Source organism: Chiloscyllium punctatum, chromosome 45 (assembly GCF_047496795.1).
Source record: "Chiloscyllium punctatum isolate Juve2018m chromosome 45, sChiPun1.3, whole genome shotgun sequence".
NCBI lineage: Eukaryota > Metazoa > Chordata > Chondrichthyes > Orectolobiformes > Hemiscylliidae > Chiloscyllium > Chiloscyllium punctatum.
Genome location: NC_092783.1, coordinates 25,632,519 through 25,757,253, shown reverse-complemented (window position 1 = coordinate 25,757,253; position 124,735 = coordinate 25,632,519). Strand labels below are relative to the sequence as shown.

At 41.0% G+C, this 124,735-nt stretch overlaps 1 protein-coding gene across 2 annotated transcripts; it reads right to left on the bottom strand.

The window, feature by feature from the left end:
* Window positions 1-30,133: 30,133 nt before the first annotated feature.
* LOC140467240 (cryptochrome-1-like) lies at window positions 30,134-120,499 on the bottom strand. Of its 2 annotated transcripts, XM_072563473.1 has the most exons (13): window positions 120,235-120,304; window positions 105,648-105,837; window positions 105,400-105,508; window positions 103,949-104,091; window positions 99,201-99,385; window positions 92,384-92,472; window positions 92,008-92,148; window positions 82,548-82,859; window positions 68,703-68,854; window positions 51,136-51,338; window positions 49,459-49,542; window positions 46,335-46,453; window positions 30,134-35,090 (listed from the first exon to the last, which is right to left on the bottom strand). In XM_072563473.1, the coding sequence occupies exons 2-13, from the start codon at window positions 105,656-105,658 to the stop codon at window positions 35,049-35,051; spliced, it is 1,590 nt and encodes a 529-aa protein (XP_072419574.1). In that variant the 5' UTR covers window positions 105,659-105,837; window positions 120,235-120,304; the 3' UTR covers window positions 30,134-35,048. The 2 variants fall into 2 exon arrangements, with proteins under 2 accessions (XP_072419574.1, XP_072419573.1); XM_072563472.1 differs by lacking the exon at window positions 105,648-105,837 and having other exon boundaries at window positions 120,235-120,499.
* Between the last annotated feature and the right edge of the window lie 4,236 nt (window positions 120,500-124,735).

The window sequence follows — 124,735 nt, the reverse complement described above, 5'->3', positions numbered from 1 at the left end:
AGCTTCCAAAAAGATTGAGGACAGCAGCAGATGTTGCCTACTTGTAATTTAGTGGGGCCTTTGACAAGGTTCTGATTTGTAACACTAGGTCACGTGGGATTCAGGGTGAGGTTGCCAATTGGATACATAATTGGCTTAATGGAGGGAGACAGACTGGTCATGGAGGGTTGCTTTTCAGACTGGAGGCCTGTGACCAGCAGTGTTCCAAAAGGATCGGTTCTGTGTTCTCTGATATCCTTCATGTGCTGGGGCTTCAGTTGGAGTTAATTCCTTACCATGAGGTGAAACAGTGGGTTTTATGAGGGATAGCCACTTTGACCTCTTAGAACTCGACAGCAGCTATGTCCCAGCTCTTGGTCTGTCGACACCCCCAACCCCCACCCGCACCACCTCAAGACATTTGGGATATGTGGAAAGCAGTAGCTGAGGATAGAGCCTGCGTGGTGACTACTATCAAACATCTTGTGTACTCACTTGAGAGAAAAACCTGTCCCAATGTCTCACTGACTGTCATCCACAGCCAGATGGCAGACAAGGTGATGATATTCAGTGGCCTACCTGTATCTCTCACCAATGGGGTGAGTTTCTTTCTGCCCCGTGATTTGCATATTGAATCACAGTGGAGAGGTTTCACTGCTGGGTTTGATGTTCATGCAAGTCAGTCACTGAATGACAGGTGTGTGAGGTCACTTGGCCATGTTTGATTGGTCGAAGTGACATTAGTGAGAAGATGGTGATAGTCGGAACCTGGCAACAGCTCGTCAGGGTTGAATTTGATCAGGGGGTTGTTCTGCAGGCCAGAGCAATGACTGCATTTGCCAACACCCAAATCTTTTGGTTCTGCGACTCTGACAGTTCCTGTGATTGTCGTCTTCAGGGAACTCAAAGCTCTGTGTTTCTGAGCTGGGTCTCAGACGTTGTTATTAACAGCTTGATCCGATATCTGTCCTGGTACTACAACTCGCCTGTTATCTAGTTTTCCATGTCAGAGCTTTAGAAAACATTGATTTTGGAGGGAGGTGACACTGTTGGATTGTGACAGGTGAGCCTGTTGGGGGACAAAGAGAACACGTCTTCACGCTTGCAGTGTTGTCTTGCCTGTGAAGAAATATTCTTCGGGCATCAGCAGAAACATCCTTACCAGCATCCAGCCACTGTTTGGGTAAGTCTCAGTGGGAGCTTTCCAAACATTGGGAAAATTGGCCAAGTTTGGGGAGTCTGGTACTTCCAGCAATAGATTCACACCAACATTGTGTGCTTTCTGTTGCACTTGGGGTGTGAGAATCAGAAAACCATCCATGTTGTGGGACAACACTGCAGATGATCGTCTCATCCACTGGATTGACAAAGGCTTGCTCTTCAATTGAAAGGTAGCTAGAGGCACCAAGTTGGAGTTACCTGGACTTTCTCAGATGCATTTCGCATCAACCTTTTGACAATGACCCCAACCTGAAAAATTGATACATCTTTATCTGTGTGTCCTTCAGGTCCAATCAGGACCATCTCCACGACCATGCATTGGCCTTGGTGACATTCCTCATGAAGCACACACATTGCTCTTACTCACCCAATGGATCTTCCGCCACAAAATATTAATTAACAATTGCTGCTGTGCAGCACCTAAATGAGGCTTTAGTACATCAGCCTCTGAATATGGCCTAGACCCTTGTTTTCCTAACACCTACTGATCTGCTCCAGTACCTTCAAAATACCTTCAAAATACCTTCAAAGCACCTTCAAAATACAGACGGATCTTCTGAATATCAACGCTTGTGTAATACCAACACATCATCTCAGCTTCATCACAACATAGAGTCATAGAGATGTCACAGAAACAGACCCTTCGATCCAACCCATCCATGCCGACCAGATATCCCAACCCAATCTAGTCCCATCTGCCAGCACCCGGCCCATATCGCTCCAAACCCTTCCTATTCATATACTCACCCAGATGCCTGTTAAATGGTGTAATTGTATCAGCCTCCACCACTGCCTCTGGCAGCTCATTCCATGCACGTACCACCCTCTGTGTGAAAAAGTTGCCCCTTGGGTTTCGTTTATATCTTACCCCTTTCATCCTAAACTATGCCCTCTAGTTCTGGACTTGTCCCACCCCAGGGGGAAAAGACTGTCTTTTTTTTCCTGTCCATGCCCCTCATGATTTTGTAAACCTCGATAAGGTTGCCCCACAGCCTCCAACGCTCCAGGGAAAACAGCCACAGCCTGTTCCTATTGGTCAAACCCTCCAACCCTGGCAAAATCCTTGTAAATCTTTTCTGAACCCTTATATTCCAACAGTGGCCTAACCCATGTCCTGTACAGCCGCAACATGACCTCCCAACTCCTGTACTCAATGCTCTAACCAATAAAGGAAAGCATACTAAATGCTTTCTTCACTATCCTAAGTGCCTCGATTATCCGAATGAGATGAGTGGGCACTATTTCGTTCGGAAGTTGATTATTTGGTTAATCGATTCAATGCCTTTCCTCTGGGGATCTGAGTTTTCGGTTAAGTCTGGTCCCTGTTCAGACTAGGCAGCAGCACACAGCGCGTGAGGCCCTGCTCACCTCCTCCCCCCACCTCAACCACCCCGCCCAACACTGCCCGTCCTCAGTCTGCCCCCGCCCTTCTCTGGGGCAGCCAGACTGGACACCAACAAGACTGCTGCTGCTGCTGCCTTTTGGGGGGTGAGTCTCCAAATAGCGCGCGCACACACACAACTTTTTGACAGGTTCCACCTCTGCCCCGTACAGGGCAATGTTGGAGAGATTGTCGGGAGAAGGAGGGTTTTGGTACGTACCAATGTAGAACTCCAGGGAAAGTGTGGGGATAGAGAGAGGAGGTGGGAGGTGAGTCATTTAGAGACGGTGCCTGCACTCCCATCAGTCCAGGACTGTTTTCGGCAGCACTTTTATTCACTGTAAAAAAAAAAAGACACTATCGGTGTTGGACACACATTTTTGTTGTAATGTTTCTGTCAGGACCTCAAGATCTCCTTCGGATAATTGGTATTTGGATAATCGAGGTTCCCCATACCTGTGAATCTACTTTCAAGGAGCTATGAACCTGCACTCCAAAGTCTCTTTATTCAGCAACGCTCCCTAGGACCTTACCATTAAGTGTATAAGTCTGCTAAGATTTGCTTTCCCAAAATGCATCGGATGTCCTTCAGATCCTTAACTTTGTAATGGCATCTCTGTCAGATCCACGTGTTTCCAACAGCAAGTGATCTCACTTTTTTTCTCTCCTGCAGATCATGGACACTGTAACAAGAATTGATCTCCTCCAGAGCCTCTCTTTTGTAACAGAAACTGATCCAAAAACATATACCTTTTCATCATACTGGTTGACTTCATCAAGAGTCTCCAGTTCATAAAAGCAATGGACCCTTCTCCCAGTTACATTTGCACATATTGTAAAGAATTAATTTTATTGGAAATAAATATTCTGTTTCATTAAAATAAAGCATGGCAATATTGTTGGACCTACACATGTCCTATAAATGTACCCACTTGGGATTGGAGACTGCTGGGCCATCAGGGGTCATCTCTTCCAGGCAGTGGATGAAAAGAGAGCAAGACTCAGGGTCTTCAGTCACTTTCACTGACCACATCTGCAGGAAGTAGTACTGAGTTGATCAGCTTGAGAATGGGGTTTCACAGCTTGGACATGGTCACCTGGCAGCTTAAGGAGGTGCCTCTGACTGACTCCCTCAGTGATTCAGGAAAGCCCCAGAACGCATCTTTCTCAAGAAGAGATTTTCTGTGTTGGAAAACAGTGAGAATGATGATTCCATTGGGGAGTGCAGCCAGAGCTCAGCTGCACAAAGTGGGGAGCAGAAAGAGAGGGAGAAGAATAGTGGTAGGAAAATCAATCATGAGGGGGACTCAGGTATTTCTGCAGTCACAGACATCACTGCAGGATGGTGACTTGCCTTACTGGGGATGTCACTGAACTGCTACAGAGCATTCTGATGGGGGAGCAGGTGAACAGTCAGAGGTGGTTCACACTTATACCAATAACAGGTAGTAGGGGGAAGCGGTCCTGCAACAAGAATTTAGGGTGCTATATAGCAGATTAAAAAAGCAGAACCTCAAAGACTGTAATTCTGAATTACTCTCAATATCATGTGCTGGTGAATGTAGGAATAGGTGGATAGAACAGATGAATGTGCTGGAGTAGAAGGGGGCTTTAGATTTTTGGATCACTGGGTTCGTTTCTTGGGAAAGTAGGGCATTTACAAGTCTGATGGTTTGCACCTGAACCACAAAGGGATCATCATCCTTCTGGGGGTGTTTTGCTAGTGCAGTTTTGGTGGGGATTTAAACTAATCTGGCAGCAGGATGGGAGGCACCGCTAGGTGTGATGCACAGACAAGTTTAGATGACCAAGCAAGTTAGTGTAGAAAAAATGAGCAACTACGGGAAGGTTGGGGTAATGCTTGTGTTCCAACACGGCAGTGAACCCTTCTGTTAATTAACCCAAACAACCAGAAAAGCTCACCTTACCTCACAATCTGTTATAATACGAGTGACAGAGAACTCCCAAATTCTACTATTTAAAGAAAAAAATGTCAAATTTATTCTTTAATTCTAAAAGTGACCATTAAACATAAACTATTTACAACTCTAAGCCTCCTTTTTCTTAAACATTTGTTATCTGCCTCCAACTCTATAATAATATAGTGTTCCAATAAAAACCTGTATTAAAATTGTATCAACTTACTTTCAAAATGACACAGTGGCTGTTGTCTCTGGTATCTATCTTCTTTTGGCTAAAGATCTCCTCGGGTCATTGCCTTTTCTTTTACTGTGAAGATATTCCATATTAAAAAGGTACCTTTGATAGAGAGTGTTTTGCTGGCAGTTATTCTGTCGATGGCAGTTATCCTCTGTCTAACTTTCAAAATGCCTGCTTCTTTATGCCCCTAACATCAGATCATCTCATTGGTTCGAGGCTGGCAAAAACAATAAATTAAAACTCAATTAGGTTTTAGTATCCTGAAGCATGATTTAAACTGATTGGTAAATTGTGGCAACCAACTCAGGTATTTATTTCACAGCCAATTGTTACATACTTTCAATTTTCCAGGACACATTGAGACTGTTAGTTAGGCTTATGACTGGTGCCTGCAAACTTTCAGTTCAAAACAGCATTCACTCTCCCTTAAAAGTACACTACACGCCTTCAACTTCATAACATTTCGCTGCTTAAGAAATAATGACCCATCATAATGAAAAGATGGCTTCATTTTTTTTTCTATTGCTTAACACCATTACAATGAAATACATAGGGCATTGACCTAAGTGCATATTAATTTCTGCACACGCATATATATAAAACATTGATATCGGTTCAATCTTACCCATATTTTATCCTTTAAATTGCGATAACGCATCTGCTATCACATTTTTGCGACCTGCATCATGTACAATCTGTAAATTAAAAGTTTGTAACATTAGACTCCAATGAAATAGTCTCATTCTTGTCTTTAAATTGTTCCAAGAATGTAAGAGGATTGTGATCATGTACTCAACTGTCTCCGACATATTGCTTGTCACATAAACATTAAAATGTTGTAAAGCCAGTACCAAACTCAATAATTCCTTTTCGATGGTAGAGTATTTTCTCTGGTAGATGTTGAGTTTCTTTGCAAAGTTGTCCATGAGCTAGTCAATTCCACCATCATCTTCCTGTAGCAGTACAAGTTCCAACTCCTATATCGCTAGCACTGATTGCAACTTTGAAGGGTTTCAAAAAATTTGGTATAGCTACAACTGGAGCGATGATTAATATGGCTTTTAAATTGTTAAATGCCTCTGACATTGTTCTGTCTGCCAAACTTTTGTGTTCTTCTTCAGTAAATCTGCTAGCGGTGCCACTACACTATTGTAGTTTGGAACAAACTTTCAGTAGAATCTGCTTAGTGCCAAAAATTGAAGCACCTCTTTCTTCGAGGTTAGTGATGGAAATTCCTCAATGGCCTTTGTCTTTGCGTTCCTTGGGGTCAACCTTCTATGACTGATGTTCTGTAACATGAATGTCACCTCTGCCTTCACGATTTATGTTTTCTTTAAGTTTATTACTAGTTTTGCTTCTCTTAATCGTTCAAAGAGCTCTGCCAACTGTACCATGTAATCTTTCCAGGACTCACTAAAAATCAGTACATCATCCAGATAAACTGCTCAGTTTGTTAACCCAGCCACAGCTCTGTTGATGAGTCTGTGGAATGTGGCTGGTGCTTTCTTCATGCCAAAGGGCATCCCTTTGAATCGATATAGCCCATTTGGGGTTACAAACGGAGAAATTTCTTTCACTTTCTCTGATAAAGGTACCTGCCAATAACCACACAGTAAGTCTAACTTTGTGGTGTAACTGGTTTATCCAATTTTCTCTATACTGTCCTCCAATCTCGGTATTGGGTATGAGTCCGATTTTGTTATGGTGTTGACTTCATAGTAGCCCACACAAAATCATTGAGTCTCATAAGGTTTGGGAACTAGCACAATCCACTTGCTCTGAGTTGGTTCAATGATATGTTTGTTCAGCATCACATCTACTTACTTCTGCACCTCTGTGGCTTTGAAAGGATTAAGCCTATAGGGGTGTTGTTTTATCGGAACAGCAATTCCTACTTCAACCTCATGCACAATAGCATTAGTCCTCCCCATCTTATTCCTGCATATGTCCTCATACTGCTGCAATGAACCTTTCAACTGGGTTCTTTCCTCCTGAGCCAGATAGTTCACTAACCAATTCCACTCCTCAAGGACTTCCTCATTGTTTAACATATTATGAGGCACACCAAACCCCACAACATCAGGATTTTATTCCTCACTCCTCAGAACAGTAACTAACACTAACTAATTGGGGTGGCACAGTGGCTCAGTGGTTACCACTGCTGACTCACAGCACCAGGGACCCAGATTCGATTCTAGCCTCAGGTGACTCTCTGTGTGGAGTTTGCACATTCTCCCCGTGTCTGTGTGGGTTTCCTCCGGGTGCTCCAGTTTCCTCCCACAGTCCAAGATGTGCAGGTCAGGTGAATTGGCCATGCCAAATTGCCCGTAATCTTAGGTGCATTAGTCAGAGGGAAATTAGTCTGGGGACCTACACAAGTATGAAAGATTTTTTGCATGTGTAAATTGGCAGCAAAACTACTGTTCATATTACTGCTGGTGGCTTACCTACCATTTGGCATGTATGACCTGTATGGCAAAAGTTAACCACATCCTTGTGAATTCCAGGCCAACAGAAATGTATTTGTACCTTAGCCTTTTTTTTCCCATACACCTAGGTGACCTCCTACAGCTAATCCATGCGCTACTCTTAACATTTCCTGTCTGGTGTTCCTGGCAACACAATCAGGCACACTTCTGCCCATTTCTCCTTTGTACTAACCTGCCATGGTCTCTATTTTCATCTTATCATTCTACCTTTAAGATAATAATCCTCAGGAATATATTCTGACTTCTTTTCTGAGTATGCATCAATATGGATCTTTTATTGCCTCGTCTTTCTGTTGTAGCTTCCTGTAGCTTTTCAGGACAAAGCACTTCTGCCTGACCCTCTATCTGTTCAGGATTTTCCTGCACCATTATGCCAAACAAGGTGTCTGCCATCTGAATCTCAACGCCTTCGTATTTCTCTTTAGTTTTTGCTTCGTGCTGTGACTTATGATAGTAGGATCTTGTTATTACCCAGTCTGGAAAAATTCCAGGGTATTTTTCTTTTAACTCCGCAGTTTCCTGGTCTTCCTTTGGCTTCTCCACAAGGAGTGACACTCCCACCTTGGACCCTGCTCAATCATTCCCAAGAACAAATTGTATTCCTGTAACTGACACTCTGTCAATCACTTCTAATGTTAATTCCCCAGTCTTGAGTTGGCACTCCAACCTGATCTTACATAGAGGTATGCTAAATTACTGTCCATCTAGCCCACAAATTACCACTCTCTCAGGTAACAGGTCAGAACGAGTACAAATACATTCATCTCTTACTATTAGAGGTTGATTAGATCCTGTATCTCTCAAAATTATAACTTCTTTCCTTTATCCTCCGGTTCTTTCTGAGTAAACTTTACCCACAGAGGTGAATTCCTTATAGGGATCAGGCACTATCTCCATATCCAGTCCCTGCCTAGGCTGTGCACTGTTCTGCAGCTCCTCGGTTTTTCTTGGGGTTTCCTTTACTACTCTCACTAATGCCATTGGCTTAGCCTCTTTTATCACATATTTTCCCATAGTGCCTTTCTTTGATGACCAGCACTGTGATTTTATGTGTCCCACTTTCTGTCAGTGAAAGCACCTTTCCCCAGTGCCCTTCTGAAACCACCGGCACTGTAATTTTCTGTGTCCCACTCCATTACAGTGAAAACACCTGAGGCCTTTCACCTCCTGTCCACCCTCTTGGGCTTCTTTTTTAATCTGTGGTAAACTATTATCAGTGTGCTCTAATCTTTGTTTTGTCGTGTAGGATTTCCCCTTCTCCCAACTTCTATCCCTCACAGGATGAAATTCTTGCCGGAAGCTAAACTTTGCAACAATGCATATTCATCTCCATCTCTGCTGCTCTTCTCACTTCTTGAACTTTCTGACCCTCCACATGAATTCTGATCATCTTGGGAAGTGAGTTTTTAAACTCCTCCAGCAGAATAATCTCTCTTAGAGCCTCATAGGTCTTATCTATTTGAAAGGCCTGCACCCTTTTATCAAAATTACTATGTTTAATTCTTTTGAACTCAGCATAAATCTGACCCAGTTCCTTCTTTATGTTTCTGAACTGTTGTCTATCTGCTTCTGGTCCCAATTCATAAGCTCTCAAAATAGCCTGTATAGCAGCTTCATAATCTCTTGATCCCTCATCAGACAGCGCTGCAAATACCTCACTAACTCTGCTGACCAGCTTAGTCTGAACTAGCATTAACCACAAAGTTCTCTGACCAGTCCATCTGCCTAGCCAGTTTTTCAAAGGAAATAAAGAAGGCTTCGACATCTTTCTCATCACAATGTGGGAAAGTTTTAACATATTTGTATACAACACAACCTTCTCTCTTCATTTCCATTCTGTTAACTTGACTTTCCTGACTAATCAGCTAGGAGAAAGTGAGGACTGCAGATGCTGGAGATCAGAGCTGAAAAATGTGTTGCTGGAAAAGCGCAGCAGGTCAGACAGCATCCAAGGAGCAGGAGAATCGACGTTTCGGGCATGAGCCCTTCTTCCTGAAAAAGGGCTCATGCCCGAAACGTCGATTCTCCTGCTCCTTGGATGCTGCCTGATCTGCTGCGCTTTTCCAGCAACACATTTTTGTTTTCTGACTAATCACAATTTCTGAAGTTTAAATTCTCTCTCCCTTTCTCTTTCTTCTCTCTCTCTCTTTCTTTTTATTCAGCTAAGAACCTTCTCTCCCTTTCTTTACCTTCTAACTCAATTTGCCTCATTTGTAATTTAAGTTTTTCTAACTCTACTGCACTTGTCTGTTTCTCTGATACACCTAAGTGCTTGACAAACTCCCTTACAATTTCAGCTTTAGTTTTGTCCCTGGTTAGACCCAATTCTAACCTCTTTGCTAATTCTAAAAGTATGGCCTTCTTTTGTCTTTCTAAACTTTCTTGGCGAATTTGGGAATCATCTTCAGAAACTCTTCAGCAATTTTAAGAGTCAGTTCTCTCACTTTTAATTTAACCAACTACAAGTAACTTAAAGTAAACAAATTGTCTCATCTACATCTTATTTAAAGATCTAGGACACTAATTGGCAAGTGTTTAAATCTGCTGGGATCTTTCATACCCCAAATCTGTTCAAAATCTGTCCAAACCTCAGACTGGATTTATCTAAACCTTTCCAAATCACGGGCCCGAGCTTCCAAACTGTTATGACACAACGGTGAACCCTTCTGTTGATTAACCCAAACACACAGAAAAGCTCATCTCACCTTGTAATCGGTTAAAGTATGAGGGACAGAGAACTCGCAAATTCCACTATTTAAAGGAAAAATATAAACTTTTTTCTTTAACTTTAAAAGTGAAAACTACAACAATGACTATTTACAACTCTCAGCCTCCTTTCTCTTAACTGCTTGTTATCTATCTCCACTTCTATAACAATATACTGATCTAATAACTACCCATGTTAAAATTACAGCAACTTAATTTCGAAACCCCACAGCGGCTGACAGCTCTGGTTTCTGTCTTGCTCTGGTTGAAGATTTCCCTGGGTTGTCTTCAGTCTTTTGCTGCAAAGATGTTTCACCTGAAAAGATACCTTTGATAGAGAGTGTTTTGAATGGTAATCTCTCTCTAGATGGCAATTAACTGTCTGTCTAACTTTCAAAATGTTTGCGTCTTTATACCTCTCACATTGGATCGTCTCATTGCTTGAAGTTGGCAAAAACAATAAATTCAAATTCGATTGGGTTTTAGTACCCTGGGGCATAATTTAAACTGATTGGTTAAATTTGAACTGTTGTGAAAACAGCAACCAAAACTCAGGTCTTTGTTTCATAGCCAAATGTTGTGTATTTTCAAGTTTCCAGTACACTCTGAGACTGCTAGTCAGTCACATGACAGGTGCCTGGAAGTTCTCAGTGCAAAACAGCTTTTACTCTCTCTTAAAGGTACAGTACATGCCATCAAGTTCATAACAAGGCCCTTGGATGGTGAACAGGGAAGAGGTGAAGGGGCAGGTTTTGTGGTGACATGGGAAGGTGCCATAGGAAGGCAGAGTGGTGTTGGAGGTCATTGAAGAATGGACTAGGATGTTCTGAGGGAATGGTCCCTTAAAATGCAGGCAGGGTGAGTGAGGAGAAGATGTGGTTGGTGGTGGCATCTGCTGCAGTTGTCTGAAATGGCGGAGAATGATCTTTTGAATGTGGAGGTTGGTGGGATGAAAACTGGGGACAAGGGTGACCCAATCACGTGTTGTGAGTAATGGAAAAGGCTAGGGAAAGAGGTATGGGTGATATTTCGGTTGCAGTTGAGGGCCTGGTCAATCACAGTGGGAAGGAAACTATGGTTATTGAAAAAGCAAACCATGCCAGTAATGCCGTTTTGGAAGGGAGTACCATCTGAACAGATATAACATGGATGAAAAAACTGGGAGAATGGAATGGAATCCTGCCAGGATGTGGGGTGGGAAGAGTTGTAGGGAAGTTAGCTATGGACGTCAGTGGCATTGTAGTGGATGGCAATGGACTGTTTGCTCCCCAAAATGGAAACAGAAAGGTTGGGAAAGGAAGGGAAGTGTGAGGGATGGACCATGTGTAATTCAGACAGTGAAATTGGAGACAAAATGAACAGATTTTTCAAGATCCAGGTGGGAGCATGAAATGGAACAAAAACAGTCATAATCTACCAACAAAGGAATTGTGGAAAGGTGCCAGTGATGTCATGCTGCAAGCGTACAAAATGCTAATGTGGTCTCACTTGCAGTATTGTGTGCAGTTCTGGTCGCCCCATTACAGGAAGGATGTGGAAGCATTGGAGAAGGTGCAGAGGAGATTTACCAAGATCTTGCCTGGTCTGAAGCAAAGGTCTTATGAGGAAAGGCTGAGGGACTTGGGTTAGTTCTCATTGGAGAGAAGAAGGCTAAGAGGCGATTTGATAGAGACATTCAAGATGATCAGGGGATTAGATAGGGTGGACAATGAGAGTCTTTTTCCTAGGATGATGACATTGTACGAGGGGGCACAGCTGCAAATTGAAGGGTGATAGTTTTAAGACAGATGTTAATGGCAGGTTCTTTATTCAGAGAGTGGTAAGGGCATGGAATGCCTTGCCTGCCAATATAGTTAAATCAGCCACATTACAGGCATTTAGACAGTCCTTGGATAAGCACATGGTGATGATGGGATAGTGTAGGGTGATGAGCTTGGATTAGTTCACCGGTCAGCACAACATCGAGAGCCAAAGGGCCTGATCTGCACTATATTGTTCTATGTTCTAAATCTCAGTGAGCTCACCCACCAGATAAGGCAGCAGGAACTATACTGATATGAATTTTCTAAAAATAGATACTCTAGTGCCCAGCTTACATCTTGAGGAATTTTGAGAATGACCACTCACAAAAGTCTGATGCCCAGCAAAACCATAGGAACCTGGCCAGACCTCTCACCATTTTTTGTGGACACTGATGCAGTTTGCTTGCAGTAGTCAATCGGAACAAAGATTTTAAGTTGTTTTTGCAGACCTGACAAGATAATCCATTCCTCTAAGTGTGAACAGAGTTAACGTTTTGAGTCTGGTATGACTCTAATTTGGATTATATTATAAGAATATAAGTTAGAGAAGGAGGAGGCCTTTTGGCACCTCAAGCCATGCTTTGATATTTGATAAGATAATGGCTGATCTTGTGCCTCAGCTATACCTTCCTGGGCTGCCCACAAGTATCCAAGAATCTAACAGTCTACTGATCTCTGACTTGAATAGACCCAATGTCTGAGCATCAACAACTCACTGTGATAGAGAATTCCAAAGATACATCATTCTTTGAGTTACATAATTTCTCTTTATAACAGCCCTACATGGCTTAATGCCTAGTCTAAGACTCTTACCATTATTATTTATTTATTATTTATTAACCACTCTTATTTATCGATCCACCAGCCAGGGGAAGCATTCTCACAGGACCTACCCATCAAGGTCCTTAAAAATTTGATATATTTCAGTGAGATCATCTCTCTTTTTTCTAAACTGTGGGGAATATGAGTCTTGTCCATTCAGTCTCTCCTTGTAGGACAATCCCACCATTTGAGGAAATCCTTCGCTGCACTCTCTGTAGAGTAGAGACTAGGTCTGTATGCTGTACTGCTGTATAAAGGATTCTCACCTGAGTCACCTTGGTCAAAGATAACTCAGGTAGACTTGCTGTCACCATTCTACTTTTAGTGGAGATCTAAAGGCCTGACTGGTCCAGTATTAGAGGTAAACCACTAGGTAGTTTCAATCAGTGGACCTTGTCTTATACGAGACATAATTTATTGCATGATAACAATCTGATATGAGTTGCATTATTAAGGTAGACATAGTTACTAAGATTAAGACTAACGTATAAGGCTGTATAACATCATCATTCTGGACAATGGTTGATGTACTTTGCCCCATTAGCCCTTTCAGAGGGTAACATCTTATGCAGTAAGTATTCCAAGCTCCCATACAATTGTAGCAAGACTTGCACACAAATCACTTTTTAATAAAAATAGGAATTTGGTGCAGGCCATTCAGCCCTTCAACCTGCCATGCATTCTATGTCATCAGGCTGATCTGTCCCTGGCCTCAACTTATTTTTCATGTTAGCTCCTCGGATCCACTAACTCTTCAATGCTTCAATAAGCCATGTAACTCTTCCTAAGATCCTCTCAATGATCTGGACTTGACAACTGTCTGGATAGAGAATTTGTCTGGGAAAAGAAATCTCTTGCTGAAAAATGTGTTGCTGGAAAAGCACAGTAGGTCAGGCAGCATCCAAGGAGCAGGAGAATCGACGTTTCGGGCATAAGCCCTTCTTTAGGAATGAGGAAGGTGTGCCAAGCAGGCTAAGATAAAAGGCAGGGAGGAGGGACTTGGGGGAGGGACATTGGGAATGTGATAGGTGGAAAGAGGTTAAGGTGAGGTTGATAGGCGGGAGTGGGGGTGAGGGCGGAGAGGTTGGGAAGAAGATTGCAGGTCAAGAAGGCAGTGCTGAGTCTGAGGGTTGAGACTGAGATAAAGTGGGGGGAGGGGAAATGAGGAAACTGGAGAAATCTGCATTCATCCCTTGTGGTTGGAGGGTTTCTAGGCAGAAGATGAGGCGCTCTTCCGCCAGACGTCGTGTTGCCATGGTCTTGCGATGGAGGAGGCCAAGGACCTGCATGTCCTTGATGGAGTGGGAGGGGGAGTTAAAGTGTTCTGCCACAGGGTGGTTGGGTTGGTTGGTGTGGGTGTCCCAGAGGTGTTCTCTGAAACATTCCGCAAGTAGGTGGCCTGTCTCCCCACTGTAAAGAACACCTCTGGGATGAATGCAGATTTCTCCAGTTTCCTCATTTCCCCTCCCCCCCACCTTATCTCAGTCCCGACCCTCAGACTCAGCACCACCTTCTTGACCTGCAATCTTCTTCCTGACCTCTCTGCCCCCACCCCCTCTCCAGCCTATCACCCTCACCTTAACCTCCTTCCACCTATCGCATTCCCAATGCCCCTCCCCCAAGTCTCTCCTCCCTACCTTTTATCTTAGCCTGCTTGGTACACCTTCCTCATTCCTGAAGAAGGGCTCATGCCCGAAACGTCGATTCCCCTGCTCCTTGGATGCTGCCAGACCTGCTGTGCTTTTCCAGCAACACATTTTTCAGCTCTGATCTCCAGCATCTGCAGTCCTCACTTTCTCCTAAAAGAAATCTCTTTTCAGTTTTAAATGAGTATTCCCTTATTCAGTTATCATGTGCCCTAGTTTTAGACTCTCCCACTAACAGAAACATCTTCTCAACACTGACCCAGTCCAGCTCCCTCAGAATCATAAATCGTTCAATAAGATCACCCTTTTTCTTCTAAATTCTAATGAATAAATCTCCAACCTGTTTAGCTATTCTAGATAAGTCAAACTTTTAGCCCAGGAATTGTCATCGTGAAATTTTTTTGAACAGCCTCCAGTGCTGTTCTTTCTTAAATACCAAAGACAGTACACTGTACTCCAGGTGTGGCCTCACCAACAACGTGTACAGTTGTAACAAGATTTCCCTATTTTTAAGCTCTAACCTTATGGCAATGAAGGCCAAAACTCCATTAACATTTCAATGATTTGCTGCAGCTGCATGTTAATTTTTTGTATTTCATTCGCAAGGACACGCAGATCCTCTGCTCTCTGTTTAGGTTATAGTCTGTCTTTGGATTCTTCCTGCCAAAGTGCATGACCTCATATTTGACCACATTAAACTTCATCTCCCAAGTTTTTTGCCTACTCACTCAGCCCTTCTATATCCCCTTAGCAATTCCTTAAGTCCTCTAACCTATTTTTGCTTCATCAGCAAATTTGGATACATTACACTCTGCCCGCTCCTCCAAGTCATTAATGTAGATAATAAAGAATTACAGTCATAAGATGATCCTTGTGGCAATCCAATGGTTCATCTTTCCAACATGAAAATGACCCATTAATCCCATCTCTGACTTCTGCATGTTGACCAATCGTCAATACATGGTAATACATTATCCCCAGTGCTGTGAATTCCTATCTTCTGCAATAACCTTTCATGTTAGCGTGGCTTCATGAAGGGGAAATTATACTTGACACATTCACTTTGAGGAGGTACAATAACCAGGATAGATAAGGGGAGGCAGTGGATGCAATATTGCTGGATTTTCAGAACGTGTTTGTTAAGGTTCCAACGTTGGGTTACTGAATATGAACTTGTGATATTGGAGATAGTACATTGAATAAAGAATTGATTAACTATCAGGAGGCAGAACTGATATAATGGAATTATTTTTCAGGATGGCAACCTGTAGCTACTGGAATTCCATAGGGATCTGTGCTGGGGCCACAATTATTTACAACACATCTTGTCTTGGATGAGGAAAGTAAGTGTACTATTGCCAAGTTTGTGGATGCAACAAAAATAGGTAGAAAGGCAAGTGGTGAGGATAACACAAAGAGTCTGCAGAGGAATATAGATAGGTTAAGTGAGTGGGCAAAAACTTGGCAGATGGAATATAATGTGAGAAATTCTGAGATTTTACATTTTGTCAGGAGGAATTGAGGAGCTGAACATAATTTAAATGGACAAAGGCTGCAGAAAGCTACAGAACAAGGATTTGGGAGTCCTGACCAGGAATTTCAAAGCAAGTATCCAAGTTCAGCAGGTAACAGGGAAGGCAATGGAATATTGGCCTTTATTTCAAAGGGAATGGTGTATAAAAATAGGGAGAGTTCGCTAAAACTAACAAGGCACAAGTCAGCTGGAATACCTTAAACAGTTTTGCTCTCTTTGTTGAAGGAATGATATACTGGCACTGGAGGTTCACCAGGCTGATAGCAAATATGGAAGGACTGTCTTATGAGGAGAGGTTATATAAGTTGGGCCTGTACCCATTGAAGAACAGAAGAACAAAAGATGATCAGCAGGGCTGAAAGGATAAATTGTATCCAGAAGACAGCCTGTAATTCCAGAAAGGTTCAAGGATGGGTAAGGGTATGTACAGCTTGGCATTTGTTAAACTGATGCAGGAATACATAATGAAACTGCAAAGTATCCAAGGTTGGCGATCTGATGGCTGCAGAGAGGCTGGAGTTCATGCTGAGGGGTTAACAGTCTGTTTGACCATGCTGCAGCAATGTTTATTAAGGTTTTTTTTATTCACTCATGGGATGTGGGTATCGCTGGCTGGCCAGCGTTTTTATTGCTCGCCCCCAGATAACCCTTGAGAAGGTGGTGGTGAACTGCTTTCTTGAACTACCATAGTCCACCTGCTGTAGGTTGACTCACAATGTCTTTAGGGAGGAAATTCTAGGATTTTGACCCAGTGACAATGAAGGAACAGTGATATATTTCCAAGTCAGGATGGTGAGTGACTTGGAGGGGAACTTGCAGGTGGTGGTGTTCCCATGTACTTGCTGCCCTTGTCCTTCTAGAGACAAGTGGCAGTGATTTGATAGGTGCTGTCAGAGGATCTTTGGTGAATTTCTGCATGCTTTTTGCAGATAGTACACACTTCTATCACTGAGTGTTGGTGATGGAGGGAGTGGATGTTTGTGGATGTGACACCAATCAAGTGGGTTGCTCTGTCCTGGATGGTGTCATGTTTCTTGAGTGCAGTTGGCATACACTCATTGAGGCAAGTGGGGAGTATTCCATCACACTCTTTAGTGGGGCCTTGTAGACAGTGGACAGGCTTTTAAGAGTTAGGAGACATGTTATACACTGCAGAATTCTCAGCCTCTGACCTGCTCTTGTCACAAGTTTATGCAAGTACGGTTGAGTTTCTGGTCAATGGTAACCTCTAAGATGTTGATAGTGAGGAAGTCAGTGATGGTAACACTATTGGATGTCAAGGACAGTGGTTAGATTCTCTCTTATTGGAGGTGGTCATTGCCTAGCATTTGTGCATCGCAAAAGTAACTTGCCACTTGTTAGCCCAAGCCTGGATATTGTCCAGATCTTGTTGTATTTGAGCATGGATGGTCTCAGTATCTGTAGAGTCGAAAATGGTGCTGAATATTGTACAATCATCAGCAAATGTCCCCATTTCTGTCCTGATGATGGAGAGAAGGTCATTGATGAAACAAATGGTTGGGCCTAGGACACTACCCTGAGGAACTCCTGCAGAGATGTCCTGGAATTGAGATGACTGACCTCCAGCAAGCATAACCATCTTTCTATGTGCCAGGTATGACTCCAACCAGCAGACAGCTGGCCCCCTGATATCCATTAGTGTCAAACTGACCCAACAGGTCAGTCATTGAGTCAGGCTGTGATTGACCTGGACTATGGCAGTCAAAGGATTAGCTAACTATTGGTTGATGATGAGTCCCAGAGAAATTTGAAGATCTGGATGTTTGTAAAGTGGCAGACACTGCATAACAGTGAAGACTGAGTGAAGGCTTGGCAGAAATACCAGAGGGAATGGGTGCTCCTGCAAGGACAGTGTAGGGGTCCATCCCAGACCATGAGCAATGCTTGCCAATACTTCTCCAGATCCTAACTGCTCACTGCATAAAAAATACTTCTCATGTTCTAACCCTTTAACTGATGGGAACAATTTCTCTTTACTTACTAGACCCTTCAATTTGTTTCAATGTCCCTAAATACAATTATAATTTCACCTATAATTAGTGAAGCCATGGGGTCACTGCAGCACAGTGAGATCGCTTGGGTTCAAACACGCGCTCTGCAGAACAATTCAGTCAGTCCCATTGTCCCGCTCTATCCACACATTGCTGCAAGTTTATTTCCCTCCAGTGTCAATCCAATTTCCTTTTGAGATCATTCAGCATCTCCATTTCCACCACCCTCAATGACAGCAGGTTCTGGAGCATTGCCACTTGCTGTGCAAAAAAAATTCCTCACAACAACCCCCTGGATTTCTTGTACTGAATCTTAAAACCGGGCCTCTGGTCCTCATGCCATCAAATAATAGGAACAGCTGTTCTTTGTCTACTGTCTCCATGCCTGACACAATCTTGTGCACTTCTTCAGAGGAGGGTCTATGTTTTCCTGGTTAATCCCTCTTCAAAATACTTATAGTTGTTTCTTGCTACTTACTTTTCTTTTATTATCATAGTAATCCTTTACCGTATTTTTAAATCCTCCCAAACTTTGGGTTTTTGACTATTTTCTGACAATTCTATTATCCTCTTCCATTAATCTACTGTTATACCTAACTTTTCTTGTTATCAAGCTGGATCACTTTTCCCTGGTGTTTTTTTTCCATAAGGAAATGTATAATAGTTGCAAACTATGAATGACTATTTTATATGCTTATTATTGCCTATCTGCTGTCATATCTTTTAATTAGTTTTAAAATCTACCTTAGCCAAAGTGCCCCTTAAACCTGCACAGTTTTCCATATTCAGATATAAAACCCATTAATTAACCCAATCTCAAACTCAATATAACAGCCTATCATAATCAATCCCAAATGTTTCAGTTACAAGGTTATTAATTAACCTTCTTTCATTGGACAGTCACAGGTCCAAAATAGTCTGTACTCTAGCTGATTCCTTAATTTCCCGTTCTTGAAAACTAGCTGTAGACATTGTATGCACTCACCCTTCTTACTATTACTAGAAATTTGGTTTGCTAGTCTATATAAAGATGAATGTTTCCTAAAATCACTGTTTTATTCACGATACACTTACCTCAGGTTTGCTGATTTATACTCTGCCTACACTACAATTACTGCTAATGGACCAACTAACAATTCACACTGGTGTTTCCTGCTCCTTGCAGTTTCCTAGCTCTATTCAATTGTCTACACATCTTGACTTTCTCTACACTACAATACGTTCTCTGTATCATAATCTAATCATTTATTTTCCTCCATTGTACCTATCTTTTCTAAGAGTCAATCAAATATGCTGAAATATTCAAATGCAAACCTTAGACACTGCAATTATATTTCTGTAATTGCTATTAGATCAAGCTTGCTTACTTCTCTCTAGCTACTAATTCCTCTATTTATTTGTGACTAATTTGTGCATTCAGATATAGTACCTTTGGCTTTAATTACTTTTGCCACTGAATGTGGTAGAGATAACGTTTTAGCCTCTTTCATTTGTTTGTGTACAAACATGGTATCTCAAAAACTAATGAATGGATTTCAATGGAATACAATCCACAGATAGGGTATGTCCCAAGAAAGAACTGATCAGTTTTTAGTAAAGTTGCAGAACCAGATCCAGATCCTTTGAGATATTAGGTGAATTGACTTTCCTTTTCGAATATTGTGGATTGTTTTATTGAGATTGTTGTTGATTATTTTAATGTTGTGGATTTCCTTAGGTGTGGTGATGGAATTTGTCACAATTATTAAAATGTAAGCAGAATTTTCAGAGCAGGTTAGTGGGTATGCAGTTCTGAAGAAGAGTCATCTAACTTGAAACATTAACTTGGATTTCTCCCGACTGATGCTGCCAGAACTGTTCGGTTTCACAAGCAATTTCCATCACCTCACCTAAGAAAATCCACAACATTAAAATAATCAAACAACAATCTCAATAAAATAATCCACAATATTCAAAAAGGAAAGTTAATTCACCTAATATCTCAAAGGATCTGGATCTGGATTTGCAACTTCACCAAAAACTGATCAGTTCTTTCTTGGGACATACCCTATCTGTGGATTGTATTCCATTGAAATCCATTCATTAGTTTTTGAGATACCATGTTTGCACACAAACAAATGAAAGAGGCTAAAATGTTATCTCTACCACATTCAGTGGCAGAAGTAACTAAAGCAATTTCTGTTGTTGGTGGATGTACAGACTGGCCTCAAGCATCTTCAGTGGAGCTCTTACAAAATGATTACTTTTTCTTTTGTTTGTGTGATTGTTTTGTCTCATTTGTAGTTGCAGAACATTGACTAAGCTAGGAAAAGCATCAGGGAAGAGCTGCACATTACAATAATGTTGAGCTAGCAAAGCATAGCGGAGCATTCACTCTTCACTTTGTCCTCTTCACCTTTTCTTTGTCTCCCTCTGATGTCACCTTAGTTACCAACACTGTAAAACTCTCTCCATCCTGACCCATGCTGCATATTTTTATGTAGGATGACTACTCTGTTTTACAGCCACACAATTTTTATAGAGTATTTCTTGACAATCACTTGTCATGAATCCTCCTACAGCTTCCAATCAGATTTAAATCCTTTTCTACAGCACTTATTATATGTTATGGCTGGGTACTATTTCAACCTGATTTGAATAGATTCAGTGTAGTTTTCTTTTCACCAGTATGGGTACCAGTGACTCATAACTCAAAACCCTTGCCTCCTGTCAATACATTCTAACAGGCTGGTCAAACAGAAACTAAGACTTGACTTTCTTTGCACTGTATCTGTCCCACAGTTCTTTCTCCTGGTGCCCACTATTCACCTTGTAGATATTGACAATCATCACCTACTTCTCTTCTAACATTAATTATTTGTTAAATTAACAGATTTCCTGCTTCTTTCCAAATAATATGTTTTCAATTTGCAACAATTCTTCTAAAAACTAATGAAAAAGGAAAGAAATAAAAGATTTTTGTGATGTTCTATACCTTGCATTATAACACATCTTCACCTTTCTTTAAAGAGTAAAATACAACAAATTAAATTACAAAAAAATCCAAACAAACAATTAATTTTCTATATTTGGTTAAGACAAGATGCCTCTCATCAATGACATCAAACAGGTTCTCAGGGCAAGTATTTTTCTTTCTAAAAAGTCTTAATAACTCATTTTGTTTTAGAAATCTCTTTTATTTCCAACATTTCTCTCACATCATCCCAAAAAAACCCACATATTTTTATTTATTCATTGGGTAGGGGTGTTGCTGATGAAGCCAGTGTTTATTTTCCAACCCCAATTGTTCTTGAGAGGATTGTGGTGAGCTGCCTTCTTAAACTGCTGCAGACAGCGAAAAAGATTACCTCAGATTACAATGGGATCTTGATCTTGATCAGATGGGCCAATTTCGCTGAGAAATGAGTTTGATTTAGACAAATGTGAGGTGTTACATTTTGGGAAAACAAATCTTAGCAGGACTTATACACTTAATGGTAAGGTCCTAGGGAGTGGTGTTGAACAAAGAGACCTTTGTGTGCAGGTTCATAGCTCCTTGAAAGTGAAGTCACAGGTAGATAGGATAGTGAAGAAGGCATTTGATATGCTTTCCTTTATTCGTCAGATTACTGAGTATAGGAGTTGGGAAGTCATGTTGTGGCTATACAGGACATGGGTTAGGCCACTGTTGGAATATTGCGTGCAATTCTGGTCTCCTTCCTATCGGAAGGATGTTGTGAAACTTGAAAGGGTTCAGAAAAGATTTACAAGAATGTTGCCAGGGTTGGAGGATTTGAGCTATAGGGAGAGGCTAAAAAGGCTGGGGCTGTTTTCCCTGGAGTGTTGAAGGCTGAGGGGTGACCTTATAGAGGTTTATAAAATCATGAGTGGCATGGATAGGATAAATAGACAAAGTATTTTCCCTGGGGTGGGCGAGTCCAGAACTAGAGGGCATAGGTTTAGGGTGAGAGGGGAAAGATATAAAAGAGACCTAAGGGGCAACTTTTTTATGCAGAGGGTGGTATGTGTATGGAATGAGCTGCCAGAGGAAGTGGTGGAGTCTGGTACAATTGCAACATTTAAAAGGCATCTGCTTGGGTATATGAATAGGAAGGATTTGGAGGGATACGGACCAGGTGCTGGCAGGTGGGAATGGATTGGATTGGGATATCTGGTCAGCATGGACGAGTTGGACCGAAGGGTCTGTTTTCGTGCTGTACATCTCTATGATTCTATGCTGCAGTCTTTGGGCTTTATCATTCCCACAGTGCTGTCAGAGAGGGAATTCTAAGATTTTGACCCAGTGACAGTGAATAAACAGCAACATATTTCCAGGTCAGAATGGTGGGCGGTTTGGAGTGGAACTTGCAGGTGGTAGTTTCCAATGCATTGACTGTCCTTCTTGACCGGTAGTGGCTGTAGATTTGGAAGGTGCCGTCTAAGGAGTCTTGATGACTTAATGCAGTGCATCTTGTAAACAATACATTGTGCTGCTAATTTGCATCATTGGTGAAGGGAGTGAATGGTTAAAATGTGGATGAGGTGCCAATGAATGGAACACACATCTTGTTGTGATTCATGAGGTAGAAAACTGTGTTGGTGATTAAGAGCTCATGCTCATCATACATTTTCAACATAAGAAGGCCATTAATGTTATAACTAGGAGAAACTGAGGTCTACAGATGTTGGAGATCAGAATCGAGAGTGTGTTGCTATAGAAGCACAGCAGGTCAGGCAGCATTCGAGGAGCCGGAGACTCGACGTTTGGCTGGAGCCCTTCATCAGGATGTTGCCAGGGTTGGAGGATTTGAGCTATAGTGAGAGGTTGAATAGGCTGGGGCCGTTTTCCCTGGAGTGTCAGAGGCTGAGGGGTGACCTTATAAAATCATGAGGGGCATGGATTGGATAAATAGACAAAGTCTTTTCCTTGTGGTGGGGGAGTCCAGAACTAGAGGGCATAGGTTTAGGGTGAGAGGGGAAAGATATAAAAGAGACCTGAGGGGCAATGTTTTCACTCCGAGGGTGGTACTTGTATGGAATGAACTGCCAGAGGAAGTGGTGGATGCTGTGATGCTGCCTGACCTGCTGTGCTCTTCCAGCAACACACTCTCAACATTATTGTTATAATTGTCAAACCTGTGTTTTTTTTTGGCTCACCCCTTCCCTACATGTGGATCTGCTCCAACTCTTGTGGTGAAGTTACCAAGAATGATTAGGCTGAGTTTAGAACAGTAACAATCATTGAGTGGGAGTCAACATAGATATTATCCTTGATTTCATCAGCATTGACCATGGCAGGGGAATACATACTAGTGAGAGTTGATTACCACTCCCTGCATAGCACCAGGCAAAGTGCCAGCTGACGGTCATTAACAGACTTAGGAGTGCAATTCAACTTAACTGACAAGACCACTGCAGCAGCAAAGCCTACCCCAGGTTTACAATATTCTTCTTTTCCAAATTGACTCCAAATAAATGTGCAACCTGTGACAATTTTGTTGAGCTGATACTGTTCAATAGACCAGTCCCACTGAGAATAGTGATCTGGATACTGTACTGAGACAGCTCTCTACTGACAAGAGAAGTTCTTTTGCTTGTGACCATAAGACTGTAAGATATAGGAGTAGAAGTAGGTCGCTCAGCCCATTGAATCTGCTCTGCCATTCAATGAGATCATGGCTACTGAGATAATCCTCAACTCCACTTTCCTGCCTGTTCTCCATAAACCTCGATTCTTGTATTGATTTATGAATACAATTCATAACCCAACTTCGACAACTCTCTGTGATAAAGAATTCTACAGATATACTCTCCTTGGAGACAAAATTCCCTCTTGTCTCTGTCTTAAATGTTTGACACCCCTTATGCTGAGATTACACCCTTTGATCCAGGACTCTTTCTCATGGGGGAAACAACCTTTTTGCATCTATCCTGTCATGAGGCCTAAGAATCTTTATGTTTCAATAAGTTCACCTCTCATTCCTCTATATTCCAATGAGCAAAAGTGCAAACTACTCAACTTCTCATTATAAGACAGTCCCTCCACACTTTCCAATGCCAGTATATCTTTCCTTGGATAAGGGTCCAAAACTGTTTACAGTGTTCCAGGTGTGGTCTGACTAGTGCCTTGTATGGTTTTAGCAAAACCTCCCTACTTTTATGAAACAAGAACAAAATGTGCTTAACAGGGTTGGCTGCATTCATAGAGAGAAAAACAAAGCTAATGTTGAGTCCAGTGACCAACAGAACTGAAAACAGATAGAAAATGGTCATCTTTATGCTGATGATTGGGGTGGGAGGGCAGGAGGAAGATTGAGTAGAATAGATGGAAACAGTGCTGAGAGAGAAAGAAAGGGAAGACAAACATAAAGATTACTGATGATAAGCTGGAGGGGAGGTTGTGGTGAAGATAAATGCTGAACATGTGCTAATGAGAAGTGTGAATAATTAAAAGTGGGCTAGCTGCGTTCTGATCAACTCATAATGACCAGGATCTTGGGGTGTGGGGCGGGCAATGAATGTGGAGGAAGGTGTTCAGGTTCTGAAATTGTTAAACTCAATGTTGAGTCCCGAAGGCCAAAGTATTTGAGCAGAAGAACTTTACTGCAACACTGCAGCAGGCCTATGATAGAAATATTGCCATGTGTTGAAATGGTTGGCAACTGGAAGCTTGGAGTCATTTTTACAGAGTATAGAATCCTGCAAAGTGGTCACTCATTCTGCACTTTTCTCCCCAGTGTAAAGGAGCCTTGTGAGCAGTGAATACTGTAGAGATGCAGTGACTGGTGACATGTAAAGTGAGGATAAGGGGAACCCTATTATTATTGTGGGAAGGGAAGAGTTGAGAACAGAAGTGTAGGAAATCAGTTGGACATGGCTTTGCGCCCTGTCAACCATGATGGTACAAAATCCTTGGTTGAGGTAAAAGATAAACATGTCTGAGGCTCCCTTGTGGAAGGTAGCATCAGAACCCAAGTCCCTTCTATTTTTATACATTCCATTTGTTTTCCTTATTAGCTGCTGAACTTGAATGCTAGCTTTTAATGATTCATGGACAAAGATTCACAATTCTCTCAGTTCTGTAGGTTTATTCAATCTTTCGTCATTTAAATAATATTCAGCTCCTCTATACTTCCTGTCAAAATGCATAAACTCATATTTCCCCACATTATATTCCATCTGCCATATTTTTGCCCACTCACTTAACCTATCTATATCCTTCCACAGACTCTATAACTCCTTTCAATATGTTTTCCCATCTATTTTTGTGTCATCCACAAACTGTGCTGTTTCTCCTTTAGTTCTATTGGTATCACAGAGTCACATATATATTCTGTCAACTTTAAAAATTATGAATGTGGCTTACAATGTGATAATGATCAGATATGAGCTTTGGGAAATTTTATTGAGGGGTATTGACCAGGAACCACAGGAATAAATATGTTTTCTTTATCATGGCTTGTACACATTCACACCAATATCATCTTTCTTTTTTTGACTTGCAACCACATTGATTGGAATCCCTACCAGTTGTGGCTTTCCAGGAAAGTGAAGCTAACAATATTTAGAGCATCTTTTCTAGCCCCTTCCTCTATCAATGGAGATGAACACCATGGTCTGTGGCTCAATCACTCACAACTCCTGAGTTCCAATTTTTTCTTTGCATCGAAAAGTGGTCCTTCAAAGCTGTGTGAATTTACACCTATTGCTATGTGTCAAACTCATCGCCTCAGGACTTGTGACAAATGGATAACAGGTGATGGAAAGATGATGGGCATAAATTCGAAGATAGTGAGAGAGAGTTGTGCTTTGTCAGCCTCACTCTTGGCCTCACTTGTCCTTGTCTAGAGACAAGATGATTTCATAAATCTTAAATATAGATTTGGGTGTAGTGAGGGACCAGGGTATCTTCTGTAACTTGTTAGGCTCTCCGTATTTCATAAGCAGCACTGACTCATTTTCAAAGCCATTGGATCTAAAAGGTGCCACACATTCCTTACAACTCATCTAGCACTGCCATTGTGCTAAATAGGATAGTTCCAAATCAGAGTATCTATGAAATACTGTGGGCCCTCAGTAACAGGAAAAGAGCTGTATTTCACCACAGGAAGTAACCTCAATCCCTCATAACAAACTACAGGACCGACCCTGATTCAGTGACAAATTCAGAAGAACACAGCAGGAGCAGGACACAGGATACACAAAAGTAAGATGTCAATCTTGTGAAGCAACAACACTAGACCACTTGTATACAAAACGGCAGAGGAAGCATGTGATAGATCTGCCTAATTGATCCTAAGTTCCTCCATCCCACTATGTCCAGTTGTGAATTGTGCTAGACAGTTAAACAATTAACAGAGAAGGAGGCTGAATGAACATGCCCCCCCCAGTAGGGCCAGTACATTGGCATAAAACAATAACTTGTGTTTAAAAAGGACTTTTATCAATAAATTAACAATAGAACATTGTATAGCTCTTCAGAATTGTTATGAAGCAAATTCTGACATGAGACATAGGCCAAAGAAACAGTTTTTAAGAAGAGTCTTAAAGTGGGTAAATGGGATAGCATGCCTAGGGAAGGAATTCCAGACCTTGGAGCCTTGGCAACTAAAAGCATGAGTGCCAACATTGCAGTAACAAAACTGGAGACGTTCAAAAGGCCAGGATTGGAGAAATGCAGTTCCCAGTGGGTTGTGGGAGCTGGAGGAGATTACAGAGAAAGGAAAGTGAGGGGCCCAAAATGCAACTAAAAAATAAAAGCTGAGACCTAGAGAAACTCCAACTGGTCTCAGTAGTTCTGAGGATCAAAGTGATGTCACTTTTGCTCCTGAAAACTAACCAGTGACTTGATGGAAAGTCTACATTCCTCTGTGGGTTAGATAGCTATGAAAACCTCAATTCCTGGATTCAACCTTTGGAGTTGTATACTTGGACAGGTATTGTCACCTTCATGGCAGAACTGCCTTCTAAGGTTCCAATACTGAACTGTTAATAACCATTCAAAAATTGGGCCTACCTTCACCTTCTTAGGGTAATCATTGGGATGGACAGTAAATGCTACTCCTTCCGCAGAGAATAAGAATACATTTATTTGAGTTGTGAACATACCCTAAAGGGCTTTTCTAGGGTCACAAGGGCTTCAGCAGTGAAACGGAGAAAATAATGTAGTAGAATAGAAGACAAAGAAGCTGCTCTCTTGCAATTAGCATGCTTTGTAAACAAAGATATTGAAGGGAGCTCATAACACCTGAGTCCTCTAGGCGATTGGTAAGGAAAGGGTGAGATAAGTGTTTGTGCATCAAAAATTACTCTTTCTTAAAGTAAATACTTGGAAATCTTCCTTTTTGTATCTTACCTCATGCAAGTTATATGAATATTGAATTGAGAAGTTCCACCAATAGCTAGTCTTAAAATCTTTAAGTAGATGAATTATTAAAAAATAGGTCAATCATCTGAACATGTTTGAACAGTCAATTTTTAATAGACAGGCATTTGAAGACTGAGTATCAGCTCCTTGATTTGATTTTACTATTTGTACCACTTGCTATGCATTAGAGACTGCACCAAAGTCTTAGGAAAATCATTTAGTAATTTACTTTTGATATTTTTATTGTATAAACAGCACCTCAGTCGTGTCTCATATTACAGTTAGTGGTGCAGAAAGATCAGAGAGCCATTTGTATTCAAATAGCATTTATATATTTCTAATCCTCTGTTCTTTCTTTAATTTGCGAGTTAGTATTTTTCCCACTATGAAACAGAAAATCAAAATATTTAACAATGGACTATTGATGCTTTGACATTAAACTAAGATAAATGTAGTCAAATGTAGCAATAGGGGATAATGTCCAGTGACTGACTAAATGTCATGCAATGATTTCAAATCCTTGATTTTAATCATTCTCTAATGAGCAACCATGTTTTCTTGGCAGCCCCAGAATATCCCCCGTAAGCCTTTTTGCCTGATTATTTTGCTCTCCTCCAAGATGATCAGTAAAACCTACATCTTTAACCAAGCAATTGTTCACCTGTCCAAATCGGCAACAGTGAGGACTGCAGATGCTGGAAACCAGAGTTTAGATCAGAGTGGTGCTGGAAAAGCACAGCAGGTCAGGCAGCATCCGAGGAGCAGGAAAATCAATGTTTCGGGCAAAGGCCTTTCATCAAGAATACAGGCAGGAAGCCTCCACGGTGGAGAGATAAATTGGGGGGTGGGGGGGGGGGGGGTGTTAGTGGGGCGTGGGAGCTGGGGAGAAGGTAGCAAAGAGTATAATAGGTGAATGGGGAAGGGGATGGAGGTGATAGGTCAGAGAGAAGGGTGGGGAAAGGTAGCAAAGAGTACAATGGGGGTGGAGATGGAGGTGATAGATCAGAGGGGCGGGTGGATAGGTGGGAAGGGAGATTGGCAGGTAGGACAGATCATGAGGACACTGCTGAGCTGGAAGGTTGAAACTGAGGTAAGGTGGGGGGAGGGAAAATGAGGAAACTGGTGATGATTGATGCCCTGGGGTTGAAGTGTTCCGAGGTGGAAGATGAGGCCTTCTTCCTCTAGGCGTTGGGTGGTGAGGGAGCGGCGGTGGAGGAAGTAGTAGCAATTATAGAAGCCAACTAGATATAGCCTTTAAAGTTGACCATGAACCCAATATTCCTAGCTACCTTTCTCAGTCAGATGCAGAATCATTTTGGTCCAGATTCAAGAAATAAGGTGGCTGCTACTTCTCTATCATTATAAAAAAACTTGTTGCTACAGGACATATTTCAGAGACAGGCAGACAGATGGTATTGGAGCAGGTGTGGAGTCAACAGGGCATATATGTAAACTGACATCATGCTTTTGGGTAATAAACAGATCCCACCTTTAATCCATTGTGCTTCTCTATTCAAATGAGTTTGATACACTAATTCATTTCATGATAATCCAGAAATTAATAATATTTATAAATAAAGAACACATTTCTGAAGATTTATCAGCAACTATTTTCATTAAAAGTCTAGTTTTGATTTCTCTCATGTTTTATAATTGAACAAAGGAGTATAATAAATTACACAAAAGGGGACGTAAATCTTTAAAAGATGGTTGAGTCATCTGCTGGATTGAATTAATCACTTTTAAAGGCTAAAGGTCAGAGTGCTACAATTATCAGATGGAGGGAAAGGTTGACAATGGTTTTTAGTTTCTACTGGGATCTTTAAGCATTTTTGATGCAGAATAGCACAAACAGTACAAGTCTTAAAAACAAACTCGATATTGAACTTGTCAGATGAGGACTGAAATGTACACATATTTTCCTTTTGGGAACATAAAAAGTAACAGACTAACCAGGCCTGTTTTACCAAAGAAATGAAACCACTATTTGCTCAATTACAATTGGAGCAGCATGGTGGCTCAGTGGTCAGCACTATTGTCTCACAGTGCCAGGGACCTGGGTTCAATTCTACCCGCAGCAATGTCTATGTGGAGATTACACACTCTCCCAGTGTCTGTCTGGGTTTTCTCTGGGTGCTCTGGTTTCCTCCCAGAGTCCAAAGATGTGCAGGTTAGGTGGATTGGCCATACTAAATTTTCCATAGCATTCAGGGATGTGTTGGCCATGGGAGTTGCAGGGATAGGATGGGATGCTCTTTGGAGGGTTGATGTGGACTTGTTGGCCGAATGGTCTGTTTCCACACTGTAGGAATTCTACAAATCACCCTAGTTTGAATCAGTATCGCCAATACAACCTAACATACCTGCTAAACATTTAGTAGGTTCAGGCTGGTCACCTGATTAATATCTCAAACAATTTGATACTCCATTGACTTCAGAGATAAAAGCCTTTACAAAAAAAGCATGCACAATCTTTTGATAAAGGTGTGCAGAAAATAGCACATATTTGTGTATCAAGATAATAGCATTTTAAAAAAAAATTGATTCAAGCTGAAGTCAATAGTCCTATTTAACACACAGCTGAGCTTCAAAGTAGTAACAACATCCCTGTGTAAGTATTCATCTCAAATATGATCCATGGAATCTATGCTTGCATACTCATTAATTTAACTTGGGTTGAGTGCCCACATATCCCATTGGCCATACTGTGAGGTGAAGAGTCATAAATAGGGTCCTGTTGAGTGTGTGGATATCTGGCAGAGATCAATTTGGAGAAGCACTAGTTTTCAGCTTTTTACACTTCTTATCCTCAGCTTAAATTCTGGTCATTATTCAAAACTGTATAATTCCAGCAACTTTGCTCTATACTTCAAAAAGAAAAATTATTTTCAGCATCATCCATGAGAATTATACACAAATATACCTTCAATTATTCAAAAGGTTTTCAGCTTGAAACATCAACAAATACCATCTAACTTGCTGAACATTTGTGAACTAAAAATATATTTTGAAATAATGAATAATTCATTTGAGACTCCATTGATCCAATTGTTTTTAATAACCTCAGTAAAAAGACAATTGATATCCATTTCATTACATCCTTTTGCTTGATTCAAGCCTTGAAAGATTTGTCCAGCTTACTAACAAGATACAAAAACACATTTGATCAGCAGGGCAAGAGGTCTGTGTTGGCAGATGTTTATGTTAAAACAGAGATGTCAAAACACACCAAGAAATACAAAGAAATATTATTTAGCTTATTATATATGCCATTTAGTTTGTTTATGTATGGTTCTTTTAGTTTCATCTATCACAGACACGGGTTGCAAAGGGATCATTTATGCTTACCTTGAGCATGTGACAGGGAACCTATCCAGTAATTAGCAGATGTCAAAGATCTTAGAACATAGAACAGTACAGCATAGTACAGGCCCTTCGGCCCTAGATATTGTGTTGACATTTTATCCTACTCTAAGATCAAACCTAACCAATATACTCTACATTTTACTATCACCTGTGTGCCTAGCCAAGAGTTACTTAAATGTCCTTAATATATCTGACTCGACTACCACTGGTGGCAGTGCATTCCACGTACTTACCACTCTCTGTGTAAAGAAGCAACCTCTGACATCTGCCCTAAACCTTTCTTCAATACCTTAAAATTATGTCCCCTCATTATAGACATTTCTGCCCTGGGAGAAGGTCTCTGCCTATCCACCCTATCTATGCCTCTCATCATCTTATACACCTCTATCAATACACTTCTCATCATTCTTTGCTCCAATGAGAAAAGCCCTAGCTTCCTCAGCCTTTCTTCATAAGACATGCCCTGCAGTCCATACAGCATCCTGGGAAATCTCCTCTGCACCCTCTCTAAAGCTTCCACGTCCTTCCTAGGAAGACGTGACCAGAACTGAACGCAATATTTCAAGGTGTGGTCTAACCAGGGCTTTATAGAGCTGCAGCATAACCTCACAGCTTTTAAACTCAATCCTCTGCTTATGAAAGCCAACACCCCATATGCCTTCTTAACAACCATATTAACTTGGGTGGCAACTTTGAGGGATCTATGGTTGTGGGCCCTAAGATCCCTCTGTTCCTCCACACTGCCAAGAATCTTACCTTTAATCCTGTAATCTGCATTCAAATTCAACCTTTCAAAATGAATCACTTCACACTTTTCCAAGTTGAACTCCATCTGCCACTTCTCAGCCCAATTCTGCATCCTGTCAATGTCCCGTTGCAACCTATAACAGTCCTCCACACTATCCACAACTCCATCAACCTTCGTGTCATCAACAAACTTACTAACCCACCCTTCCACATCCTCATCCAAGTCATTTATAAAAATCACAAACAACAGAGGTCCCAGAACAGATCCCTGTGGAACACCACTGATCACCAAGCTCCAGGCTGACTACTTTCCATCTACGACCACCCTCTGTCTTCTATGGGCCAGCCAATTCTATATCCAGACAGACAAATTTCACTGTATCCCATGCCTCCTTTCTCTCTGAATGAGCCTACCATGGAGAACCTTATCAAAGGCCTTGCTAAAATCCACGTACACCACATCCACTGCTATACCTTCATCAATATGTTTAGTCACATCCTCAAAGAACTCAATAAGGCTTGTGAGGCATGACCTGCCCTTCACAAAGCCATGTTGACTATCTCATAGAATCATAAAATCCCTATATAGTGGAAACAGGCCATTTGGTCCAACAGATCCACACTGACCCTCCAAAGAGTATTCCACTCAGAGACCCATTCCCTGACCCTATTACTCACATTTCCCCTGTCTAATGCACCTAACCTACACATCCTGGAACACTATGGGCAATTTAGCTTGGCCAATTCACCTAACCTTAGATTAGATAAGATTAGATTACTTACAGTGTGGAAACAGGACCTTCGGCCCAACAAGTCCACACCGACCTGCCGAAGTGCAACCCACCCAGACCCATTCCCCTACATTTACCCCTTCACCTAACACTACGGGCAATTTAGCATGGCTAATTCACCTAACTTGCACATTTTTGGACTGTGGGAGGAAACCCATGCAGACATGGGGAGAATGTGCAAACTCCTCACAGACAGTCGCCTGAGGTGGGAAATGAACCCGGGTCTCTGGCGCTGTGAGGCAGCAGTGCTAACCACTGTGCCACCGTGCTGCCCACTACAACCTGTACATCTTTGGACTGTGGGGGGGAAACTGGAGCGCCTGGAGAAAACCCGCACAGACATGCAGAGAAAGTGCAAACTCCACACGGATAGTCGCCCAAGGCTGCAATCAAACCTGGTGCTGTGAGGCAGCAGTGTTAACCACTGAGCCACTGTGCTCTCATCAAGCTATGCTTTTCCAAATAATCATAAATCTCAGAATCCCCTCCAATAATTTACCCACCATCGACATAAGACTGACTGGTCTGTAATGCCCAGAATTATCCCTATTCCTTTTCTTGAACAAGGGAATAACATTTGCCACCCTCCAATCATCTGGTACTACTCCAGTGGACAGTGAAGACACATACTTTTGAAATTCCATTAGGTGCTAGTGATAACTTGCTGCAAGTTCCACAGCATTACAGTGTATTTTAACCAGTGTTACAATTTATAAAATGGGCACATAACATCACAACAATAAAAAAAAATGCAGCTTTATGGTGCTTTACATCTGGGCTGGGTCTTGCCTCTATTTTTTATAACTGGAATGTTTCTAAACCACTTATTTTCCAATATCGGTGACAGCATACCTGCTGCAAACTTTCAATTCAAAGAAAAACCTAGAGGAGTAAATATTCCTCAGGGCTGTTTGGTAAAGACATGATCAAGTATTGCGTTATTATGTTGTTAATCTGCCTGACTTCGTGCCCTGCTGAAATGGGAAGAATCACTCACATGTTCATTTTTACAAAGGAACATGCAAAATACTGATAGGGTAATTCACAGAAGAACTACATAGTTCATTACAGGTGAAGCTAAAAAATATTCATTTTGTGTTCAAATCCCCCTTCACCATAATTTCTGCAACCTTATCAGAACTACAACCTCAATACTCTGCATTCATTTAATTTTGTCCTTGAGTGCACCTCCAATTTTCATCTCACCACTACTAGCAGCTGTGCCTTAAGCATTCATAAGGGTATTTGGAATTCCCTCCATAAATGTAATCTTTTTAGCTTGTCCTTCCTTAACACTATCCTCCAAATTTACATTGTTCACAATATTTTGTACCTGTCCATTTAGTTCCTAATGAAGCTACATGTCAGATTTTGACAATAATCAAATTTCAGTGCAGCAACTTGAGATATCTAAGGACTACCTAAATACATGTTGTTTTCATTGTAAACTAGGTCCAAAAGTACCAACAGAGTCTGTATCACATTTTATAAGTTCTCCATCAGCCAAGGAAAGAGTTACAATGTCAAAGTGGCTTCAATCCGAAAGGGTCATATTCCTAGTCCTGCTTTGCTACAGAATGATGAATGTAGACAAGTTCTGAACAGTGCTTTTTTTGTGATGTACCCCATTATAGAGCAATGCTGCCATTTGCTACCTTGAAAAACTAAAGGTGTGTTTTCACACCCTTCCTTCTCTAAGGAATTGAAGTCCAATCCCTCCATAATGCCATGTTCTCTCTGGCACCTATAGCACATGCTCTCCTTGTGATCTCTGTAGCAAATCAAGACACAGATGGAGCCCACAGGTTCTCACCAGAACAGCTGGTGGAATTTAAATTCAATAAATAAATTTGGGCCTGAAATCTAGTCTCAGTAATGGTGACGACAAAACATCAATTTTTTTTCAGGGCAGGAAATTTATTTTCCTCACCCAGTCTTGCTTACACAAGACTCCTGATCTACAACAATGCAGGTCATTCTTAAATGGCCTCTGAATTTGCCCAATCAACCCCTCTGTTCAAGGGCAATTTGGAATGGACAACAAATGCTACTGATGCACACAATGCATAAAAGAATACATTAAAAACTATATAATTTAAAAGATCAGGCACAGGAGACTTGGATTTTGATAACTCCATGCTGAATCAAAGAATGTAAACCTCAATAGGATAAAAACAAAGCACTGCAGATGCTGGACCCTCGGAAAACTTTATCATCTCTTCCAATTACTCTTCCTTTTTTCTGCTGGATAAGACCCATCACTTTTCTAGCCCCCTTCAATTCCAAAGAGGAGTCATATTAGAAGTGAAACATTAACTGCTTCTCTCTTCACAGATGCTACCAAACCTATTGAGTTTCTCCAATACTTTCTGTTTATGCCCATAAATCACAATGCGACCTGGCAGCCACAATATGAGGTTCCTGGTAGTTGCAAGCATTTTTCTGTGTTTAATCTCAGGGCAGCAATGTGACAGTTCACTCAGTTATATTACAAATATCTCTTCACATCACTTCTTTTATGAACCGAGAATAGCAGTTCCCTTAATGTTTACTTTCACCTGAATACAGACTACCTTTGAAATGGTAAAGTAACTGCAAAGTAGTAAACCCTTATTTCATCAACCAAATGGAAGCATCTTCAGACTTACACCAGTTACTGTATTCGGAAGTTAGTCCGCAAGTACGGCACTGTTATATTTCGTGAGCAACTTCTCCATTGCTAACAGTTGTGCAAGACTACTCAAGATTTATGCAAAAAGTAAGATATATTAATTTAAATGGTGTTGATGTGGGTCTGAAAAACTACTAGGAGACCTCAGAAGCAGAAATAGGACATAATTCAACATGAGAGATACTGTGAGAGTTACAAAAATTCTTAAAAAGGTACCTTAAAAGATTCAGTTCTTGAGTTATATGTTGATTTTTTACATTATTGCAAATTACAATAACAGCAGATATTTAAAAATCAGTACAAATAATTGGATTATTTGAAAACTCCCACTTGGTCCTTTTTGGGGACAGATCGATAATTAATAGTCAAATTGTTTCAGTAAGACACAAGGTTCAGGTTCTGTTCATCTTCATTGTTCTGCAAGAGATACAAGAGTATTATGTATACATTATGTGGTGCCATATTGAATTATTAACTGGAAGTGAATGCAAAGAAAAATCAATCTTAAGTGAATGTCAATATCTACTGAGTCACAACAGATCATAACCCCAAATTATTTATCAGTCTATGAAACTTTCAAATTATATATTTTTGTAAAATGATGGACATACAAACCAAAAGTTGACTGAGAATGTAAATTCAGCAGCCACATGGAACATTTGTGTGGATTACACCAAGTCCTGATAGGAATCATTGAATATCTAATCTGAAGCATATCAAAAGTACATCAGACAGCAACACTTGAAGGGGAGGATGCCATTTAAAAAAGACTGAACTGTAATCGCCCATAGCTACTGAGATAATGAGGGTCTCATCTGTCCCTAAACAAAACACCAAATAACTGTGGATGCTGGAAATCAGAAACAAGTAAGAAATTGCTGGAAAAACTCAGCATGTCAGGCAGCATCTGTGGAAAGAAAGCAGAGTTAACATTTCAGGGTCCAGTGACCCTTCTTTAGATCTATTTCAAAGATATTTTGAGTTTTGTGAGATACAGTGACACAATTTGCTATTCAGGCCTCAGTGACAAGTCCTTCACAAAACTCAACACAACTCAGGCTTAGCCAAAAAATGATGCAGGATTCAGTCCAAGTCTCCCTCAGATTGTAGCAAAGCCACTGTTGAATGAAACTGAACAAACTCCTTTAAGCTAACTGCAGAATCAAGAACCTCCAAATAACATCTTAAACTGCCAAATTCAGTGCAATCAAATGGGACTAGATTAATTTAGGATATCTGGTCAGCATGGATGAGTTGGACCAAAGGGTCTGTTTCTGTGCTGTACATCTCTATAACTCTATGATGCACGTTAATGACCTCAAGAATTCATGAGCTATTTGTTATGGACAAGTTGAAGACAGATACTTTTGTTCTGCTTTGTGGACTTGCCTCTCATTTCTACTCTGATGTGTATGCGTGAATGGAGATTTTGCTAGGTAATAGTCAGAGTGCAGCAGGAATACCGTTGAACAGTTTTGGGCCAATATACACTGACTAAGGGCAGTCTATGAAAGGATTACTAGCCTCATCCCAAGGATGGAGAGACTGCCTTATGATGACAGTTTGAGTAAGTTGAGCCTAAATTCGTTGGAATTTAAAAGAATGAGAGGTGACCTTATTGAGGCAAGACTCTTCGAGTACTTTTGCCGAGAGGTGCGAGGGAGGAGCGAAGGACTTCTGGGAAGTCATATATTTGTGTGGTTGCGTTATCCAAAACACTACTCGGGTAATGTCTCCCACCCATCCTTCTCCTCTAACCAAAAAAAAGGTTCTGTGAGCCAGATTGGTAAGGTAACGAGTTTATTTTTTATTCCTTATTTTTTAACAGTCTCTTTGGGAATTTAGAATAGTGGGAATGGAGATTAGGGCAGTTGAATGTTGCTCCTGCAGAATGTGGGAGGTAAAGGTCACCACTAGTGTCCCTGCTGACTACATCTGCAGGAAGTGCACCCAACTCCAGTTCCTCGAAAACCGCGTTAGAGAACTGGAGCTAGAGCATGAATGAACTTCGGATCATTCGGGAAGCAGAGGGGGTTATTGAGAGGAGTTACAAGGAGGTAATCACTCCTCAGGTACAAGAAAAAGGCAGATGGGTTACAGTCAGGGGACTGAAAGGAAACCGGCAGGCAGTGTGTCCTAGATAAGTATGTACTTGTCAGGCAGGGAGGAAGCTGTGGAGTGTGGGAGCTGTGGGAAGTGGAATTTCTGGTCAAGAGGAAGAAGGAGGCTTATGTTAGGATGAGATGTGAAGGCTCAGTCAGGGTGCTTGAGGGTTACAAGGTAGCCAGGAAAGACCGAAAGAGAGAGTTCAGAAGAGCCAGGAGGAGACATGAGAAATTGTTGGCGGACAGGATCAGAGTAAACCTTAAGGCTTTCTATAGGTATTTAAGGAATAAAAGAATGACGAGAGTAAGATTAGGGCCAATCAAGGATAGTAGTGGGAAGTTGTGTTTGGAGTCAGAGGAGATAGGGGAAGCACTAAATGAATATTTTTCGACAGTATTCACTCTAGAAAATGACAATGTTGTCGAGGAGAATACTGAGATACACGCTACTAGACTAGGTGGGATTGAGGTTCACAAGGAAGAGGTATTAGAAATCATGCAGAGTGTGAAAATAGATAAGTCCCCTGGGCCGGATGGGATTTATCCTAGGATGCTCTGGGAAGCCAGGGAGGAGATTGCCGAGCCTTTGGCATTATCTACAGGAATAGTGCCAGAAGAATGGAGAATAGCAAATGTGGTTCTCCTGTTCAAGAAGTGGAGTAGAGACAACCCTGGTAATTATAGACCAGTGAGCCTTACTTCAGTTGTTGGTAAAGTATTGGAAAAAGTTATGAGATAGGATTTATAATCATCTAGAAAAAAATAATTTGATTAGGGATAGTCAGCACGGTTTTGTGAAGGGTAGGTCGTGCCTCACAAAACTTATTGAGTTCTTTGAGAAGGTGACCAAACAGGTAGATGAGAGTAAACCGGTTGATGTGGTGTATATGGATTTCAGCAAGGCGTTCGATAAGGTTCCCCACAGTAGGCTATTGTACAAAATGCGGAGGAATGGGATTGTGGGAGATATAACAGTTTGGATCAGTAATTGGCTTGCTGAAAGAAGACAGAGGGTGGTGGTTGATGGGAAATGTTCATCCTGGAGTCCAATTACTAGTGGTGTACCACAAGGGTCGGTGTTGGGTCCACTGCTGTTCGTCATTCTTATAAATGACCTGGATGAGGGCGTAGAAGGGTGAGTTAGTAAATTTGCAGATGACACTAAGGTCGGTGGAGTTGTGGATAGTGACGAAGGATGTTGTAGGTTACAGAGAGACATATTTAAGTTGCAGAGCTGGGCTGAGAGGTGGCAAATGGAGTTTAATGCTGACAAGTGTGAGGTGATTCCCTTTGGTCGGAGTAACCGGAATGCAAAGTACTGGGCTAATGGTAAGATTCTTGGTAATGTAGATGTGCAGTGAGATCTCGGTGTCGATGTACACAGATCCTTGAAAGTTGCCACCCAGGCTGACAGGGTTGTTAAGAAGGCATACAGTGTTTTAGCTTTTATTAATAGAGGGATCGAGTTCCGAAACCATGAGGTTATGCTGCAGCTGTACAAAACACTAGTGCCGCCGCACTTGGAGTATTGTGTACAGTTCTGGTCACCGCATTATAAGAAGGATGTGGAAGCTTTGGAAAGGGTGCAGAGGAGATTTACTAGGATGTTGTCTGGTATGGAGGGAAGGTCTTACGAGGAAAGGCTGCAGGACTTGAGGCTGTTTTCGTTAGAGAGAAGAAGGTTGAGAGGTGACTTAATAGAGACATAATCAGAGGGTTAGATAGGGTCGACAGTGAGAGCCTTTTTCCAAGTATGGTGACAGGGAGCACAAGAGGGCATAGCTTTAAATTGAGGGGTTATAGATATAGGACAGATGTCAGAGATAGTTTCTTTACTCAGAGAGTAGGAAGGGTATGGAATGCTTTGCCTGCAATGGTATTAGATTCACCAACTTTAAGTACATTTAAGTCGTCTTTGGACAAGCATATGGACGTACATGGAATAGTGTAGGTTAGATGGGCTTCAGATTGGTACGACAGGTCGGTGCAACATTAAGGGCCGAAGGGCCTGTACTGTGCTGTAATGTTCCATGTTCTATGTACTTGCTAGGATAGACAGAGAGAGGTGGTTTCTTCTTGTGGGAAAATCTCAGAATAAGAGGTCTCAGAATAAGGGATCACACATTTAATACAGAATTTCTTCTCTCGGAGGGTAGTGAATCTGAGGAATTCTTTTCTGTAGGAGGCTGCTGAAGCTGAGTCATTATGTATATTCAAGCTTGAGATACACATTCTTAATCGATAAAGGAATTAAGGATTATGGTGACAATGGAGTTGACGATTATCAGATTAACCATTATCTCTTGAATGGCGAAAGAGACCTGATGGGTTGAATGATCTACGTCTGCAAACTATGTCTTACGTATGTCATAGTTATTGTATTTTCGCTCATTTCAGTAGCTAATAAACTCACTCCGTCTTTAATTCAATAAGCATGGTTAAATTAATTGCTTTTAAAACAATACATCTGGGCTGGAAATGGGATATGGGATACTTTTAAAATTAACCTTGCTGTGCCCAGTGAGGGAGGGGTTGAGTAAAAAAGATGAGCCACTCATACTTCCTCACCCAAGAGCATTACCATTTGGGGCATCCCATATGGAAACATAACAAATTGGAGACCCTCACTTAGAACTGGTCATAATCTTGCCTCTGAGTTATTAGGTTGCACGTTCAAGTTCTACTCAGGTCTTGAGTAAAACAATCCAATTTGACATTCCAGTGCAGTATTAAGGGAGTGCTGCAGTGTCCAGAGGTGCCAATGTTCATGTGAAATGTTAAACTGAGACCACATGTTTCCTCTCAAGTTGAGATAAATTAAAATATCCCATACTTCGAGGGATGAATATTTGTCAGAAGCAGAGAATAACTTTTTTTTTCCTTCAATTAGCATTACAACAGAGTGGCAAATTGGCTGTTGCATTTCTTATATCATAATGATTCAAACGATACTCAGATGGCTTTAAAGAGATTTGGAATGTCCTATGATTATGAAAAGTGCAAGAGTCATAGTCATAAGGTTTTCCAACATGGAAAGAGGTTCTTGGCCCATTGTGTCTGCACTGGTCCTCAAACAATTATAAACCCTCATCCCATTTTCCAGAATTTAGCCCATAGCTGAAAATATGTTGCTGGAAAAGCGCAGCAGGTCAGGCAGCAACCAAGGAACAGGATGCTTCCTGACCTGCTGCGCTTTTCCAGCAACACATTTTCAGCTCTGATCTCCAGCATCTGCAGTCCTCACTTCTTCCTCGAAGAATTTAACCCATAGTCCTGTTTGCTTTGGCGTTTCAAGTGTTCACAAAAATAATATTGTGATTGTTACTACCTCTACCACTCTTTCAGGCAGTGTGTTCCAGATACTACTCGCTGGGTGAAAAAAGTTGTTTTTTAAGTCCCCTCTTAACCTTATGGCCCTCACCTTAACCCCTGGTTATTCACTGCTCGACTAAGTGGAGAAGTTTCTTCCTATCTATGCCCCTCATGATTTGTATTCTGCCATCAGGTTCACCTTCAGCCTTCTCTGCTCTAAGAAAAACAATCCCAACTTATATAGTCTTCCTTCTTCGCTGAAACACCCCAACCCAGAAAACATCCTGGTGAATCTCTCTGCATCTTCCTTAGACCAATCACATCCTTCTTATAGTGTGCACACTTCTTGTTCATAATTCACAGAATCCCTACAGTGTGGAAACAGGCCCTTCGGCCCAACAAATCCACACTGACCCTCCAAAGAGTAAGCCACTCAGACGTATTCCCCTGCCCTATTACTATACATTTACCCTTGACTAATGTACCTAGCCTAAACGTCCCTGAATACTATGGGCAATTTAGCATGGCTAATCTACCTAATCTGCACATTTTTGGACTGTGGTAGGAAACCAAAGCACCTGGAGGAAACCCATGCAGACGAGGGGAGAATGTGCAAACTCCACACAGCAGTTGCCTGAGGCTGGAATCAAACCCGGGTCCCTGGCACTGTGAGGCAGCAGTGTTAACCACTGAGCCACTGTACCACCCCATAATAATTCTTAGCTCCAATAATGATTTTGAGTCTCATTTATATACATACTTATGATAAATATTCACATATAGATTTACAGTGGACTTCAATCTGAATGGGTAAACTTCCTCCAAAGAACCTATTAAACTACACAAAATACTTGAAAGAAAATGCCCAATTCACTGTAACCGAGATTTCTAATGATTGAAGTAAGGATGAGGAATGATCAATTTCAAAATTTGATTGCTTTTATGGATCAACTAATTCAGTACCATCATTAAAAACTTACATTTGTAGACATTGGCCTCTCCCAAAAACGTGATGGGTCTAATCTTCCTACTACCTGCCTCACATAAAGCACGCTCACAAGTGTCCATCTCCAAAAAGTGATAATGAACCATAACCCTTGACATTTACTGGCATCAGCATTACTGAATAACTGACTAACATTCTAGGGTTACCACTGACCAAGAACTAGCTATACTAACATATACAGTATATATTCAAGTAGTAGTCAAATTTTTTTACTGCTTTTTAAGGTTAAACTTATGGGGTTGCTATTAAATGGATACTACTTTTGAGGGGCTGAAATTCATGCCCATCAAAATTCATACCATATCATTAGAAGTTCACTGATCTCTGAACAAATAAAGAAAACTAAACAATGAATTATGGTAATTCTGAAAGCCCAGAATGGTGCACAACAGCCAGTGGACTGGAAGATCAGGAGCGGAGAGGAACAAACTACAGACTGGAAAGCTGGAGCGGAATGTGACGGCCGGGATACTGACTCATAAATGTTGATCTGTTATCTGTGAAGAATTAGGCTTGGCTTTTACAATAGATGTGTGGAAAATTTCAGGTTATTTGACCAAAAATAGGGGATCAACTTTTACATGAGATCAACTATTACTCGAGTATATATGGTACATGCTATAGTACAACACAGGTTTGAGGCTACAAAGATTTGAGGTAACTCACCTCCTGTCTCCTGAATACCTGTCCACTAATAACATGGCACAAACAGGAACGTAATGGAACATTCTCCACTTGCCTGGATGAGAGCATGTCAGCAACACAAGAAAGTTGACATCACCCAGCCCAAAACAACCAGCTTGTTTAGCACCCCACTCAACACCTTCATTGTTTACTCCCCTCATCAACCCTCAGTCTCAAACACCTAGAAGGCTAAGGACAACAGATTCATGGGAATACCACTACTGCAACTGTGATTCATGGGAATACCACTACATAAAATACTAGCGAGTTTTGAGAAGATTTGTAGCTCAGGTTGAGGTTCTGGATGTGGGTTTGCTCAATGAGCTGGAAGGTTCGTTTTCAGACATTTCATCACCATACTAGGTAACATCTTCAGTGAGCCTCCAAATGAAGCACTGGTGGTGTAGCCTGCTTTCTATTTATATGTTTGGGTTTCCTTGGGTTTGTGTTATCATCTCCTGTGGTGACATCATTTCCTATGGTGATGTCATTTCCTGTTCTTTTTCTCTGGGACTGGTAAATGGGATCCAACTCTATTAGTTGATAGTTTTCGTTGGAATTCTCACATATGTCTCTGTTTGGCTTGTCCTAGGTTGGATGTGTTGTCCCAGTTGAAGTGGTGTCCTTCCTTATCTGTATGTAAGGATACTAGTGAGAGTGGGTCATGTCTTTTTGTGGCTAGTTGATGTTCATGTATCCTGGTGGCTAGTTTTCTGCCTGTTTGTCAAATGTAGTGTTTGTTATAGTTCTGCAAGGTATTTTGTAAATGACATTAGATTTGCTTGTTGTCTGTATAGGGTCTTTTAAGTTCAGTAGCTGTTGTTTTAGTGCGTTGGTGGGTTTGTGGGCTACCATGATGCCAAGGGGTCTGAGTAGTCTGGCAGTCATTTCCAAGATGTCTTTGATGTAGGGGAGAGTGGCTAGGGTTTCTGGATGTGTTTTGTCTACTTATTTGGGTTTGTTGCTCAGAAATCAGCAGACTGTTCACTGGGTACTCATTCTTTTTGAATACACTGCACAGGTGATTTTCCTCTGCTCTGCATAGTTCCTCTGTGCTGCAGTGTGTGTTGGCTTGTTGAAATAATGTTCTAATGCAGCTTCATTGGTGGATGTTGGGATGATTGCTTCTGTCATTCAATATTTGGTCCATATGTGTTGTTTTCCTGTAGACACTGGTTTGAAGTTCCCCATTAATTGTTCATTCTCCTGCGGCATCTAGGAATGGCAGTTTATTGTTGTTTTCCTCCTCTTTAATGAACTTTATGCATGTAAGGGTATTATTGATGGTCCTGAATGTTTCCTTAATTTGTTTTGTTTAGTGATGATAAAGGTGTCATCCATGTAGCAGACCCAAAGTTTGGGTTGGATGGTTGGCAGAGCTGTTTGTTCAAGTCTCTGCATTACTACCTCTGCTAAGAATCCTGGTATCAGAGATCCTATGGGTGCTCCGTTGGCTTGTCTGTAGGTTTTGTTGTTGAAGGTGAAGTGGGTGGTAAGGCATAGGTCCATTAGCTTAATGATACCGTCCTGCTGATGAATTTGGTGGTGTTTGGTGTATGTGCCTTTGGTTCTTCTAATAATGTAGTCAGTGTTTTCTTGCCCAGGTTGAGTTGATGGATGTTAACAGGGCTGTTACGTCAAAGGAGACCATTATTTCATCCTCTTCTATCTTGGTGTTTTTGATGGTCTTCAGGAATTTGTGGGTGGTGTGGATAGAGTAGCGTGGGTTTTCTACTAAGTCTTTTAGTCTTTGATGTAGCTCCTTGGCCAATCTGTACGTTGGTGTTCCAGGTAGCGAGACAAACAGGCAGAAAACTAGCCATCAGCTAGCCCCAAAAAGACATGACTCACTCTCACTAGTATCCTTACATACAGATGAGGAAGGACACCACTTCAACTGGGACAACACATCAACCTAGGACAAGCCAAACAGAGACATATGTGAGAATTCCTAGAGGCATGGCATTCCAACCAAAACTCTATCAACAAATAGAGTTGGATCCCATTTACCACTCCCAGAGAAAAAGAACAGGAAATGACATCACTATTGGAAATGATGTCACCACAGGAGATGACATCACCAACCCAAGGAAACCCAAACACATAAATAGAAAGCGGGCTACACCACAAGTGCCTCATTCGGAGGCTCACTGATGTTACCTAGTATGATGCTGAAATGTCTGAAAACGAACCCTCCAGCTCAGCGAGCAAACCTACATCCACAACATAAAATGCTGCAGATGCTGGAAATCTGAAATAAAAACAAAGTGAAGGAGAAACTCAGCAGGTCTGACAGCATCTATGAACAGCAACAGCTAACATTTCAAACCTCATGACTTCTTCAGAACTGAACAGAACTAGAAAATAATGGAAACAAAATCATAAAGTGCTGGAAAAATTCAGCAGGTCTGGCAGCATCTGTGGAGAGAGAGCGGGCTTAATGCTTCAGACACAATGTCCCTTCTTCAGAACTAGAAAATAATGGTTTTAGTGTTATTAGAAAGGGAGCAGAAAGAGAGAGTGAAACAGATGGTGAGGGTGCTAGAGCACAAAGGGAGTGATGATGAATTCTGTACAACATAGGTGCTTCTGATAGATGTGGATATTGAAAATAGGTTGGCTGTCAGAGAGGAAACACACGCAAACAATACACCTGGGTAGGGGGAAGAAGGTGGTGAGGAAGTGTGTAATTAAAATGAAGGACAGTGTTGGAGAACAGAGTTAGAATGCTCTAGGCATTTAAAAAAAAATTATGAATTGCTCTTCATGCTTGTAGTCCCTATTCAACCTGCCTGCCACCCTAATCTAAAGGTGTAATGCCTAATGCCAAATTTTGCAGGAGCCCCTTAAAACAGACCCCAACTTATGAAAAAGAAGTCTAAGGTGGGAAAAAAATGGAAATGCCCTTCCCTGGTTAATATGTAGACAGTGATGCAAACCATAAGACATACGAGCAGGAGCAGGCCATTTGGACTCTCAAATCTGTTTTGCGATTTATTAAGGTTCTGGCTATCAGATTGTGGCCTTCACCCCACTTTTCTGACTGTCGCATCACCCTGGAAACGTGTTACTCAAAAATACAAATTAGCTTTTAATATATTCAGTGACCCAGCCCCCATTGCTCTCTGGAGATGAAAATTCTAATAACCCTCCACAAGAAGAAATTCCTGTTAATCTCTCATACATGGGAGACATCTTAATTTAAAAAATGACTGTTTATTTCTAAGTTCCGTCACAAGGGGAAACACCTTTTCACCAACATCATTATGCATTCTTTGTCTGTTGAAAAACCTAATCCTAATGGACAACACTTGGTTGACAGCTCTGACTGTCTGGTCTCTGCTGTCAATTGTACATTATATTTGCACACAAGGTTAAGAAGTTTTGAGAGCTTGTAGTTTCTGATATTGATACTTCAAAGAGTTTGGATGATAGACATTGTTATTCTGCTGTAGTTCTTTTTGTTTTATAAAACAAAAATAGTTATAGATGAACTATTGACTTTTAGAAGAAACATGTACCATTGTTACTACATGGTTCATTCGTTCTGTACAACATTTAATGAGTCAATGGACATAATGTGCCATAATTTGGCTTGGGACTTTTGAACTTATTTTTCAAATTGTTCCATCATGCAGAACATGACTCAAGGCACCTCTGAGATGCGTGAACCATGACTGGCCTGACTCCATGAAAATGAGCAAGGAATTGGACATGCTTGTTTCTAAAATGCAGAAGGCCAGATCAAGAATGGTGGTACTTGTTTGTGATTCAAAGCAGCCCACACACTTACAAGGCACAACTGAAAACTGAAGAACTCATGATGGGGTCTGGTATTCTGAAATTGGAGCCTCCCTGTCACATTTTAAAGGAATTGAGTATCACAATTCAGCAAAGATCCAGACTACTATCTCAGTATAAGGCTATTAAATTTATTAATGTAGTACAGTGGCATTCACATGTGATATTATTCAGACTTAATTCATTTTAAAAGGGGACAGATGCCAGAGGCTCAAAAACTAGGGAGGGTGTAGCAATCTGATTTATATTGAGCTGCAAACGGGAACCCGAATTGAGAGGCTTGCTGAAACAGCAGAAGTTTGATGTTAAAAACAGAAAGACTCCCATTCTAACACGAGAATCAACTACATTTTACTAGCCTGCGTAATGAATTTAGCCTGCTAACAAGGCTAAAGTAACATGATATACGCTTTGTTACCAGGACTACTGTGAAATAGCTTAAATTTCACTGAAAACTACCAGATTTATTTTACATGAATTTGCAGGTTTATTTGTTTATAATTGTCCCTGTCTCAGTAGGGTGATCATCTGTCCACAGTCTGGAAAGGATCTCTGCATTCAATACACACTCAGGTCAAACTGTGATATGACAAACCATGGGCAAGTAGGAAGAGGTAGAAATCACTCGCAGTAAAAGAAATCACTCAGTGCAATTTTGAAATTTACAGGAGTTACATTATTAAGCTTTTTTAACAAAATGAAAACAAATCTAAGATTGCAAACTGAAGGTGTTTTGCTAAATATAATACTTGCATCATCACACTGTCGCCGGACTTTTTGCGCTAAAGATTCCATGTCATCACTGACAGCTGTATCACGTTCCAATTCGCGTTTACCAACCATTCCTCCACTGGTGTGGGCTTGAACAATGCCTGATTAAAATAAATGCAAGAAAAAATAGAACTACATTAATGATAAAAATGTGACCCTGAAATTTTAGTTGGAGGAAAGAAGTTAATGAGTGGTCCACCTCACAGACACAAGACAATTCCCAAGTAGTTGTAACTGTCAGGCAATATTTAAACATAGCAATCCCCATTCTCTCTCACTTTCAACCCATTGCAATCATCTGTTTCTGTGCTGTATAACTTTACGACTGATGTTCAGGAATTCTTGGGGGGATTCTTTAAACAGCAAACCCAAACAAGAAGATAGAACATGCCCAGAGACTCTAGCCACAGTACCATACATCAAAGACATCTCTGAGATGATGATCAGGCTACTCTGACCCCTTGGCATCATGGTAGCCCACAAATCTACCAACATACTGAAACAGCTACTGAAGAACCTAAAGGACCCTGTATCAACAGCCAGCAAAACGAATGACATATACAAAATACCCTGGAAGGACTACAACAAACACTATATCGGACAGACAAGCAGGAAACTAGCTGCCAGGATACATGAGCATCAACTAGCCACCAAAAGACATGACCAACTATCACTAGTATCCTTACACACAGACAAAGAAGGACACCACTTCGATTGGGATAATGCATCCACCCTAGGACAGACTAAACAGAGAGATGCATGGGAATTCCTAGAGGCCTGGCATTCAAACCGAAACTCCATCAATAAATACATTGATTTGGACCCTATTTACCAACCTCTGAGAAAAAGAACTGGAAATAATATCATCCACCTTAACAGATCAAGACACATAAATAGAAAGTGGGAGAGAACACCAGCGCTTCAATGGAGGCTCACTGATGATATTACCCAGCATGGTGATGAAACGTCTGAGAACAAATCTACCAGCGCAGCGAGCAAAGTTACAACCTTTCTGTTTATAGCCTGATGATGTCGATGCAAACAGTGAATATCATTGTTTGCATCGACATCATCAGGCTACACTAGGCTGCAATAATATTAGGTGGTACGGTCAGCTTCTGGAGGCAAAAGTACTTCTGTCTGGTGAGGTTGGTTTTATGCGTAGCAATGGTCTAGGCTGGTTTCAGTGAGGGAAGGGTAGCAGACAGGAAACGTAATGACTTTAATTTACTAACTAAAGTATATTACACTCAACCAAGTGTAGTCACAGAATCCTTACAGTGGAGATAATGGCCGTTCAATCCATCAAATCTGCACCGATTCTCTAAACAGCATCCCACCCAGACCTCACATTTACCCTGGACTGTGGGAGGAAACTGGAGAAGCCAGAAGATTTAAACACAGACAAAGGGGAAAATGTGCAAACTCTACACAGATAATTGCCCAAGGGTGGAATCAAACCCAGAAACTGAGCACTGTGAGACTGCAATACTAACCACTGTGCCATCATGCTGTCAAATAATACAGCAGACAATCTGCACACAGCAAAACCAGGGATGTTGACAATAACTTGATACTTTCTGCCTTGATGATTTTAAAGGAGAGATAAATATTGGCCATAACACTATAGATAACTCTGCATTTCTCCAAAATAGTGCCAATATTCTTTTAGTACTGAAGTGTCAGCCTACCATTTTAAACATCCATTTTGTTCGTAAAAGGTGCAGAGCAATTTGATCTCTAGGCTTCCAGAAAAAAAACCCCTCCATTAAATCAACTATTAATTTTCTGTAAGAAAGTGATATACTCAATTTACTTGTCTGGTGATCTGGAGAGTCAAACCCCAAACCTGAACTGAATATGATGGGTAAGTCTCTGATTAATATACTTTATATTACATCTGATTTATATTTCAGTTTGAGATTAAAGCTAACATTCTTCATTTTTTTTGCTCCTGTATGCTAACTTCTAATGATTTGTGTACTGGGATATGAAATAATCTTACTCCTTTACAGTTCCAGGTCTCACCCTTCAGAAAATAATCCAATTTGCTTTTCCTAGATCCAAAGTGATTGATTTAATATTTCCCCAAATTGAACTCCATCTGTCACAGTTTATCCACACAGTGTCTGTTCTTGTTTGTGGATTTAACACATGTCAAACTGTCCTTGTAAAGCACAATATATAACGTTTCTGTTTGCCATGTCAAACACACCACTATTGGACAGCCTGTACCATATCCACTGGTTAGAGGCAACATTTATTCCATAATTCTACTCAGTCTCATGGCAGACTAATTACCTTTCTCCATGTCTATTCAGAGAATCCAATCTCTCCAAGATTTTCACCCTCTGATTCATTTCACGTGTACACGAGCAGTTTGGGGTTGGTTTAGCTCAAGTGGCTGTCTCATTGGTGTGTAAAGTAGTAAGATTCCAATAATGTGGGTTCAATCCTTGCACCTGCAGAGGTAACCACAAATGGCTCTCCTTCTCAACCTCTTCTGAGTTATGGTGGCTTTCAGGCTAAATCACTATCAGTCATTTCTCTCTAATGAGAGAGTAAGACTATGATGACTTGACAATAGGATGTGTTGTGCTGACATCTACTGGCCACAAGACAGAAATAAACACTGCTCACTATTCAACTGCACAACTAATGAGAGAATAAAAAAGTTATCATACAGGAGCAAAAGCATAAGTTAAATCCACTTGTTACTTTCACAAGTTTGTTCTGGAACGTTATGATACAATATAATTACTTATCCAGTTGGTTGTTTTGCATTTGCAGTATTTTGCTTTAATTGGATTATTTATCTTTGAATCCATACCATTCTTCTTCTGGATCGACATCTGGTCAGATTAAAATTAAAATCAACAGCTCATGAAGGATGGCATTGTATATTAAAGTCATGTTACAAGAAGACAGTTTGAAGGAGTAGCAATTGGTTCTTGTTTTATACCCAAGGAAAACAAATGACTCTGTATGTATTACTAATCGTCCCATGAACTTGCAAAAAAGGCACTACTGTTTTGATTATCATGACAGAAGTATGCTTTATAATATTGCTTGATGAGTGGTTTGACATAAAAAACTCCAGACTCACCATTATTCTCAGTTATTTGATCTCCCAGACAGTACACAGTTCCTCCGCTTCCATTTTGGTTTGAAGGCACTGAGGCGAGAAGACCTAATACAATAACAAAAACTTATATATTATAGTACCTTTGATGTAGAAAAATAATTCCATAGGAAAAGACAGAACAAAATCACTACTACTTCAATATTTTATGCTATTTATTTCAAAAGTATCTATGAATGTGTAACCACTTTCAACAGTAAAAAGTAAACTTTTTAAAATGTTTTCTTTTCATAAGATATGAACAACACTGGTAATTTATTATCCATCTCTAACTGCCCTTGAACTAAGTGGCTTCGAGGGATTTAAGAGTCAACCACATTGCTTTGGGTTTGAACTCTCATATAAGCCAGACTGCAATAGGAATGCAGATTTCCCTCCCTAAAATGAAAGGACATTCGTCAACCATATGGCCTTTTCCAACAATTAACAATGGTTTTGAAGTTGCTATTACTTTAGCTTCTTAAAACAAAAAAAATCCATATTATATGCTAATTGAATTTAATTTCCACTAGCCTGGGCATCTGAATTATGAGTCCAGTAACAACACTACCACTATCTTTCCACACAAAAAAAACTGTTCCCATCTACAACAGGAGGAAGGATTATACATAGCAGAACATCTGTAATTACACACATCTCCTTAAAGGTCCTTAGGATTAGTACTATTATTCAGTGGTTTGAGAGATAAACCAGCATTTTTTGAGCAACAATGCTCTAAAATGAGTGAGCTATCCCTGGGTATTAGAATTGAATGCTGTACCAGTGGTTTTGTGGAAGGTTACACTTTCTTGAAGATAGGCTATCTAAACACAGTGCATGATTTGGAAGACCTGCTTTGCCATTTGCTCAGGAAGCTGATACACCTCAGGGTACATCTACTAAAATTTGCTTGTCAAAGTAAAGGTATATGATCATATGTCCATCAGACTAATGCAGCTGAACCTCAAAGTAAGTATTTTGTATAGAAAAGAATGCTATACTGTTTATTGTTGCCTTCCGTTGGAAATAAAATGCCTGAGACAGGGTACTTTGAATACAGTAATAGGGGATTTATCCATGTTTTCTTTATGCCTGACATGAAAATTGAAGTTCACAATATATCAAAAGACCAGCTTACTAAACAAAAACAAAACTGCAGATGCTGAAAATGTGAAACAAAAACCACAAGTCTCAGTTCTGAAGAACAGTTACTCTTTTTCTCCACAAATGCTGCCAGACCTGCTGAGTTTCTCCAGCAATCTCTATTTTTGAATCATAGGGCTACTCTCTCATTACAGAGAGACAACTGGTGGTAAGTTTAGTGTGAGAGTCACCATGCCTCAGGTCAGCGGTATTGTTGAGGAGGCAGTACTTTCATAATAACCTCAGCTGGTGCAGGAATTGAATCCTCAGTTGGTGTCTCTCTGCATTGCAAACTGGCAGATCAGCCAACTGACTTAACAATCCCCAGTATGCCTGACACACTGTGTTTGCTACACTCTGACATCGAATTTGATTTCAAGGTGGAGGGTCTTTGATGTGAAAGAAATTCATGAATGGGGTTAATAACAGATTTCCAAAATGGGACAGATGTGCAACCATTTAAATTGGACAAACGTTTGATTTAGGTTTCCCTAAGAAACAAGATAGTAGGCTTCTCACCAAGTCCCCTGTAGCGTGATAGTTGCTGATAGATCTGCTTCATTCTCTCGATGTTAAGGCGACTGGCCTCTGCATGTATCACCATGGGCTTTGGATAGTGGATGCCAATGATGCATTTTGCTGCAACTTGAACCGAGTTAGGAGCATTCCATGGATCATAGATATACTTTGCAGGAAATCCTTTAAGAATTGGCAAGTAACGTCTGCAAACAGAGTATTATTGTAAATACTAAGGCTGAGTGAAGGTATTCATCAAAGTAATTCCAGTAACAACTAATCTGTCCTCATTTATGCTATCGCTTTAACCAGGTCTCTCATATTCTTTCTTCCCCACCCTCAATCTATATATCAAACAACACATTTTACCAATAATACCAATACTTTCAGCCCCAGGGTCCCCTTCGAGATCTGAAAGCTTAAAGATGTGATATAATACAGATCCAGAGTGTCAGAATGCAGCAATTTACAGCCATAGCTTCCCCACACGGTAAACTTTGAATATTCATCACAGTATTGGGTAGAATCAGGACAAAATAAATTCTGGTCCTTCAATAGGAAGAAACATATACCTTGAGTATATATACGGTAACATCTTTCATGATGTCTGGATGTTCCAAAGTGCATTGTAATAAGTACAGCTTTTCTGACATGCAATAATGTGTGTGTGATGATTGTAATGAGGTCAGCCAGGTGGACCTCATTGAACAGGAGTTCCCTGATTAGACCAGATTAGCAGTCCCAATCAGGAAGCTCTAGCTGACAGACAAACCAGGAGTGTCAGAGGTTCTGTTCAATTTGACAGCTGGCTCTGAGGGAGCTGGATCACTTTCAAGGACTCTTCACGTGTAAATAAAGGGTAACTTGGTGACAGGATACTGGCCTCTGTGGAGTCATTTCAGTGGGAAATGTGGCAACCAAGTTCTCCACAGCAAAATTTCAAACAACCATTTGTTTGCAATGTTGGTTTAAAGAAAGGTTTTGGCCAGCACTGTGTAGGTGAAGACTCTATTTCAAAGAGTGCCAGAGGATCTTTCATGTCAAATTGAAGGACAGGCAGTGTGTCAATTTAATATTTCATTTAAAAGACAGCATGCTTCAGAAGTGCAGTGCTACCTCAGTAGTGCACAAATATGTCAGCCTGGATTGTGTGCTGTAGTCTCCAGCGTGAGACTTGATTTCACAATGCTCTGACTCAGATGAGAGCATCAATAACTGAGCTACACTTTTTTTTTGAGTCCTAAAAAACATTTCTTTTGCATCATTTTAAACCAGTGCATAGAGTTGACAGCATAGATGCTCCAAAATGCAATGAGAAAAGGGGCAAGTCTCAAGCTTCTCCAATGATTAAAAAAAAACTTCTGATGTTAGACTACTCCATATTGTCCAAATGGATCTCCAGTACAATTGCTAGTCTGTCCTAAGTTAATGGATTTCAGCCAGTGCAATAGTTGGGTACAGTATGACCATTGATATTAATATTCTAGAACTTGGTGAGGATTTCTTCTCCTAATGGCTACTTAGTTACCTGATTAAGGTTGGTTAGCTCACTGGGCTAGACAGCTGGATTGCAATGTAGAATAACGCCAACAGCTGGGTTCAATTCCCACACTTGCTGAAGTTACTATGAAGAACCTTCCTTCTTGACTGCGCCTCTCATCTGAGGCATGGTGACTTTCAGGTAAAATCACAAACACAACTGATGAGAGAGCAGCATTGTGGTCCTCTGGGACTATAGTGCCTAAACAGATTTTAAAATATTATGAAAAATGGGACTGAGACAGGGATCAGCATTTTGATGCCTTGCGTCTGTTTCCTGAATTGGTTTTAGGAACCTGGGAAGTTTCTATGACCTGATCCCACACTACACCTCTATCATGCATGGGATGTTCAAATGTAAGTGACCCTATTCCACTGGAAGCAAGCTAAGTAATCAACTTAATGGTACCAGGCATTACTAGCGGCAGAAGATGACTGTCAAAGGCAGATGGCAGCTATCTTAGGGTCTATCAACGTCCTACAGAACATAGAAAGCAGAACATCTGAAGGATAGCAGCTCACTGCATGGAGAACTGACTAAATAGCTAAGAAACCCTCCACATCTGGGAGAAAAAAAAATCTATTTAAGAATACCTCCATGTTTCCTGCATTGAACCAGACAGTTGTGCACTCATACGTTCCAGGCTGGTCAGAGTTACCAATAGATAATTTGAAATTTGTCTTCTGGCCCTTTCTGGACAGGTGAGCCAGCTCCTCAGGGAGGTTCACAGGCAGAAGTGTTCACTCCTGTACTTATGCCCAGCTGATTTTCCCGCCCAAATGTTCTTAATTCATTCTAAACAGATTTGTCTTTGGAAGCTTCAATTTGCCTATGGATCAGGACCTACCAATTTTTGCCCACTTATATAACTATCCATAACACTTATTCTAAACACATGACTGTCCTGATGCTAACATATAGAACCATGAAATGTCATAACCGAAGTTACACTCTTCCACTTGTGTAGGTGTTTTGAAATAAAGATTATACAAAAATCAGCTTGAAGAGAGCTAAATACTGGGAGAGGGTTCTTTTTTCCTAATTTTTGTTGCTGAGAAGGTGCTGATCATAGCCTTAGCAGGTTCTTTAAGATTGCAGAAACTTTTTTACAGTACATAAAATAACACCTTCAAAAAGCGATAAGTTGATGTCAGTCTTTAATGTTTCCATAGTTTCTAGGTTTTGGTGTATTTGGAATTGAAAATTCTGATGCATTTATTCAGTACATGTTTCTAATTGGCTTAAATGCACTTCAGCATTTTAAAAGGGTGGATTTAGCACAAAAGTGAAATGTGCCTCCCTAGTGGTTGATGAAAAAATGTACTTTTAAAAAAAAATATAGGAGTTGCAAGTCTTATTTAGATTAAAATGTTAGAAAGTTGAGGTTCATGGACTTAAAGACACATTTCTTTTAAAATAAAAATGAAGTACGAATGCAATTTGAGTTAGTAAGGCCCAGATCACCTAAATCTGTCAGATTCTTCCAAACCAAGGGAATAAAATAAATGTAGTCACAAACTTACTATATTGGATAATGAAGAAAAAAATGGTAATATTGTTCTGAAGCATGAAGACACAGATACCAGAGAGCAGTAGACTAGTTAGCTTACATGGTAATAGAAATATAAAGAATTTTTACTCAAAGAAGTTATAGAACAACATACAGTACTGAAAATATAATGAAGAGCAGCCAGGTTATCAGAGAATTCAACAAATTTGGGCAAACATGACCTTCCCCTCTGAAAAGGTGCCACACAGTAGATGCATATCAAGCTCAGAGCATGTGGAGTCAGGGTTATGGTAAAAGAAAACATAGTAAGCTAGTTACAAAGCAGAAGAGAAGGATTAGGTGTTATGGATAGCTATATAAATGGGCAAAAAATGGTTGGTCCTGCTGCATAGAGATCAGTGCAGGCACCACTGTCATTTTGAATTCATGTAAATAATTTGGGCCTGGATTTTTACCAAGTTTGGATGAATTGGAAACCTTTTAAAGTGGCAGTTGGTACCTGATTCTGAAATTCCTGCCCAATTTCCTGCAATTATCATCTACATGGGAATAAAGGTGCAGTCACAGGTCTCCCATTCCTTTAAATTCTATTGCAGGTGTGGGCTGTTAGAGTGGGCAGATTAAGTCCCTCTGAAATATTGGGGTAGAATCAAAACCCTTCAGTTTGCAGACACAATTCACCGCCTCTCAGAGGAGAAGTGAATGATAGAGCAAACTCATCTCAAGTGGGAAACCAAAAACAAAAAAGCCACCTTCTCCTGGAATTCTTTCACTGACATTTTGAAATACAATCAAAACAATTTCTTCTTTCAGTTTCAATAGATGCTATATTGTAAATTAAATGTGTTTAAAACACATTAAAAACCAAAAAAAAAACTAAGTCTAATTAAAACAGAAGAACACACAACTTCGGACCTCTAGTATAAAAAAAATTCTTGCAGTTGGATAATCTGCTCCTGGACTGTTTAGATGGGCAGAACATTTGTTGTAGCTTAGAAAAATATTTCTGGTTTTTCAAAGCTCTGGTGTTTATATTTTCTAGAGTTTCTTATTTAAACAAGCATTCATAATCATACAACCAAATTTCAAAAAATCTAGAATGTAGTTGAATGTATAGATATTAAAGACATTTTGACTTAGTCAATTTTAAGAGATTAATTGCATATGTTTGATGTGATTAATGGAATAAATGACTTATAACAGACTATCCACTTGCAGGGATTTTTGAATGAATTACTGTATTTTTTCAGTAGGATGTGTGTGTTTGAGTGAAAACTCAAATAGATTATTTTTCTTCTTGTCTATTTCAAAGACATGGCTCCTGAAATCTATCCTTATTGACAGCGAATGCTGTACAGGAAATAATGGAAGGCTTTTGGTCATGTGGTGGAGTGGGGGTGGGGGTGGGGGGGGGGGGGGAGTGGAATAGTATGAGAAACATGAAAAGGAGCTTGGGAGAGATGGTAAAGGCATTGGGAATAGGAGAAGGCTCAACAGTCATTTTTAAAAGTGTGGTGATATGCCTCACCATCTGCCCATCTCTTCTACTACCTTGAGCCTAGGGCAGACTCTATCCCATCCACTTACTCAACATGGAATTACAACACCAGTGACCTTCCAACAAGGTACATAATAAACTTGCAGAATGGGAAGATAATTGAAAGATAAATTACTATCTAGATAGAGGAAACTGCATTTTAGGAAGAATAAAGAGAACACAAACAATTTGGAGAATAACATTTCTAAATGGGTAATAGGAGCAAATAGATCTAGAGATACAAATTCAAAGCAAAAAAAAAGATAGTGACTCAGATTAATAAGGCTACACAAAATGTAAACAAAACACCAAGATTCACTGCTAAAGTAATGCAGCGCATTATATTCTCTGGGGCAAATAGGAGTTGGGAATAAATGCATGTGTATGCTGTGATATCCATATCCAATGAACAAATAATAAACAAAGACTGAAAAGCAGAGAAAATATGTTGAACTAGCATCGAAGCTGGTTAGGCAACATGGAGCAACATCTGGCCTCCATATCAGATAAGGATATAGAACACTGGCAAAGTGACGAAACAGCCCCAATACATTTCTTGTAATGTCTGACAATTTTATATATAGATAAAATATTAGACATCTATCAGGAAAGAGTTCTTTCTGTTGAAAAGATAAATTGTGGTGCTGTAGAGGTTAAGATAAAAGATTTATGTACGACTGTCAAAGCAAAATTTCTGTGATTGCATCAGTATGTATTGTGGTGGGGTGGCAGGCGTGTGGGAATGCAATGTTAGCATTCATTTTGAGAGGGCTAGAATACAAGAGCAACAATGTACTCCTGAGACTGTGTAAGGCAATTGTCAGACTGCATCTGGAACATTGTGACCAATTTTGGGCCTTCTATCAAAGGAAGGATTTGCTGGTCTTGGACAGGGTCAAGAAGAAGTTCCCAGGGATGAAGGACTTGTCACATGAGGAGTGGTTGAGAAGTCTGGGTCTGCACTTGATAGAGTTTAGAAGGATAGGGTGATATAATTGAAATTTATGAAATACTGAGATGCCTAGATAGGGTGGACATGGAGAGACTAGGACCCGACAGCACAGCATCAAAGGAACTATCCTTTAGAACTGAGCTGAGGAGGAACTTCTTCAGTCAGAGGGTGGTGAATCTGTGAAATTCATTGCTGTAGAAGGCTGTGCAGGTCAACTCATTGAGTGTTTTTAAGACAGAGATAGATAGGTTCTCGATTAGTAAGGGGTTCAAGGGTGATGGGGAGAAGGTAGGAGAATGTGGTCGAGAAACACAGGCGACTCTCTGTATGGAGTTTGCACATTTGCCCCGTGTCTGCGTGAGTTTCCTCCGGGTGCTCCGGTTTCCTCCCACGATCCAAAAATGTGCAGATTAGGTGAATTGGCCATGCCAAAATTGCCCGTAGTGTTAAGTGAAGGGGTAAATGTAGGGGAATGGGTTTGGGTGGGTTGCGCTTCGGCGGGTCGGTGTTGGGCCGAAGGGCCTGTTTCCACACTGTAAGTAATCTAAGTAATCTAAATCTAAAAAAAAAATCAGCTATGATCGAATGGCGGAGCAGACTCAATGTGCTAAATGGTCTAATTCTGCTCCTAAAATTCAGGGTCATACGGGTGCAGAAATAGTAGTCCAAAAATTGATGTTTCGCATTAAAGTCATATGCACTTAGGAATGAATGAACTTTTGTATCCAGAGAATGATAGGAGTGCGAAATTGTAACTACAAGGTGTAGTTGAGGCAAATAACATTGATGCATTTAAGAGGAACCTGCACAGGCACAATAGAGTGTAAGGAATAGCAGGCGATTTTGATTAAATTAGGTTGACGATTGGGATGATGCTCTCGTGTAGTATAAACATCGGCATAAATCATTAGGGCTGAATGATCTGTTCCTGTACTGTACACTTGAAGTATATATTATTATGGATTGGATATGCGAACAGAGACATAATAGGTTGTATTTCCAAAATACAGACATTGATTTACTTTCTAGAAAACACAGATTTGATATTCTGGCACAGTCAAATGTATTGTGGGAGAAAACATTAATAGCATTATTTATTGTCTTCTTTTAATAATCTCTAAGAATTTTTAGGACAAGCTCTGAAAAGACATGACATACTGTACATAATGATTTCTCAGCAAAATAAAAGTGATATTTTGGGGCATAGGTAATCAAGAATTGATACTGGACTATTTTCACATGACATCTACAATGGATATTTTTGGAACTTGCATGGCATCAGTTGACCTTCCACCACTGCAAGTGATTTAAATTACAGGGCTAGTTTAACTGATGACGTAGAAGCACTAAAAAACAGTAGACATGGTGACGTGATAATGAATTTCTTCGCTCTCTGAAGTACGCCCTATCTTCATGCTGAAATAAAAATTATAACATAAATAATTAGAGAGCAATTTAGAAATCAGAAAACAAAGAGTGTGGTTTAAAAAAAAGACACGGTCTTAGGGGCATGGCTACTTTGTTATTTCACTGTTAAGCTCATCCACATTGCTACCATGTAGTTTTGGGATTATTTCAGCAGTGAAATAAAATCAGCAAATATAACTCCATCCATAACCACATCTTCTCCATGTTTTTTGGACAACCATTCTGTTTGTTTAATGAATTCAGACATTGCAGAGGATTAAATCTAGAATAGAAAGAGAGTAACAATAGGAACTGGATGGTTACCAATAATGAGACTGAAATTTACAGTAGATTCAAATGTGGTCAAATCATACAAATAAAAGATCAGTGGTTATGGCATGAAACTCACTGGATTCCACAAATTTAACATGTTGTACAATTGCTTTCCACCTTCCATTTTACAAATGCTTTGTGAAGTGAAAGCTAAAGATTAAATTGGAACTGATATTATTCACATTAAAACCAAAGCAAAGCTTCTAGGTTAAGAATGACCGCAGATTGTTTGACTTATAGGAGCAGACGTGAAGTTTTAATAAACATTTGGACTATCATATATAGTTTTAAATTTGCAGTGAATACTGTTTAGGGGAAGTTGCAAGCCAAGAAGTGAAATATTAATAAGATAATGTGATTCCTTCAGTAGAACTTTTGAAAATAAGTTTAAAATATTTACACACAATTGCCATGATCTTTTGGTTGGAAGGTCAGCTATGTGTAGCTATGCAGCACAAGATGAGACACATTAGTATATGGAGGATTAAGGTCATTAGGAACAATTTTCTCTCTTCAAGATGGTAACTCTGACATTGGTTAGTGTCCTGAAAATCACCTTTACCTTTTCATTCACAGGATATAGACTTCACTAATTAGGCCAGCACTTATTACCCACCCCTAATTTCCCAAAGAGCAGTTATGTGCCAACCACATTGCTGAGAGTCTGGAATTATGAGTAGGCCAGACTAGGTAAGGATGGCAGTTTCCTTTCCTTAAGTACATTAGTGAACTAGATGGGTTTTTCCTGGCAATCAACAATGGTTTCGTGATCATCATTAGACTCCTAATCCCAGACTTTTATTGAATTCATATTCCATCAGCTGCCACGACAGGATTTGAAACTGGGTCCCCAAAATGCTACCAGATTTTCGGGATCTGGGTAAGTATCAAGCAATAATTCCACTAGGCTATCACCTCCCTGAACACTTTGCTTAGTTGCCTGGTGGTATTGAACTTAAGTATTGCTGAAAAAAGGAGATTTACCAATCAAACAGCACTCTCTGCTCATATGGTATAAATGTTGTTTTTCCCCTTACATTGGTAATTTATGAACTGTCATAATAAGTGGAAGTCAAAAAGCTTCTATAAAATCTTTTTGCAATCAATGCTCACATTCTTAATTTATAATTCTGAATAATGTTGAAAAACTAATGAGTTTAGAGAAGATTTGTAGTTCAGGTTGAGGTTCTGGATGTAGGTTTGCTCGCTGAACTGGAAGGTTCATTTTCAGACGTTTCGTTACCATCCTAGGTTACATCTTCAGTGAGCCTTTGGATGAAGCACGGCTGGTGTTTCCTGCTTTCTATTTAAATGTTTGAGTTTCCTTGGGTTGGTGATGTCATTTCCTGTGGTGACATCATTTGCTATGTGGAAAGCAGGAAACACCAGCCGTGCTTCATCAAAAGGCTCACTGAAGATGTTATCTAGGATGGTGATGAAACGTCTGAAAATGAACCTTCTAGCTCAGCGAGCAAACCTACATCCACAATGTTGAAAAATGATTAAGACCATCAGTTCAAGAATCAGCCTGTTTCTCTCTGATGGCCACATAATTTAATTGGAGAGCAATTAAGAGCAAATATCTTTGTCACTTCTTCCCCCACCCTACCCGAAGGTTGCTCTAAATCATCCTCTTCCTACAGAAAAGAGAGCATTGATCATGGATAGCTAGCCCCAATGTATATAATCTGCATTACATGGTCATTACTGTTTATTTACTCACCAAGCCATCAGGGGAACTTTCAAATAAATTAACTTTAATGTAGGGTGGGAACATTGGATCAGGATCAGGACATCCCATGCTTCAAATCTGTTTCACCATTCAGTGAGATCATACTGAACTGCAGACAAAATCTATCCACCTGCCATAGTGCCATATTTGCCAAAATGCTTGGCTAGTTTAGATCTAAAGCCATCTGAGCATCTGTGTGATTATATGGAAATATGTTCTGTCACTTGGTGATCACCCTTTGCAGGATGTATCATTAATTAGCTTTTCTGAATGTAGGAGCAAATTACTGCAGATGGTGGAATCTATACTGAAAACAATAAATGCTGGAGATCACAGCAGGTCAGACAGCATTCATGGAGAGACAGCAAGCAAATGTTAAGTCTTAAATGACTCTTCTGTGACCATTCTCACATTCCAATCACTTGGTCTGAACTATCAACATCTTTTCTCCATCAGCACCCTACACCCACCATCTCCACTCCACTCCCTCAACTACAGCATAAATGCTGTCCCCTCCACACTTCCCTTCAGCTCTGATGGAGTCACCTAGACTCAAAATGTTAGCTTGCTCTTTCTCCATGGATGCTGTCTGACCTACTGTGATCTCCAGTATTTTTTGATTTCAGTTATTTTCTGAATGGCTTAGCTTGGTTTTAAATTTATATTTCTTTGACCAGTCACAGCCACCAGTAGAGAAAAAAAATCATTATTTCTCCTATCATTTTTTTCAAAATCCAAAAAATCTCAGTCAAATTCCCATTTAATTGACTATATTATAGCTACAAGCTTAGGAAGAACTGGAAAAACTAAGTGAAACCTTTTAATGCCAGTAACATTCTGGTGATTTTTGGGATAGACTGGCCACTGATAACAATACAACTGCACAAACTCCCATGGTTACCTCAACTATAATCCTAAATGAATTCTCACACCTTGCCTCCTGTTAGGACTCCATGCAATTCTCCCAGTTTTTCATTTCTATTGCATCTTTTTCCTTAAACGAGGATTCCTCACTACCAGGGTTGACAGCACCCTTAGCCATGTCCAGCCCATATCCCACACTTCTACCCTCACCCTTTCTATTCCCTCCCACAACAGTGATAGTGTCCCTTGGACTTCATTTACTACCCCACCAGCCTCCGCAACCAAAGAATTGTAAGCCACTATTTCCGTCACGGCATACCACGACCAGACAAATTTCCCTTCCCCTTGTCAACATTCCTCAGGGATCATTCTCTCTGGGGTACTCCTCCTCTATTCCCAACATCTCCTCATACCTCCATGGCACCCTTCCAAGTAATCACATAATGTGTAATGCCTCCCCATTTACTTCCTATCTCCTCACCATCCAAAACCCCAAACATACCTTCTGGGTGAAATAGTGATTTAACTGTACTTCAGCAAATGCAGTAGACCATACTGAATATTCACAGTGTGATCGCCTCTAACTTGGGAGTTGAAATGCAGACTGGGCGACTGCTTTGCAGAGCACATATGTTCTGTCCATAAAAAAATATCCAGAGCATTCAAACACTTGCCACTTCAACACACCATCATGTTCCCCTCCAATATTTCTATCACAGGCCTGCTGCAGTTTTCCAGTGAGCCTCAGTACAAGCTTGAAAAATAACATCTCATTTTCCATCTGAACATCTTGGAGTAGTTGGGATTCAATATCAAATTCAGTAACTTTAGAGCTGGATTCCATCCTTCCAAGATTTTTACCCTCCCTCACACTGTGTAATGATATGGGATATTTTTAGCACAGCCCACCCATTTTAACCCAACATCAAGCCTATTATCACAGAACAAAGGTTGTTTTCAGCGTATTCTCTGCTCCCCTCAGGTCTCATTTTTTTACTTGTTTAGCTTCTCTTCTGACCTGACCTGGGTAGGATTGTCTTCGGAGGGTCAGTACAGGCTTGATGGGATGAATGGCCACTTTCTGCACAGTAGGCATTCTTTTATTCTATGGGAGCAATGTTTGCAGATGACACGAAGATTGACCAGGTAATACTGAGGAAGAAGACTTGAGTTACAGGAAGATAAGGATGGGATGGGCAGATGAATGCTAGATAGCATTTAACCCTGATCAGTGTGAGGTGATACATTTTGTAAGAAATAACAGGACAAGGAGTACTCAATGAATGGCACTGGACTAGGAAACTCTGAGGAACTGACAGACCTTAGGGTGCTTGTCCACATAATACCACCTAAAGGACAGGTTAATAAGGTCGTTAAAAAGGCATATGGGACACTTGCCTATATCAGTTGAGGCATCATTTCTCAGAACAAGAAGGTTATTGTAGAAATGTACAAAACCTTGGTTCTCCACAGCTGGCATAGTGCGCGTAGTTCTGGTCACTATAGGAAGGATGTGATAACACTGGAGTGGGTGCAGAGGGGATTCACCAGGATGTTGCCTGGGATGGAGAATTTCAGCTATGAAGAAAGGCTGGATAGACTTATGTTGTTTTCTTTGGAGCAGAGAAGGCTGAGGGGTCATCTGACTGAGTTGTAAAAGAGTTTGAGCAAAATGTACAGGGTGGATATGAAGCAGCTTTCCTTCTTAGTTGAAGGGCCAATAATAAGAACAAAGATCAAAGAACAAAGACCAAAGAAAATGTACAGCCCAGGAACAGACCCTTCAGCCCTCCAAGCCTGAACTGATCCAAATATACTGTCTAAACCTGTCGGTCAATTCCTAAGCATCTGTATCCTTCTACTCCCCACCTAATCATTCATTTATCCAGACGGATCTTAAATGAATCTACCGTGCCTGCCTCTACCACCTCTGCTGGCAACGCATTCCAAATGTCCACCACCCTCTGTCTGAAGTCCTTGCCGCATGTATCCCCCTTAAACTCACCTTGAAAGCGTGCCCTCTCATTATTGAATCCTTTACACTGGGAAAAAGTTTGTCTATCCACCCTGTCTATACCCTTCATGATTTTATAAACCTCAATCAGGTCCCCCCTCAATCTCCTTTTTTCTAACCTACTCAACCTTTCTTCATAGCTAGCATCTTCCATACCAGGCAACATCCTCGTAAACCTTCTCTGCACCCTCTCCAAAGCGTCCACATCCTTTTGGTAATGTGGCGACCAGAACTGTACACAGTATTCTAAATGCGGCTGAACCAATGTCTTGTACAATGTTAACATGATTTGCTAGCTTTTATACTCGATACCCCATCCAATGAAGGCAAGCATACTGTATGCCTTCTTGACCACTCTATCCATCCGTGCAGCAACCTTCAGGGTACAATGGACCTGCACTCCCAGATCTCTCTGCCCATCAACTTTTCCCAAGGCTCTTCCCTTCATTGTATAATTCACTCTAGAATTAGTCTTGCCGAAATGCACCACCTCACATTTGTCCTGACTGAAATCCATCTGCTACTGTTCCGCCCAACTCTCCAGTCTATCAATATCCTCCTGTATTCTCTGACAGTCCCTTATGCTTTCTGCCACTCCACCAATCTGCGTGTCATCTGAGAAACTTGCTGATCATACCAACGGTGCCCTCTTCCAAATCATTTATGTATATTACAAACAACAGTGGCCCCAGCACTGATCCCTGTGGAACATCACTGGTCACCTTTCTCCATTTCGAGAAACGCCCTTCAACTACCACTACTGTCTCCTGCTGCTCAACCAGTTCTTTATCTACCTCGCTAGAACACCCTGCACCCCAAGTGACTTCACTTTCTCCATTAGTCTACCATGGGAAACCTTATCAAATGCTTTACTAAATTCCATGTATATGACATCAACAGCCCTTCCTTCATCTATCAACTTGGTCACTTCCTTGAAGAACTCTATTAAGTTGGTAAGGCACGATCTCCCCTGCACAAAACCATGTTGCTTTTTTTATCACTGATAAGCCCATTCTTTTCTAAATATAAATAGATCCTATCGCTCAGTACCTTCTCCAGCAACTTGCCAACCACCAACAACAGGTTCACTGGTCTGTAGTTACCTGGAACATCTCTATTACCCTTCTTCTACAGGGGGACAACATGAACCACCCTCCAGTCCTACGGCATAAGGAGGCATAATTTTAAGGTAAAGGACAGGAAGCTTTGCTTGGACTTGTGGAAAAATGTAATAATAATAACAAAAATTGAAATAAGGCAGGGCAAGTGACTGAAATGAAAGTGGGGAATACTTTGGGTCTAACAATCATAATTCTATTAGTTTTAAAACGTTTATGGAAAAACATATGCCTTCTGTAAATTTTTTAAAAAATGAATTTGAGTAAGGCAAATTTTAATTGTATGAGACAAGAATGGGACGGCACAGTGGCTCAGTGGTTAGCTCTGTTCTCTCACAGTGCCAGACCTGGGTTTAATTCTGGCCTCAGACGACTGTCTATGTGGAGCTCACACATTCTCCCCATGTCTGTATAGGTTTCCTCTGGGTGCTCTGATTTCCTCACACAATCCAAAGATATGCAGGTTAGGTGAATTGGCCATGCTAAATTATCCATAGTGTTTAGGGATGCATAGGTTAGGTGCATTAGCCTGTGGTAAATTTAGAGTAGTAGGGAATAGGTCTGGGTGGATTACTCCTCAGAGGGTCGGTGTGGACTTGGGCTGAAGGGCCTGTTTCCACACTGTAGGGATTCTATGATTCTATAGTTCTACTCAAAAGTTGACTGGAGTAGACTATTCACCGGTAAAAAGACACCTGATAAGTGGGCAGTATTCAAAAATGTGATGCCAAGAGTTCAGAGGCATTATGTTTCTGTTAGAGTGAAGGGCAAGGTTGGTAAGACTAAGGAACAATGCATGAATAAAGATACTGCGGTTCTAGTCAAGAAGGAAAGAGAACTTTATATTATATATCAACAACTGAATTTCATAATCAATAAGAAGGGTACTGGAGCATTCTTAAGAAAGAAACAGGACAGCAAAGAGGAGACATGAGATAGGAGAAAGTGAGGACTGCATATGCTGGAGATCAGAGTCGAGAGTGTGGTGCTGGAAAAGCACAGCAGGTCAGGCAACATCTGAAGAGCAGGAGAATCAACGTTTCGGGCATAAACCCTTCATCAGGACTCCAGACTACATTCAGACTTGCTTTCTCCTCAGCGATATGAGATCGGATTGGCAGATAAGGTTAAGGATACCCCAAAAAGATTGAGAGAGGGTAGGGCTGCTTGGAGTACAACAATGTTGACTTTGTGTTGAATCCCCGGAGATGGGAGAGATAGTAAATGAATATTTCACATCAGCTGTTACAGTGGAAGAAGAAATGGAGGCTACAGAATTCAGGGAAGTAAATATTGATGTTTTAAAAACAGTTCACATTACAGAAGATGAAGTACTGGAGATCTTAGAGAATATAAAGGTGGATAAATCTCCTGGACCTGATCTAGTGTATCCCAGAATGCTGTGGGAAGTAAGGCAGGAAATTGTGAGACCCCTTGCAGAAATATTTGAATCAGCTACAACTATGGGGGAGAGGCCTGATAACTGGAGAGTGGCTAATGTTGTCCCTTTGTTTAACAAAGGTTGTAAGAAGAAACTGGGGAACTATAGACCTATGAGTCTGACTTCGGTTGCAGGTAAGATGTTGGAGGCGTTTCTGAAAGACAGGATTTATAAACATTTCGAGGCAAAAATTGACTAGGAATAATCAATATGGCTTTCTGTAAGGAAACTCGTGTTTCACAAACTTGTTTGTGAGATTACTGTTCATAGACTTCAGTTCTGCATTCAACACTATCATTCCTCAGCACCTGATTAGAAAGCTGAGTCTGCTGGGCCTAAATACCTCCCTCTGTAACTGGATCCTGGACTTCTTGATTGGGAGACCTCAGTCAGCCTGGATTGGGAACAGCATCTTCAACACCATCACACTGAGCACGGGGGTCCCCCCATGGTTGTGTGCTCAATCCACTGCTGTTAACTCAGCTGACACACGACTGTGCAGCAATGCACAGCTCGAATCATATCATTAAGTTTGTTGATGACACGACTGTAGTAGGTTTCATTAGCAGGAATGATGAGTCACCATACAGAGAGGAGGTGCAGCGGCTAATGCACAGAGGCAGAGCCAACAACCTGTCTCTGAAAAGCAGACAAAATGAAAGAGATGGTTGTTGACTTCATAACGGAACGAATCAACCACTCTCCACTGGACATCGATGGCTCCCCCATGGAGATCACAAAGAGCACCAAATTTCTTGGCATCCTCCTGGCACAGAATCTCACCTGGTCCCCCAACACCAGCTTCACAGCCAAGAAAGCCCAGCAGCGTCTCTACTTTCCGCGTAGGTTGAGGAAAGCCCACCTCTCAAACCCCAACCTCACCACATTCTACAGAGGATTCATTGAGAGTCCCCTGAGCTGCTGCATCACTGCATGGTTTGGGAACTGCACCGTCTCGGATTGTAAGACCATACAACAAATAGTGAGCACAGCTGAGAAGATCATTGGGGTCTCTCTTCCTTCCATTACAGACATTTACTCCACACACTGCATTCAAAAGGTTAAGAGCATTGTGGATGATCCCGCATATCCATCACTCAAACTCTTTTCCCTCCTGCCATCTGGCAGAAGATACCGGAGCATTCGTTCTCTCACGGCCAAACTGTGCAACAGTTCCTTCCCTGAGCCACTAGGCTCCTTAACATTGTACGATCAGACTCTATTCCATCTGAAACTCTTTGCATGACTTTGAATTGTTGCTAGAGACATGTTTTATTAATTATCAGTCTTTTATTACACTGTAAGTTGTACACCACACTCTGTCTATTGTCCTGATGTGTCAGGAATTACTGTGCACTTCCTATGCACTTCATGCTGCCCTGTGAACGATCATGCAGTTTGTGTTATCCATGTAGCATGCTTGCATGGTGGCTCAGTGGTTAGTGCCGCTGCCTTACAGTACCAGGGACCTGGGCTCAATCCCAGCCTTGGGTAACTGTCTGTGTGGAGTTTGCACATTCCCCCCGTGTCTGCATGGGTTTCCTCCGGGTTCTCTGGTTTCCTCCCACAATCCAAAAGATTTGCAGGTCAGGTGTATTGGCCATGCTAAATTGCCCATAGTGTTAGGTGCATTAGTCAGAAGGAAATGGGTCTGGGTGCATTACTCTTCGGAGGGTCAATGTGGACTTGTGGGGCCGAAGGGCCTGTTCCCACACTGTAGGGAATCTAATCATGTTGGTCCTGGAGGCACGCTGTCTTACTCTTACTGAATCATTTGTAAATGGTAGAAATGACAAATAAAGCTACTCCTGACTCTTTTCGAGTTTTTTGAAGAGGTATCTAAAAGATTGATGAGAGCAAAGCAGTAGATGTTATTTACTTGGACTTTAGTAAAGCCTTTGACAAGGTTCTGCATGGTAGATTGTTTAGGAAAGTTAGGTTAAATGGGATTCAGGGTGAGCTTGTTAACTGGATACATAATTTGCTTAACGGCAGGAAACAAATGTGGTGCTAGAAGATTGCTTTTCGGACTGGAGCCTGTCATCAGTGGTGTTCCACAGGGATCGGTTCTGGGTCCTCCTTCATTGTCATTTATATAAATTATCTGAATGCAATTATAGAAGTATGAGGTTGAGCACTTGAAACGTCATAACATTCAAGGCTATGTGCCAAGTGCTGGACAGTGAAATATAGGGTAGATATTTCAGCATAGACCTGATGGGCCAAAGGGCCTCTTCTACACTCCATTACTATAATTACAGAACTCTCCCAAGTCTACATGGGTAGACATTGTATGAGACTATGTGAAGAGATATACAAAAGAGATCAAAACTAAATAAGTTGTGCATCTATTTGCCACTGCTCCCTTGTAAACACCCACCATGCACTCAGTAATGGTATCTTAGTCCTATCAACATTCCAAGGATCATGAGAGAAGGCATGAAGTACACTTCCATTGCCCTAATCAGCACTGGCATTCAAAACCTCAACATGAGCAGTTCAGTTAAGTTAAAGATGTTTCTTAACCAGTCTCACCACTCAGAGTTACTCTGCACTCTTCAACTAATAAAGGATGTAACTCAGCGCAGCATCACCCCACTACACAGTTTTGTGGGAGTGGTGAGAAGGAAATAGGTTTGAAATGAGTAGTTGTACAACTGTAGTTGTATAACAGATGAGTGAATTATTTCAGAATCATTTTATTTACTCTTCACAGAGAATTTTGACATCCGTGAATTGTGCCCACTTTCTGAAACTGTTCCTTCTAAACCATTTATGATCAGCGATTTCATTAACGATTTCAAATGTCTCTGGTGCCTTGGAATTGATAGATGTAATGAACTTTCAAACTGAATAGCAAGAACTTAAAGATAACTTGCAGTTTGTTATCTCACCTGTCCAACATCTAACACTGAACGGTTAAAAAATCTTTCAAAACATGGATAAAATGCATGTTTCCAAGAAAAGTCTACAACCATAAATTTTTAAATATCTTTAGCATTACTCACTCATCTCAAGTAGTTCAATAAAATGTAAATACAAGCCCTAAAATGCTTTACTTATGTTAGTGTACTTAATTAAAAGTATCAAGCAAAGCAAAAATAAGTCGGATAGGCATTTACCTGACATAGTCACCATTGAGATCTGTTCTGCGACCAAAGCCGACAGGACAATAACAGTGAAAGAACTGCTGAAAGAAGGAGCTGCATGATAGCCACATCCAACTGCCAGCATTTACACTCCAGTCAGCATCTAAAAGCAGCTCTTCAAACACCTGCAATGACAAAAATAATGTCAAGATAAACAATAGGTTGGGATGTAGTTTTTTTTATTCAAAATCCATCTTTTTTAATGTTAAATAAACCTGAAGATAAAAAGGATAATACATGTAGCTAAGGTTCTTTGATAATATATAACCTGAGCACCAACAGCCTCAACTTTGGCTCAACAGTAGCACTCTGACCAGTGTGTTATGACTGGGAAAAACAGATCCCGGAATAAAGAACTGGCTTGATAGATCATGAAAAACACATGCACACAATTCACTGAAACAGAGGCATACCATGATGCAGATTTCCTTTTACAATAAAAATGTAAGATTATTACACAAAAGAAAAATAAAATATAGATTTATGATATAGATATATAATTTACCTGGATTCAAATAGCTGTAAACTGATGGGATGAGGGAATAGATGAGACTTTGCTGTGTGTAAGACTACTCTCCAGATTTAAATTGTTCTTCTATATCAAATCTCTAATTTGACTCAACCAATTCATCCTAGTTCTATTCTGAGAACAGTGAAATCTTCTCATATGCATACGCACAAAATTGAAAGCTTAGAGACTTTCTCAAGTCTTTTACTAATTTTAAGACTTCTAATTCAAACACTCTTGGTTGTGGAAGTGTCACAACCTAAACCTTTAAATCAAGATAACAGAGCTTCCCCAAATTGTCATATACATTTTAGGGGATAAACTATATTTGCTTCTGACTTCTAAGGAGACCTCCTCCAAATACTAGCCTAAAAACTTTCAATCTCTGGGTTTTTTTCTTAAGTTAAAAATCAATCTGAGGTTATTCTAAACTAAAAGCAAATCAATGCCTTTAAATATTTACACCCTTGTCATAAACCCCACAGTACCTACAATCTTCCAGGTACACTCCAGGGAGCTTGCCTTGGTATTTGACACATTCAGAAGATTCTCACCTTATGTTACAGCCTTCATTAAAGGAATCATCATCCATGTGCCATTAGTTTGAATCCAAAAGCTAAAACTGATATAAATCACACATTGTTCATCATAAGAATCAAAAGGCTGTTAGTTCAAGTCCAACTCCAGACTTTTAAATAATCAAGACATACTTCAGTGTAGTAGTGAGTAAATGCTATCAAATGGTGCCATCCTTTGGGCAGAATATTAAATAAGGGCTCTGTACATGAAAGATACATACTATGTGAAAAATAAGTATCTTGGCTAAGTCTACAGGCACCTTGGCTAATACTTAGGTCTCAGCCAACACTAAAATAGCAATATAATTTGCAATTGTAAAATAAAATAATCCTAACCGTGCAATTTTTAACCTTTGTCATAACATTTCTGCAGCTACCAACTTGCAGCTTTGATGTCCTTGCTCCTATTAAAACCATTTCTGTCTTCATCGTGACCACCTTCCAGGTCATGCTCTCATTACTAAAGCTTTAAGTCTGAGGACTGCAGACAAATCTCATGCGTTCTAAGCAACATGGGCTATGGTGAGATTTATGGTAGAATCAGACAAGAATTCCAGCAAGACTTAAGTCGAAAGTATCACATGCCAACATTTATGCTTTTGCTAAGTTGCATGGAGAGCTGCCAATTAAGGGGAATTATAGCTTATTAAAAACCCTGCCAATGACCTAAACTACCTCATTAATATTTAGCTTCCTATTTTATCAAAAACACCAAAAATGTCAGTATAGAAATCAGAGCAGGGACCTGGTGACTTCAGATTGCCATTTGCTCAGAAAGATCTCCATGTTGCTTAGGGCCAAACAGCAGGTGAGGGCATGATCTACTGACACTAGTTACATGTATCCCTCGTTCATGGACTTCGGATTTGCCATTCTCTCACGAACATCATGGCACCCTTCCGACAGACACGGAGGCTGATCAGGAGCAAAACACTTGTAGTGCAGGACACACTGGCAATTAGCATTGAAATGCTGCAGTTAGGGAGGTGTGGTGTTAATGCAGTTGGGAAAATGTAGAGCCAATTTTCAAGGACTGGGCATTTCATATTCACATTGTCTGATTAGGGGGTGAATTTGAAAGGTACATCCACGAGACTACAGGGAAACTGAGAGGGATGGAGTGGCTGAGGAGCAAGGGAGGGATGAGAGAGACAAGGGGACTGCCACCATGGGAAGGAGATTTTACTAGCTATTCTTCAAGATTGGAGCTGTAGGTTGGGGGTGTATAACAATTGTAAAGACAGCATACTAAAAGCATGGATGGGATGGGTCAAGTGGTGGGGAGTGGGGAGAATGAAACAATCTGTCCATGATCAGGAGCACCCTGACTCATCAGGAATGGGGGTGTGGTTGGGTGGGGAAAGGTGGTAAAATGGGCAGTTGCATGATCATGTAAAAATGGTTTGACTGGGACATGGAAGTTTCAAAACCTGTGAAGTTTACTGCAAGGGCTACCAGGAAGGGATTTGAGGACTCATTGACATGTACAGGTGGAGGTTGGAAACCACTGACCAAGGAGCACTCACTGTCACCTTCCATCATTCTAGAAATTAAAAGTGAGCAATGGGGTAGAAAATGGCTGCAACCACACTTGGAGAGGGTAGGGTAAGTGTTTTGACATCAGAGGTGGGAGGGTTGTACAGTCATAGAGTCATCGAGTCATACAGCACAGAAACAGACCCTTTAGTCCAACCAGTCCATGCCGAATATAATCCCAAACTAAACTAATCCCACCTACCTAGTCCCGGACCATATTCCTCCAAATCTTTCCTATCCATGAACTTATCTAAATGTCTTTTATATGTTGTAATTGTAACCACAACCACCATTTCCACAGGAAGGTCATTTCACATGTGAACCACCCTCTGTAAAAAAATTGCTCCTTGTGATTTCTCTCTCTAGCCTCGGTGCACTCTGCCAACTATTCAATTTATCAGATTCACCAACACATTTAGTCTTGTCTTGACAGCATACAGATTTTGGAGGCAAGCTCACAGCACTTATATCAATGGGGGATACTATGGTGGTCATCACTGGAGTGGCCATGAGTGGCCAACAATAAAGCTGAGCTATGGAAAACGATGGTATCCTCACACCTAATCCTTCTTCTTATACATTGTTTCCTTCTAATTCACAAGGGTAGCACTAATGTGTAGGGAGGCTACAAAACCCACTGATACAAGGATATGTTTAAAAGGGAAACAGCACTATGTTCAGTCCTATGCATTGCACAGGGCACAGTACTGTGAGGTCTCCAATCCCCGAACATCTGTAGCGATTGTAACAAGGTCAACCAGGTGGATTTCATAGAATAAGATTTCTCTGATTGGACCAGAATAACAGCTCCATTTAGGGAGCCCTGGCTGATAGATATAAACAGTGTCAGAGGTTCTGTTCACTCTGAGGGAGCTGGATCAGTGTCAAGGATTTACCACATGTAAATAAAGGGTGAGTTGGTGGTGTGAAACCAGGCTCTGTGGAGTTATTTTAGTTTGGATAAGCATTTCTGGAATCATGCCGTCATTTGGGAAGCTTGACTTGTTCGATCCTGCCAAGGACTGGGCCCAGTATGTGAAACGAATCCAAGCAAATGACATTGGGGGATGAAAAAGCAACAAGTAACTTTCCTGACAGCTTGCGGACTTGCAGCTTTTTTGGTTATTAGGAGCCTAACTTTCCCTGGGGCACCATATACTAAAATCTTTCAAGAATTGATTGATTTAGTTCAGTAATATTACGACTCCAAGCCTCCCCTAACTCTGAGATACTACTGGCTTTACTCAGCAATTCGAGAACTAGGAGAATACATATTGGGATTTTTGACTAGGTTAAGACAACTGGCAGAGGCGTGTCACTTTGGTTTAATCCTTAATGAGATGCTGAGAAACTGTCTGGTATATGGGATCAATGACGTAACCACGCGAAAGTGCCTACTAGCTGAAGTCCAACCAAATTTCAAACAGGCACCACGACTAGCTTTATCATTGGAAAATGCGGCATGTGGAGTACATGAGTTGCATGGTATTCCAATGGAAGTGGACAATCCTCACAAGTCTAATTGAGCTTGGGGAAGACCACTTGAGTGAAAGTAATTGCATAGCCTCACTCATGACATATCCTGAACTGAGGGACTCTAGGTCAGCAAAACCCAGAGCAAAACTTCAAAAAAAAGCCAACCCTCCGTCAAATGGTTAAAAATTTCTTCAGGAACCAGGCAGACAAGCCATTGTAGTTCCTGCCGATATGTGGACTCGAGACAGCAAGAGTCCTACTAGACCTAAATTGAGTAAGAAAATTCATAGGCTGGTATCCAGGAGAGTGCACACCCTGCAAAGCCTGCCAAAATGTAGTTTGAAAGAATTAAATTGCTTAGCAAGATCCAAATCAGAACCAATGAAAATAAACATCTTGTTAAATGGTCACCTGGTTCTAATGGCGTTCACTACCAGCGTGTCTGTTTTAGGCATTGCAGAATTAGTCTTTAACAAAATCTGCTCTGGACTCAAACGTTTAAGTTGGTTAGACTGAGAACATTTACAGGTGAACCTTTACGGATTAAAAGTACAATTTCAGTCCTGATCTCTTGTAAGAAACAGCTGATTCAGTTACTACTGAATGTAGTAAAAGGCTCAAGCCCAAACTTGGTGGGGAAAAATTGGTTGAGAAAGAGTCACCTTGATTCACCTCAACAGTTTTCAATTAGAAAATAGCTGTCTGAGTGAAGTCCCAATTAATACCCAGAGGTTTCTCAAGAAGGTTCAGGAACCATCAAAGGAGCCAAGGTCACCTTGCATGTTGATAGGAAGTCGACAATTTTGCAAGGCCTGCCCAATGTCACTTTCCTTATGGGCAAAAGCAGGAGGCAGCAATCAGAAGGCTGCAAAGTGAAGGAATCATCAAACCAGTGCAGTTTGCAGAATAAGCAGTACCAATTGTACCAATTATGAAGCCCAATAGAATAGTTTGCCTTTGTGGAAATATTAAATAAATAGTAAACTGCTTTTTGCAGCTGGATAAATAACCAATTCCTCGCGTAGAGGATTTATATGCGAAGTTGGCAGGGGTCATGTATACTTGCAATTGTAGTTCAATGACGATTTCCAAGGATGCTACAGTTAATAGTCACAAATATTTTGTACTAATATATGAGACTGCCATCTGGGGGTGTCGTCCGCCTATGTCAGGAACTCTAATGCTGGACACAAGGTTCCAATAAGTGGGAGAGATAGTTTATTTCAGGGGTTTTAGTTTGGTGTAAGAACCACAGGAATGGCCCTGCGTGGTAAGAGGCATTATCCATGCAAGGTTAGGTCAGGTAGGTACGATAGTCCTGAACAAGTACATGGACTATATCAAAGGTGCGATCATGCAAACAGTGCAGAAATAAAGCGTGTCCGACTGTACAACTGCCCTTCCACCTGTTCCAGAAGCCATTGGTCCTTGCTCTCCGCCAAGTGTCCAAGATACCTCAGAATCTGTGATATCACCACCTTGCGCGTTTGCTGCTTAAAGAGAATGAAATTCTTCTGAGATGATCCAGGCACAGGAGGTGAGCTACAATGCGATACATGCCACCCAAATCAAAGACAGAGGTGGAAGAATTTGACCCGGTGTTAAATCACCCCAGAAGGAACAATAAAAAAAAACTGGCCTATGATTTTGTGGCAGGGTTTAGTCCTTGTACTCTGGTTTTCTTTGTTTTTTTGCATGTGTTTTGGTTTTCTTTTATTTTGCATGTGTTTTCACTTTTTTGGTGTTTGAACGGAGTCCTTGTAAAAAAATACACCTTTCCAGATGACCTGTTCCTGTAGGGATAGGTGTGGGTGCTGGGAGGTGAGCAATCGCTGCATCCTGGAGTGGTCTCTGCCTTCGGAGTGAACCAAACTCCTGTGAGTTAACTGCACCTTTACAATGTACTGTGTTCCTGTGAGTGGGCCTGGCCCTTTGGATGCATCAGCCCTCTGTGGAGATTGAACAACTGCGTGTATGGCATGGACTCTGCCTTCGGGCGTGGACTCTGCCTGAGTACTGGAAACTGTATTGTGAGGATTTTGTGAATTCTGTTACTGTATGTGTTTTGTTATTAATTGTGTTTGAGTGCAGGCCAGAATGGGCTAGTCAGTACGTGGGGCAGCTGGGAGCTGGAGGATCAATGACTAGCCTGGGAAAAGCAGGCTGGGGTTGGTCTGATATTTACACAAATTGGCTAGGGGCTAGGCAATCGAAAACATGCCCGTAGGAAAGCTGGTCAGGGAGGGGCAGTCAGTATGCGAGTTGGCTGGGGGCCTGAGGGTCGATGACTAGCCTGGAGGAAAGTGAGCCAGGAGGACCCGTCTGTATGTAGAGCGGGCAACTGATAGTGTCCTCGCAGGAAACTCAGTATTGGGCAGGCTGGTCAGTAAGTGGGGATTCTGAGCCAGGTGGCTAATGGAAGCCCGTAGGAAGGCCGAGTGCAGGAGGACCAGTCAGTAAGCAGGGAGGCTGGGAACCAGACAGCCGATGGCCAGTCCGTAGGAACACTGGCCAGGGGAAAGGGTCAGTCAGTATGAGGGGTGGCTGGGTGCTGGAAGGCCGACAGCCCAGCTGTAGGAAAGCAGGTTGGAGGTGATTTGGTTAGTATGCAGAGTGACTGGGAGCAGTGGCTGATGACTGTGTTGGAGGAAAGTGGGCTGGGGAGGGTCAGTCAGTATGCAGAGTGGCCGGAGACTGGAAGGCTGGCAGCCAGCTTGTATGAAAGCGGCCCCAGGGTAGTCTGGTCAGTATGCAGACTGATCGGAGACTGGAAGGACAAAGACTATCCTGCGGATGTGGATGGGTGTCAGGTTTTTTTATAGCTAGTTTGGGTCTGTATTCTATGCACTGTTTCTTATTTGATTGGACTGTCTTGTCTGTGTTTGTTACTGTTAGTTATGACTGGAAGTGGGAGTTGAGATGCGTCCTCATTTCCCTGAAAATTGGTTGAACAGTGGGGTTTGGGGTTTGGCTTTTCTGCCCCTTCCCTGCTATATAGTGGTATTTTGTGAACTGCTGTTTTCTGTTTATTGTCAACTATATTTTGTACTGTTTAATTAAAAAAAACAGGATTCTCAGACACCCTATTCGGCTCTGAGAGCTGGCTTTGAGGGAGCTAGATCAATGTCAAAGATTTTCCATTTGTGTCAGGGGACTGACTCTGAGCTGGTCGATAACACAGCCAGTACTGCTGCTGTTGGTGGTTTCTGTTTTTGGGGGCAGCTGTTCCTGAACTGGCTGATTTACACAGCCAGTTTGTTAACTGGTATTCCTTTTTATCGAGGACTGATTTATAAATTACCCTGAGCTACACAGTTAATGTGTTTTAAGTGTATTTCAGTTCTCATTCTGAAGAGACCGTTTATGCTAATAGACTCTGGCTAATTACAGCATGTGTTACTCTTCTTTTATTTTGAGAAAAGAATGATGCTGATTTTGTGGTAGCCCTTGCACTTTGGTTTTCTTTCTTTTTTGCACTTGTTTTCACTTTTTGGTGTTTGGACTGAGGGCCTGTGAGATTATGTACCTTTCCAGATGAACTGTTTCTCTGGGTAGGCTAGGCCTTTGTAAAGATTGAACACCTGTGTGTGTGCTGGGAGGTGAGCATTTGCTGCATCTGCCTCTGCCTGTTGAGTGGACCATCCCCTGTGAGTTAACTGCACCTTTTCCAATGAACTGTATTCTTATGCTTGGACCTGGTTCTCTCTATATACACCAGACCTCAATGGAAACTGGATACATGTGTGTGCGTGCTGTGGAGTATGCATTTGCTGCCTTCAAGACTGGACTCTGCCTTTGGTTGTAGACTCTATCTCTAACAATGCACTCTGTACACTGGACTGGACTCTGTTTCTGGGAATGGATTCTGCATTCTGAAGAGACTGTTTATGCTAATAGATTCTGTGTACCAGAAGGGACTCTGTCTTGTTGCTTGTTGGGTTTATCACCTGCACTGTATTTGCGTGTCCCTGGGTCTGGCAGACCTTACTGTGAGATGGGAGACTCATAGGTCATCCTGAAAGCTGTCACCCCGAGAGCTGGAGGGTGGGTAGGCTGCCTGAGGTGGATAGACCACCACGATGCTGGTTGCCCAGAAAGCTGGAAGGTGGGTAGGCTGTTCAGAGTGCTGTCATCCAAGAAGGGGTAATCGGGGTAGGCTGTCCTAGAGGTGGTTGGAAGGTGCGTTGGAGTGGCCGAGAACCAGAAGGTTTGCAGGCCGCTCTGTGTGCCGTCGTCCCATAGAAGGTGACAGTCTGTCCTAGAGGTGGTCAGAAGGTGCATTGGGGTGAGTGAGAGTCAGATGGTTCATAGGGATGGACAGAGAGCCAGAAGGCAGGTAGTCCTCCTCAGTACTGTCACCCTGAGAAGATACCGGAGCAGGCCGTTCTAGAGGTGGCTGCAAGGTGTGGAAGGGTAGTTAGGAAAGCCAGAAGGTGGATAGGCTGTCCTTATCACTGTTATGCTGGGAGGGAGGTAGGAAAACAGGACGGGCTGTCCTAGAGGTGGCCGGAAGGTTAGATTAGATTAGATTACATTACAGTGTGGAAACAGGCCCTTCAGCCCAACAAGTCCACACTGACCCGCCGAAGCGCAACCCACCCATACCCCTACATTTACCCCTTACCTAACACTACAGGCAATTTAAGCATGGCCAATTCACCTAATCTGCACATCTTTGGACTGTGGGAGGAAACCAGAGCACCCGGAGGAAACCACGCAGACACGGGGAGAACATGCAAACTCCACACAGTCAGTCGCCTGAGGCGGGAATTGAACCCAGGTCTCTGGCGCTGTGAGGCAGCAGTGCTAACCACTGTGCCGCCCACAGGGTATGTCAGGGTGGACTGAGAGCCAGAAGGGGCATGAGGCGGACAGAGAGAGCTGGAAGGGATAGAGGGGCAGGCTGCCTTTGAGTGGCCTGAAGCTGGGACAGATGGTTTGCTGGTTGCCATAAGTGTCTGTGATACAAAAAATGTTTATTGTTTAGTTTATCGGACTGTTTGTATGTGATTGTGACTACTGTTTCCTCTTTGATATGATAAGGTGTGATTTGAGATTTGTCCTCTTTTACTTGTGATCTAGTTGTACAGTGGGATTTGGGGGTCTGGCTTTGCCGCCCCTTTCTCCTGTAAATTGCTGTTTCTTGTAAACGGTCATTCATTGTTAACTGTTTGTAATTTGTACTCATTAATAAAATTTTAAAAAAAGAACACGACTCTCAGGCACCCTATTCGCTCTGAGAGCTGGCTTTGACGGAGTTGCATTAGTGTCAAGGACTCTCCACGTGTAAATAAAAGGTGACTTAGTGATGCGATATTGGCATTTGTTGTGTTATTTTAGCAGCTAATGATCCTTTGAATGTGGCTGCTCCACATCCCATGCAATCACCAGAAGGTCTAACACCTGCCTGCTTATTTCCTCTTTCCTTATTCAAGGCCCATGACACACCTTCTGGATGAAGCAGCAGTTTAACTGCACTTCACTCAATCTAGTCTACTGTATTCACTGCTCACAATTAGTCTCCACCAGACTGGGTAGATAAAATGCAAACTGAATGACTGCATAGCAGAACACCCACATTCTGTCTGCAAAATGACCCTAAGCTTCCTGTTGCTTGCCATTTCAACCCACCACTGTTCCTTGGCCAACATCTGTCTCAGGCTTGCTGCTGTCATCCAAAGCTCAGTATAGGTGGAAGAAAAGCATCTCATTTTCCGCTTGGGAACTCTGCAGCCTTCTAATTCAATATTGAGTTCAACAATTTTAGAGCTTAAGCACCATTTCCCATGTACTTACACCAGCTGCTACACACTTGTACTTGGACATGGGCTACTACCACAAACACTGTCTGTCACAAATTGTCCCATTAGCAGCTATTCACTCTCCCAGGCTGACCGAAACCCATTGTTTTTATCTTCCCAAGTGTTTTTCTTTCTTTTTGGGCTTCATTTCCACCTATTATTTACTTCTTTCCCTCCCACACCTGATCTTGAGCTTATTTACCAATCTTTACCTGGCAACAATCAATTCTGAAGAAGGATCCCTGGACCCGAAATGTTAAGTTTGGTGCCAGACATGTTGAGATTTTCTGGCAATTTCTGCTTTTATTTCTGATTTCAGGCATCTACAGTTCCTTCAGTTATTTATCCAAAAGAATGTTTGTTTTGGATCTCTGTATTGCATTGGTCATATAAATGTAAGAGTGCTTTCTTAGGTTGGGATTGTATACGTATCCTACTGAGTCAGCATACACTCAACACAATTACAGCCTATTAATGTTATTTGAAGGCTTAAACACATGGCAAAAAAAAAACCTGAATAAAATAGTCTTAGTTCAGTATTCCCATACAAAAAGAAACTTCTGTCAACTCATCAGGAGATCTTATCTTCAGACTGTCCACGTAAGAATGATGTAATGTGAATTTCCACTACAACTTGATAATAATACAAGATACAGTAAATAATTGAAGACCAAAGGAAGCTGCAAATAAATATGAACCAGATGGTGTACTGGATAAAATGTGCCAGGTGGAGTTCAATATCGGGAGAATGTGAGGACTACAGATGCTGGAGATCAGAATCAAAAAGTGTGTTGTGAAAAGAAACACAGCCAGTCAGGCAGCATCTGAAGAGCAGGAGAGTTGATGTTTCGCGCATAAATTCTTCATCAGGAATGACTTGATGAATGTCCAGCCATGTCCTGAAACAGATCTGTTACTACAGCCACATCTCCTTCCTCAGCATCAGCCTACAGAACCGACTGATCCCAAGTGGCCTCCAGACTACGTAAAACTATCGCAGTATGGACCTGACCAGGGAGTTCAATATCAGTGTGTTTTGAAGTTGCATGTATTGGTCTCTTTTTCCATAACTGAAAAATGTGTTGCTGGAAAAGCGCATCAGGTCAGGCAGTACCCGAGGAGCAGGAGAATTGACGTTTCGGGCATAAGCCCTTCTTCAGGAACCTCTCTTTTTCCATAACCACAAACTAAATGTTGTGATTTATGGCTAAAATGTTTAAGATGAAATATTATTTGCACTGAATGTATAAAATCAAAGTGCAGTTGCAGTTAAGTATTGTGTCCAATTTTGGGTTCTACAACATAGGAAGAATATTGAGGGAGTGGAGATGCTGCAACATGGTGGGCGGCACGGTGGCACAGTGGTTAGCACTGTTGCCTCACAGCACCTGAGGCCCGGGTTCAATTCCCGCCTCAGGCGACTGCGTGGGTTTCCTCTGGGTGCTCTGGTTCCCTCCCACAGTCACAAAGATGTGCAGATTAGGTGAATTGGCCATGCTAAATTGCCCATAGTGTTAGGTAAGGGGTAAATGAAGGGGTATGGGTGGGTTGCGCTTCGGCAGGTTGGTGTGGACTTGTTGGGTCAAAGGGCTTGTTTCTATACTGTAATGTAATCTAAACAAAAAACCAACTGTTACATGATGCCTTTCATATCACAACATGATCTAAAATGCTTCCCAGGAGTATTACAAAACAAAGAATGAAAACTAGCGATTTCACCCTGTATGCAGCTAAGATAGCATACCCCCAAAAATATAAGACTGTGAAGTGAGGCCATGGTGTTGTTAGGTGGTAGTTCCAGAACTTGGTGCCAAGTGAACTAAAGATGCAGCTACCAATGATGGAGCTTTAAAATTGGAGATGGTTAAGAGGCCAAACCTAGATGAGCACAGGTCTCTTGCAAGTTTGTAGATGTGAAATTGGAGTGATTTGAAAACCAGGATAAGAATTTCACTAAACAAAAAGCCAAAGAAATCAGAAACAAAAACAGAAATTTCTCGAAAAACTCAACAGATCTGTCAGTATATGTGGACAGAAAGTAGAGTCAACATTTCGGGTCCAGTGGCACTTCTTCAGAGCCGATTGTAGCCAGGGAAATATTGGTATATATGCTAAAGATCATCAGGTGGGGGAGGAAACGATAGGTGGAGATGGAGCTCAGGTAGAGAGAGAGCCCTTAGCGAGCCTTTCTTCAGGATAAAGCTAATTGAAGGTAGGGAATAACAGGACCAGGATTGGACAGCTATAATTATAGTAATCCAATCCAGTAAATTTGTTCCTATGGTTACACAGAAACACTTAGAGCAGTTTTGGAAACAAAATGATCTTACTCTGCAATATTGAAAGAGCTGGAATACATCGAGCATAATGCCACAGCACCACCATCAGGGAAGAGTAATTACAGTTAGACTTAGGCAATTTTTCTAATAAATGTAGAAATGGGAAGATTAATATGAAATAGGTGTAACACTCCTAATAGATAATACAGGCAGCATCTTTCTTTGCTTGTTCTACTTACCAGAGGTTTCTAACAAAGGAGCCAATTGGCTTGAGATGGATCTTTTGAAAGCAGCTATCCAGTTTAAGAAGATATCCCAGATTTTTTTTTCTCATAATTCTAAAAATTTGCTGTTGCAAATTTTATTTGTCTAATTACCTTTGACAATTTGTGTGGAACCTGCTTCCACCACCTGTTTTTGTAAGCTGTTTATGTTAGTTTTATGCTGAGCTTTATCACTTTCTTTGTCCATGGCGTTTTTTTTGGTGAAGTGGAGCTTTTCCCTCTAAGGTGTATACACTTGTTCTGTATTATGTTAAATGTTTCTTTAAACATTCTTTATTGTTCTTCAGCTGTTTTAGCCATTAGCAGATTTTCCCAGATTATTGCGAATAGTCTTGGCTTTATCTCATTAAAGGTGGCCTTATCCAAATCTAAAACCCTAGCAGCTGATTCATGCTTTTCATATTGAAACACTACATTGAACTTGATCATGATATGGTCACTATTTGATAAATGACCATGCACTAAAAAATCCGGCTTGTCACTAAATCCAATATTGTTGTCTTCCTGTTGCATCCAGGACATACTGCTTTCGGACACTGTCCTGGACATAGTTCAGAAATTCACTTCCTTTCTAATAGGTGTTTCTCTGCCTCTCCCAATGTATGTTAACTTTAAAATCCCTCATTAATATCACTGGCTTTGTTTTGCCTAATTTCTGTACTTATACAAATCTAGCATTTCAGAGCTGCTACTAGGCATCGACACACAATACCTATTAGCTTTAGGTCATTTAGTGTTCTTCATAAATGCTGTTGGCGGGATGCGCCTCAGCTTTGTCCATGGTGGATACTACGTGAGTTAGCATAGGGAGGGAAGAGCAAAGAGTGACAGGCAGGACAGTAGAATTGATATAAGGGTCAGATGGTAACACAAAGGGTATGAGGGATCATGGATATGGGAGATAGGCATAGGGTGGAGGTGAGAGAAAGTGAATATGAGAGATGTTTTTTGCTTTAATCTCTATTTTATTAACTTTGACAACAATGCCAGAGCTCCATTGGAGGCTTTCCTCTTAGCCCACCTCAAGAACTTAGATTTTTGCTAAGTTGTTTGATCCGACTCCCAATCAAGCTTGCCTCCCTATCAAGCTTGCCTCCCTAAACTGAAGATCAGAAGAGCAGACATCCATTTTTAAAATGTTGTATTTGCAGAGCTGGGAATTGTCCTGCCTCTGCAAATCTGGCCAGGGAATGAAAATTGGGCCCAACAACTAGATTTCTACTTCTAAATTGCATCTGCAATGCCTGAATTTCAGTCCATGTCATGAAACAGGAATAACAATGATCACACTACATTCTTCGTTCCCAACTCCCAGTCAGAAATTATCCATTCATCACTACTATCTGCCTGAAATACCTTCATTCCTTCTTCCCAACTGATCCAGAGGTCTCCACGTGTTAGGAAACATGCTACAGCATGTCGGGCTAGATGGTGGATCCAACCTTCCTGACGCAGCTGAGTCATAATAGCGTCAATCCATGGATAGCCAGTTTTCCCCTCTGCCCACTTAGCTAGTGAAACAGGATTCTTGTCCCAAGGTATGCGCACACAAATTGGATTTCCCTCCATTTTGTCAAAGCATGGGTTATTTGTTGCTGCTGTGTAGAAAAACTCACGCCACAGAAGCTGGCCATAGAGAGACAGTGGTGGTGAATCTGTTTTCTTTATCTAAAAGTAAAAAATCAAAAGAAATCATTTTATTTATTAGACAACATCAGCTAACAGCCAAACTGACAAAAGAGACAGTTTTAAGCTAATTTAAGATGGAGTGGGCAACACAAAGAAGCGTTCAGAATGAGATGCAAAGCAATCAAGGGAAGATGATAACAAACATAGTTAGAATAAAGAGTACCAATAGCTCAAATAAATGGTGGAGGAAATGCAAAGGAGACTAAGATGTGCTTGAAGCACATGTACATAAAAGGTGTACAGGTTGGTAAATAAGGTTGATGATCTGCAGGTGCAAATAGTCAGATGGTATTATGAAATGTTAATGCAGATGTATTTGAAACAAGATGAGGAATGGGAATTTAATATTCTTGGCTACAGTATTCACACAGGTAGTCATACACACCTGAGTGTATATTATAAGCAAAATAGCAGGAAGGAGATAGATATGTGGGAAATTTACCAATGCAAATGCAAGTTCTACAGTGTAGTAAAAGGATTCAATTATCCCAATCAGGTTGGGATTAAAAACAGATCTAAATATTTTCTGAAGTAAGTAAGGAAAATATTCCAGATCAGTTCGTTTCCATATCAACAAGAGAGAAAGTGGTATTGGATCTGATTCTGGGGAATGAAGTGAAGTGTATTTGCAAAGAGATCACAACATTATTCAGTTTAGAATAGTTGTAATGAGATATGACCATCTCTAACAAAAGAGGATTTAACCTTCATGCTACCATTATTGAATTTCCCCACCAATAATATCGTAGGATTATAACTGATCAGATACTGAACTGGACTAGCCATATAAATTCTATGGCTACAAGAGCATACTACTTACATGATTCCCCAAAGCCTGTGCACCATAAAAGTCAGGAATGTGATGGAATACTGCTGCTCCAACACAAGAAACTTTGACATCATCCAGGACAAAGCAACCGAAACGATTGGCAGCACGTCCATAAATATTCATTTCCACCACCGTTGACTCATCTACAATTTGTACTGCAGAAATTCACCAAGACATCTCAGACAGCACCTTCCAAACCCATAACAAAGTGCCATCTAAAAGACAAGGGCAGTACGTATATGGGAATTCCACATCTATCAAGCTACTCACCATCCTCACTTGGAAATATATTACCACTCTTTCAGTGTCACTGTGTCAAAATCCTGGAACTCGCTCCCTAATGTCATTGTCAGTGTACCTACAACAAAATGAACTGCAGTGCTTCAAGAATGCAGCTAACTACCACCTTCTCAAGGTAACTAGGGATGGGCAATATCCCATGAATTAATAAAAGAAAATAGAATCCATATAGTGTGGAAACAGACCATTTGGCCCAACAAGTCCACGCCAACCCTCCAAAGGGCATCCCACCCAGACCTTCCCTTTCCCTGTAACCCTACATTTGTCCATGGCTAACACAACTAAACTCCCTGAATGCAAAGGGGAATTAAGCATAGCCAATCCGCCTAACTTGCATATCTTTGAGCACCCAGCAGAAACCAACGTAGACACAGGGAGAATTTGTAGACTCTACGCAGACAGTTGTCCAAAGGGTACTAACCACTGAGCCACCATGCTGCACTGAAATGTAAGCCTTAACTTTAACAAAGGGGCATAGTGTACAAAAGCAACTAATTCAGAATAAAATTTAATTTACAAAAATGATTAGGTCAAAGAAGGAGTACTGTGTCCCTTAGTCAAATTTTAGGAAGAATGGCAAATCTCAGAGATGGTAAAGAGGACGTTTAGCGAAATGTGGTACTTTAGATACAGAAGTAGGGATATTATGATCATTTTCTTTAAAATAGATCAGAAAGGGGGTAAAAGAGGGATTTGACAGTGGTGATCAAAGTGTTTTGATGCATATACAAGGAAAAATTATGTTTTCTAAGGGTCAATAAATAGAGGACATAGATTAAGTGAACAAAGAACAAGTGGTAACATAGAAATGTACACAATTTATTATTCTATTCCAGAAAATCATCTGAAGAACAGAACTGCAGCTGATCTATACTCGGAGTTAAAATAGCAGGGAAGGACGAGCAAGTTCAGAGACTTAAACAGCACAGAAAGAGGTGGACCATGCGAGTTAAAACAGCACTGAGAGAGTTGGACCCAGAATATTAAAACAGCACAGAGAGATGGGGACCAGGAGTGTTAAAACAACAGGTTGGTGGATCCAGGAAGGGAGCTGTGAGGGAGAAGATTATCATAAAGGTGAGAAAACAATTGGGAAACCACAAGTCCACTGGTTGGTAAGGAACAGTTGCTTAATTGTTGTCTCACAGCACCAGGTTTGACTCCAGCCTTACGTGACTGTCGGTTTGAAATTTGCATTATCTCCCAGTGTCTGCATGGACTTCCATTGGTTGCTCCAGTTTCCTCCCACATCCAAAGATGTAGAGTTGGGAGGATTCGCCATGCTAACTTGCCTTTCAGTGTCCAGGGATATGCAGGTTGGATGGATTAGCTATGTTAAAAGCAGGTTTATGGGGATAAGGTGGGAGTTGGGTCTGTTTGGAATACTCTTTAGAGGGTTGGTATGGATTCAATGGGGCAAATATCCTCTTTACATACTGTAGGGATTCAATGATGAGCAGGAAATTTTTAAAAAGTAAAAAGTTAAAAACTAATTAAAAAGAGATTCTGGGCCAGGTGACATGCTTTACCTGCATGATGTGAGAACTCGTAAACCTAACTGTGGTTCATTGAGTACATCTGTAGGAAATATTGATTGCTTGAGGAACTCTGATTCAGAATTGATGAGCTGGAGTCTGAGCTTTGAACACTGAATAATTAGGGAGGGGAACAGTTATCTGAACTTTGGTATCTTAAGAGACAGCCACATTCCTTATATTAACTCTGCTGAGTTTGGCCAGTGGTCAGGATCAGGAGGGTGTGACTGAGCGAGGGAATATGAGCAACTGAGAGCTAAATTAAAAGCAGAACCGAAAGAATACGGAACTGTAATTACTAACCAAGTCACAAGTTAATTGCCACAGGATTAATTAGATTAAAGAGGTAAATGCTTAGCTCACATATTGCTTTTGGGGGATATGGGTCTGAATTTATGGGACATTGGCACCAGTATTGGAGAAAGATTGTTTTGACAGGGAGTGGGGCATGGGGGTGGGGCAAGTGGTGGGGAGGTACAGTAGGTAGGTAGGTAGAAAATGGAGAAGGAAGAGGAGAAGATTCAACTGTGTGAAACATTAGAAAATCAAAAAAGTTAAAAGGACAAGGTAAGAATGCAAGTTAGTGAATGGGCTGATTGTTGCTGGAAAATGAAAGGAAGAGAAAATGTATGAAATGTCATACTGCATCAAAGAATTAAAAGACGACAGAGAAATTTGATAATGAACAAACTTAAAGGCTTTGTATCTGAATGCAAGACACATTCTAAATAAAGTGGAGTTCACAGCCCAAATAAAGATGAATGGGTATGATTTTAGTGCTGATTACTGAGGCATGGTTGCAGGGAGATCAGGTTTGGGAATTGAATAATCCAGTGTTTCAGAAGGACAGGCAAGAAGGAAAAGGAAGCTATTTTATTGAAGGAACAGATCAGAGTTGTAGTGAGAAAATAACATAGGCGTTATGTTGAATCTCAGGAGATATAATAAATGAATATTGTACTTCAGTTTTACTGCTGAGAAAGAAATGGAGGCTAGGGAAATTCAGGGAAATAGATATTGATGTTTTGAAAATAGTTCATATTACAGAAGAGGAATTCATGGAGATCTTTGAAAACAAAGGTAACTAAATCTCCAAAACCTGATCAAGTGTATCCCAGGATATCGTGGGAAGTTAGGGATGAAATTAGGGCTCCTAGCAAAAATATTTATATCATCTGTGGGTGAAGTATGCAGGACTGGATGATGGCTAATGTTGTGCCATAGTTTAAGAAAGACTGTAAGGAGAAGCCTGGAAACTGGAGATCTGGGAATCTGAAATCAATAGTGAATAAGTTGCTAGAGGTGATTCTGAAAGGTAGGATTTATATACATTTGGAGAGTCAAGGATTAATTATGGGTAGTCAACATGGTTTTGTGGAAGGAAAATTGTTCCTCGCAAACTTGACTGTTTTTTAATGAAGTAATCAAAATGATTGATGAGGGTAGAGCAGTAGATGTTGTTTACTTAGACTTTAGTAAAGCCTTTGACAAGGTTCTACATGGTAGATTAACTAGCAAAGTTAGACCACGTGGGATTTAGGGTGAGCTTGCCAATTAGTTACAAAATTGGTTTTATGGGAGGCAACAGAGGGTGGTAATTCAGGATTGTGTTTCGTACAGGAGACCTACGACCAGTGGTATTCCTCAGTAATCAATACTGGGTCCACTTTTGTTTGTCATTGTTATAAATGATTTGGATTAGGACATAAGAGGTATGTTTAGTAAGTTTGCCGATGACACCAAAATTGGTGGTAGTAGACAGTGAAGAGCAAGATTACAGCAAGATCTTGATTAATTAGGTCAATGGGCTAAGGAGTGGCAGATGGAGTTTAATTTGGATAAGAGATGAGATATTATATTTTGGTAATACAAATAAGGACAGGACTTATACAGTTAATGGTAGACTCTCTGTAGTATCGTAGAACAGAGACACCTCGGGATTCAGGTACATAATTCTTTGAAATTTGTGTCACAGGTAGACAGGGTAGTTAAGAAGGCACTTAGCATGCTTGCCATCAGTGCTCAGACCTTTGAGTTATAGGGGCTGCATTGTCATCTTCAGCTTGTACAGGACGTTGGTGAGGCCACTTCTGGAGAATTGTGTGCAGTTCTATTCATCCTGTCATAGGAAGGATATTATTAAACTGGAGAGAGTTCGGAAAGTATTTACCACGATGTTGCTGGGAATTGAGGATGAGATATAAAAATAGACTGGAAAGATTGGGACTCTTTTTGGCTGGAGGGTAGGAGGTTGAGGGATGACCTTATAGAGGTTTATAAAGAGGGGCATACATAAGATGAATAATAAGAGTCTTTTCCCTAGGGTGGAGGAGTTCAACACAAGAGGGCATATTTTTAAAAGGTGAGAGAAGAGCAAAATTGAAAAAGGACATGAGAGGCAACTGAGTTTTTTTTACACAGTGTGGTTAGTGTGTTGAATGAATTGGCAGAGAAAGTGATGGATGCAGGTAAAGTTAAAAAGACATTTGGATAAGTTTATGAAAAGGAAAGGGTTGGATGGATATGGACCAAGGACAAGGATATAGGAATAGGTGGGAGCATACTTGACAGACTAGTTGTAGTCACTTTGGAGGCAGATCCAAGGAGGTTCACTAGATTGATACCAAAATAAAAAATGCTGGAGAAACTCAAAAGATCTGGCAACGTCTGTGGGGAGAAAGCAGAATTAATGTTTTGAGTTCAGTGACTTTTCAACAGAATTGTTCTGAAGAAGAGTCACTGGACTCAGTGTTAACTCTGCTTTCTCCTCACTTGCTGAGTTTCTCCAGCAGCTTCTGTGTTTGTTTCAGATCTTCAGCATCCGCTGTTCTTTGTTTTATTTTATTCACTAGATTGATTCCAGAGGTGAGGGGTTTGTCTTATGAAGGGAGATTGAGTAGTTTATGCGTAAAAGAATGAGAGAAGATCTAATGAAGGTATATTAAATGCCAAAGGCGACTGAAACATTAGTCAGAGAAAATATTTCATCTAATGGGGTACTCCAGAGAAAAGATTAGGATAAAGGGTACTGGATTTAAAACATAAACGAGGAGAAAATGCTTCTCTCAAAGGATCGTGAATCTGTGGAATCCACTACCCAGAGTACGGTGCATGCTTGAACATTGAGTAAATTTAAGGTGGTGCTTGACAGATTTAAAAAAAAATTGATCACAGTTTGAAAGGCAAGAAAGTGGGAGTGGTGTTGAGATGGGATCAGCCATGATCATCATGAATGGGTGAGCAGGCTTGAGGGGGTGAATTCAATGAGGTAAAAACAATGACTGCAGATGCTGGAAAGCAAATACTGGATTAGTGGTGCTGGAAGAGCACAGCAGTTCAGGCAGCATCCAACAAGCAGCGAAATCGACGTTTCGGGCAAAAGCCCTTCATCGGTGAATTACCTACTCTTCCTACTTCTTACATAAATACTTATATATTTACTGACAGAGAAATGTCTCAAAGATATCCATTTCTTAATCCCAACAAACAATTTTAACCAGTGTCTTTTGATAAAAGTCAAATGAATCCACAGTAATGTTCATCAATTGCAAAGTGGTGGATGAAACTTAATAATAATCCAAGTTCTGTTTGAAAATTAGTTGTAATGAAAAAGATTGCAGGCCCCAGAAGAATAGACAATGAGAAGGAAGTGGCACAGACACAATGTGTTGAATGGTCTCCTTACATGCTGTCACTTTATATTGGATGGTAAAAGCTGTTACTTTAGAGCTCTAAAATGTGACCTGAAAATTGCAAAGTTCCCTGCACAAAACAGTTTTGATGAACTCCATGTGAATTGAAGGGCGTGGTCGAAGTTGATGAACTGCTCCAGTTCAGCTGCACCGATGCAGTCATCGATGTAACAGTGGAAGAGTTGGGGCACATTTCTTGAGTAGGTACTGAAGAAGGACTGTTCAACATAGCTGACAAGAGGCAGGCACAGCTAGGGCTCATCAGAGTGCTCATGGCCACCTCCTGGATTTGGAGGAAATGGGAAGAGTTAAAGGAAAAGCTATTAATGGTGACGGAGGAGGGTATTGGTGGAAGGGGACTGGATGGGTCTGTTGGAGAGGAAGAAGCTGAGGGAGTGAAGGTTGTCCAACCATGGTGCACTGCAGACAAGTGGGAGGCTGGAAGAACACAGCAAACCAGCTAGCATTAAGTGGAGAAGTCAATGTTTTGGGTGCAACCCTTCTTTGGTTCTGGGTGTGGGGGTAAGGGGAGTTGCTGATAAAAGGGGATGAGTGTGGGGGAGTGGTTTGGGTGAGGGATGGAGCTCTGAGGTAGTGATAGGTGAACACAGGTAGGATGTATGTTCTGATTGGTTGCTGGGAGGAATGTATTTGGTTGGTAGCTGGAAGGGTCATCAGAGGAATGGAGGGGAGAAGGAGGGGCTGGAAAGGGAATTGGGTAATTGGACGGAAGGTTATTTGAAATTTGAGAACTCAATGTTGTGTTCTCTAGGCTGTAGGCTGCCCAGCCAGAAGATGATATGTTGTTTGTCCAATTTGCTGACTCACTGTGGCATGGGAAGGGAATTGAAATGGGCTGTGACTGGGAGGTCAGGTTGGCCCGGCTGAAATGGTCAGTGAAATGTGCCCTTAGCTTATGTTTGGTCTCACTGATGCAGAGAAGACCACATCATGAGCACTAGATACAGTAATCTAGATTGGAGGAGAGAAAGGTGAACTGGGAGGTCATCTGGGAGGCCTGTTTGGGATCCTGGATGGAGAAGAGGGTGGTGGTGTGCGAGCAGGTTTTGCATCTTTTACAGTTGCAGGGAAAGGTACCAGGGGTTCAGGGAGTATGGTGGGGCGGGTGGCACAAACCAAGGATTGGCAAAGTGAATGGTCCTTGCGGAAGGCAGAGAGGGGTGGGGAGGGGAAGATGTTCTTAGTGGTGGGCTCTAGTTGGAGTGGTGGAAGTGTTTAAGGATGATGCAGAGGCTGGTGGGGTGGTGGATGAGCACAAAGACTCCCTGCCTTTATTACATTTGGAGAGGGCGGTTTAGAGCAGTGGAGTGGGGAATGGAAGAGGTGCAGTGAAGGGCTGTCTGGATGACAGAGTCGGGGCGGGGGGTGGGGGGTAGTACATTGTTCAAAAAGGTGGCTATCTGGGATGCTTGGGAGTGGAATGTCTCCTCGTCCAAGCAGATGCGACAAATGCAGAGGAATTGGGAAAACAGGATGCAGTCCTGCAGGATACTGGTGGGAGGAGGTGTAGTCCAGATAGCTATCGGTGTCTGTGGGTTTATAGTAAATGACTGTCTGTAATCTGCCCTCATAGATGGAAATGAAGAGGTCAAGAAACAGGAGGGAGGTGTTTGAGATAGATAATGTGAATTTAAGGGTGGGGTGCAAGTTTTGGGTGAATTCGATGAACTGCTCCAGTTCAGCCTGGGTGCAGAATGCTTCACCGATGCAGTCATCAGCATAACAGTGGAAGAGTTGGGGCGCATTTCTTGTGTAGGTACTGAAGAGGGACTGTTCAATATGGCTGACAAAGAGGCAGGCATAGCTAGGCCCCATCTGAGTGCCCAAGGCCACCCCCTGGATTTGGAGGAAATGGGAAGAGATGAAGGAAAAGTTATTGACGGTGAGGACAAGTTTGGCGAGGCGGAGGAGGGTACTGGTGGAGGGGGACTGGATAGGTCTGTTAGAGGGGAAGAAGCTGAGGACCTGGAGGCTGTCCTTGTGGGGTATGGACGTGTTTAAGGACTGCACATCCATAGTGAAGATAAAACGCTGGGGCAAGCTTAAAAATTAATATAAAAATCTTCCTGTTTGTACTACCGATATCCAATATACAACATGCAACCAGATTTTTAACAGTTGATGCATGAATTGAGTAGCAACTTTGAACCAACACCAATAAAAAGAAAGTAAGTAAATTAGTGGTTTGTTTAGTAGTTTCACATTTTGACGCTGCACTTCATAATTAGGAATATTAGCTGTTCGCGGGTGGTGCTCTATCGGATGGCATTGATTGCCCGTTTTCAGGCCAGTTTTAGCATACTGCACCCATAGGTGTTAGCGTGTTTTGAGAAGATTTGCAGCTCAGGTTGAGGTTCTGGATGTAAGTTTGCTCGCTGAGCTGGAAGGTTCACTTTCAGATGTTTCGTCACCTTACTAGGTAACATCATCAGTGAGCCTCCGGTGGCTCACTGATGATGTTACCAGTAATGTGACGAAACATCTGAGAATGAACCTTTCAGTTCAGTGAGCAAAATTACATCTAGGAATATTAGCATTTGTCACAAACAGCAAAATACAAATACTTATATGCAGCATTTTCCATCTCTCCCAAGCAAGCTGTTATGCTTCTTTTGAGACGTCAGAAATGCATTATCTTATTGAAAAGCACCTATTTAGCAAGAATCTCAAAAATGAGTGTTTTTTAATTGCTTGATCAATACTAGGCAGCTGGTAATAGTAAAACAAACATTCAATTCTCAGAAACTTACATTTTTATATAATTCTGTTAGCTTGAAGTAGAAGAGTCGACAGGACAGGCAGCCAAATCGAAGGTATGGACTGAGACCTGTAGGACTTGCCATTAGTGATAAGGCATTCATTCTGGGCCTTTCAAAGTTTGCTACCCATGCCTACAAGAGAAATTAAAGTGATAAACTGTCACATAGTACAGATTAAAGTTCTATTTTAAGGAGGTTCAACACCATTGCGAACTCTCAGGTGAGCTACTCATTTTGACTGAGGCTTGTTTTAACAAGTTTCTGCTTTTTGGCCAGAATTGTTCTAAAACTACTTGACTAATCAAAGTAGAGTTTCTGGGGTTGTAAAAATATTAACAAATGAAGATTTAAAAGGCTTTTCACTTGCCTTTCTTTCCAAATGTCTTTCCAGCCGAGTTAAAGCCTCTGTTTCCCCACCTGGCCACACAGCAGAAGGCAGTCCTTCGGTATCAAAACCTAAATAGACAAATAGTCAGGCATCAATGCAGTTGAACAAATATTCAGGATTCAACTTGTGGCTCAATAATTAATTCAGATTTTGCTTATGATTGGACAAATACACTATTCAATAATTACACTCAAAACCTGATCTAAGCAGTTATTAAAATTAAAAGTCTGTTGCCTTTTTGTTCTGTACAAATGTTTACTATTTTAGATTTATAAAGCTAACAGATGGCAATAGTTCAAAATGAAATGCTCCAAAGTTAAATGTAGAATCAGGATATTGCTTTTTGGTCCCTCAAACCTGTTCTGCTGTCAATCAACAAGAACATGGCTGATCAGAGATTAAATCCCAACTGGTTTACCTCCAACCTCTTACTAGTTTTGGTTAGTTAGAAAAACCTATTAGTCTCAGATTTAATACTTAGCAAAGAAGATTCCAAATTTCTCCCACCATTTCAGTAAATATGTTGCCTAACTTCAGACCTGAAAGGCCCGCCTTAAATTTTTATTTATATCCCCTGGTCTTAGACTATGCAAAGTTAAGTAGTTTGAGATTCTGGAGAAGACTTGTAGCTCAGGTTCTGATTCAGGTTGTAGGTTTGCTTGCTGAGCCCGTGGGTTTGTTCTCAGAAGTTTTGTCACCATGCTAGGTAACATCAATAGTAACCCCCAGTGAAGTGTTGGTGTTCTGTCCCACTTACTATTTAGGTGTCTTGGTTTGTTGTGATAGCTGACAAAATTTCCAGTTCTGTTTCAGAGATTGGTAAATGGGGTCCAAATCTATATGTTTGTTAATGGAGTTTCGGTCTGAATGCCAGGTCTCTGGGAAATCTTGTGTGCGCCTTTGTTTTGCCTGCGCCAAAGGTGGATGTATTGTCCCAGTTGAACTGGTGTCCCTCTTCACCTGTGTGTATGGATACCACTGATAGTTGGTCATGATTTGGAGATGCCGGTGTTGGACTGGGGTGTACAAAGTTAAAAATCACACAACACCAGGTTATAGTCCAACAGGTTTAATTTGAAGCACTAGCTTTCAGAGCACCGCCCCTTCATCAGGTGGCTGTGGAGGACACAATTGTAGGACTCAGAATTTATAGCAAATGTATAGCAACTGAAATTATCCATTGAAAAATACCTTGATTGTTTGTTGAGTCTTTCATCTGTTAGAATACCATGACAGTTTCACTATTTTCATATGTAAATCACAAAACTTTTTTTAAAAGTTACATTCTCAGGTTAACTGTAACAAATGGTGTCAGCCAGATAATATGTTAAAGGTGTTAGCCCCTGCTAGTTTGTTGCAATCCTTGCAGAGTATTTTATATATAACATTCATTCTACTGGCTGTGTGTATGGGGTCCCCTAAAATCATCAGTAGCTGCTTCAGTGTGGTAGGTTTTTGGGCTACCATGATGCCTAGGGGTTGAGTAGTCTAGTTGTCATCTCTGAAATTCTTTATATAGTAGGGTTGCTGGAGTCTCTGGGCATGTTGTGTCTCCGTTTAGATCTGCTGTGCAGGAATCAGCGGACTGCGCTTATTGGGTAACCATTGCTCCTGAATACATTCTATAAGGGTTTCTCCTTGGCTTCTTGTATAAAGTTCCACCAAAGAGGAAGAGTACACCGAGTGCTCCAGTTTCCTCCTACTGTCCAAAGATGTGCAGGTTAGGTGAACTGGCCATGCTAAGTTGCCCATAGTGTTCAGGGATATGTAGACTAGATGCATTAGTCAGGGGAAATATAGAGTAATAGGGTAGGGGAATGAGTCTGGGTGGGATACTCTTCAGAGGGTCAGTGTGGACTTGTTCAGCCTAATAGCCTGTTTCCACACTATATAGATTCAAGGAATTCTATAAATGAATAAAAGAACAACCAACTCCTCTTCTTGGATGTCACAGTAGAACAAAAAGCCAATGAAGAACTGCAGACCAGCATTTATAGAAAAGCCACACACATTGACCAGATACTTATCTACCGGAGCAATCATCCCAACATGTACAAATGGAGCTGCATGAGGACATTATTTAAACGAGCTACAGACTGCAGCACCCAGGAACTATGAGAAGCCAAAGAATACAATGTATTCAGTTACAATGGTTACCCGATAAGTGCAGTCTGCCGATTCTGTACAACAGTCCTAAAAAGGAAGCCACAACATGCCCAGAAACTCCAGCCATCATACCATACATCAAAGACATTCAGAGATGACGACTAGGTATCGTGGTAGCACACAAACTTATCACCACACTGAAACAGCTACTGATGAATTTAAAAGGATCCCGTACCCACAGCCAGCAGAGCAAACGTTAGTTTCAAAATACTCGGCAAGGACTGCACCAAACATTACATCAGACAAATGGGCAAGAAACTAGCTACCAGGATACATCAGCACCAACTAGCCACCAAAAGACATGACCAACTCTCACTGCTATCTGTACGCACATACAAAAAGGGACACAAGTTGGATTGAATACATCCATCCTGGGACAGGCTAAACAAGGACACACGCAGGAATTCCTAGAGGCCTGGCATTCAAACTGGAACTCCACTAACAAACATGTAGATTTGGACCTGATTTACCAACTGCTCAGAAACAGAACTGGAAATGATATCACCTACCACAATAAACCAAGACACATAAATAACAAATGGGACAGAACACCAAAGCTTCATCAGAGGCTTAATGATGATATTACCTAGTGTGGTGACGAAACATCTGAGAAAACACCAACCAGCTCAGCGAGCAAACCTACAACCTGAAAATTAAGTAGTTTCTGTCTCTGTATTCTGCCTGTTCTCTGTAAAAACCCTGAAAACGTAAATCAAATCAACCCTTATCTTTTTATTTCAGTGAATGCACCACCAATTTAGCTGACTCCGACTCCTAAGTTAACTCTAGCAATCAGCAATTATAAGCTGTATCCTGATAAAAATAATATATGCACCCTACAATTTGCTTCCAAGATCCCAATCCTTTATGCCCAATAGTAGCCTATGTAACATAATTCTCGTATTCTAGTCCTATAGATCAATGGACTAGTAAGTCAGAGGCCCATGTTAAAGGATGTGGGTACAAATTCCAACAAAAGCAGCGAGTGAAATTTGAATTCAATTAATAGGTATGAAATATAAAGTAGATTTCATGGTCAAAATTAATGACATGATTATGGATTGTCTCTTAAAAAAAAAGCCCAACCTGACTCAGTGATGGTCTTTAGGAAAAACAAAGTCTGCTATCCTTGCTCTGCCTGGCCAACATGCATTTCCACATCCTTTGGTTCACTCATGGTTTAGCAATTGAGTCAGTTCAAGGCCAACTATGGATGGGGAACAAATTGGGGAAGGGCTCCTGTGGTACAGTGGTAGTACCCCTACTTCTGGAGCTCCACCTGTTCCAGAAATATGTTTTAACAGGCTGATTAAAAGTATCTACATATGGTGGGCAGGGTGCAGATTGGGCACCTACCCATCCCCTACTGTGAGATGAGTGGGAAGGTGATGAATTGGGAATCAGCCAGTGTTCCAAATACACATGGGTGGTAGAGAGTGTGGCAGCTGTCAGCAGGGCCAGTGGAAGGAAGAATAGAAACAGGAAGCAACATCACTGGACAGGCAATGAGTCAGAGGCTACACAGGTTGGGGGATTGAGAGCAAAGGTCTCAACTTTTCTGCAAAAGAATATTTTGCTAAATTGGGGACAGGAAAATCTGAACTTGAATTACTTGCAAATCAATGCAGAGTCTCTAGATTAAAGTTGAAAGGGTTCAGGAGCTATTATAATGGAGGAAAATTGATGTGACAATATTGAACATTGTCAATTATATAAGTTAACATGGAACAGTTTTAATACATACATGCAAGTCTTCATGAAATATTAAAACTCAAAGAATCTTGCACACTATTAATGTTTAACATTCTAGAATACAGATGCTATCGGAAGGAGAGAAACGAGGGCAATCATAGTCATAGAAGCAGAAATAGGATATTTGGCCCATCAGGCCTGCTCCACTATTCATTAAAATCATTGTCCATTAGAGAAGGAGCAAAACTTGACCTTCTCTTAGGAAATAAGGCAGGGTAAGTTACTGAGGTGTCAGCGAGAGAGCACTTTGTGGCAAGTGATCATAATTCTATTAGTTTAAAAATAGTTATGTAAAAGGATAGAACTGATGTAAAAGTTAAAGCTCTAAATTGGTGTAAGGCCAATTTTGATGGTAATAGGCAAGGACTTTCAAAAGTTGATTGGGGAGCCTACTCACAGGCAAAGGGATGGTTATAAAGTGGGAGCCCTTCAAAAATTAGATAATGAGAGTTCAGAGACAGTATAGTATGTTCCTGTTAGTGCAAAGGGCAAGGCTGGTAGATGTATGGGAAAGTTAGATGACAAGAGAAATTGAGACTCTGGTCAAGAAAAAGGAGGCATATGTTAGGTATAGACAGCTGGGATCAAATGAATTTCTTGAGGACCATATCAGCAGTAGGAGTTATGTTTAAGAGGACGATCAGGAGAGCAAAAAGGGGAAATGAGATAGCTTTGATAAATAGGGATAAGGAGAATTCAAATAAATTGTATAAGCACATTAAGGGAAAAAGAGTAACTATGGAGAGAATAAGGCCACTTGAAGATTAACAAGGCTGTCTCTGTATGGAACCACAGGAGATGGGTGAGATATTAAATAAATATTCTGCATCAGTATTTACTGTGGAGATGGACATGGAAGCTAGAGAACTTGGGGGAAAAATATAGTGATATCTTGAAGTCTATTTTACAGAAGAAAATGCATTAAGATAGATAAATCCCCAGAATTTCATCATGTGCATTCTAAAATGTTGTGGGAAGCAAGGGAAGAGATTGCAGAGATAATGGTAATATCGTCAGCCATGGGTGAGGTGCTAGAAGACTGGAGGATGGCTAACATGCTATCTTTATTTAAGAAAGGTGGTATGGAAAAGCCAGAAAACTATAGACCTGTAAGCAGGATGTCAGTACTTGGTAAGTTGTTGGAAGGGGTTCTGAGGACTATTTACATTTATTTGGAAAGGCAAGGACTGCTCAGGGATAGTCCACATGACTGTGCGTGAGAAATTGAGCCTTACAACTTGATTGAGCTTTTTGAAGAGGTGACATAGAAGATTAACGAAGGCACAGTGATAAATGTTGTCAATATGGATTTCAGCAAGGTGTTCGACAAAGTTCCGCATGGTATACTGGTTAAAAAGATTGGATCTCATGGAATCTGGGGGTGGGGTGCCAAGACAATTGGACATAAGATTGACTTGAATGCAGGAAACAGAGGGTGGTGGTAGACAATTTTTTTTAGACTGGATGCTTGTGACCAGCGGTGTGCCATAAAGACTGTTTTTCATCATTTATCTAAATGATTTGGTTGTGAATATAGAAGGTATGATTAGTAAGTTTACAGATGACACCAAAATTGGTGGTGTAGTGGACAGTGATGGAGGTTATCTCAGAAACAATGGGATCTTAATCAGATGGGTCAATAGACTGAGGAGTGGTGAATAGACTTTAATTTAGATAAATGTGAGATGGTTTATTTTAAGGTAGACCATGGCCGGACTTATACAGTTAATGGCAAGGCTTTGGGGAGTGTTGCTGAACAAAGACATGGGGTGCAGGTGTACAGTTCCTTGAAAGTGGAGTTGCAGGCAGACAGGGTGGTGAAGGTGGTGTTTGGCATGCTTGCCTTCATTGGTCAGTGCACTGAGGATAGGAGTTGGGATGTTATGTTGTAGCTGTTCAGAACATTGGGGAGGTCACTTCAAGTCTGGTTGCCCTTCATAGGAGAGACGTTGTTAAACTAGAAAAGGTTCAGATAAGATTTACAAGGATGTTGCCGGGTTTGGAAGGTTTGAGCAATAGGGAAAGACTGGGAAGGATGGGGCCTTTTTACCCTGAAACATCAGAGGCTGAGGGGTGACTTTATTGAGGTATAGAAAATCATGCAGGGCAAGGATAGGGTGAGTAGCCAAGGTCTTTTGCCCAGGATAGGGGAGTCCAAAACTAGAGGTTTGAGATGAGAGGGGAAAGATTTAAAAGGGACTTGAGTGGCAACATTTTAATGCAAGGGGTGGTGTGTATGGAATGAGCTGCCAGAAGAGGTGGTGGAGGCAGATGCAATGTAACATTTAAAAGGCATCTGGATGGGTTTATGAATAGGAAGGATTTAGAAGGATATGGGCCAAATGCTGGCAAATGGGACTAGATCAGTTTAGGATATCTGGTTGGCACAGTCGAGTTGGACTGAAGGGTCTGTTTCCATGTTATCTGACTCTAAGATTTGAGATGTAACGACAGTCAGGTGTGTTAGATACAAACATGTAATACTTTAGCTGTGATCTCATGGTAATCCCAATATTTTTATGTTAAATTACCAACATTTCTTACTTTTTGCTTCTGTCTCTAATATTACTAAGTTATGGATCATCCCAAACCTGGATATGTGGGTCTCTACACCATTATGAGACATTACTAAAAAATGATGAATAGTTGAATCTTCATATATCCCTATGGAAAATGACTAGTCATATACTTTCCAATATCACTACAATATATCCTTTGTTCAGCCAATTACTGCATCAGTCTAAAGGCAGGGTAACATAGTAGTAATATTACTGAACTAGCAATCCAAAGGTGCAGGTTAATGCATTACGGGGTGGAAATGAGAGAAGGCAAAACAGAAAAAAAGACTCTTTCTCAAATAAATAATGAATATGCATACCAAGCTCTTCCAAGGATGGAACACCATGTTTCTCATTATGATCATCCAATACCAATATTGTGGACTTTCCAAGACTTCTCTCACTAATAGTTTCCACTGGTGGCTCTGGAGGGTCCATCTGGCTGATTAGAGTCTGGAATCGTTTATATGTTAGTGGGGGTTGTCCTCCATTCAACTCAATTATTCTGGAAGAGAGAAAACAATGAATTTGGAAAACAAAAAAGTTTAATATTTTAGATTTCATTAACTGATCTTCTTGCCATCATCTACTTTAAAAAGTAGAGAAAGATGTCTGAAGTGTGAAACCTCATGTTCAATATACCAAAATATATCCAGTTATTCCAATACAGCTACAATACTGACAACTATTCGACAATGTGGAAAATTGTCCAGTTACGTACAATATACAAAAAGCAGGATAGGACCAACCTGGACAAGACCAACAGCTCCATCAGTCTTGATGGAAGTTATTATCAACAGTGTTATCATTCAACACTTGTTTAACAATAACCTGCTCATTGACACTCAGTTTGGATTCCACCAGGACCATTCAGCTCCTGACCCCCACTGCCAACATCCTGGGAGGTTAATACTCAACTGGACCCGACATATAAATACTGGTGGTTCAAATCTAGGTGCCCACTTTGTAACATTTTAGGGTCTGGTGATAATGTACTTGTGTCCCTGACTTAGGAGGCCTAGATTCAAGTCCTAGCGGCTCTAGAGGTGTGTAATAATATCTCTCAACAGGTTTAAATTATAAATTTTGGCTACAAGAGCAGGCCAGAGGTTATAAACACTGCACCATGTAACTCACCTCCCTACTCCCCAAAGTCTGTCCACCATTTACATTGCAAAGTCAGGAGCATAATGGAGTACTCCCTACTTGCAGCTCCAACAACACTCAGGAAATTTGACTTCATCCAGGACAAAGCAGTCCACTCGACTGACACCACTTCCACAAACATCCACTTTCTCCACCACTGATGCTCAGTATACACTACAGCTACTAACTACAAGCTTTACTGCAGAATTTCACCAAAAATATGACACGCCTTCCAAACCCATAACCACTTCCATTTAGAAGAACAGCAGATACATGGGAACATCATTACCAGCAAGTTCCCCTCCAAGCTACTCACCATACTGACTTGGAAATATATCCTGGATCCTTCACTGTCACTGGATCAAAAATCAACTTCAGGAGATGGAGATGGTCAAGAGCTTCAAGTTCTGAAGAGTAAATATCACCAACAATCTGTCCTGGTCATCCACGTCGACTCTACATTCAAGAAAATGCTCCAATGCCTCTACTTCGTCAGAGGCTAAGGAAATTTGGCATGTTGACAATGACTCATCAATTTTTATAGATGCACCATAGAAAGCGTCCTATCCGGTTGCATTACAGCTGGCATGGCAATTGGTCTGCCCAAGACCACTATAAATTACAGAGAGTTGTGAACACAGCCCAGTTCATCATGCAAACAAGCCTTCCTTCCAATGACTAAGTCTATACTTCCTGCTGCCTCAGGAAAACAGCCAACATAATCAAAGACCCCTCCCACCCCATTATACTCTCTCCCATCCTCTTCCATGAGACAGAAGGTAGAAAAATTTGAAAACATGTACCAGCAGATTCAAGTATAGCATTTTCCTGATGTTATCAGATGTATGACTCACATTAGAATTGATCTTTCTTTGCGCCTTCTTTGTAGCTGTAATACGGTATTTTGCATTCTGTTCTATTACCCTGATGTACTTATGTAAGGTATGATTTGTCTGGATAGCATGCAAAACAATATTTTTTACTCAGTACATTCAAAAAGAATAAATCAAATCAAATCCTGGAATTCTGTCCCCAACAAATTGTGGGTCAACATGTGGCATGTGAACTGTAGAGGTTCAAGGCAGCAGCTCCCTATTACTTACTTAACAGTATAAAGAATGGTTGAGCCAGAAACACCCACATCCTCTAAGTGAATTAAAAAAAAGTCCCCAAATCCAGCTTCTGACAGAGTATATACACAAGGTGGCAACAGCTAAGGGGCAGCAAAGTCCTGGTAGGTTTCACAAAACAACAGAAATGGAAATAGCTGCCAGTCAGATAACATCTGCAGAGGGCTAAAACGTTAACTTGGAAGTTGTGAGATAAGCTTTCAGGTTGGAAATACTAAATGACAAAAGGAATTATGGATCAAGGCAAACAAGATGGTAATTGGACTGATGAAGAAACACAAGACGAGGTCTTGGTTCTTCCTAATATACCTTAATATTTTATTTCACGATATTGCCAGCATTTTACCAACTGGTCCACTAGCAGTTACCAACAGAAAGCCTGCATGACAGACTGTAAAAAGATTTTGATTTCAGGCAGAAAGATACAATTGTTAAAATCTGACTTTATCAATATCATGGCTTCACATATAGTAATGTTTACGTACTTGAGTTTAAGGTATTGGAGACACCTGGATTGATAGATTCAAAAACAAAAGATCAATATAAAGGCTTTCCTTAAAAGGCATTTCTTGGAAAGCACACGGCTCCAGATAATTACTGGTCTTGGTTACTTGAACTCATGTCAAGGAAAACATTTTTTTTTATGGCCATCTTGTCTGAAAAGTGTTTTGCTCAGATTTGAGTTAATTTGGAATTTTAGCTGGGTCCAGAAAGATGATGGAAAAGTAAATATGAGAAGTTAGGAGGGGTTATGAAAAAAAATTGGCACACAACAAAAGAAAATCTTAAAGACTTCTATCTACTTCTAAAAGCAGAACAATAGTAAAAGAATGGGAAAGGGAAAAGTAGGACCAATTAGTGAACAAACAGGGGATTTATATAGAGACAGGAGAGTTTTGATGAGGGCAAGGCCATTATATGGGGTACATGTACTGTTTGATAGAGAGCCACACAGACTTAAGACAGTTATGGATTATGGAACAAAAAGAGACAGAATTACTGGGGGATGAGAAAAAGAGTAATGGACATTTTTTGGAAGGAAGAATATTTTTAGTGGAGTTCCTCAGGAGTTGGTATTGGGATTCTCGCTTCTCCTATCTACAAATGTGATCTAGATCACAGTGTGCAGAGTTCAAAGTTTGCAGACAAAGAGTTAGAGAGAATTGTAACTTCAAAATGACATTGACACCTTGTGAAATGGATAGATAGGTGGCAGATGAAACTCAATGTGGAGAAGTGTGAAGTGATACAATTTTGGTACAAAGAACATGACGAGACAGTGTAAAATAAAAGACGCCATTCTAAAATGGTGTGCAGGAGAACGTGTATATACATAATCATTACACATGGTAGGACAGGTAGGAGGTGCTGCTAATAAAGCATGCAGTCCTCTAGGCTATATAATTGGGGCACCGATTACATTAAAGGTAGGTTATAATGAACTTATAGAAGACACTCAGATAGAGTACTTTGCAGTGCTGGGAGCCACACTATGGGATGATTTGGAAGCACTGCAGGGAGTCCAGATTAGGTTTAGGAGAATAGATCTAGGGATGAGACACTTTGGTTATAAGGAAAAATTGGAGAATTTGGGACTAATTTCCTCGGAGAGATGGCTAAGAGGAAATCCGAGAAGTTTTCAAAATTGAGAGGGAGGGCAGAGTAAATGGAGGAAACTGTTACCACTCATAAGTGCATGAAAAACTAAAAGGCACAGTTTTAAAGTGTTTTGCAAATGTAAAGGGAGAAATAAAACTTTTTCATACAGTGAGTAGTCAGGGTGTAGAACATGCTTCCTGGAAGGGTGGTGAAGGCAAGTTCAATTGAGACATTCAAAGGGGCATTTACTGTAAATAGAAACAACGTACAAGAAAGAGGCAGGGGATTAACATAAAGACAAAGTTTTCAGAGAACCAGTGCAGACACGATGAGCTGAACTAACTTCTTCTGCACTTTGACAGATCTGAGATCCTATGAAGATTAGAAAAAGAGAAAGATACTGGCATGTTTACAGAAACAGAGGAGGAAAGAAAGAAGAAAAGCTATTCTTTGACTTGAGACAACCCAAGGATGCCAGTATGAAAAATACTTAGATAAGATCACACATATTGAACACTGGATGATAGAATAAATCTGTTGGTGAATGAAGTGTATTTATCTCAGCTTCTAATTACTTGAATCATTGCATAGCACTGAACCATACTAATTATACTTGTGACAAAGCTTTCACTTTAAAAAGGTCATTTTGTCCTTTTTTTTGTAGGGAGGTTGTAATGGCAGAGGTGCCAAAGAGTCTAGGGCTAGAAAGTGAAAACAGTTTAACAATGGAAGGGGAGTGGCCAGTTCTCCCAGTTCAGAGTTTTCTAGTTCTTTTAGCTGTAGTAGTCACAAGATGTTGGAGTCCCGAAGGATTGCAAGCTTCACTAAATCATTCTTAACTAACTTTCTCTCTCTGAAATCTTTCTGGATGTTGTGGCCTCCTGCCTGTAAGAATCTGTGTTTGAATTTACCTTTTTATCGGGGGTGGGTTTATGGGATGTTATTATATTAGAACAGTTGATTATTTAAGGTACTGTTTTGAGTATTCAGTTAAGTTTTCTACTATTTAAGTTATTCTAAATTCCCCTTCCTTTTGTTTGTGTTTTAACTGCCGTGTTTAAATAGAACATTTCAAAATCCTAGGAACCTTGCTTGCACCTCATTTCCATTACAATATTTTGGATAGTTTTAACTTAGCAGAGCCATGCATTCGCTACCACTACATTAATTTAAATATTTAACAGAGTACATACTTATCTAGGTCATACAATGTGTGTGAAATCTTGACAATGACCTCAACACCAGCTTCACTGGCCAGCTTCTTGATGGCTGCATCGCGTTCTTTACCAAATGGCTCAGAATCATATTCGAATGTCAAACGGTTAATATTCCATTCCTGTTAGATTAAGAGTAATGAATCTTTAGAACATCATAAACTATCATCTTACAGAAATTTTCCCTCAAGAATTGAAGTTCAATACCTTGCATTTGGACACTTAAGTAACTGGATCATGACTGCTCAATTATAAGATTTAGTGACCAGTGGAATTAATCCAGTTCCTTGATTATCTTAGGTGCAGGATAAGTCAAAATTAAAATTCTCCTTGGATAAAGTTAAGTGAACCTGCTGATAAGATTATTTGGGATATTATTTTTGTCATTGTAGTTTATTGGATAGTAAGACTTGACTATTTTACAAATAATGGCTGTTGTCAAGTTATTGAACAATTTGTATCTTGTTTTTATCTCAAAATGCTTTAGCCTATCTCTGGAAAGATTGGAAAAATACATAACAACCACTTATTCCTCATCCGATATCCATTGGAATCAATGATAATTAAGAGTAATACAGGTGTTACTGATATCATGGTGATTGGTATTGACATACATCACACTTGGGTTTCTTGTTGAACTACAGAATCTTCATTGCAAAGGTAGGGAGGATACCATTGTTTTATAGTTCTAAATCAGCAAGGAGAGAAAACATCCAAACCTTCTGATCCCTAGTTCAATCACTGCTACAATATTGGTGATGCTGTGCCCATTGGCAGACCACTGGCTGTTATATTATCCTATTATAACTACCAATGTTGTTTACCTGAAAGGAAACTACAGTATTTTCAAGTTGGAAACTACACTACAGACTCTACTTTTAACACCAAATGGGCAGGGTATTGAACTCTAATCTCACATTTTGTTAGAATCATATCTTGTGATCAAAGGACAAGACAAACTATTTAGTGGCCAAACCCTGTCAAAATGATCTAGCAATATTAGCAAATTTTGAAAATGAGAGGCGACATTGACCCAAACAGAGAATGAGTCAACTTAAATACCAATGATATCTCAGACCAGAGGTTGGCAATAGTGACTCAGAAAAGTCAATCTTCCAAAATGAATACTAAAAGCTCATTTTAACCTTTTGGAAACTTTTCTACCACATTAAAAACATACCATCACTAGTCTCTTTACTGGTTTATGAAATATGTATGTTATGTGCTAACTAAAAGAACTGAGTTTTTCAAATTCTTACCTACTATCACTTGAATCATAGCAAATTAATTACAAAGTAAATACAATGCAAACTCTGGAACTTCAAAGGAACATTTTGAAAATAAATTTCAAGTTAGAGGTAAGCTTAGTTACAGTAAATTTACAGGTGTTTACTATTTACAGACATTGCATATGATTCAGAAGAACTTGCCTTAAAAAGCCTGGGAAAGACATCAGCAGGTTGCCCACGTATTACAAACAGCCGGGAGTTTAGCTCCGCAAGACTAGTATCTAGATCTTCTAAGCACTGAAGCAAGAACCTGATGGATAAAAAGACAATTTGATTCTTTTCTTCTATTTTGGAAACAGGAGGAAATCATAATTTTAGTCTGATAATCATTACAGTCTGTGCAGAGCACAGAAAGGAACAATGATGTGGACATCATTTTGTAAACAGACCTAGATGACATTCCTTCTGTTGAAGTGGAAAGAAAAGGTAGGTTCTGTTGTTAATGTTGTATTTTCCACTTTGCAGTTGTAGCTTTAGAAGTTCACTGAGGAATTTCTCAGTGTTGTACCCTTGGCCCAACCATCTTTATCAAAGACATTCCATCATAAAAAGGTCAAAAGTAGAGGTATTCATGAACAACTGTAAAAGAAAGTCATAAATAACATTTTTGCCATAAAGTGCCTGATAATAAGAATTTCCAACAACCAATGATCAAATCATCTCCCCTTGATATTCAGTGGGATGACCATTGCGGAATATTGCACCGATTGACAATTGATCAAAAACCTCTGTGATAAAGCTGCAAGATGTCAAGTATAAGTCCTAGCTGGGCAGAAAATTCAAAACACCATACTATTAATCCATTTATTTTGAATCCCAAAGTTATTTATCTTGTTGGCTGGGTTTATTCACAACATCGTTAACAACTGCTCTTGGTGACCAGAATGAAATACAGCACGTGACTTAGAATCATAGAATCCTTACAGCATGGAAAGAGGCCAACCAGCCCCTTCTTGCCTACCCTCTGAAGAACATCCCATCCAGACTCAGACTCCTACCCTAACCCAAAAATCCACATTTACTATGGTTAATCCACCTAGCATGCACATTCCTGGACACTAGGGAAAATTTACTGGATTAGTGGTGCTGGAAGAGCACAGCAGTTCAGGCAGCATCCAACGAGCAGCGAAATCGACATTTCGGGCAAAAGCCCTTCATCAGGAATAAAGGCAGTGAGCCTGAAGCATGGAGAGATAAGCTAGAGGAGGGTGGGGTGGGGAGAGAGTAGCATCCGGACTTGTCGAACCTGCCTATCTCCTTTTCCACCTATCCACTCCACCTCTCCTCCTTGACCTATCACCTTCATCTCCTCCCCCACTCACCCATTGTACTCTATGCCAATGGGCACAGCATCACCAATATTTCGCTGCTTGTTGGATGCTGCCTGAACTGCTGTGCTCTTCCAGCACCACTAATCCAGTATTTGCTTTCCAGCATCTGCAGTCATTGTTTTTACCTACTAGGGAAAATTTAGTATAGCGGAAGTGAATACTGCAGGTGCTGGAGATTAAAGTCAAGGTTCGAGTGATGCTGGAAAAGCATAGCAGGTCAGGCAGCATCCGAGGAGCAGGAAAATTGATGTTTCGGGCAGAAGTCTGATTCTATTGATGCCTGATGACGGGCTTTTGCCTGAAACATCAATTTTCCTGGGGCTCTGGTTCTAATGGAATGTTGGGTGAGCATGTGCAAATTCCATATGGCCACTCTACCTATGTCTGTTTGGATTTCCAAGTGCTTTGCTTTCCTCCCACAGTCTAAAGATATGCAGGTTAGGTAGGTTGCCCATACTAAATTTTAGAGTGGTGCTGGAAAAGCACAGCAAGTAAGGCATCATCCGAGGAACAGGAAAATTGATGCTTTGGGCAAAAAGTCCTTCATCAGGTATGATGCTTTTCTCATTCCCGATGAAGGGCTTTTGTCCGAAATGTTGATTTTCCTACTCCACAGATGCTGCCTGACCTGCTGTGCTTTTCCAGCACCACTCTAATCTTGACTCTAATCTCCAGCATCCATAGTACCCACTTCCGGCATTGTTGTTTCTTATCTATACCAATGATTTGGATAGAATGAACAAGGCATGATTAGTAAGTTTGCAGATGACACTAAAATAGGCAGTATCATAGACAGTGAGGAAGGTTTTCAGAAGTTGCAGCAGGACCTTGATCAGCTGGGGAAGTGGGTCCAGAAATGGCAAATGGAGTTTAATATAGAGTGTGAGGTCTTGTATTTTTGAAGGTCAAATCAAGGTAGGAGTTTCATGGTGAATAATAGGCCCTTCAAGAGTGTAGTGGAAGGGAGGGACCTCAGGTGCATGGTTCTCTGAAGTTGGAGTCGTCAGTCAGGGCACTGAATATACAAGTTGGGAAGTTATGTTGTAGTTGTACAGGACATTGGAGGTTGCATTTACAGTATGGTGTTCAGTTTTGGTCACCTTGTTATAGGAAGGATGTTATAAAATGGAAAGAGTGCAGAAGAAATGGACATGGTTGTTGCCAGGACTCAATGATCTGAGTTCTAGGGAAAGGTTGGACAAGCTCGGACTTTTTTCTTTAGAGGTGTATAAGATCATGAGAGGCATGGATAGGGTAAATGCACTTAGCCTTTTTTCCAGGGTTGGGGAATCAAGGAGTAGAGGCCATCAGTTTAAGGTTAGAGGGGAACGAATAAAATGGAACCTGAGGGTGCTATGCATATGGAATGAGCTGCCAGCAGAAGTGGTTGAGGCAGGTACATTAACAACATTTAAAAGGCATTTGGATAGGAATGGTGTCGAAGGATATGGGGCAAGTGCAGGGAAATGGTGGTAGCGTGGATGGACATTTTAGAACATAGAACATTACAGTGAAGTACAGCCCCTTTGTTGTGCTGACCTGTGAAACCATCGAGAGCCAATCTGAAGCCTGTCTAACCGACACTATTCCATTCTCTTCCATATCCTTTTCAATTACCATTTAAATGCCTTAACGTTGGTGAGTCTACTACTATGGCAGACAGCGTGTTCCACGCCCCTACTACTCTGAGTAAAGAAACTATTTTTGATATCAGTTCTATATCCATCACCCCTCAATTTAAAGCTATGTCCTTTCGTGCTAACCATCGCCAACCGAGGAAATTGCTCTCACTGTCCAACCTATCTAACCCTGATTATCTTATATGTCTCAATTATATCACCTCTCAACCTTCTTCTAAAAAAAAACAGCCACATGTCCTTCAACTTTTACTCGTAAGCCCTTCCCTCCATACTAGGCAGCATCCTCATAAATCTCCTCTGAACCCTTTCCAAAGCTTCCACATCCTTCCCATAATGCGGTGACCAGAACTATACGTAATACTCCAAGTACGGCTGCACCAGAGGTTTGTACAGCCACAGCATTACCTCATGGTTCCGAAATTTAATCCCTCTGCCAATAAAAGCTAACACACCTTTTTAAGAATGCTTTCTTAACAACCCCATCAACCTGGGTGGCAACTTTCAAGGATCTATGTACCTGGACATCGAGAGCTCTCTGCTCATCTACACTAACAAGAATCTTACCATTAGTCCAGTGCTCTGCATTTCTGTTTCTCCTTCCAAAGTGAATCACCTCACACTTTTCCACAATAAACTCCATTTTCCCATCTCTCAGCCCACCTCTACAACTCACCTATGCTCCTTTGTAACCTACAATGTCCTTCGGTGCTATCCACAACTCTACCGACCTTAGTGTCATCCACAAATTTACTAACTCATCCATCTACGCCCTCATCCAGGTCATTTATAAAAATGATAAACAGCAGTGGAGCCAAAACAGATCCTTGTGGTATACCACTAGTAACTGAACTCTAGGATGAATAGTTCTCATCAACCACCATCCTCTGTCTTCTTTCAGCGAGCCAATTTCTGGTCCAAACTGCTAAATCACCCCCAATCACATGCCTCCATGTTTTGTGCAATAGCCTACCATGGGGAACCTTATCAAATGTCTTACTGAAATCCATGACCTGTTTGGTCACTTTCTCAGTAAGGTTTGTGAGGCAACGACCTACACTTCACAAAATATGGGCGGCATGGTGGCACAGTGGTTAGCACTGCTGCCTCACAGCACCTGAGACCCAGGTTCAATTCCTGCCTCATGCGACTGACTGTGTGGAGTTTGCACCTTCTCCCAGTGTCTGCGTGGGTTTCCTCCGGGTGCTCCAGTTTCCTCCCACAGTCCAAAAATGTGCAGCTCAGGTGAGTTGGCCATGCTAAATTGCCCGTAGTGTTAGGTAAGGGGTAAATGTAGGGGCATGGGTGGGTTGCGCTTCGGCGAGTCGATGTGGACTTGTTGGGCCGAAGGGCCTGTTTCCACGCTGTAATGTAATCTAATCTAATCTAAAAAAAACCATGTTGACTATCCTAATCAACTTATTCCTTTCGAGACGATTACAAATCCTATCTCGTATAATCTTTTCCAACACTTTACCCACAACCGAAGTAAGGCTCACTAGTCCATATTTACCAGGATTGTCTCTACTCCCCTGCTTGAACAATATTTGCTATCCTCCAGTCTTCTGGCACTATTCCTGTAGACAATTTCAACATAAAGATTAAAGCCAAAGGCTCTGCAATCTCCTCCCTGGCTTCCCAGAGAATCCTAGGATAAATCCCATCTGGCCCAGAGCCCAGGGGACTTGTCTATTTTTACACTTTCCAGAATTGCTAACACCTCCTCAATCCTATCTCGTCTAGTAGCCCATATCTCCGTATTCTCAACAAAATTGTCTTTTTCCAGTGTGAATACTTTTTCCAGTATTCATTTAGCGTTTCCACTATCTCCACGCACAATCTCCCACTACTGTCCTTGATTGGCCCTAATCTTACTCTAGTCATTCTTTTATTCCTGATATACCTATAGAAAGCCTGAGAGTTTTCCTTAATCCTATCCGCCAACAACTTCTCATGTCCCCTCCTGGCTCTTCTTAGCTAGCTCTCTCTTTAGGTCTTTCCTGGCTGACGTCACTCTCAAGTGCCCTAAATCAGCCATCACATCTCATCTTAACATAAGCTTTCTTCTTCCTCTTGACAAGAGATTCAACTTCCTTAGTAAACCACAGCTCCCATGCTCAACAACTTCCTCCCTGCCTGACAGGTACATACTTATCAAGGATCTGCAGCAACTGTTCCTTGAATAAGCTCCACATTTCAATTGTGCCCATCCCCTGCAATTTCCCCATCTTACGCATCCTAAACCTTGCCTAATCGCTTCATAATTGCCTTTCCCCCACCTACAACTCTTGGCCTGCAGTATATACCTATCTCTTTCCATCACAAAAGTAAATATAACCGCATTGTGGTCATTATCACCAAAGTGCTCATCTACACCTGCCTGGGTTCATTATCCAGTACCAAATCTAATGTGGCCTCACCCCTTGCTGGCCTTTCTACATACCGTGTCAGGAAACCCTCCTGCATACATTGAACAAAAACTGACCCACTTAAAGTGCTTGAATTATAGTATTCCCAGTCAATATTTGGAAAGTTAAAGCCCCCACAACAACTACCCTGTCACTCTAGCTACTATCGAGGATCATCTTTGCTATGCTATCCTATCCTCTACATCTCTGGAACTATTTGGAGGCCTATAGAAAATTCCCAACAAGGGATCTCTCTTTTCCTGTTTCTAATCTCAGCCCATTCTACCTCAGTAGACAAGTCCTTTCTGCAACCATAATATCACTATCCACCCACCCCACACTTTAAACCATTTTCTCTGTTTTTACTGAAACATCTAAATCCTGGAACCTGTCCTGTCCCTGTCTTTCATAATGCAAAGTGGCGTAGAGTGAACTTTCAAAAAGCGGGGAATACCTGTATTTCAAATCAATACTGTTCCTGTCAGGAAGTTCTCCAATAGCCTTGGTCACTCTGCAATTGATAATCTAAATACAAGGGTGGTGGGCACCTGCTTCATCCGCTTGGGCCTGAAGGTTTTTCAATAAAACATGGCGTATCCACATGATAGGTGCGTACTCCAAAATTAGGTTTGCAGATGGATTGCATAATTGGATCCAAATGCTTTACATGAATCAGTAGTGTAGTTTCATTCAAAGAGGGAGTCAGAAAGACTTTGAATTAAATCTGGATTCAGTGTTGTCCTCTCTCTCTTCTCGCCTGTGTTCTGTATCAAATTGTTTGCTGAGCCCATCAGTGAATATCCAGCCACAGAAGAGGGGTGACAGTCTTAGGTATTCAGATCAAAACATCCCTAATTATAGACAAAGTTGCTGTCATTTAGTCAGTCTGTAACCAGTTCAAACTGGCTTTCAAAGCCAAAGTGTATTGCAACAAGAGCACGTCCTTAGAAAATCAGGACAACTTGTCCTTAGAATCTTGCACCATCAGTTCAGAGTACCTAATGGTGTTTGAAATGTAGAGAAGGGTTGCAGCATGTGCTAACAACTGGAAGAAATGCATAATTATAGTGAAATAGAAACTGGGCACACTTTCCCACAGATACAAGGCATTCAGCATTGCTATATTTTACACCTGTGCAGTGGCGATCATCCAGTCTGATATCCATTTTTGGTGAGATTGAAAGTGATCCATATCAGCTGATGAGATGTACAAATCTCCATACAAAACATCCCCAACTTTGTCCTCATCCTAACAGCATAGACCTTATGTGGAAGCATATGGACTCTCTATTTGCAGTCAAGTGTCCCTACATGCTAAGGTACTATTGGGTTGCAAAGGATAGGTCTGACCACATTACTGTGGAATATTCCAGTCAGTTGGTTGCACAAATCGTCCCTCCACCTTAATGCAGCAAAGCACATTGGACCACAAAACCATTAGGCTGCGGTCCACATGCAATATCTTTGAGGCCTTACAAAAATGCTCTTGACACAGAAGGATGCCATGTGGCGCATTGTGCATGTACCATTCTATTAATGAGTGCCAAGCTTATGCATTTTCCTGATATCCTTGTACACCATTTGTATTCAAATAATCATTCAGTGCTCTCTTGAATCCCTCTACTGAAGCTGCTTCCAGTTCAGTTCCAGGTATTGCATTCTCTACCTTAAACTACTCACTGTGTGAAAATGGTTTCTTTCTCCCTTCATCTCAACTTTGCTTCTTTTGCAGATCACTTCAAATCAACGCCTCTTGATCCTTTTACAAGCGAGAACAGCCTTTCCCTATCTACTCTACCCAGCCCACTCATGACTTTGAAAGCCTCTATCATACCTCCTCTAAGCCTTCTTCTCTCCAAGGAACACAGTTTCAACTTCTTCAGTCTAGGATCATGACTTAAGTTTCTCATTTCTGGAACCATTCTTATAAATTCATTGGAATGCAGAAGTGATTTACATCTTTCTTATAATTAGATGCCCACAACTGTATATAATAATCCAGCTGAGGTCTAACAAGCATCTTAAAGAAGTTCAACAGAACTTGCTTTCTCTTGTACTCTATGCCCCTACTAATAAAGTACAATGCTTCATTAACTGCTCTCTCCACTTGTGCTGTACATATATATTCATATCCAACTGCTCCAACACCACTTTTAGAATTGTATCCCTATTTCATATTGTTTTTCAATGTTCTTCTGACCAAAGTGCATCACCTCACACTTGTGTGAACCTTCTATCTGCCTATTTCAAAGGGTAAATAGAGTGGTCAACAGAATTTCAAACTAGAAAGTGGTGTGGGGTGTGATAAGGGAAAGGTAAAACACAAGACTATAATGGCCAATGGGAAACAAAACAGCAGGTTAACATCTGTAGGGGTGGGTTCAACTGCATGGAAAGGTATGAAAAGAAAAAAAACTCAGGAGAGGTTATTAAAATCTCCAGCACACAAAATAGATCAGAATGTTTGGAAAGGGTTAGGAATCAACCTTCAAGCATACTGGATAAATCAGTGACAATGAGAAGAGGGACAGTCAATACAGAACTGAAAGTGTTGTATCTGAATGTATGTAACATAGGAAATAAGGTAAATTAGTTTTTGGCACAGATTGAAATTAGCAGGAATGACGTGGTGGACATCACTGAGATGTAACTGCAAGAGGATCGGGATTGGCAGCTAAATATCCAAGGATTTATACCCAATTGAAAAGATAGGTGTACAGAGAGTGTGGTTGCCTTATTAGTAAGAAATGAAATTAAATCATTTGCAAGAAACAAACTAGGGTCAGATGATGTAGAATCTGTGTGGTCCAGTTGAGGAATTGCAAAGGTAAAAAACAACCATAATGGGAATTATGCACAGACCTCGAAACAGTAGTCAGGATTTGGGGCAAACATAGAAAAAGCGTGTAAGGCGGCAAGGATAGTGGTCATGGGGGATTTCCATATATGATGGACTAGGAAAATCAGGTTATTTGTGGATTAGAAGAAAAGGCAATTGTGGAATGTCTGTGAGATGATTTTTTGGAGCAACTTGTGGTGAATCTCACTAAGGAACAGGCAAATCTGGATTTAGTACGAATGCCTTAGTGTTGCATAACGAGGCACACTTGATAAGGGAACTTAAGGTGAACAAACCCTTAGGAGGCAGTGCCCACGATATTTTCAAATTTACTCTGCAATTTGAGGGAGAGAAAGTGGAATCAAATGTAATGGTATTACAATTGAATAAAGATAACTACAGAGGCATGAGGGAGGAGCTGACCAGAATTAACTGGGAGAGGCGCCTAGCAGGAAAGACTGGAGCAGCAATGGCAGGAGTTCTGGGAATAATTCAGGAGGTACAGCAAAAATTCATCCTGAGGAAACAGAAGCATACTAAAGGGTGAATGAGGCAACCACAGCTGACAAGGGAAGTCAGGGTTAGTATAAAAGCAAAAGAGGAGGCATATAATATGGCGAAGAGTAGTGGGAAATCAGAAGATTGGGATGCCTACAAAGACCAACAGAGGATAATGCTGGAGAAATAGTAATGAGGAGCAAAGAAATGGCAGAGGAACTGCATTAATATTTTGCATCAGTCTTCACGGTGGAAGACATCCCAAAAATTGGAATATCCCAAAAATTCGAGTGTTGGGGGGCAGAGATGAGTATGGTGGCCATCACCAAGGAGAAGGTGCTAGAAAAACTGAAAGGTCTGAAGCTGGATAAATCATCTAGACTAGATGGGCTACACCCCAGAATTCTGAAGGACATAGCTGAAGAGACAGTGGAGGATGTAGTGGTGATCTTTCAGGAACCATTGCAGTCAGGGAGTGTCCAAGAGAATTGGAAAAAAATCATTAACGTAAGCCCCTGTTTAAGAAGGGAATTAGGCAAAAGACAGAAAATTATAGTCCAATTAGTCTGACCTTGATCATTGAGAAGATTTGAGTCCATTATGAAGGATGAGATTTCTGAATACTTGGACATGCATGGTAAAATCAGTATGGTTTCATCAAGGGGAGATCATGCCTGACAAATCTATTGGAATTCTTTGAGGTGGTAACGAGCAGCCAGGGCCAAAGAGAGCTAATGGGTGCTATCTATCTAGACTTCCAGAAGGCCTTTGACAAGGTGTCACAAAAGAGGCTGCTGAGTAAGATAGTGTTAGAGGCAAGGCACTAGCATGGATAGAAGATTGGCTGTCTAGCAGAAGGCAGAGAGTGGGGATAAAAGGGTCCTTCTCAAAATGGAAGCCTGTGACTAGCGATGTTCCACAACCTTTGAGCACATTTAGAGTATTGTGAGCAATTTTGGGCCCATACCTCAGGAAGGATTTACTGCCCCAGGAGCAGGTCCAGAGGAGGTTCGCAAGAATGATCCCAGGAATGAAAAGCTAAACATATGAGGAACTATGGGTCTATATTCAATGGAGTTTGGAAAAAGAGGGAATGTAATTGAAATTTACAGAATACTGAGAGTGGATACGAGGAAGATATTTCCATTGGCCGGACAGACTAGGACATGAAGGCATAGTAAAGGGAAGACCCTTTAGAATGGAGGTAAGGAGAAACTTCTTCACCCAGAATTTGCAGAAATCATTGCCTCAGATGGCTGTGGAGGCCAGGTTATTGAGTATATTTAAGACAGAGATGGTTAGGATCTTGATTGTCAAGGGAATCAAAGCTTATGGGGAGAAAGCAGGAAATTGGGGTTGAAAAACTTATCAGCCATGATTGAATGTCAGAGCAGACTGGATGGGCTGAATAGCCTAATTTCTGCTCCTATATCTTATTGTCTCCATCAACTTGTCAATGCCCTTATGGAGTTCCATTCAGTTCTTCTCATAATTTATAATTTTCCCAAGTTTAGTGTAACTTGCAAACTCTGAAATTGTCCCCTGCATACTGAGATCCAGATTATTAATAAACCTCAAGAAAAGCATGGCTCCCAATACCAACCCCGGGGAGCTCCACTAAAAACCTTCAAGCCTGAAAAAAAATCTATGACTCAGTCAATTTTGTATTCATGTTGCTACTGTTCCTTTAATTCTATGACCTATAAATTTTCCTCACAGGTCTGAGTGTGGCACTGTATTTGGAAATGCATGTATACCACAACAACACCACTCTCATTGAGACTGGCAGCTCTTTAAAACAAACACTCCAGTAAGTTGTTAAACATGGTTTCCCCTTTAGAAATCTGTGCTGACTCTTCCCATCTTTTTCCATATGACTACTAATTCTGTTCCGAACTGTTCCTAGAAGTTGTTCCTCCAAAGTTAAACTATCCACTCTGCAATTGCTGGGATTATCAAACCTTTCTTGAACAAACACTTCAATTTTTCAGTCTTCAGGCATCTCCCTTGAATCCAGGGAAGATTGAAAGAAATTGTAAAGGTACTAGCCATAATCTCTCTCATTTATCTAAATCCTTGAGTGGATCTCATCCCATTCTAATACCTTGACAACTTTGCCAACAATCTATTAGAAACTTTTTACTTAATAACTTTAAACCCTTTTAAGGTCAGTTTCCTCTGTCACCAGAGCCCAGGCAACATCCTCCTCTGTTCTAAAGACAAATATAAAGCATTCATTTAACACCTCAGCCACTTAAGAGTTATAGAGATGTACAGCACAGAAACAGACTCTTTGGTCCAACTCGTCCATGCTGACCAGATATCCAAATTAACCTCGTCCCATTTGATTAGATTACTTACAGTGTGGAAACACACCCTTCGGCCCAACAAGCCCACACCGACCCGCTGAAGCGCAACCCACCCATTCCCCTACATTTACCCCTTTACCTAACACTATGGGCAATTTAGCATAGCCAATTCACCTGACCTGCACATCTTTTGGACAGTGGGAGGAAACCGGAGCACCCAGAGGAAACCCACATGGGGAGAACGTGCAAACTCCACACAGTCAGTCGCATGAGTCGGAGAATTGAACCCAGGTCTCTGGCACTGTGAGGCAGCAGTGCTAACCACTGTGCCACCCATTTGCTAGCATTTGGCCCAACTCTCTGGAAACCCTTCCTATTCAAATACCGATACACATCGTTTTAAAATGTTGTAATTGGTCTCTGAACAGTCCTATTCCTCCTTTGACCAATCCCTTAATGTTTATATACCTTTCGAGAATTTTAGATCTCCTTTTAGGTTAGCTGCTAGTCTTTCTCAAAATTCCTCGTTTGTAAAAAAGAAAAAGAATACGGTGGATTCTGTTGACCATCTGGATTTAGTTCTGACAAAGCGTCACTGGATTCAAAACATTAACCGTTATTCTCTATACAGACGCCGATAGGCCCATTGTGTTTCTTCAGCACATTGTTTTACATCTCTCGCATCCGCAGTTGCGTTTTATTCCAGATATACTTGGCTGTTGGTGAGAAAGACCTTCCTCCATTAGATCTTCCCTGCCCGCCCACTCGTTCATTCTGTGCGATGCCCTTGTTGGCTGTAGTGGGGAAGATACTGGTGCCTGTGAAAAGCAGGCTTGGAGAAAAATGTAAATGTAAAATGTTTCAGAATGGCACATTGTATGGGATTAAACGCCAAGGGACACACTACAGCTTGCAGCAAAACAAAAACAGCTCAACAGGGAAAGGCCATTAAGGTCCAAATCGTCATGCTAAAGCAAATCGTCCTACCGCGCTCCCCTCGCCCATTAGTATCTAGCTTTCGGATTGTATGCAATGTATGTAACCATCACAAATTTTAGAAGAATATTTGAAACAAAAGATGAGAAACGCGGGCGGCAGTAGTCGGCCCGTAAAAGGGTTAATATTATATTGTCTTCTCGTCTTTGGTGAACAGCTTGCCGCTTCGGAATGGTTATTACTTTTTTATTGTAGCGAGACTAAAAGCACCTTCCTAACAGAGCACAGCTCCCTGCTTCCGTCAGTTTTCTGTAGTGTTCGTTCCCCATCGTCGTCCAGCTGCCTGCTCAAAATGGCTCTACTTCGGCGATATTATAATCACTGCGTTATTTCACTGGCAGAATGCAAGAAAAATCAATAGTCAAGTGTTGCACTGTGATTAAATGACCTACTTTAAGAGAAAAAGATAGTTGCCAAGTTATTCCTTTGACACTGATTGAGCATGTACAAAGGAATTAAATGTTACAACATGAATCATTGCTTTGTTATTGACGTATCCAGCACCGCAGGTTACTATTTGAATAAATCTGCGTCACACATTCACAGAAGATGGCCTAGATCAGACAGGAAACATTTTTTTCTTGATTGATTTTATATTCTTGCGATGCCTTTAACTTCGTAATGTGCAAGAGCAGTTTACAATCTCAATCTCCGGCCGTATTCATGTTTTATCTTCCTTTCCAGCGTACATTGGAACATTTAGCACATTAATATTGTTTCAATGATATAAAAATAGAGATAACTATGCCTCCGTCCGTTAAATTGGACGATAAATTAAAACCACTGAATCGAATGCTACTTTAATGAGAATTTATTTTCCATCAACATGAATCAGAGGTCTGAAACAATAAGGCTAAAAGCACAATGCAGTTTGTTTAGTCAGGACTGGAAGAGGATGAGTGGTTCTAACTTGTTTTAACTATTTTATGTTGGTTTATATTCGCAACAACTGGGTCTTATACATAAAGTTTCGTCAACTAATACGACGAAAAACCGCTTAAAATAAATACAGTAATTAAACAGAGAGTTAATCCCTGTCTACAACTAAAAAACTGTGGATGCTGGAAATCAGAAATAAAAAAACCAGAATTCCTGGAATAAAACTCAGCAGGTCTGGTCAGAACTGAAGAGAGTTATTTGATTCGAAACATTAGCTCTGATTTCTCCGCAAGGATGCTGCCAAACCTGCTGAGTTTCTCCATCAATTTCTTCTTTTGTTTAAGATTAGACAAGTATCCTTTGGTGTTCTTTTTCAAAGTGCACGTCTGGATTCCGTTTCTGCTAAAAATCGATTTTACTTACATATTTGATAATTAAACAAGGTATGCCTCTTTGGAAGTCTCTATCGAAGCTATAGGTCGGAATCCCGATATTTGAGAGAGCGAAGAAACGACGAAGTTTTAGCTTGTGTATATCGAGGGTGCTCCTGTGCATGCAAATCGCTGCCCGAGTTTCTATATGCATTGTTAAAATTGACACATATGCGCGTTTGAGTGAGCAAATCTGGAAGATAGAGTGACCTAATGTATGGCAAGTACAAGAGTACGTGATTTTAGAAAAGAAATGCCAACAACAAAATTTTAAAAAAGGCAGGAGGAAAACGTTCACAGGAGATGCACACTTTAATATTTAGCACGTCCTCTTGGTTTTGTTCATGGTGAGCTGGAGACTAGGAGTGTCCACCAGGCAGAGCAGGCACACTGGTTGTACAGTCCTGAGACATCACGTGTAGGTGGACATGCTTTGGTGTTCAATCCCTTGATATTAGACAGCGTTCAACTAGCATTTTATCGCAAATGGAACTTCTCTTCACCTAATGTCTTCTCTTCTTCATCTATCCAATTGACCCAGTCTCTTATCAAACAACGAACCCATTTCACCATATACACAACATTTACTCATTTAATCCCTTGGCATTTAGCTCCTTCCCCTGTGCTCTACAACTCTCGATCAGAGGAAAGCATTTTAAAACATTATGTTGCTGTCTGCAATAGGAGGTTTGTATGTAAACTGGAAGATATTGAAATTGTAATAAGTTAGCAGAGTTTGAACACTGAAAAGTATGGATTCAATACCATATCAGGATTATTCATTTTATTGATCAACACTGTATTGTGTGCTGAAACTGGAGGTTATATAGCCAGGAAATAATTCACAAAACGGGGTAGGGTGGGAGAATGTTTGACCATGTTAGGTTAATCAGTCAGAACAACCAGGTTTTCTATGAACAATCACTTGCTGCTTTATTCAACTCCTGCTAATAATATGTCTCCTCTTTGCAAGATATTTTTCAAATGATACTGTACTCCCTACACTTTGTGCCTGCTGTAACCAGCCGTCATTTATAACGTTTGAGTATTTAAAAGCACTGGGTAACATGCCAGTATACACTGAAATACTTAGCAGCACATATAAAAATGAGTAGGCCTAAACTTTTGCTCGTGTTGCAATGTATTTTGCAAACGATTCAGTGTATCAAAAACAAACCTTAGGGGGTTGCAAAAGCTTCGGTTACTACGTAGAATCACGCTGTCACGGCATCTGTAAACTCAAAACCGTGTTACTTATATAATAAAAACATTTGCCCGAGACACTGGCCCCTGAGTAATGCTATTCCCAAATTTGGAAAACATATACCATCCTTCTTTGCTTTCTGACCGTTATTCCAATTATGCCAGTCATTCCACTGGCACTTTAACCCCATTCTGTTCAATTATGTTGTTGCCTCAGAAGTCTTTTTTAGAGGGAAAAAAAAAGACGCAACAGTTAACAGAGATGGAGTTAACAGTTAATGGAGCGTTTTGTAAATTTGCTGACGTGTGAAACTCAAAACACTCACAAGTTACATAACTCTCCTCGTTGTAAGCCGGTTCCCCATAGAATGCACAAAACTCTATGACCACACGGTAACCCGGGACAATGTACAATAACGAAGCCACATGGAGATGGTCCCCTTACCTCCAGCGGTTCACACCAACGTTGGACGAACCGGCGAACCAAGGGTCGAGGATGTACACACAACGGACGGTGCTCGCGCCCCGTAGGGCTTCCTTGAGCGCCGGGTTATCATGAAGCCGGAGTCCCTTACGGAACCAGTGGATAGAATGGGTCTCCATGGCCACAGGCGGCTACGCGGCGAGGGTTGACAGTCAACTCTAACGGTTGCAATGGCGCAGCGCCATGACCACGCACCCTCCCCTCCCCCACACACGCGCGCGCAGACTCACACCTGGACTGCGCCTCGCGCTCCAGCCGTTAGGTTTTTACAGCGGGCAGCGCGAGCCCCGCCCCATCCGCGCCGCTCATTGGACAGGGCGCGGGAGCGGATCCCGCCTCGGCCTCGCGCTGGCAGCAGATCCGACAAACTGCGTCCTCATGAACAAATAGATGTCATCGTATTCACAAGTAAATGCATAACCAGGGCAAAGTGTGTTACCCACTTGCGCTGATGGATTCAGAACAGGTTTAGCAGCTCAGACGTGGACTGAGCTTAATGACGAGGTCCTGTGGGCCACAATCACTGAGTCACAAACTGGAACCATAAGAGGAAAATGACCCTCGCTCTATCATACTACCAACTCTGGTACAGCAAAGAATACAGGAGCTCCCAGAATAAGCAGCTCAAAGCATAGTTTAAAATCTGTTGTAAACCTGGTGAGGTTACAATATCAAACTACTTACATGCTAAATAACAACCAACATGCGAGAGACAGACCTAAGCAATTTTACAGTCAATCCACCAACCCTAAGTCCTACCACATCCAGTCGTGAATGGTCGTGAACAATAAAACAATTAATGAAGTAGCAGGCTCCATAAGCATCCTCAGATCAAATGTTAGTTTATTCAGTAATAATCTGTTCACCAGTATTCATCCCACCAGGGCTACTTGGCTTTAGACCTCATTTGGACCTTGGTGCAAGCATGGACTAAAGTACACCAGAGGTGACTTGTGAGTAATTGTCTTTGAAGTCAAAGCAACAAATGACTACGTATGGCATCAAAACACCCTCTCAAAATTGAAGTCAATCAGAATTGTGGGGAACAACTCTCAACTATTTGGATGCTATACCTAGAACCAAGGAAAGTGATGGTAGTGTTGGAGGTTAACCGTCTCAGCCCCAGAACATCACTACAGGAGTTCCTCAGTGTAGGGGTTCTGAACGCAACTACTTTCAACTGCTTCATTAATGATTAATAACTGCTTCATGACAAGGTTAGGGTTGGTGGTTGTACAATGGTCAATGCTACTTAACAGCAGCATATTTAGCTTAGTGGTTAGCACTGTTGTCTTCCAGCGCCAGGAACCCAGGTTCGATTTCACCCTTGGAAGTTTGCACATTCTCCCATGTCTGTGTGTGTTGATGCCAGCTTCCCCAGTTTCTGCCCAGAGTCCAAAAATGTGCAGGTTAGGTGGATTGGCAATGCTTAATTGCCCATCATGTCCAGGAATGTGTTACTTAGGTGGATTAGCTGTGGAATATGCAGGAGGAATAGAGAAGCGGGGTGGGTTGTTTATCAGTGGATCGGTGTGAACTCATTGGGTTGAATGGACTAATTCCATATTGTAGGGATTCCATGATTCTATACTTCAAATATTGATTCAGTCAATGTCCTTATTCCATAAGTGCTGGACAATATTCAGGCTTGGGGAAATCTGTAGTGCAAATATTACTTCCCTCTTAAGTACATAATCAAACATTTACATGATTCAAGGTGTCTTTGACAGTATCTTCCAAATCCACAACCATTACTACCTGCAAGGACAGAACATTAAATGCATGGGAGCATTACTGCTGGCAAGAGTCCCTCCAAGCCATTCACCATCCTGACTTGGAAATATCAACCGGTTGTTTCAGTGTTGCTAGATCCTGAATTCCCTAACAATACTATCAGTGTACCTTAGGATAATATCTGGGTTACAATAGTTCCAGGAAGTTAGCTGTGCTGCCAGGGATGCTCAGATCCCATGAAAGACTGAAAAGAAAACACTAGTTTCGGAAGTTGCAACTATCTGTTAAGCTCTTGTTTGTAGTGAATTATATCTCCATGCTGTACTGCTGGCCAATATTATGTCATTGTTGGCTAAATAACTGTTCAGAAAGTGCAGAATAATTTGTATAGATCAATCTTACCTCTGGGTGAGAAAAATGTAAATGCTATAACATATTTTGATATTTTTATATCTTTTGGCTATTCAAACTGAGGGAAGGCCTAGACAAAGCCTTGGCCAGATGCACTCTTTCAAGCTGACAATGAGCGAGCCCACCTATAAAGATCAAAAACAGAGGGAAAGACAAATTAAGAATAAAATTGTCCAGCAATCCACTGAATCAGGTAACCAGTAAATCATGGAACCAGGGTCTCAAAAGCTGTTTTTATGTTGGCAATGCCATAATAGACATTGAGGGGAAATATCTCTTAAAATACAAACATACATACATTCACGCTGTCTTTGGTTGTGAATGAATTCAATTCTTGAATCTGTTCTCAAGTCTATTTATATTCAAGATAGAATACAATGCAAGACAACTTAAAATAGCTGTTGATTAGTACAAAGAAACGTGTGCATCTCAGATCTTTAATATTAACATTAGTGCACCCCGATATAGAATTGCATTCTAAGCATTTGTAAGTCAAATGTTCATAAACTCAGTAGGCAATTCTGTCCTAAAATAGTCTGATACAAAGCATGACAGCCTCACCTTTTAGGTATTGAAATTTAGGAATGATCCATCAGAGCCCCAGTTTTTGGGAATGGAAACTTGGGATTGATACTTTAGAACTCCAATCTTTGGGCATGTTAACCAAATTTGGATACCACATTTTAACACATGTTAAATTGTTGTTCTCAATAGTTAGTAATGTACATTTATTATAATAAAGCAAAACATCAGATGTTAGTTCCAGATAATAGTCAATAGGCCACAAATTGTTCAGTAGTTCCTTCTCTCTTTGGGTGTTGGATTCTATGCTTGTTGATTTTATGTCAAATTGAATTAGAGTTCGAAATCACCATGACCAATACCAGGAACTATAATTGATAATGTGGCTGTATTAGCCATGTCTACTTTATTTTGTAGATATTGAACATAAGTAAACCCATGTAGCTCTTACACATAATCCATTCTACACTACATGAATGGCACTACCCTTGTAAAGTTCGACCAGTTAATTTTGTCTCAAAAGCATATTGTAAAGGTTTTGTGCTTAAATTCTTTAGTACTCCTGTGACTTATGGCTGAGGTGAGATCCAAAACCAATGTCATTATATTACATTGCATATGGGACCTTGCATTATGATGCTGGTTACCAATGCTGCTCATGAAATCCTGCACAAGTTCGCATCATAGATAATTGTGGCTCCGCCCACTTTCCAATGAGTCTATTTCCTGTTGTCCTCTAAGTTTCTGGATAAGAGTTCTGATAAATAGTCACAGGACTTGAAACATTAATTCTACTTTCTTCCTATATATGCTGTCAGACCTGCTGAGTTTCAGCAGCAATTTCTGTTTTCATTTGAACAATTTAGCCATTGCATACAAGCAGTAACAGGAATGCAGAGTACTGGATTAATGGTAAAATACTTGGTAATGTAGATGAACAGAGGTCTCAGTGTCCATGTAGATAGATCCCTGAAAGTTGCCACCCAGATTGATAGGGTCATTAAGAAGTCATACGGTGTGTTAGCTTTTACTAGTAAAAGGATTGAGTTTCAGAGCCATGAGATCATGCTGCAGCTGTACAAAACTCTGGTGCAGCCACACTTAAGAGTATTGGGTACAGTTCTGGTCACTGCATTATAGGAAGGATGTGGAAGCTTTGGAAATAGTTCAGAGGAGATTTACAAGGATGTTGCATGGTATGGAGGGAAGGTCTTACGAGGAAGGGCTAAGGAACTTGAGGCTGTTTTTGTTAGGTGATAGATATAGGGTGAGATTAATAGATATAGGACAGATGTCAGAGGTTGTTTCTTTACTCAGAGTAGTAGGGGCATGGAATGTCTTGCCTGTAACAGTAATAGATCCGTCAACTTTAAGGACATTTATATGGTCATTGGATAGACATATGGATGAAAATGGAATATTGTAGGTTAGATGGGCTTCAGGCTGGTTCCACAGGTCAGTGCAACATTGAGGGCCTATACTGTGCTGTAATGTTCTATGTTCTATGCATTCAATTGGACAACGATTTTTAGTCCTTTTCTTCACTCAGATGTAGTCCATAATATCATCCAGCGAGATCACGTCAAGAGTGGATTTAGAGTCATAGAGAGTCATAGAGCTGTATAGCGTGGAAACAGACCCTTTGGTCCAATTCATCCATGGAGAAAGTGAGGACTGCAGATGCTGGAGATCAGAGCTGAAAATGTGTTGCTGGAAAAGCGCAGCAGGTCAGGCAGCATCCAAGGAGCAGGAGAATCGACGTTTCGGGCATGAAGAAGGGCTCATGCCCGAAACG

Bases quoted from the DNA above. Each gene is read 5' to 3' on its own strand.
- LOC140467240 (XM_072563472.1), bottom strand. From the start codon at position 120,392: ATGGAGACCCATTCTATCCACTGGTTCCGTAAGGGACTCCGGCTTCAT. The intron at 105,509-120,234 runs GTAAGGGGACCA...TTTATCCATCAG, and splicing joins GTTGGTGTGAACCGCTGGAG to GTTCTTGCTTCAGTGCTTAG. The intron at 46,454-49,458 runs GTGAGTCTGGAG...TATTTTAATCAG, and splicing joins TCAAATAACTGAGAATAATG to GCATTGTTCAAGCCCACACC.